Source organism: Ruditapes philippinarum, unplaced genomic scaffold (assembly GCF_026571515.1).
Source record: "Ruditapes philippinarum isolate M1 unplaced genomic scaffold, ASM2657151v2 ctg3423_1_1_1_1, whole genome shotgun sequence".
Taxonomy (NCBI): domain Eukaryota; kingdom Metazoa; phylum Mollusca; class Bivalvia; order Venerida; family Veneridae; genus Ruditapes; species Ruditapes philippinarum.
Genome location: NW_026867151.1, coordinates 80,078 through 217,322, shown reverse-complemented (window position 1 = coordinate 217,322; position 137,245 = coordinate 80,078). Strand labels below are relative to the sequence as shown.

The following is a 137,245-nucleotide window of genomic DNA, read 5'->3' as shown; positions in this document are numbered from 1 at the left end:
AGGGATTTTTTCTATGTATTAAATTGGTTATCGATGTCTACTTAAATCATACAACTTTATAATAATAAGTTATGTACAGTTACAAAAAAAGCTGCATAAGATATTTTTATTGCCTAAAATATCACGTTTTAACGTTTACAAATATTATCAATAAAGTTAAATTTATATAATTTTGCTTATATTAACCGACTAACCGAGATAAGAAGACACCGTTTCAGTGCATGTAATCATATATGTCTAATAAAATAAGCTAAATATCAATGAAATATTTGACCTTGAGTTTTGTTGAAAACATAAGAGCAAATTAATGTAAAGATGGTCTTGCATCGTTTAAAATGAAAGAAAACATGTCAAAAAAACGAAAAAAAAAAAAAAAAAAAAACAGAAAAAAACAACAACAAAAAAAACCCCAAAAAACAAACACACACAATATAATAGTACCATGATGTTATATTCATACTACATCTTTTTGCATATGAATATAGTGACGTAAAACCTATAATTAGCGAAATGTCCAACATGAATGAAAAAAAAAAGATTATTAACTAAGAATGGTAAAGTTATCAAAATGATATAAATGTGCGCGAGGTAAAATATCTCCAAACTAGTCAATTAATAGAGATTAAGAGGTATTTTTCACCTTAAAACTGAAATTCCTTTTAAAGCAGCTGACTTCCAGAAAGATAGCAGAAAAACTATCGTCTTGCTAATATTTTCAAATATCCCCTCAAAAACATGATATTTATTGAAAGAAAACGAAATGACACTTCAAAATGTTTCATATTTTAACATTATTGCTTTGAAAACAAACGGGAAATAACTTTTTTCATTATGCCACGGGAATTCTTTAATCCGAGTTTTTTTTCCAGTGTACGTGATCGTACAGGACAATATCGCGACCTGTGCTCCGGAACGCACGGAATCGCGGGATTTTATTAAACATATAGGGATACCAACTAATTGCTTCTGTTTTTATATTTGTAGTAATTTATGGCCCTAAAAATTATAATTGATTAATTATTATAATAGATGATGACCAATTTATCGATTTAACCTTTAGGCTTGAAATGTGGTAGGGGTCTACTCAATGACGAAAATTGATAAACGATCCCGGGCATACCTGATACTGGGATTTTCCGGACCACTGTTGTGATACGTGACCGCGTTAAATGAAATTAGCTTCTCCTATTTATATTCCCTTACTGCATTAGTAACTTTGTAGATTATGGGAAAGAAAACCCCGATATATTAATTAACGCTTTTGTCAACATTCTTTCTTGAATTAAGGTGTCAGTGATGGTAGATTTATACAATAAACCTAACTAGTATAAAAAATGTACTGTTTACTTGACATTTTATTTCATGTTTTTTCATTTTACAATCTGGAGGTCAGTGGCTTTAAGAAAAAAATCGTTTTAAGAATATGTTTTCCAATACTAGCATTATGTTATAGGAACAAGAATGCTGAAGATTAAGGTCATGGATTTTAATATTATATCGATTAAAATACCTAATTCATTTAATTCAGCAGAAATGCGCAGACATAGGTTATGGATAAACACACGATCTTTCAAGCTTCGTCATGCAGTGACATAACATATAACTTTAATAAAAGAACGCACGTGTTAAAACAACATACTTACATAAAATATGCGCCCACAGATATACATTAACGGAGGAAAAAAACATTTACGGAAAGAATCGCGAGAGCACACACCGTTGTTGCACTAACGTTCACGATAAATTAGTCGACCTGGTTCCTATGCTGTAACTGCAAAAAAAATGTTTGTTCGACCGGACCATTGCAAGCAATGTAGTTTCAGAACAGATTATTTGCCATATATATATGATATTTATTATATGTGTGAAATTCACCTTAATATGAGGACACGATCAATGACGTTCCACATACAGTCGTATATGAATTTATATTTCTTCCAAATATTTAAAATTTCTTCCCTTGAACACGAAATTGAAAGCGAGCGGACGGACGAACAGGTGCATCAGTTCTTACATCAGTAAACACTAGTGAGACTATTCCTTCGCAAGTGACAGACTATTAATCTCACATGTTTTATTAACAAGAGGCAACCAGGAAAAGTGAAAAGAATGACCATTAGACTCAATGTTCGAGATCAAATTCCAACGGGAAAAAATACGCGTCGCTCAAGGATCTAATGAAATTCAGGACTCCCTATTGAACAAAGCGCGCACATTTTTTTCTCATAATACCATACCATGCAGATTCAAATATTAAAGTATCAAACAGAATCACGTAATGGGAAACTTCTACAAATCATAAAAGGGGATCAACATGTTAGCTGTAATTTCAGTTCCTAATGCTTATGAATTTGGTAGCTGAGGTGCGTGCACGTAACCATTAAAAGGTGCTTTGTACATATCGTTTTGTCTTTTGTGACAGTCCATTGCATTGACTTTTATTTTACGTTTCCGGGTCATTAAATTTGTATGCGTTCATAAAGCTTATCACAAGATTTAAGTCTGTATTGTACTACTTTACATTTGACATAATTATTTATTGATTTGTATAAAAAAAAACAAAAAAAAAAAACACACACACACATAATAGTATTGTATATACGAGATAAATAAGGGAAATTAAAACACTTTTAATATTAAATTTAATTAATATTCTGATATCGATGACAAATGATTAAATATATATACAACTTGAGTTCAAAGTATACAAAATATATTTCAATGCATAATTGTTTGTCTAAGTAGGTTATGTACAATTTGTAGCATATACACAGCCAAACAAATGAACACAGAAAAATGCATTATATACTGATCAGCAATCAATACGGCACGACCTTAAAATATTCAGTCTGAAAAACCTAAAAACAATCTACATGTCGGAACATGGATAGATAAACAATACTTACATTTCGTTCATTGACTTTTTTAAAACGTTATAATTGACAATTATTAAGCATGACGTAGTAGATTTATCACAATCAAATTCCATCTCTGTAAATGTCAAATTGTCTCTTTTTTATTTAGCTTCTTGTATATTCAAAATTTAATATTACTTCCTTGTCGGCGACCTGTCTTCGCTAAGCATTGTGGGTTGTTTATTTGTAAACTAATAATCAAGTTACACTTAAATCGAACAACCTTGATAAAACGTTCTGTAAGCTAAATAAATCTGCACGAGAAGATATAAGTTTTTTACTGAAAAATTTTCAAGGAGAAGACATATCATGTATAAATAAGTACAAGATAGAATAACAGTTTTGTTAAAACTAAAAATAAATATTTTAAAATAATAAAACTTCATAAATATTATATTTTCCTTTTGATTACTATGTGACATAATGATTATTATTTGTTATATGTTAAACGGTGTCTTATAGGCCCACTTGGTTGGGTGTGTTTGTGTTGTATGTAATTCAAATCTAACTATAATTGTATGTATGATCAATTATGTCACTATGGAAAAAGTGGAAAACAAATTTCTTAACTTACCTTATATAAATCAAATTCTAATACTTACTCAAATGATAGATAACGCATTTTATAACTTTATAACGCGAAAAATCACGCGTAGTTGCACGCGATTCAGGGCAACATGTAACACTAGCTGACTGCAATGACTGTTCCGGTGATTTCATTATGATCGAAACATAACCGTCAATTATTTCGCGCTTGCAAATAACGAAACCAGTTTCTTTATTAAAAAAAGAAGAAAAAAAAAACGCGGAAGAAACAAAAGTTCACTTAATGCAGAAATAGTGCTTAAGCTACCTTAACTTATTTGAGATTAGTAGTGTTGCTATTTTGTAATTCTATGGTCTATAAGATCTTTCAGAATGTCTTCTTATACTGTTAAAGTCAAACTGATTGTACCTGTTTTAATTTATGTTCAGGTGGTAGTTTGTCAGAGATTTAATACAGATCATGTTTCATAAGCAATCTGTGCTCGCACAAATCATAAGTGATAACAGGCATACATAAATGATAAAAGCAACTTTTGAGCATATCCATATCTTATTTTAATTAAAGTGTCCACGAAAGCTTTTTATCTACTATCTGTAGTTTACAAAATCATTGCTAAACAGACAAAACCTGTACAAGTGTGTTAAGTTGTTACAGTGTATATCTGATTTGACAGTTGATTATCGTCTTGTATATAAGCCGAGCTCGATAAACAGAAAGTTCCTCATGTTTATTTATAGTACGGAAAAGTCCATCTTATTACTATGTAGGTAAATTAAATGTTAAATTGTAATAAATGTCGCAGTAGCTCCGTGGGTAGAGCACTTTGTTCAAGAAGGAACCTACTTCATGGGAGAAGGGTAGCCAGTCTTCAAAAAAGGGTGTTTTTTGTTGTTGTTTTATTAGTTTTTTATTTAATTTCCCTTCATGTACAAACCTACATAATGATTACACGTTTTGTTGTTGTTTGTTATTGTTTTATTAATATTACTTTTTAATCGATGTATCCTCATCCTATCTATTCAAATTTCTCTTTTTTTCCATTTATTATTAAAATGTATGAATATTATAACAAATTTTAAGAGAGATGTTCATTCCGGTTAAAAAACGAAAAAAAAACACTGCATCTTAGTAATGTTAATTTTTTTTTTTAAACACATTGTTTAGAAATAGGCTCGCCTGATGTAAAATTATTGCTTTCTTGTGAGCTTTTAGATATAAATAATAACTATGTGAATAAAGTATCCACTCCAAGTGCAATGATGGCTTTTCTCATGTGTTTGTTTTCATAAAAGATACATATGGTTATGATGTTAGAATCTCATCAATAGTAATTAAGAGATAGAAATTCTTTGAAGATATTTTTGTTATTATCGCACAGTGATTCTTTGTCCTGAAATAATTGTTTGGTTAGCACAATCTCCTTACGCTTTCATTTCAAAAGTTAGGTCAAATTGAACCAACAAAGTCTTATGTATCCCTAATTTAAAAAAGAATTGTAAAATGACTATTCTAAACCCCTTCTCTAAATTATTTCGACAAACGAACTTAGAATGAGGTTAAAGGAATAATCAAACGGTAACACTAAACAGTGCTATTTTCTTTTTCAACGATAACTTACAGAATGATGAAAGAAGACGTCATGATGGTGCACGTGACACGGAGGAGTACAGTGTTATTGGCATGAAACAATTTAAATATTGATTTCTTGTCCGTAGCATAACCTGTGCACCAATAAAGAAATGATTTGTACTTAGCATTGACATACTCGGAACCTAGAAAACAGTGTATTTGAAACACAAATAAGGCGGCTTTAATATTTAACTTATGAACACAGCTCCAGATTAAATGAGCACTTAACATGATTTTCATCTTCTGAACTATTCGTATCCATCCAAATGCATCGAAATGTCGTGCCAGTGAATAGATCAGTTTAATTATGATATCTTTAGTTGTTTCCATGTTGTTAGTTGCAGCATGATCAATTTACCCAACCCAAAGGTAAACAAATAATTCGACTCTCATATACTTTATAATTCTGTAAAAAAAGCGCTAAGATTTTAGAGAAAGTTATGGATTTATGTTCACTTTTTAAGGAGTTAAAATTTATAACCTAGCAGATTGTATTCGAATATGAACTAAAATAGATGAAATGGAGTCCTTAAGAATAAACTGTTAAGAAAAAAAAGTAGTATTTTTTTTTGGTTAATTTTATGGCATATGCATTAACCATATGTTACTGATTTCAAAGCACTGTTGACAATTTACATAATAAAACAGAAATATATTAAAGGGAAACCACCTATGAAGATATCAAACAGTATAAGGAACAGATCGATGAGCTTTTATTGTAATTATAACATGAACATTTTCTCGTCTCTATCCAAGCAAATATATCAGCGTTGGCTTTCTTATATCGGACCAATATCTATTCAATATTAATATTAGTATGACATCGGTCCAATTTATCTATTTTTGACTGAATTGTAAGTAAACATGATAATATCAAGGAATTTTTCCGAATGTAAACGCGTTGAATCATTGGACGGATCTTTTTCGTAGATTGTACAAAAATATGTACTTACCAACGCTCTGTACAGCCGGGCACGCTTACGTTGGCGTAAAAAATTAACAGACTGAGGATAATTCCCGGACAGTTTTAATACTGGTTATCTTCTTAAACCCTTTCCTGCTTTTGGATTTTGTGAAAAAAGGCAGTTTTCATTTAACAGTCTCCTGTCACAAGTTCAAACTGCTGGAAAACTATCAAATAAAAATAAAATAAAAAACTGCTGAAATACTTAGCACAAATCTTAACGGAACCATAGCCTTTGAAGTTTGTTTGATTGTTTGTTCATTTGACGCCTTTTCCCAACAGTATTTCAGTCATATAGGCGGGTAGTTTCCTAACCATCGTTCCTGGAGAGTAACTCCAGTCCTAGACTACCTTCCTCCGTGCTAAACTACCAAATCATCTCCCGGGGATCGAACCCACGCCAGAGAGGTAACTGGATTAGAAGTCATCGACTGTAACCCCTCGACCACGGAGGCGGTCATAGCCTTTGTAGTGCCATGTTCAATCTTAAATTTGCTGCTAAAATAGCAACGGGGGACATATAAAAAACACTGTTTTGCGTTTTCCATCAAAACTGATTATAGTGCTGCAACTTGTTAATAGATTAAGAAAGAGGCAAAGGCTTTTTCAGCGTCGGCTTCACGTTTCGTTTAGAATGGCCTGTGGCCATTTTATCCTCTCACAAATCCAAAATATTCCCGGCGATGAGGGCAACAGCCTCCTTTTAATTCCCAAAGTTGAAGGGGGCACATCGTTCCTCTGGCAACCCCTTGATGTACCTTTGTGACATAGGGCGGCGCCGAAAATGTGATCACTTTTTAACAACATTCCTCTTACGACAACAAGTGTTTGGGGTCTAAAATAGGGTATTTTTGCACTATTTGAGGCCTCAAAAAGGGGTTCGGGGTGGGCTGAAAAAAAAAAAGTAAAATTTTGAGGCGCGTGATTTGTTGAAGAGCAATTCATTTATGTGGTGAAAATTCAAGTACTGTTGTTATGTTTAAGGTGTTTATGTTTCCATCAAAACTATTTAATATCGCCTCACGCACTAATAGCACCTGCTTTAATGGTATTCAATCTTACTAACGTGCTGCAACCAACGCTCCTGAAAAATTATAAAAATATAACAGCTCTAAAGTGAAGTACGAGGCAACCTTAACAACTGCCACATCGAACTAGACACTTCTTGTGGATCTTTTAGGACTTACACTCGGACTTTTCGCCTTATTCATAATCTTTTTAGATCATTGTTATGATTACATAATAAAAATTCCATTTTCCGTTTCCTTAACAGTTTGTTTTATGGCAATAAAAATACATCTTGATTTTGTCTAACAATATTCTTATTTTCAATATGTTAACCAAAACATTTTGAAGTGTTTTACCTATAACACAAACTTCTTAAACAATGAAAAATAACTTTTTTATTAAAAATTTTTATGACAAAGATACATTCTTCTCAAACATTTTGTAAGAAGTATTGGATCAGTATAAATTTTTTTTCGAATATCATGTTTTACGACCTTCTACTGATACATAATAACATAAAAAAATGTTTGTCTATCTGAAAGAAATTTAATTAATTACCAGGTTCTTTCAAACACAAGGTGATATTTTTTCAATGGTTTATTATCGATGACTTCTATCAGACCTTTTCACACATTTGATTGGTACAAAAGTTATTGACCCGACATTTAGGAAGTTAGCGTTTTTAAAATAAGTCAATCGGTTTTGATACGATGCAATGCTACGTTGGGGCTAATCATTTTATCAGTATATTTTTATCAAAAGACTTACATCTTTTGAAATATCATACGACTGTAAATAGAAAACAAGTGTTGGGTAAATAATAAAAAGCATATGTCAAATATAGCCTTTATCAAACAAGGAACTGTACGGTTTATAGCATCAGGGTATGAGGATTACTCAAAAAGTCGTCAGAGGATATATTCTTAAACTATTTATTCATATATATATGTAGATGTATGGTCATGTTTTAGCTTCATTTTTGCATATTATTTTAAACATATAATTAAGTTAATGGTTATGAACATTGCTAAAAGACATTCGATTGCAATTTAGGTTTAATGTATATTCTAAGAACGTTTGGTTGATCTGTTAATTATTATTAAACTATAATTATACATTTTAATGGCAAAAAAAAAATGAAAGAAGTGATATTTTGACGTTGGTTCTGTATTACCGGTTTAGTTCTGTATTGCCGGTTAAATATAAACAAAACACTTATTTATCTAGTTTTCAAAATACACACACAATAGTTTTCCTTTGACACTAAACAAAACACGAAAAAAAAAGAAATTATTATTATTTCACAGTCATAGGCTTTATAAGCTATAGCATCAAACCACATTTCATAGGCACTATAAAATAAATTGTTAACCATATTGGATGATATATAATGGTTGCATTTGATAACTGACTAAAACTGTTAAATTAGTCACATTATTTATGCCTGTGAAAATATAACAGCGTAGGAATACATTGCGTGCCGTTATTATACCATACCGTTTAACGACGGCTAATAATTCATGATATGATAATAATAATAATAATAACAATAATAACAATAATAATGATAATAAACAAAAACAAAAGACAATATGGGTTTGTAGCGAAAGTTACGATAAAGTTTTCAAAAAAAAAAACAACAAAACAACAAAAACAAAACACATTTTGAACAGCCCATTATTTTTATGCCTATTTCCGCGTTTTAAAAAAAACAAATCTAGTGTCTACCTATATTTCTGCAGGTATAAAAGTACGAAAACGGCTTTCTTTGACATTGCTGTAGCAACTCTTTCCATGTCTATATATTTACAACTTAAAAGGCAGAAAAATAACTTCGACTTTAATTATTAAGTTATAAAAGAATGTTTCTTTCAAATGCTTGCTTGTTTATACTTTTATTTATTTCTTATGCAAAGGCTTCACATTTTCGTGGCGGGACTATCAGTTGGAGCGCAACCGGAAAACCAAATGAGGTATTACCCTTACACAATTTCACTTTTAAATAAATGTTTGCTCAGTATAAACATTGGACAAACTGACAAACTGTAAAACAATCGTTTCAATTAAAAAAAACTTTGTTTTGTCATAATTATATTCTTGTTTTTGTAAGTAAAAGCTAAATATCTTACAGCATCCACATCATTTTATTTGTATTAAAGTTTACAATTTAACGACTTAGGATTTTTCATAAGGTTTATTCAATCTGATTCGTTGCATATTATTAAAGGGTTAAAAAATAGCAGTAAAGATACATGTTTATTAAGAATATAATTATTTATTACATTCATTTCAAGGTTGAATTTACTTTCAAACTTGGTTGGGTACTCGGTATGGGGCCGGGATGTAACGAAACTATGATCGGAAAGTACGTTAATAAAATGGGCAATTCTTCAGCGTGGTATTGTTCAAGGGTATGTTTCTTTCTTTTTTCTGTTGTTTTATTTGTTGTTTTGTTGGTGGTATCTTTTCTATTCAATCTATGTTAGCTTTTCGTATAGTATTTAAAGACCTCTGCAACAAAACTTTCTTTGCACTAACAAAATAAACATAATGATTGCGATTACATTAGGAATAATAAAATGAAAGAAAAAATCATTATCTTGTCACTTACCAATGTAAGTTGAATTTTTTGTTTTGTTTTAAACATTAGTGTATTTATATGTACTGTAAATGAAATAAAGGTTAACTCTTATTGAAAATAAGCACTCAATCATAACTAAAGGTTACGTATTTTAAATGATCGCAAATTACACAGTTTACACTTTTGTTAGTCAATAAGTTGCACATTACTGCCATCAAGTAAGATAAACTACTTTTAAATCAAAGGCCACGTTAATGTTAAATGTTTGACGATAGAGTTTAGTTTTTTGTACAAATAGGGATGTGGACCAACAAATGTTTGGTTATCAAGTGTAAATTATATTTGTACGGCAGCAAGCACGGCACAGAACTGGGAGCAAGGGGAAAACAGCTTTAAATATACCTTTCCCGACCAAGGACCATTCACTGTCGAGTAATGTCTTTAAGTTTTTCAACAATGAACATCGGGGTTTAACATTTCATCATTTGAATAAATGATTTCTGTTTTTATTGATAAATGAAATATGTCACTAGATCAACTTTTAAGTTTAAACAATAATTCTTAATCAATCAAAAGTTAATATATTAATTATCGACTGTTTATGATTACGTAACCCAAATTTTTGTATGTAATAATTCAAGAAACCTGAAAAAAAAAACAGAAGATTTTTATGTTGACAAATAGTTATGTTATAACATAGGTAAATCTTAAGATGTAGATAATTTAACTGAGTGATCTAAAGGTTTGATTTCCTACATGTCCTATAAACTTTTTTTTCAACAGATTCACAGGCGGGGCTTGGATTTCCCTTGACTTTGGTGCTGGTGGATCTTGGAATATTTCTACAGTTGTGGACCTTCGACCTCGGAATGACACGGGACGACCAAATATGAGTCCTGTTGCGTCAGCAAAACCAATTTACAGGCAAAATCTCTAATACTTATTATTAAAAATCGACTTAAATGTTTGGCGTACCGTTTTGGTAACTTTTTATTCTAAGTAAACATTTTCTATCTAGAATACAGTAATCACAAGTGTGTCTATTAATTTCAGCCTTTGTTACTCTTTGAAGAGCCGATATGGATACTAAATCGGTGTCTTAAACATATCATTGCTTTTATCGAAATTTGATTAAAACAGCTGAAAGCTATTATAGTTACCTGTATGTTCACAATTATTTAATTAGTATGAAGTACGGCTGTACAAATACGATACAGTTACCAGTGATGGATCAAGATGGTGACAAAGTCACATGCAGATGGTCAAAGGGCGAAGAATGTGCCTCCGTTTGTAACTCTTTACCGTATGCCATGATTGATCCCGTAAGTTTTATTTCTGTACATTTCACCATGTCATCTCTAACTGACAGCACTTAATACTTTACATTTATATATGGCAAAAAACGTTGTTTAAAAGTGGCTTACATCCTTGGAGTTTGACCCATATGACTGATTATTTTGAATACGTCAAGTGGGAGATACTGTCATTAAAATGGTATAGCAAAACAAATAATTGTATTCTGTTCCAGAAAACGAGGCTAGTTATGATACCGGTATCTTTTAATTTTAGAAAATCAGAATAATATAACATACCTATAGTGGTCTAATCACTGTTTCTATAATCTTAATTATCAATCTGTTCTATTCTACCAACATTGCAGGACACGTGTTCTTTAACAGTTTCGGCAAAACACACGAGAAATGGTTGGTACGCAGTTGCAATCACAATAGAAGATTCTCCTAGACAAGCTTTGTCAGTCAATGATTCAGTTTTGACGGAAGATGACGTTATATCAAGTGTTCCTATGCAGGTATTACGCTATTTGATGTACATTTTTCTAATGAATTTGAAATTTCCAAAATGAAAGTAAGTTGTGAGCCGGACTTTGTATTTTTTTTTATTGAATCCTTAAATTAGTAAGGCAATTAGCACATATTTACGTAGTACGTGTGTGTTCTGTATTACTAAACTAAACTTCAATCAGAAAATTACATCACCTTGCTTACACATTTTAGTTCTTAATTAACACTCCGGACATACCATCAAGATCATGTTCTGATAAACCTGTTTTTGTGACGCCAACACCTCCAGAGGACCAACTGTATATTCTAACGCCTGGTGAAAAGCTATCAATAAGTTTCTATGCGACATCAAAGGGTGCAAGGTTAGTAAGCAAGCAGCAAAGTGGTATGAAAACCGACATAATATGAAAGTTTCAACTTGATCCGTATTACCAATGAAACGATTATTGACTGAACAATCTCAAGGGTAAATACTCTACATATGTTTGAACGTAAGACACTGGATGTACAGTCTTAAATAATTTCTAGACAATTTACTCAGTATAACCACTGAACACTAACATTTCTTAAGTATTTAAGTCTTCCTGTTGAATTATGTGTTTGCATGTGTTTTATATCAATGCTTGTTTTTTTTATCTCGTTTTGAAAATAGAATAACATCGTTCGCGCTTACAGCGCCACCTGGCGTAAGAAAATCGTCTATTCAGTCTGTTCCCGGACGCCCAAATGTTTACAAAATAATAGTTACGTGGGTACCAAAACAGGAAAATAAAGGACAACACGCTCTTTGTGTGGAGGCCACTGATTCATTTGCGTATGTATATCTTAGACTAGCGAATAAAATAACAAATGTTTCATAATTAAATAAAATAACATCAAATAAATTCAGAATACTTTTATTAAATCACATGAAATCCGTCGACAAAATTAGCCAATATGCATAAAACTTTCTTTTCAGTTCCATTTGTTTGACATTGAATTACATTTTTCTTAAACTGAGACATATTATTTTCGCAATATCCTAAACAATATAGTTTGATATATTACCATAAGGATTTAAATCTGTTAAAATATTATAAATGACTGTGCAATCAACGCATTCTCTATGGTTTCTTTAAATACTTTTATCTAAATAACGATATTTCAAAAGCACCTGGATTATTTAAAAGAAATTGATGTGGACTAAGCTTGTCACATTAATTTATATATCTCTTTATTTAAGGATAAGCAGTGACTCGCATTGTTTGAAAGTTGTTGCATGGGGTAAGCTCATCGCATTATTATCTATCAGGAAGTCCTTATAAATTATTTCAAATTTTGATGCACTTGAAGAAATAAACTGACATGTTTTAAATCGCATATCTACTATAATTTATCACTGTTATCTTAATGTTAAAATGACATTATGCTCATGATTGTGTTGTCTGGTTGAATTGATTTAGATATTTATTCAAAAGTTTGCCCTTTTTATTGGAGACTGACCAATAATTGATAAATAGAAATGTTAAAAGATATACTATGCCCTAATTTGATTTTAGAAAATATTGATGACTGATACACAGTCTCTTTGTAGATATAAAATAAGCATGTTTTGGCCTATACACAAATTAAATATGATGTGTTTAAATATTACACACTATAGATGGTCACAATATGAATATTCATTGTCATTTAAGAAAATGGCAGCTTGTTTTAAAGAAAAGACCAGCTTTACTTGACCTGTTATTGCTTCTCATACGTAGTTTTTACATTTCTTTTGTATTTCAAATTAGACATGTTGAGTAAGAATTTAATTGATTTCAATAAATTTCTGTGACAAAACTATTTTACTCAAGGATGAGCATTGTATATCTTTAAGAATATTAAAACTGTCTAATACATCAAGGACTGTACGACTCTTTTTTATGAACTGAGCGTAACTGATCATTTATGAAGGCTTTTTTATAGAAATACGTCAGTTTTTTAATATTAATTACATCTTTAAGTAGAATATGAAAATGAAAAACAATGTTGCAAAATGTAAACTTCTTTAAGTTTTACCTGTACTCTCAACATTTAGAAACGTTTGGATGGGCTAAACGTTTCTTTAACATTACAATATATCATAACCTATAGATGTTTCGTTCACAATTTCCGAATAACAAAAATATAGCCGTGACATTTATTTTCATATATCTATTTATACAAAACGTGATCTCGAAATTTAGATTATAAAGTATTATAACCCAGACAAAAGCCAAAGCATCATAATATCTTTTTTCCTTTGAAGATATTGATCCATGTAAAAGCAGCCCCTGCCAAAACGGAGGAAATTGTACTAGAACAGGATTTACTGATAATTTTGTATGTACATGTGTCCCTGGATACACGGACTTACTTTGTCAAACAGGTATGGTTTGACAGCTGGTATTTGCATACTTTTATAAACAGCACTTGAATGACAAATAGATGATTTTTAAAGATAGATATGTTCTATAATTACTTATTACAATATTTTGCTAATCAAATTCGTACGTGAATGATTAAAAAATAGAACAAAAGTGTACGTCGCCTTGTTGTGTTGATCTCTGACTGATATTTTAGCTTTAGAATTTCTCAAAAGCTCTTACTATTTAGAAGAAGTATGCATTTAATCAAATATGTGTTGATACAAGCGAATGAGACTTAACAAATGTGTGTGATTTTGGAGGCATAATTCTATCTATAAGTACTTTAACTAATATGATATAAAATATCTATATGTTCTAAAGCAAATGTTCTTTCAACACAGCCAGACACATAGCATATTCTTAGCCAGTATTGTAACAAATGTACAACTATATGTCTGTCCAAACCTTAAGCCTTGTTCTTGTCATTTTCAACAGATATTAATGAATGTGCTAGTGACCCGTGCATGAATAATGGCACGTGTTTCGACCTGATCAACGAATTCTTCTGTGGATGTGTTAAAGGTTTTACAGGAGTGCAGTGCGAAACCGGTAAACATTTGACTTATTTGTCGCAATAAAGTTTTCATTACAAATAATATTCATGTCTTTGTCTGTGCTTCTGGAATGTATGTGTACTTATGTTTTATCCTGATGATTAAACTTAATGTATTGAAGACGATCCGAAGATGATTTGAACTTGCTAGTACCCTATCTAACATTACTTATGGAACTTATAAATATATTATTATGTAAATGTTGTTATGTTATCATGTCACGATAACAGCGAATTATAATTGAATTTTGCTCAAGCAATATCTCACAGACGTCCGGCATCACATAATAAACGTTTGCTTTTGAAAAAAAGTATCATGTTATTTAATAGAAATTTCATTCTTTGTGTAAGTTAGATAGAGAATTTTGATCATTTTTTCAATTATGTTCTTATAAGATATTTTTGCATTAAACTTTTGTATTTTAAGATATCAATGAGTGTTCTAACACGAGTTGCTTAAACGGTGGTACATGCGAGGATCTCATTGGGAAAGGTGTCTGTCATTGCTTATCAAGCTTTACAGGAAAATTATGCCAGACAGGTTACCTAATTACTATCTTCATTAAAAATCCAAATCATTAAATTGTTTTATAAGTTAAAATATTTAGTAAGGACATATTGCAAATAGAGGGAAAAATAAAACATTTTTTTCTATCAATTAAGATGGAGAAACACCAGGATTATATGTGTTTGTGTATTTATTTTTCTTCCGCTATAATGTCCGACATACTAGCTACAATATTTACTTTCTTCAATAAATGGCAATTGCAATTGCAAATAATGTAGAATCATTTTACACCATACCTTGCGCAATGCTTTTTCGTTCATATATACATAAAAGTAGTCCTCCGCTTAGATACAAACGCCTAAAATTAAAAAAAAATGTAAATCGTACATAGATCAGTGTCAATTACAGCAGCAAAGTATGCACACGGTATTAAGAAACATGCTAAGAAATATATCTGAAACCAGCTCTTGTGCGATTCTAAATCAGATTTCAAAAGTTATATGTAAAATTTATAATGTTTAAGTGTCTTTTTGCAGGGATAGATTTCTGTAAGTCCTTACCTTGTCTTAACGGTGGGGCATGCTTCAGTAATTTAACAGGTTATACATGTTCTTGTGTGGATGCTTGGCATGGAACAAATTGTGCATTTAGAGACGAGCCGACCAATAATACTAGCATAATGTTAATGGTAAATATGTTAATACTTGTTTTTTTGTATGATTGCACTTAAACTATTCATAAATATAAAATTTGACATTTTATAATGATTTCAAGACACTTAACTTAATGTTTCAGGCAAATGAACATATGCATTACTCAGACTGCAAATGTCTCCTTGGAAATGAACGCCGACAAATATGCTACCCATACAATAAAGGGAAGGGGGTTGGCTTTGGCATTCTTGGAGTGGTCTTAGGTATTTCAACAAGCGTGCTGTTATACATTCTCTTCGAGGGAGTGTTTGCAAAAGGTTTGACCTGCCTTCAAGATGTATATAACAAAACACCGGCACGACTAAAACTGAATACGTCAGCCTACCCTGACATATTCAACCGCTACAATGACAACTGCAAATTGAATGAAGCTGTGAATGATTTTAAGTTTGAAGAGAAGAACTGTGGTCATATCACTAACACATTCCTGTCAAGGGGGACATACCACAGCCGTCACTGTTGGGCATGTAGGGATAAAATAGAACAAGCCAACAATCCCGCTCCCACTCACGAATTCCTGAAGAAATATTCTGGTCTGAAAAGGATTCTTAAAAAGGAATGACTTGTATTACTATATTTAGTTTTGAGCATATATCACGTATTATATTTTGTACATTATTTCAATTTTTCTTATGCTGCTAGTGCTATTTACTTCTAGGTGTTTATTACAATATAAATATCCTCATATATCTGCTGCCTTTCCATTGTAAAGAGTATTGTATTGAGCATTTCTTTTAATGTATATCAATTCTTTAATTCCTAATAAGTATTGTGTAATTTTAGATAGATTTGAAGTGTTCATTTTTTTCAATCTCTGCAACAGCACGTGTAATATTTATAAAGTCGTTCTAGTTTTTCTGAAGTCCATGATGTCCTTGTGCAGTAACCGTAGCGCTTAAATCATTACATTATTATGAAATTATCAAAGACGTGTACAGAAGTATTTTCATATACATGCATAACGTTTTCACATGACGTTGAATCATTTGATTATCCACAAATTTATTAACATTTTTATTTATGTGTTTCTGAATCAGAACACTGTTGAGATTTTCTAATGTTGCAAATAAACAATTTTAGATGTCAGAAATAAAGAGCATTGAACGAATATTGTTGTAAATTTAATAGCATTGTAAATCTTTGCTCTGAAGATTTGTATTGCATAAGCAAATATGAAATTTAATCGTATTGATTAATCTAACTGTGTGATAAAGAGGGAAAGGTTATACATATACGCAATAAAAATTACGAAAAAAGAAACAAAGCCCACCTTTTCTCCACCAAATTGCTTATAAACATTTTTGAGCGATTTAAGTGAAGTAATAGATAATGTCGGAAAATGAACAGTAACATTTGGTTATTGAAAATGTATATCAACGATTTAGTCATCAAAGCGCTGTTACAATAAACATTTTATTGAAGTTAATGATATTTGCGTCGTGGAATATGCTATAAAGAAAACAACGCAATAATTACGTTTATACACACACGTGTGTTATGAAGATTTTTCAGTGGTTCTTTATTGTATTCATAGTCCGAGAAATATATTCGCATTATAATGATGTAATATTGATATTTAAAACTACATCTAAAAATGAATTCCAATAGATATGACACTGGATACCCATTCTGTTTTTTTATTATCAATAACGTCGATTTTGCACAATTGAAATAAATAAATATTGCATGGTATAGAAATAAAAAATAGTTTATTTTTGAGGGCTACCAGAATTTTGATTGAGGAGCACCGTTATATTTTCATTCATATTCCAAACATTTTCTATGCAAATGTCCAGTTGTGTGATAACTTGTTCTGTTTGATTTCGTTTCTTTGATCATTGAAATAATATCTGGAACGACTTTGTCTTGTTCTTCAACCTTATTTGTTATATTTACATCTTTATTTTGTTTCTACTTTTCCACGCTACAACATAGAAGGTCGTACTGAGAATAACCTGAAATAAAACATGTCACCATTACTGTTAGAATTCCAAGAAAAGTTCCTAAAGTACCGTATCCAGTGATGGCACCGGTCTTGGATTTGGAGCACAATTCTTGCCTAGCAAGACCAACGTAACGGTCCCATTCAGAGTAATGCATCCTTTTATTACCTACAAAATATAATACATGCGATAGTAAACAATCAAAAGAAATGAAAAGTGGGACGTATCAAAACATTACTAAATTTGATTTTGACCAAGATATATGATTCAACGTTAATGTATGTTTATTCTCTAAAATTCTGGGCAACGACATTATTGATTAAGCCATTCAATTAACCGGTAAAACTTCTAGAACTTCTTCCATCTTAATGTATCAACTGATTAAAGTTTTGTTGACGTTTGGAATGAGTCCTGGTGTAATGTTTTGCAGAAGTACTGTACTGAATAATTTTCTCTTATAAGACCTGATGTTTGTATTTTAATGGACACGATTATAATTAAATAGTTCGAGTTTGCATAATTATCAACATACAAAACAGGTTTGGATCTTTAAAAACAACTTTTGTTCACAAAGAAATTAGAATTGATTATGATTTATGTAAATATAATAGTATAATAATTACATGCTTTTCGGTGGTTTATAGAAATATATCAGTGATAAAAAAACTGATAATTTCACTGTTTTAAACGGTGAAATTATCAATTTGATATTTCACTGTTTTGAATTTAAGCCCCTTACGTTGTTTCAGTGAAATACCAGCGTGCACAGTACTGGGAACCAACTAAATGACGTGACGTCGTAAATGACGTCACGTTGTATTATTATTTAGCGCGCTTTTCATTAAGAATTAGGTTTAATGTCTTTTTAAAACGTTTCTTTGCATTTACTAAAGAGAAAATTTGTTTAGTTTAGTGTAAGATCGAAATATCTTTCACCGTGTGAACACCAAAAGTTCATCCTAAGTAAACAACTCATTTATAAACAAGCTGACATTATTTCATACATACAAGAATGATAAATGGGGCACTGATGTAAACACAATACAATCCATTCTAAGACGTAAGTTTTTATTGTTGAAAACTTGATAAAATAACTTTTTTTCTTATTATTTCTTTTGTTTAATAATTTCTATATCTTAGCAACAGTAGGGTGCGAAATCGAACAGCGTTATACGAAAATCGGCACCGGAAGTTATTTCCGCTTGAAAAAATAACATTAGTGATCTTCCTTATTTTATCTTGTTAGAATCGAAATAATATCGGTCTTAGCGGTGTTTATCGGCTATTTAACACCGGTTTTGTCGTTTTGATGCGAAAAAATTAACCACTCAGGCCTACGGCCTTCGTGGTCAATTCCTACGCATCAAAACTCCAAACCGGTGTTAAATAGCCGATAAACACCGCTAAGACCGATATTATTTTTTCTGTACGAAATCTGCTGTGGTCATAGTATTATTTTTACAATAGGTTTATCTCTTAGATTTGATTTGCTAAATTGCTAATCATGGTCATGCAACTACATAGTTAGGTGAAGAAGCAGGCGCTTGTTTTGGTTGAGTCTATTATGTTTTGTTTAGGGGGTTGAGTTGTCATACACAAATTTACAATTTATATGCATTTATTTTTTTCCAATGATTGTTATTATCTTAAATGCTTCTGGGATTGTTGTTTTATCAATTCATTTGTAAATAAGATTGTTATATGTCTATTAACGGAATAATTTTAATGAACACGAAATTAGTTCACACCTACATGTGTATTGCTAACGTGATGGTTTAAGCCAATGAAAACACGTCAATATTATTATACTCAGGCAGAGAAAAAGTGTGCAAAGAGTAAATCGATAATCTTTATGTAGCCAGCAAACTTTGAACTGCAAGTATTTTTTCAAATCAAACTGTCCGACGATTCGTATCGTAAAATGGCTGCCATTTACAGTATCAAGTAATTATCCCAAGCACCACCGCGACTTAGCGCGGGAATTTTAATTATAGCTAACATCGGCGCGTATACCTTTTTCATATTTTATTGTAATAAATATTTACAAACTGTGTCTTTCGGGTTTTTTTTTTATCAATATATAACCAATAATGATGTTAATATGAATAGATAATCATATCTCAAATCTTTGACTATGATTTACAATGAAATTCTACCTTAAGTGTATTAAAAAGGTTTTTAATTTCCTGTAATTTTATTTTGTGATTATGCTTCAAAGCAGTCAATTGACCGTGAATTTTCTTTTTTTTCATATTTTGATTTCCTTGAAATCATTTTTCTCATCTGAAGGCATGCAACTTTAATATGGTGATACATTAATTACATTCCATGAAAATGTTTAAAGATATAAAATATCTCATGACATGTTTGTTCATTTTACATTACACCTTTAATTCAGCAAACATAAAGTCTTCACAAAAAGTAGTAAGCAATCGTACTTATATTACATACGAATGTATGTAATATTTTTCTTGTTTAATATTTGATATAGCCTGTTTGACAAATTCTACAATAAATCCCTATTTGCAATTGCATCGGAAGTAGGCTAATAGATCCGTGCATTTCCCATCGTTTCGACACATCTCAGCAGAACATTCGTTACTATCAAACATGAATTTTAACGAATACTAATGCAAATGATCCATAAAAAATGTTTAAAGATAATGCATTATAAATTGGTTTGAAAATGAATATATATTCTTGTTATGGTGAATATGCACACATAAGCGCTGCTTCAAATGTGAACGCATATAATTTTATTTTGAGAATGTTTTCTGGAACATTATAGTAAATAGATAATTATTTTATGACTAGTTTCACAATCTTATTCATGAAATATGTGTTAAAACATATTGTTAATCATTCTTTGAAAGAAATATACCTCATATGTATACAGTAATATGTAAATAGATTTAGATACATGCATACTTTCCTATGATTTTTGGTACAACAAAATCCAATCATAAATTTCTAAAAGCAAAGTAGATTTTCAAACTGAAAATCATATCCTACCTTTCTCTTTCATATCTGACAAGGCTGTTTACCTAATTTGAAATGAGACCGCTATGTATAGCTCCAGATGAAGAAAGCTTGAAAAAAGGACCAGGCAACATCACGAGCATCGCCAAATTAAGATTAATTATATCAATGTAGTTTGCCCACATAATGCTCACTCTTAAAATTATACTTAGCATCGAAATAAGATCTCCTGTATAATCGTAAAGACAACGGTAACAGCAGAAGGTACTGTTTATGAGATTGAACCTGTTTAATTGATGCAACAATGTCAGCTCATCAAAGTCTGAAAAAAAGATATTTGATAAATCTTTTATCAGTGATTTTTTGAGTGTGATTTTTTTATTACGATTACAATTGATAAACACTGAATTGAACAATATTTAAAAATCATTTTATAGTGATTCCATAAATTAATAGCCATCAAATTTCTGTACCGGATATGCTGTGTCCAGAATTAAGCCTTAGTTGTGACGAATGTACTACATGTACTATGGGATAAATAAGGCGAAATTTCAGTGGACGGACTCCATTATGTGTAAACTAATATCGTAATATCGAGGTACGAGTAAATCGAACAACCTTATTAAATGCATATTACCATGTTTTGTAAGCTATATTAAACTGTATGTCTTGAAAGAATTTTAGGTAAACGTATATAAATCATGGCGTAATGCTTACTTGTTGAACCGATAACGCACTTTAAATAATTTGCTTATTTATTTTATCAAGATAAATACCTACAGTGCATGCATTAAAATCATTTATGCATAAAAGCTGCCCACGCAGGTAAACATTTATGTAGAAGAAGAAAAATGCATAATCGGACGAAATCCCACGTAAAAGCACGGTAGTTGCACGCACTTTAATATGCGCGACCAAACGTTCCATGTAGCAATTGCTGGCTGCAGTGATGGTCCCTGTGATTTCATAATGATCAAAACATAACAGTCAATGGTTTTGCACTCGCATATAACGAAACAGATTTATCTATTGATAGTATTTATTAGGAACATCAAATAACGAAACGCGAAAAAAAAAACAAAAACAAAAAACAAAAAAAAACAGTAGTTTATTTGTATGCAGTTATAATGCTAAAGTGCCCCTTTTTATTCGTGCATCCACAAAACACTTTTAACGGGTCCACATCATATTCCAACTTACTCCATTCAATGAAATGATTTCAAACACGAAACATACATGTAGATGTAAAAAAATGATACACGATGACACAGAAAAGTGCAATGTCACTGCATGAAACTTGTAGATTCAATTGTAATATTCCCATTCATGACTCTCCTGTCCGGGGCATGATATCAGCACTATCTAAATAAAAAAAATAATAATTGGGAATAATATAAAAGTGTATTGGAAACACATGTTTAGTGTCCAATTTATTTTACAAGAATTATCAACATTTTTTGCTTTTTTTATTTGTTTATCTGTACTCAAAAACTTATTCAATGTTTTGACTTGAAACACTTTTTCTGTTTTCTGTCTAAAATGCCTAACTTAAAGATTTGAACATTTATAACACGAAGTAATCAAAATGAATGAATAGCAGAGTGTAGTATCGAAAACAAAACACAAACGAAAAATTACGTTACTTATTTTGTAACCTCTACTTCATTGTCCTTCAACTGAGACTATATACACAAATGTACTATTAGGGTATATAGAATATATAAATAGAAACCGGCATCAATTTGGCAATGTTTTCGCTGTAGTTTATTTCTAGATCTATTTTTCTTGTTATATCGTATCTTTGGTTTAAATTTGACACAGAAAACTATAGAATTATTTTATTTTCATGAAAATTCGGAAACAAATCAACTTTACTTTACTTGTACGGTAGAAACAAGAGCTCCTTTCAACATTCTGAACTCTTCCTTAAAAAGGTCATAATGGTTTCTTATTGTGAATGAGTCTTATTTCTTTCTGGGCCCAAGTGCTGTAACAGAGTAGCTGGAGTTGTTTTCCTTGAATATTTGGATCGTCGATTCTATTATTATCCTTTATTTTGTAGATTTTCAAGCGATCTTATGTGACGTTATTATATAATAGGGCGAGTGTGCAGTTTCAAGAATCATTCACCATCTTTTTTCTCGGCAGTATGTACTTTATTTTTATTTTGACATTCACCTATAACAGCGGGAGACAAACTTCCAGTGTATACTTCATATTATTCAAATAATCGATTGAAATATGACATCTATTGTATCTTAAGTTATTTGTAAACAGTGATAAATGCTAACTATTATTGCATAATTACGTTGCCTATATTTCTAGTCAATATAAAAAGTAAATTGTTGACACTTATATCAAGAAGCGTGAATTCTGCAAGCAATGGAATCGCATGTTAGTGTATTACCTTGCCGTAACTTATATCTTTAACTGCACACATGCAGCAGATTAAGTCTAATCAAAAGAAAAAAAGAAAATGAAATAAAAGAGAGAAACAGGAAGTAAAGATGAAAGGCAAGTTAATTTTGATAAATGTGTACTTGTAAATCAATGCTAATTATTTACTAATGGTTTGTTCAAGAAAATAAATCGATTAGATCAAAGGTTACATTGACTTTTTGCAAGCCTTTTGTCACGCAATTTACGTAGTTGGTTTTACCCTATGAGATAAGCTGATATGTACTGATAGTATGCTATTTGGAGTAGCGTTTTTTCATTTTATAAGTATTTAATCAATCCACGATAATATTTTCAATAAGATATAATCATTCAAAATACCATTAACATGGTGAATATGTCTGATATTTTATCAGGACTTTTGCCGTATAACTATCAAAATGCAGACAGAAAAAAGGAGAGGTCAAAAAGTAAATGCTGACATTTTTGGAAACAACCTTATCGTATTTGCTCCTGATACTCAGAACCTTTTCTTGCAGTCATATTGCGATTTTATATCATTGCATATCTTAAAATTGGCTAAATATACCACTAAATATACAACTTGAACATTCAATACTTTTTACCGTTACTCCCGCAAGCATTTGACAATAAAGCTTATCTTTGCTCAGTCAAACTAATCTATAAAGCGGCTTTCTTCCGCATCAAGATATCATTTAAATCTGATCACGGTTACAATGTGTTTGATATTAGGTATCGGAACGTAATACTAAATTATGCCTGTTACAAACATTTTGTACTTCATTTTTCTCATTTTATTCCGTTTGTCTTCAGCAAATCATTTTCGTGGCGGAACAATAAGTTGGAGTGCCACCGGAAAACCTGATTTATTGTTAAAACAATTAAATTTATTTTTCACTGTTTCACGTTTGTTCTTCTTCATTTAAAAGGTAGAACAGTTAGGCAATAAGATAATGAATAGCATAAGAAATAATAACACATTGTATGACCTCAGATATGACAGTTTATAATTCAAATGACAGTATCAAAAACTTCAAGTGTAATTTCGTTTATCTTTTAATTAGAATGTAAGAATGACACACCTATATCTTGCAGATGCTTTGTAAGTCAAGCGCCCATGTAAGAAAATATTATCATTCCTCCAGTTTGTCTCTTAGAAAAATTAAACACTGTCTTATCAACAATTATTTAAAGGTTGAGTTCACATTTAAACTTGGTTGGATTCTCGGTTTGGGGCCAGGATGTAATGAAAATTTGATCGGAAAATATGTGAATAATTCAATGGGACCCCGAGGGGCGTGGGTTTGCTCAAAGGTAAGTTTCTTAACATCTGTTTCCTACAGTGTTAACTTTGAAGGTAGGCATACTGAAGAAAGCATCGTTTTGCAACAAAAACAGTATAAATATTTAATGTTTTTTAAATTCTTTTTTACTTTAGTTCGGTTTCTTTCAGAGAAAGTGCACAATTCAAACATTAATCTGTCGTCCATGTAAAAAATGTTTTGCAATTAAATAATTTCTTACACATTTATATATACGTGTATATAAAACGTAATGGTATTGAAGTCTAGGAACATGGAACATTTTCATATGGACCAATAGAAAAGTATTTATCCTTTTTCAACAGGGATGTGAACCAAATAATGACAAGTTGTCGGATGTAAACTATTTTTGTACGGCAGCTAGCAAAACACAAAACTGGGAGCAGGGAGAAAACAGCTTTAAATATACATTTCCATACAAGGGACCGTTCACTATCGAGTAAACTAATTTCTTCTTGTTCTGTAGCAAAAGTTTTACGCATTATTTAAAAGATCCTATAAAATGAATATTTTTACGTGCTGCATATTACAAAAAAGTCATCATTTGAAAAAGATATTGTTATTTTTAATAATGTAGCAGTACAAGATTTGCAAAAGGAAATAATAATACGTTTACATGTATCACCTTTATTTCGTGATGTTGTCTTGATTATAAGTAAGGATTTATTACACCCTTTGATATTATGCTAACCTATGTAACAGGTTTGCAGGTGGAAATTGGATTAATATTAGCTCTGGTACCGGTGGACGTTGGACTATATCTACTGTTGTGGACCTTCGTTCTAGAAACGACACTGGAAGACCAAATATGAGCCCTGTAACGTCAGGAAAACCAGTTTATAGGCGAGGATATTAATATTTTATGCAATGTTAGACTAATGCTTAAGATAAAAGAAAAGTGTCTACGCTTACTCAACATTACACACATGAAAAGTCATTTTTGTCATACTTAAGTAATGATTCTTCAGTTATAGTCTGTTGACACAGAATATCAGGATGAAACATATAAAAAAAAACAAGCAGAGTAATATCATAAAACACGATACAAGACTCATTTACTTTGATTAATTTATTTTTTTCCTTTATTTGCCATAAAATATGTATCGCACAATCACAATTTAGAATGAAGTACGGCTGCACAAATACCATAAAGTTACCAGTGATGGATCAAGATGGTGACAAAATAACATGCAGGTGGTCGGTAGGCGACGAATGTGCGTCCGTTTGTAAATCTTTGCCGTTTTCGATGATTGATCATGTAAGAGTTTAACAACAATTCGTCCTTATCCTAATATACCGTTTGATAAGTATTTCAAAAGTAGCTATTATATAATTTATTTTGTTTTCTGTTCAATCATACTAATTATAAATTATAATAAGGCGTGTGATGAAATCAGAGATTGGTCATTTAAATTAAAATCAAGTCACTTTCTGAGGCAATATATCAATGTTTATTAAGCGTTGTTATTCAATAGTCTTCATTACGATGAATTTTCTCAGTTTTAAGTTTCTGAATTGTTGCGTTGTTTAAAGTTATAACTTATTTTGTGTATTATGGATATTTTGATTTTATTACAGGACAATTGCTCTTTAACAGTTTCTGCAAAACACACGCGAAACGGTTGGTTCGCTGTTGCGATAACAATAGAAGATTCACCGAATCAGGCCTTATCCCTCAATGGTTCAGTTTTGACGAAAGATGATGTCATTTCCAGTGTACCTATGCAGGTATTAAATTGTTTAAAAAAGCAATTGTTAAAGAAGTTAACATTTCGAGAGTGGCAGTAAGAAATTTTGAATGGTATTCCTTAAATATTATTTAGATTGTGACAACATATTCTAAGTATTGTCCGATTCATGCTTTATATTACTTGTTCATAATGTACAAAACTATTGTAGTTTAAATCACCTTTCAGTTCTTAATTAACACCCCAGACATACCATCAAGATCATGTTCTGATAAACCTGTCTTTGTGACGCCAACACCTCCGGAAGACCAACTGTATATTCTTACGCCTGGTGAAAAGCTTACAATAACCTGCTATGCTACATCAAAAGGTACAAGGTCAGTAAACCGGAAACATGCTTTGCAACAAATTATCTAAGAAGGTTTCTAGAATCATCTTTAATTTTACACGAACCTGATTGTTCTTTATAGACTTAATCATTTACAGAAGAGGAATAAAACTAATATAGCATAATCATTAATTTGCTCTAGTTTTATTAACAAGAATTTGAAAGAATAAATTGCTTAAAAATAAACACAAAAATCCTACTTTTCTTGAAAAATTAGAAGAAATTTGATATTGTTTCCTATAAGAGATTTTTTTATTACACTCTCTGTTATTTTCTTTCGATTTTGTTTCGAAAACAGAATAACATCGTTTGAGCTTACAGCACCACCTGGCGTAAGAAAGTCTTCAATTCAGTCCGTTCCCGGACGCCCAAATGTTTACAAAATCGTAGTTACGTGGGTACCAAAACAGGAAAATAAAGGACAACACGCTCTTTGTATCGAGGCAACTGATTATTTCGGGTATGTTTGTTTTGCTTCATAAAAAGCAACAACACATGTTGCATAATCAAATAAAATTTATTTTTACATAGAATGATTCCTGAATACTGTATTAATCTTGTGAATTCCTTTGACAGAAATAGCTAATAAGCGTTCCTTTTCAAATCCATTTGGTAATCATTTTTAATTGAGACATTATTTTTATGCTGAATAAATCCTAAACAATTTACATGACTGTAGTTTGATATATTGCCATAAGGGTTTACATGTGATGATATATTATAAATGTCTGTACCATCTTTGCACCGTATGTTCCTTGTTTAAATCCATTTTTCTTAATAAGGATATTTAAAAAAATAACGAGATTTAAAAGATATCGATGTAATTAAGCTGGTCATATTAAATTTAAATTGTATATTTCTTTATTCAGGATTAGCAGTGACTCGCATTGTTTAAAAGTTGTTGCATGGGGTAAGTTTATCATAATGTTATCTACCACGAAGTCGTGTGAATTATTCGAACTGTGATGTTTTTGAAGAAAAAAATTGACTAGTTTTAAATCAAGTACTTGTATCTTCTATTAAATTGTTATATTCAATTCAAAGTGACACTATCCTCATTGCGTCGTTGTCAGGTTGAATTGAATTAGATGTATATCCCTAAAAATGACACACAAACATTTGATATACATTTGTGAAATTGTTAATAATTACACATTCCTCTCAAACGATTGACTTTTAATAGAGAACGACCAAACAACAATTGATGATAAGACATGTTAAAGAATATAATTCTTTGAAAATATATAAATATATAGTACAAAAAAGACTTCTCCAATCGTTTCATCAAACGAAAGCGTAAATGATATATTATGGAAGATATTTATAGAAATTTTCATGTGCCACATGAATTATTGAATATTCACTAAATTAAGATTAGAATATGCAAATGGAAATAAATACGGCAAAATGTAAATGAATTTTTATTATAACCTGTACCTTTACAACATTAACAGTTGGATGAGATGGTCATAGTGTTATCTAAAACATTTCATTACATCAACCTAACATAACGTTTATATTTATCATTCAAAATGTTCGAATGACAAACAAACATAACGGGGAGGGGGAATTGAGAAAAAAAGTTAAACATGTATATATTTTCATATATCTATTTAATACAAAACAAGGTCTCGAAATTTAGATAATCTAAATCTTAGAGGAAATGAAGTATGATATGATATTTTTTTTTTGAAGATATTGATCCATGTAAAAGCAGCCCCTGTCAAAATGGAGGCAATTGTACAAGAACGGGATTTACGGACAATTTTGTATGTACTTGTGTCCCTGGATACACGGACTTGCTTTGTCAAACAGGTATGGTTTTACAGCTGATAGTTATATACTTATAATAATGAAACACATTTTTGACAAATACAAGCAGAAGATTGTTATAATAATTTGCTACAATATGTTAAAACTTGTATTTATTCTGTAATGGTAAAATTATATAACAAACGCGAATGCCACTGTTTCGTATGGATATTTGTATTCATACTTTAGCTTCAGAATGTTTCAATAACTTCATACCGTTTTAGAAGAGAGTTTTATCAGTTGTGTTGATACAATCAAGTGAGACGTAACACATGAATGTGTGTGTGTTTGAAGCCATAATGTTATCTATAAGGTTCTTTTACTTGCATGATCCATTTAAAAATATCTACGTGTTTCAAATTAACAAAGCAAGATAAATAGCATATTCTCAAGTATTGTACAATATAAAGTACAACAACGCATAACTATATGCCTGCCAAAACTAAAGTCACATGTTCTTGTCATTTTCAACAGATATAAATGAATGTGCTAGTGACCCGTGTCTGAATAATGGCACGTGTTTCGACTTGATCAACGAATTCTTCTGTGGTTGTGTCGCTGGCTTTACGGGATTGCAGTGCGAAACCGGTAAATATTTTATTAACAATAAACAACGTTTTCATTAAAAATTGTCATGCCTTTGTCTATGCTGCTTGAATATGTTTGAATGATTTAAACTGATATTTTGAAAACGATCTGAAGCGGCATACTTAACATTACTTATGGACCTTTCAATAAAACATACTTTAATATAATGTTTATGTTATTATGTCATGATACCAGTGGATTATAATTAAATTCTGCTCAAGCAATATCTTAACAGAAGTCCTGCATCCCATACTTAGGATTTGTTTCTAAAAGTGCAAAAGTACAGTTTTATTTAAAGTCTTCTTTCCCTTAAATAACGTTGTGAAGTAATATAGAGAATTTCGGTCATTATTTCAATTATGCACTTATAAATGTGATTACCATAGGTTATACAATTAACTTTTTTATCTTTAGAAATCAATGAATGTTCTAACATGAGTTGTTTAAACGGTGGTACATGCGTGGATCTCATTGGGAAAGGTGTCTGTCATTGCTTACCAAGCTTCACAGGAAAATTATGCCAGACAGGTTACATGATTACTATATTGATTTAAAATACGAATCAGTTTTTAACATTTCTAAGTTAAAATATTTAGTAAGAAGTTGTTTTATACATCGAACATTGAAGCACATTTCTTTCAATTGCTATAAATGGAGAGAGAGAAACATCAGACTCTATGTATTTTGTTTTTCGCTAGCAGTGGCAAAAATGTTAAATGTTTTACACGTTACCTGGTTTGATGCTTTGTCTTTCTTATACAATAAAAAGTAGAACTCCGCTTATGTTACACATGAATGCTTTAAACATAATATTTGAAAATCGTTTATAGATCCGTGTCACTAAAGGGATCACAATATGCAAAGGATATTGAGAAACATATTGATAGTAAAATCTTTAACAAGCTTTTGTGCGACAATGAGCCAGAATTGAGTTAAAAATGTTGTGTTTGAATGGTTTTTATTTTAATGTAATTTTGCCGAGTTAATAAAAGAATTATTTGTATAAAACATGAATGAGTGGATGATCTGAAACTTTGCACATATTGGTCCACACCTTTATCAAATTGTAGACAAGTCTAAAAAATAACAATTTTATGCCAAACCATCTCAGTGAAATCCTTTATTTGTTTATATTGAAACCGTCCTGATCACCACTTAGAGTAGTTTATTAACTTTCAAATATGGATAATATTTACAACATTCACAGATGATTAAACTGTTTTATTTCATTGTGTAAGCACTTGTAGATTTTAGCATTACATATCTTACAACGGTCATCGTCACTCGTAAAATGTGAACCTTCTAATTAATATGTTAAATTCTCTTATTGCAGGGATAGATTTCTGCAAGTCCTTACCTTGCCTTAACGATGGGACATGTTACAGTAATTTAACAGGTTATACATGTTCTTGTGTGGATGATTGGCATGAAACAAATTGTGCATTTAGAGACGAGCCAGCCAATAATACTAGCATAATGTTAATGGTAAATATGTTTTACTTGTATTGTGTATGATTGCACTTAAATTTGGTATTGCAAGTATTCAGAAAAAAAAATTATGAAATTTTACACTTAAATATGATTTCAGCACGCCTAACTTAACATTTCAGGCAAATGAACATATGCATTACTCAGACTGCAAATGTCTCCTTGGAAATGAACGCCGACAAATATGCTACCCATACAATCAACGGAAGGGGGTTGGCTTTGGCATTCTTGGAGTGGTCTTAGGTATTTCAACAAGCGTGTTGTTATACATTCTCTTCGAGGGAGTGTTTGGAAAAGGTTTAACCTGCCTTCAAGATGTATATCACAAAACACCGGCACGACCAAAACTGAATACATCAGCCTACCCAGATATATTCAACCGTTATAATGACAACTGTAAATCGAATGAAGCTGTGAATGATTATAAGTTTGAGGAGAAGAACTGTGGCCATATTACTAACACATTTCTGTCACGAGGAACATACCACAGTCGTCACTGTTGGGCATGTAGGGAGAAAATAGAACAAGCTAACAATCCTGCTCCCACTCACACATTTCTTAGGAAATATTCTGGTCTGAAAAGGCTACTAAAAAAGGAATAAATAATATAACTATGTTTTGTGTGAAGTATATATAATTTTTTTAGTATTTTTTTCTCAACTTTTCTTGTGTAGCTATGCTAGTGTAATTGACTTATAAGTGTTTGTTATAATATAAAATGTCTTCATATATCTGCCTCCCCATTGTAAAGAGTATTAAGCAATCGACATTTTTTCTTTATCCTTTAATCATTGATAATTACTATGTATTATGTAGATAAATATAAATTCAGGATTGTTCAGTATTTGAATACATTCACAAGCACCAGTAATATTGATAATGTCGTTATATTCGTCTTAATTGCATTATTTCCTTCAATCATTAAGTCGTATTTTTTCATCTCCAACACATTTAGTGTACTTTATATACACGCATACCGTTTTCATTCCACATTCAATTTTAATCAATTAAGAATATACGAACTGATAAAAAACTTGTGTATGCTATATGCTGTAAGATATACTCATGCTGCAAACAAATAACGTTAGATAGCAGAAATAAAGAATATTGATAGAATATTGTTGTACCCTTTATAACATAGTAAATCCTTGCTGGGAATATCTATATTGAATAAAAAAGTAAATCGTTTTGATTGACGTAACGGTAAGATAAAGAGAGTAGCTAGTGCTACATCATTTTAACGTGTACAAGTATAAATATCTTTTTATACGCAATTAATGTTCAGAATAATAGTGTTGTGTTATTAAGCCCACCTTTCCCCATAAAATTGTTGATAAACATTTTAGGGAAATAAGTGAAATAAAAATCAGAATGTCGAAAAATTTATATATATATTTGGTTATTGAAAATTATTGATTAATTACATTATAATCATATTATGTTATTATTGTTCAACAATGTTATTTATAAAGTGTCAATGTTTGATAGTTTATTCAACATTCCTGAAGGATGAAAAGACCATGTGGACATTCATAGCATATACAGAACATTTACAAAAAACAGTACAAGAACCTTGTAATAAAAATATAGTGATATTCAAAATAATAACTAGAAACATAAATTTCATTTTAAATGAAACTGGACCCCAATCTGATTATTATTATAAATAATATCTATTTTGCGTATTCATAGAAACGTATTCTTATTGCAAAGTGGGTAAAGAAATAAGTTATCTTTTGAGGCTACCAGAATTTCGGTGGAGGAACACCGTTATATTTGACTTCACATGCCCAACATTTTCTATGCTTATGACCAGTTGTGTGATGACCTATTCTTTTAGATTTCGTCTCCTCGATCATTGGAATGATCTTAACATCAGGAACGTCTTTGTCGTTTTCTTCAACCTTGTTTGTTACTTTTACTTCTTCCGTCTGTTTTCCCTTTTCCACGCAGCAACATAGAAGGTCCTTACTGAGAATAAACTCAAATAAAGCATATAGCCCTATTACTGTTAGTATTCCAAGAAAAGTCCCTAAAGCACCATATCCAATGCTAGCCCCGGACTCGTATTTGGTGCACAATTCTTGCCTTGCACGACCAACGTAACAGTCACATTCAGAGTAATGCATCCTTTTATCATCCTACAAAATATAATCCATGCAATAGTTAACAATAAAGTGCAGCATTTAAACATGTTTAATATTAGTGGAGACCACGGTTAATAATTCAATGGTAATAACTTTTCATCCGAAAAAGTCAGGGCTATGACAATGGTGATTTAGACATTTCATTGACGGGTAAAATTTCTATAAATTATGTCATCTAAATTGATCAATATTCTTTTTTTTTACTTTGATTCTATCACTTCTTTTTTGACGAGATTGGAATGATTCCAGGTGTAATGTGTTGAAGTAGAACTGTATTATATTTACTCTTTCATGACCGGATGTTTATATTTTAACTAGATAAAAGACACAATTTGTTTATAAGTCGAGTTTACATAAAAAAATTAACACGCAAAACAAACTTGGACATTTGTTTATAACAACTTTTCTTCACAAAGAAATCCGAATTGTTCATGATTTGTATGTTATATCTTAGTACAGCATCAGGATCTTCCAGTAAGAAACTTTTTGTACAATCTAACATTTCAGTTTTCACGGGCAACACATCTGCTAGGTCATTAACACGCTTTGAATCTAAAGATTGAAAATGAAAATCGTTTTACCAAATAAATGCTGCTGGTATTAAAAAAGCTTCCTTCTTGACGCCTAAAAGCACAGTTTATACCTTCCCAGCCATCAACGCACGTGCAAGTGTAAACAGTACCATTCTGGATCTTACAAACCCCATTATTCTTACATGGTGTTGAACTGCATGGATTAAAACCTAAAAACCATATGTTTATAAATTTGAGAATATTCATTCCATAAAGGTCTTTTGTACATGTTACAAATTGTCAAGTTTGCTATATGGTCACAAATAATATAATTAACATTACAATGACCTATGTATCTATTGCATGCCACATTCTCTATCTAGTATCGTTATTCTATAGAAGTTGAATACTTGCTAATACCTGTTTGACAAATTTCACCAATAAATCTTTCCTTACAGTTGCATTTAAAGTAGCCAAGAAGATCCGTGCAATTGCCATCGTTTAGACATGGTCCAGTAGCACATTCATCGATATCTGAAATGATTTTTAACTTCCACTAATCTGATGAGCATAATTCATATTTTCAGATAAAGGTATTATAGTGATTATTATAAGATTCAAAGTTTTAATATAACCTGGTTATTTGGGGAACATGCACATATTAGCAGTGGTTTAAAGGAACACGCATCATTATAATTTAGGTTCGAACTTAGAGAATATTCTCTGGTAAATAATAGTAAATATGTTAACTTTATTTTAAGAGTAGTTTCACAATCTTATAAATTACACATTTTTCTGCATTTATTTTGATAGGTTAATAGATCGAGATCATTGCATACATTTTTGTTATTTGTACAAATACATGCAGTCATAAATTTTTTCTAACAAGTTCTTTTGTTTTCTTTTTTCATTTTTTTTCAAAGTGAAAATCATATGATAACATGCAGCCATTATTTGGAGTGTCAGGTTTTATGTTGCATAATATTGAAAAAAAACTTAAGTTTCACTACAATTTGCAACATACTGTAGAAATGTAAAGCCTCTCTAGCACTACCAAATAAAGGTTCATCATGTCAATGTGGATTACATGTAACCACAGGATTCTTATACTAAAAGATGCAAGTGATTATAGCATCGGACTAACCTATTTCACATTCCTCTCCTGTGTAACCAGGAAAACAACCGCAAAAGAAACTGTTAATGAGATCGAAACATGTCCCATTGTTGTTACAAGGTCCACTCTGACACTCATCTATGTCTGAAAAATACAAATAAATAATAATAATAATAAAATATGATAAAAACACAAAGATACGGACGACAACGCTATAGTCTGACTTGTTATTTTTTAAACTTTCAAAATAAACATCTTTTTAATATAAACATATATGATTGTACAAGATCTGATAAAGGAGAAATATCCGTTAACAAGAAATATGCAAAATGTATAGATGAGGGATGATTGGCTATCTAACATGTCTATTGTATCCAAGCGCCGGCAAATTCAGTTGTACAACATCGTTTCACGTTTACCATGATAGTGTTTCCATTCAGATACAATTTAGGGAAGTTTAACAACCATTCACTTATTGTTTATCATTTGACAAATAAAGATTGTCAAAATCAATTACCAAATACGAAAACATTAATGTTAATCACTACAAGTTCCTGTGGTGGACAGATGCGGATGAAAGTACGGGGTATATTTTCAGCACTTTACACCTGTACTTCTAAGCATACATAAAACTCTGGTAAGAGCAATAAAGATACTAAGAATAAGTAAGTGAGAATAGCAGGTTCGGTAAAATTTTAAAATTGTTGTCACAAACCTATTTCACAAACAGTTCCTGTATACCCTGGTACGCATTCGCATATGTATTTGTTCACAAGATTTAGACATGTTCCACCATTCTGGCACGGAGAACTCTGACATTCATCAATGTCTTTGATAGAAACGAAAATCACAGAAACAATGATTTTTATAATTATCTAGAATCATTATATTTATGTTCACCTGCCATAGATTAAATCGAAAATTAACTCAAATAATATTATTAATTTTCACAAATTTATGTATGGAAGACGAGTTTTATGATCATTGTCAGGCATGTTACTTTAACAAAATTAAATACACATATAGGATTCAAGTTTGATACAAGAATATTATTGTTAAAACGTTTTCACCTGACTTTTCTAAAATATTTCTCTAACGATTAATAGGGTTATAAAAAACAACAAAAGGAGAACATTTGAAAATAAATCTTTTTTTATTTATACCAGTTTCACACAATGTGCCTGTGAAGCCGTCAACACATGAGCATGTAAACCCATCTGTTGCAACATCTCGATTACAAGTACCAGCATTTCGGCATGGGTCACTGTCACAAGGGTTGACATCTATGTAGATATAGAACAATCACTGTGTTTCAGTCAGTATAAAGTCACAAAAAGTCACTATTAAAAAATCCAACCAACTAAATTTAACTAAATTTAAATGTATTAACAACTTAATAGATTAATAATTAAGGTTCTCCTTACATTGTTTTACGTTTACTACAATATTATTTCCGTTCAGTGACAATAAAGGGACGTTTAACTTCCATTTACACATTTGTGTTAACATTTGATAAATTAAGGCTGTCAAAATCAATTACCGAAAACGATAATCTGCACACAGTGGGGATCTGTACTAATTCTGAAAAAAAGCGAACAAAATGTTGATTTATGAATTAAGATAACATTGAAGTTGTTTACTTACCGATTCCTTTTTTTATAATAAATCTATTGATACAGTTTGACACTTAATTTTAAAGGATCAATTGCAGAGCACACTGTAAATAAAAAGATTACCAAAGTAAACACCCATAACTCTCATATAACAGTGAGTAATTTAACATTATAAAAAAATGAAGAAAAATGTAAATTTAAAAATGTCTTAGCTCTTGACATATTGTCAAATATTAAGGTGATTAAATACCCAAAAGAATCGGTTGCATCAGCGCACAATGCGTGGTGTCCAGTTTGAGTCAAAGAAGGTGTCCAAGTGACTGAAAATTTATAAACGTCTGTTTGTCCAGTTACAGCACTGATTGGGGACTTTTTAATTCCAGGTGGACCAGCCAGAGCGAATGAAGACACACTATGAAAAGAGAAAGAATAAAGGTTTAATAAAAACATTAATAAAAGTTATTACACATATTAAGTATATACTATTGCAAAAACATTTTATAGCTAAATGTGTAAATGATAGTATAGCGTTTCAATGTTTTTCATTTTTGGTTTGTAATTATTATTATTTTCTTTTTCTTTCTTTTACAAAATTAATACACGGTTTTTCGTATGCAGTAACACATTCAGTCCCAATCAAAATTAGGACAGGTCATTATCTGTTATAATTGGTATAATTGGAGCAATATTAACTTGATGGATTATTAGGTTTTTAAAAACGATTGTAATCGTATCAAAACCTCACAGATTAAGTAGAATTTACGTTTTATTTTGTACAGCACGTTCTATCAAACACAATTTAACATTCAGATATCTTAGCTTTAAACAAAAAGAGCGAACTCGTATTGAAATCAAAATATATTACTTTGCACCGATCGATTGCACATAGTAATTGATAACAAGTTGTGTTCCAGCTCGTTGGTTTATATCCACCGTTCCTGATGGTGTAGGGAGAATATACTTTGGTCTATCATTGCACTGTCGAGATGGGATACTCGGAGTTTCGACGAGAAACTATAAAAGCATAGATTATTTACAAAAACAACATACAACAACACCTCTCTTAAGGCATAAATAGACGCATTAGTAGAACAACCGACTAACCCCCTAATTGATTAAAACTGTAAGTATGGTAAAATATTTCCTGTACAATCATGCTCTAATTCATTGCAAGTTCTCTACAAGTGATAACTTGACAATATCGTCAGACTGAGGTTTAACTTGCAAAACTGAAGTATAGAAATGAATTTAAAAGAAAATTAAAAAAAATTTGAGTAAACAAATGTCATTCAGTCATTAAAATATTAATATTTTAAAGTAAGTCAACGAGGTGAATGAAAAGGAAAAAAAAAGAAAAAACAACTTACTTGGACAGGAACCCTAGATAAGACATCTGTCGTTTTATATGTTACTCCGCCAATCTGTATATCCTTCTTGGGTGTGTCTTCGATCATCAAAGCCACGGCATATATTCCGCCGGCTTTATGAGTTGCATTGAAAGATAAGGTGCAGGCATTCTGAAAAAAACATTAATACTATTAAAATAATTCATCGGCATGATAATATGGAAAACATAACAAAAAATCCATGGAAATTAACAAAAAATATACACGGTGTAAGAATACAAGTGTAAAGAGTATAAATAGTTTAAATGTCTTGATCGAATTGCAATGTTTGTAAATTTATGTAATCTGATGATATAATATTATCTTTAATCCGATCTTTATCGTCTCCTTTTAAGGGCTTGAGTGATAAACGAAATGGCTTTCCATATTTGCAAATATTTATAAAATAAAATCATCGGCTTATGACGTTCAACTCAAATGAATTGCATTTCATGTTTAGTAAATATTTTGTACCTCATTTAAAACAGCGTTTGGAATGGCGTTGCAAACAGATCCGCAATCGGTACCGCTTGCCCATTTACATCGGATGTTATCGTTGTCATCGTCCGAAACTTGTAGCTTTATCGTAGTGGCGCATCCAAATTTTACACTTCATAAATATAATGACTTATAAAAAATTGTTTATAATCGATTATGTTTCACTTTATTGACAAAAACAACAATTTTTCTCTACCTTTAGAAAAAGACATACATATTTTGTAACTGTCATGTAGCTAATCTGTAAAAGATCTTCCTACAATTGGTTTGAACTTTAGCTACCTTCTTTAAACGTCTCCTTTTAAAAATTGAAATGAACCTCTTATCGAATCCTTTATAAAATCGCGAATCTCATATAAATTTATCAAATAAATCATCAATTATCATATTCTTATTTGATCTACTTTACGATAATAAAAAAACAGATAATTATTCTATTTCAGTTGGATATCATTTATTGATATATAGTCAGTATACAAATATTTCCGAATTATTTTGTTAAGGAAGGGTGTAGTTTTTACCTGTATATTGGATATCCAGTGTAAGCCGGGCTAGAATTTGGCTTATCTATATCTGACCGTTTCCGTAAATCCACTTGAGTAGATATATTCCATCCATTTCCTCCAGACCCAAAATCTAGACTTATCCAACAACAACCGCTGTATCTTTAACACAAGAACAACACTTACATTAACAAGTTTAAGTCTAACGAGGCATAGATAACCATTGTGTATCAAAGTTATATAAAATAAACATAAGTCATTATTATGCTAAATAAATAAGGTAATGACAATGATTATGATGATAAAGATGAATTTGATGATGATGATCATGTTATGTTTTGTTATTTTTGTTTTCAGATAATACAGATTGCAAATACAATTTGCTACCGACATGGATATAACAATGTTACATATTGCTGATGATGATCGTCATCATTAAAATGATGAGAATGAATATATACAGTTGAAGTTTCAGGTAAAAATAATATTTAGTTGATATTTTGTAGTTATGAAGTAACAAATTTTGGAATAACATTTCAATCCATACTGAATTGTAAATATCCCAGCATGATCAAAGGTATATGCAAATGTATATTCCCCTTGCTCCCAGTTATGTGGCTGACTTGCCGAGCTACAAGTATAACCGGCCGAGGATATTGTTGCCAATGTCTTGCACCCTGATATACATCTCCATGCAAAATTTGTTCTGTTCACATATTGACCAGAGAGAAGTTCCGTACATCCAGCGCCGCTTCCGTATGTCCAACCCAATTTATCTGTAAATTGGACCTGAACAAAATGTAACAAACAAACAAAAATTTTAGCAAGTATAGTTTGCAAACCAATATAGATTATCTCTTATTATCCAAAGATTTATCATTTAGGACAGAAACTTAAGTGTAAAAATATCTAAATCTTTCAATTTTGAAATTGGCATCAATAAAAGCAACTCCATTGAACATATCAATTTAACTTCATGTTCTCTAATTACGTTCGTACATAAAAGAACTCGTCACATTTGAGTATACTAATAGATAACGTTATTTAGAGTCATAAGACATTTTATGCAAACAACAATTATAAGAAACTAAAATTTATGATAAAAGTAAGAAAGTAAAAAACCTCCAAATATTTTTCGGTAGGTCTCCAACTAATTGTACCGCCTCGGAAATGGCTACAGTCGTAACCAGTTAACATATAAAGAAATGTAATCAGTAAAATAGTAACATCCATCCCTTCTGGTAAGTACGATGTAAATGTGCATATTGATATATGTTTATATACTTTATACTTGCGGAAAGTCTAATATTTACTTGACAATATTCAATGACATTGCACGAAATGAGGAAGTTGCAAACGTAAGTGTGCTTGTACATAAACAGAAAGAAGAGTAGCTATTGGATAGATAAAATTATACGTTTGCAACTAAAGACGTTACTTAACATTTTGTCAGATTGTCATATATTTTTATATACTCATGTCATTATTAAGTGTGTTGTAAATTAATAGAAGGCTCACATTCTTTAGGTCACAATTTCTATTAAAAGCATTAAATGAGATGGCGAAACAGAACTATTGACAAAACATCAACACATTGTTTCAGCCTTAAAGTGATATAGAACTAACACGCTTTTCATCCCAATTGTTTCAATAATTTATAATAAAAATAAGTTTATGTCTTAGTTAAACTTGAAAGTTGCCACATGGCCTCTACGGCGTTGGTGCGACGTAAAACTACAGACAAAAAGTATATTTAATACTTAAAACAAAATAACTGAACAAATAAAATTAATGACAATGAATATACTTTTAAAAAGCTGGCAAGTGAATACAAACGGATGATATTGTGCAATGAAAGTAAAGTAAATTATTGCAATTGTATTATAATTACAGTTATGCCGCAACACAACACTATGATGTTTATAAGGGCTTCTGCATTATTTGTGACCTATGATTGTTCCACTGATGTTGCACTGTTATTGCATGGATAGTGATGTCACTGCACCAGTTCGCTGTTTTAGCACGTGCTAACTATTGTGTTGAACAACTTTGGCTGTTGTTGCTCGAATAGTGTTGTTTCTGTTTTCTCCTGTTAATTAACAAGTTATATTGTTATTTCACTGTTGCTGGACAAGCTGTGCTAATTTTGTGTGTGCAATATAGTTGATGGCTGAGATTCGCTCGTGCAGCAAGTGCTATTTTGTTTGTGTACAAGTTGCATTTTTGCTACAGGAGCTACGCTTCTTCTACATCAGTTTTGCTGTACAAAATACATGAACTCTGTTACTATACAAGCTGCATTTTTACTCTGCAAGTTCTGCATTAACTACTCAAGTGTTGCTTTTGCACAGCAAAATACACTTTATCTACATGAATTAGGCGTTTGCTGCACAAGATAATCTGTTACTGCACGAATTGGCTAGTAGGTGTCTGAGTTTAAATGCACGAAAGCACTTTCATTCGCTGCAAGGGTTGCATTTTTGCTGCGTATGTTGAACTTTTGCTGCACGAGTTGCAGTTGTGCTATACAAGTTGTATTTTTAATGCATGTATCATAAAAAGTTTTTTTACAAACAAATTCATTTGAAAAAAAAGGGCTTCAAACTACTTAAAATGCTTTGATGATGTACACAAATAATTTGTTCGAATTTTTCTTTTCATCTTTTTTTATATTTTTATTTAATTAATTTTAATTTTAGACTCGACTATGTATTGGTTACCGAATCAAAGCTGTAAGGAAGACATACCTTTTTATGTTGTGTTTCCTTGTTGACATGTAAATACAGCTAAACCAATAGCAAAATACATTTTCATTTAAAGGTTTACAATCTTATAGTCAATTCATAAGACATTCTCCTTTTATCTGGCAGTGATGAATTTATTGCATAATAAAGATGAAGTGTAAATGATGACAGAGATTGGATCATTCGATCTTGTTTAAATTGAGGCTTTAGTTTTTCAATTTTTCCTTGTATTAGACAAATATATTGAAGTATTGTATAAGGTGTAACGTTCAACCGAAATAAATTCAAAATGTTCGTTATACATATTAACCGTTTATGATGTAATCATGCAACGGACTTTTACACGGCTCGTTGTTACGGCATTGGACCGTGAACTGGATATAATTTTATTTTAGTCTAAAAAATCGGATAAAATTACCAGAGGCAAGACATTTCGATTGATTTGCTCATATGACAATAATTTGACATGGGTTTGATTTTATATTTCTCTTATTACATACCAGATATGAAATATTTACAAGTATCAGGAAAGAAAATTTAATGTACATTTTGTAAAAGAATCATCGTTAGACAGTTGTCCCAAAAACATTTCCGTGTACTCATATGCAAAAATGTTTAGTGATATAAAATTTTCCTACAGACGGCAGAATATGCACGTTGTCTGTATTAAAATATATGTTAAAGTGAGGTGAAATGACTGGCTAAATGCTTTATTCATAATTTCCAATTATTTTAAGTATAATCAGCATCGTCAAAATCACCATTATTTTAATCATCAATAATTGTCAAAAAAGGAACATCAGACGGAGTAAATATTTTGTTATCTGATACAGAAAGAAACTAGTATATGTTTTGTATTTAGAACATAATTTCGTCCCGTGAGCATTGGAGCTTTTTGTTTACAAAAGTACGACACAACTTTGTATTAAAGGGACTCCACTGAGGTCCAAAAGCCTAAAAACATAAAATTCGAATTTCTTACATAAATGAAATGGGCGCTTAAAAAAGAAAGATATGCAAAACAATAATTAAGAAATATACTCAGAAGTTTATTGAAACATTTTTGTGTCGGATTAGAGTGAAACGCTTTGCATTGCTTTTCAATGTTTAGTCATTTGTCACAGTTAGATTTACTATAATTCTGGAAAGAAGAGGTAGCGAATAAACTGACATTTTGCACTCAAGTTATTAGTCTATATATGCATAAAACAGAACATTCTTGGAAAATTATTTCGAGTTCGGTCTTGTAAAAAAAAACCTCAATGGAGTCCTGTAAGTCATATCTATCATTAATTAAGAAAATATAAAATCCCATCACAATTTAGTGTCATATGAATTTTTCTTACCCCGAATTTGTTTTTACACAATTCACGGTTATATACGTGGTACGGGTCCATACCATGGGTGTTGTAAATACGATAGTTCTGTAAAGAATTCTTTCATTTCCAGTTATCTTAACACCCGTACATTGACTAATATTTCAATTTTATTTCATGAAATGAATTGTCATTCTTAAAATGCTGTTTTATGTATATTCTGCAATAGTTCAGTTTGTTGTAGAAGCATTTGAAAAGTACTTAGAGCCTGAAAGTGGACAGTGAGCAAATTTTCTATAAATATTAAAAAAAATGTTTGATATTTAATATTCGAATATTTTCAACATAATTATTTATTGTATTTCATATCTTTTATTATAAACATTTCAACTTTACCCTTACGTCAATAAACACACCGCCTTCCCTTTTTACTACTATTTACTATTTATTCCTTACATACAACACTTTCCTTTTTTACTAATATTTACTATTTATACCTTACCTTTATTTAAAATGCAACAAAACATATCGTATTTACAAACGCATAAGGGAAATAATTGAAAGAAAAAACGTTTCTTGTCGATTTGCATTTAATTCCCTTGACTGCGAAAGTGTCGGGAAGAGTAAACTGCATTCTGCTTCAGGGGAGTATATTTTACTCATTAACCTTATCCATTATGATCTTTCTTTTGCTGTGTGTGTATTTGGAGCGATTGAAATTTACAAATACATATGGTATATATCAACGTTTGCATTCATAAGGGTCCTTCAAGCCTTTTGATGGTACTTACTGTTAGTGTAACATAACTATGTGTTTACTTATTATAAAAGGATAATATAAGGGCTAAGTATACATGATTTTGGGCTGCATTAAAATGTGTAAACTTTAAAAAACAATTCTCACATTGTTATTATTAGAAATGAAAAGTGTTAGGTTAACATTCAATAGACTCACTTTTATCATTTACTTATACTTTGTTTGATATATTTGCTGTGTCTACTTATTATTTGAATTGTTTTTAATATATTATAAATCAGTTTGTCAAAGTTAATCTAAAATAACAAAAAACAACACTAATATGTATGACGTTTGTTGTTAGAACTACATTTTTTGTGTAAACTTTCTTTTCGCAATCTTTATAAAAGTTGGAATCCTTGCAACACTATTAATTACATGACAGCCACTACTGGTTTTATAAACGATATGTTATGTAAAGGCAACTTTCATCTCTGGTGTATAAGCTAGGTTTTTGTTGTATTGCTTTTCTATTTTTTTCATAATCATAACTATAAGAAAATTGGTGATACTTCACACATTGATATCAATAGTTTGAATCTAAACGAACGGATATGAATTTCAGTTATCATGTCCCTTTACATAATCGATAACGTTTTTATAATAGATTCTAATAAAAATATTGTAACCATTTGCATGCAACTCACGTGATTTTCTAGAGCTTGATACAAACTGAAAATTATTGAATACAACTTTAAACAAAACCATCATGAAGTACAAAAAAATGAGTTTACATGTGTTTATGTATTAAAGTAATAAGACGTTCATAACCAATACGTATCTTATACAATGATTGGCATAGTCGTTAATTAATTATCTAAAGATCGTTGAATTGGCCGCGTTGGTTTAAACCGTGTAAGGGACAAACCGTTGTTTCTTTGAGCAAAAACTTTTCACGCACTGCTTAATACTGGTTGGTTCCAGGAATGGATTCGAGAGTGTTTCAATAAGCATATAGCATTCAACACAATTGGACTAAAAGAACTTCGGGTAACTAAACATATGTTTGAAATTATATTTAACATTCCAATATACGTCGTACGTTTCGAAAGATGTTTGTTATCGGTATTAAACAATATGGGACGGAAACTTTTAATATTCCTGCCCTTCAGGAGTACATAATCCCATGTCTTATAATTCGCGATGTTAATCAGTTGAAATACGTATGTTTTTTTCCAAAATTAATTAGCAAAAAGATAAGAAGAAAAGGCAAGGTCTGTAATACAAAGATATAATTCAATTTATAAATTGCATGACTAATTAAAGTGATAAAGCGACAGATAATCAGCAGTACATTCATCTTTTATAATGTAATAATCAAATGTATTGTTTTCTTTAATGTATAAACTTCAACTTCAAATGTTATTGTTTCAAGACGATGTTGTCCAAATACATGTATATATTGACAACAAACAAAAACGTGTGCAATATAGAGTTTCGCAATTTCTTCCTACTTTTTAAAGAGCAACCACGGAGGTGGTGGATCTTTCATATTCTTGACAACACAAGCCCAACATTTACGATGCCTTGGTGTGATAGTATCCTCTTTTTTAGTACATGCAGTTTCAACTGGTGCCTCTTTCGTATTGGCTTTTTCCACAGTGTCTTTGTCGGCATCAAGTTGGGATTGATCATCTAGATCATCATGCTGAAAGCAGGGACCTTGTTTGTTAAATATACACTCTATGAATGTGTAAGCTAACACGGCGGTTAAAATTCCAAGGGTAACCCCAACAACACCGAAGCCGATACCCTTCTTTTTGTTATAAACATAGCAAAGCTCTTGTTTTCCGTGTCCGAGAAAACAGTCACAGCTAGAGTAATGCATGTAATCTGTAGTCTGTAAATAGAAAATGTGTTCATTTTCATCATTGAATTAGTAAATTTCATATTCTCATTTTAACAAAATTATTCTTGGCAATGCAACTATAATAATAATATTAACTGCTATGAAAGTACATCATCTTTTTTAACAGACAAGTCCTTTCTTATGATTTATTATTTCATTTACATTAAATACCATTGAGCCGTTGACTGGAAAATACAAACTAGTAAGTACCATTAGTGTTTCGTTGTAATATGTCTCATTTTCATGCCGGATTGCGCAGTGAGAACCATACCAGCCCTCTGAGCATGCGCATTCATAACCGGTAGTCTCATTGTATAGACACATCGCACCGTTCTCACATGGGTTGGACTTACATAGATCGATACCTATCATGTAATATGACTTATCATTAAAATGTTAGTATGAAGTTAATGTATGTGATTAATGATTAAAGATGTACTCTCCTTTAATCTAAAAAAATCAGTTACAAACTTTATTTGTTTGTGTGTGTGTGTTTTCCTTTATATCGCTATTATGTTAACAAATCATACGATTTGCGATTGCTCGTAAGGTAATTGCTTCGTTATTATTATCGAATATAATAAATCGCGATGAACAATTTAAAATAACAAGAAGTGAAATTCACAAAAGAAACAGAAGTAAATAAATGAATAAATAAGTAAATAAATAAATAAATACATACATACATACATAATGTTATTTAAACAAAATTATCATGGCTTAAATATTATGTCATCTTAGTATTGTATATTTTTCTGGTTCTTTGGGTTTGTTAATTCTAAAATTACTATCACTTTTAAACAGACTTACCAAAACCGAGTCTGTGTATCATCACATATTTTCTTTGCTTTTATTGCCCCTAAAGCAACGGCTCTTTCAAGATTATCAATAAAAGTAAAACATTCAGTACCTGTTTGACAAAGTTCCCCTGTAAAGCCAGGGATACAGTCACATACAGCTTTGATAACGAGGTCATGACAAGTGCCTCCATTTGCGCAAGTCCGAATCTTGCACTCATCTATATCTAAAATGTAAAACGGTTTGTGTATTCGGTATTGGTATCACGATTAATTTACTTTTAGAATTAAAATCTAAAAATGTCAAACTGTCATTTAAGTTGGTTATTAAAAAGTTACTATAAAAAAGAGTCACAATTTTCTGGATTTATCTGGATGCTATCCATATTGAATTTTAAACATTGAAACATCATTGTGTCTAGTATTGATTTTCAATACTTTAAGAGTTCAAACTCAAGGGAGTTGATATTGTAATATTTTTCATGATCACCATTACCTGTCTGACAATTGACGTCAGTGTAACCAGGGACGCAGCCACAAAAATATTCGTTTATGAGGTCAAAACATGTTGCACCATTCAAACAAGGGTTACTCGCGCATTCGTTTATATCTGAAAGAAACATAGATTCATATTTGATTAATGGTGGAACTGGTTAGTTTGAAAACGATAATAAATATGGATTCAAATTGTAGAATAGAACACAGATAATGCAGCCACACACAAGTAACAATCATTACAATGCAAAAAGCTTAAAACAGTGCGTATTATTCAAGTACGTTGCCGGTAGAGCTTCCAAACAGTTTTCCGAAGAACCTTGGTTAGAGTTCGGTTCGGGCTGAACATTTATTTATCCTTCTGAAAGATAAATTTAACAAATCAGATTTGTTTATATTTATATGGTTGTTTACTGTAATTAACTTAGGATAAATGACTAATCTTACCCGTTTGACATTGAAGACCCGTATATCCAGGAAGACAATCACATACAAAATCTTGCGTGTAGCCAATTCGAGAACAGGTACCATTGTGTGTACATGGAGCACTGGTGCAAGGGTTGATATCTAAAATGTATCTTGGTATATTGATATATTTTATACATTTGTATTTCATGGTAGGATAACCTCGGGTTTTGATAAATGAACTTTCTGAATCTGATTCGATGTCATTAAAAATGCTTCGTTTTCTTTTAGTGAAATAGAATAAGATTGCAAAAAATAGATTTCATTTTATGAAAAGAATGTGTTCAAAATTATACCCCATGCAGCTATCGTCACGCATCGCATATCACTACTGATTCTGTAAAAGAATAAGACAATCTTTTTATATGATATAGAACATCATTCCATATCAAAGTTAGACTTCAAATGTAATGAAAGCATCCGTTTGACTAAAGATGTATTTCCACTTTACAAGTCGGTGTTATGTTTAGTTCTTTTTTATCTCCGGAATACGAAAATAAGAGTCTATGAACAATGCCAAAAACAGAGAGATTGAAAATATTGCAGGTTCGCTTTCATATCACCTGTTCATGGACAGTAGTTGTGAAAACAAGTTCCGAAGCTGATAAATAGATTAACAGAAGCCTAATGATCACTTACTTGTAGGCATCTGTTGCTTCAGCACACAACGACTGAGGGCCTCTATCTGATGCAGAAGGGGTCCATGTCACGTCAATTGAATAAACACCCGGGCTCAAAGACAATTGTCTTATTGATGATTTCCGCAGGCCAGGTGGTCCAATCAACAGAAACGATCTTATGCTAAAAATACATAACGGTAAAAGTTGTAAGAAATGCAGGATTATTTATGTTTTTCTTTGAAAAGAGCATTAGTTAAACAGACAAAGATGACGTTGCTTAAACGGTGTACAACAATAATACTAATGCTAACAGCTTTTATTAAGTAAAACTATTTCAAATTCTGAGAAAAAATATACCAAGTTAAAAGCCATCAAAGGAAACCTGTTATAAAAGTAATCTTCCTATTCTGGAGTTTCTACGAATTAACTTAAACTTACAAGATTGTCTAGTGTATGGCATAGAGAATTTACATACCTGATTCCTCTGATGTGACATAGGACATCAACACACTGGTTCCCCTCGAAAAGACAAAATGCATAATGCTTGTTCCACTCGATATGGTATAGTACATAAACATACACGATTTCCATCGATTTGACATGAAGGATTAACACATTTTAAACTGGTTCCCCTATATTTGACATAGAGCATTAACATACCTGGTTCCCCTCCATTTGGCATAAAGCATGAACATAGCTTGAATATGGCATGGAGAATTGACATACCTAGTTCCCCTCGATGTGGCATAGAAGCTAACATACAGTGACCCGCCTGGTTGAACAACAATCACGGCCGATTCTGCAGGTGTTGGGTTTACAAAGACAGGCCTATCAGAGCATGATCGAGATTCAATATCAGGTGTTTTTACAAGAAACTGGAATAAATATATAGTTAACTATTGAATTTTCATTGTTGTAGATAGTACTTATTTTATATTATAAAACTGCTATATTTACTGATAAATTGATATTACATGTATATTATTTTCAGAAACCAGTTTAAAATGGGATTAAATATATTTGCTTGTGGCTACTTTATAAGGACGTTCTATGTTATTATAAATTATGTTTGTGAGTGCCATTACAAAATAATGTATTTCTTTTACAAATTGGGCATAAACAGATTGTTAAATCGAAAAAGTCAAAATGGAAAACTTAAAGGCATACCATTGCAACAAAATTGAGTATATTGTAGGATCTGATTGATTTGGCTGTTTGGTTGTAATAAAGTGCTAACAATTTTGATACACAAGTTTCAAAAGTGGAGTATTATCCGTGGCAATAAGAAACCTTTGAATATCAAATCTTACAAAAGTCAGTTTTAAACAATATCTAAAACTGAACAATTTCACCATTTCTATCTTTCCTTTCAATAAATCAAGAAACATGTGCATTTACTTTAAAAGAAGATAATCTACAATTGCATCATATTTGTAAAGGTTTGATTTGAAAAGCAAGTTATAGATTCTATGTACGTATATATATTTTGAAATATTTAGTTTTCATAACAAACCTGCAGTGGTACTGATGACAGCACATTTTGCGGTGTAAATTGGCGTCCACTCAATGTAATGGTTGTTTTTGGTTTGTCCTCTACCATGATCGCCACAGCGTATATATCGCCAGCTCCTGTAGTCGCAGATATTGTCAGCGTGCACTTATTCTAAGATATTTTATAAAACATTAGAACATGGTCAAGAATTTATCTGTCAATGATAATATATGGTAAACCCATCTATGGTTCTACGCTTCAATGCATTAAAGTTACGGACCTTTTGATAATGATATCCATCAGCTATTCTAAGAGTCCATTATACAAAAGAAATACTAATGATTCATTTACCAAAATAAGATTTTGCTTCTGTTGTTTGACATTAAAGACATTATAATGATTAAGTATTTTGCATCCGAGTAAAAAAACTTCTTTGTGTTCATTTTGCTACTTTTATGACAAATAATTGTAATTTAGCGCTATTTTCTCAAGGTAACAAGCATCTCACATGCTTTAAAACAATTACTTAAACTTTGAAAAATCTGTTTAAAGAGGGAAACATTTATTCGTTTCTAAGACAATAATATGTTCCTTTAAAGAATAATTTATATTACAAGCACTGTGTAGACACCGTACTTCGGATTACATTTTGTGGCTTAGACCTACGTAGTGTTTCAATTTGAAATGATATTTACTAATAAAGTACATGTACTTCAAAACTACATATACGGGTAAGTTTATCATATATTAACGGCGAAATAGAAAACCGTTTTTTTAAGGTAGAACGCGACAGTTTGCGAACTTTCGAGTAGCGTCTTGAAAATTGGTATGCAGAAAGTTGACCATATTTCTGATTTGATTCCTTTGATTTTATTCAAACAGTTTCAGCCACTTTTGTGTATTTTGGCAACCTAAATCAATTACATAAGAATGTGATATCTGAGCCGCGTAACGACAAAACCAACATAATGCGTTTGCGACTAGCATGCATCCAGACCAGCCTGCGCATCCGCGCAGTCTGATCAGGGCTTACCAACTCTATTACAAGTAGAGAAACTGATAGTGAACAGCATGGATCCTGGTCAGACTGCTCGGACGCGCAGACTGGTCTGGATCCATGCTGGTTGCAAACGCACTATGCTGTTTTTTTCATGGCGCGGCTCATTTATTTTAATTTAGGCAATGGAAACATTTGTCCAAAAATGTTCTTTTCAGTAAATCAATACACAATATCTATTGGAAAACGTGTATTCATGTATCCTTTTCAAGTTACTCTTGACATCTGTAACCTTTCATTTTCTGATCTTTGTTGCATATAATGCCTCGGAAATGAATAATTTTGTTTGATTCCTCAGAGTGGGAAAACATTGTTTAATTATGACTGTGTTCATTGAACGCCGCCTTTCCTTGTTGATCTTGTTTATCATATTTTTTACTAATGAATTTAAAGCATGTAAGATGCTTATCTCAAGTAGCACTGAATGTGACGAATGTACCATACCTCGTCTAAAACTGCGTTTGGAATCCTTCTACAAGCAGAGCTGCATTCGTTCCCAGATGCCCACCTACATCTAATGTTGTCGCCATCTTGATCTAAGACAGGTATTTTGATTGTTTGTGTGCATCCATATTTGACACTGTCACAGCACGAGTGTTAAGATAAAACAGAAGGTTAAATAATATTCAACATATTATGTTTAATTACTATTAAGGTATTTAGTAAATCCAGTATTTGGCCAATGCTGTTCACGTTTGGTAGAATAAAATGTAATTAAAAATTGCAGTGACATTACATATATATCGAAGAAATGTACAGTTATTGGAAAGCAATGTATTAAATGATTAAGAAAATTAAATCATAGATTTTCAAAAAACATTTAGCGTCACATATGTATTCCTCCAAAGTGATAAATTTTATTCTTATGAAGCAACAAGCGTACTATAGTTAGTAAACATACATGTACAATGGTTTCCCTGCTGTAACTGGGCTACTGTTAGGAACTTTTAAATCCGATCGGGTCCCTAAATCAACCGTTGTTGGTAAATTCCATGAACCATCACCTGTTCCATAGTCAAGGTCAATCCAACAACAGGCATAGTAGCTATATAATGTAACATTTCAATACTATTATTGAGTAATAAAGAAATAGAGATGAATATTTCAAAGACATCTAGTTAGAGTGGCAATTAATAACACAAAACATAATGCATATATATATATATAGTTAACATTATATATAATAAGGTGGTAGGCTGGTCTCTGTGGTTGAATCGTTAAGGTGAGCGAATAATCACTTGCCCCTGAAAGTTGTGGGTTCGAATCCCGTCAGTATGGTTTCATGTGATGAACTTGATGAGCATTGGTGGTTAAAACTCAGGTGCGTGCACTCTTGCGCCTGAAAACATAATTACACGAATATGCACTCGATGTCTTTCTCCGCCAGTGAAGTTGGAAATTCGCTGTATGACCTTTACCATCTCGTAGTGACTACAATTTTATAAAAGCAAATACACTAAGAGCGTTACATGAATTACATAACAATATTTCACATTTATTAAGTACATACAAACAGTATTAACTATCACGGCTAATTTTGTGCCCGGCATTGCTAATACAAGAACACATATTTCAATAAAATGTTACGCCAGAGAATACTTCTATCAAGTGCTTCACAACGCATATCGTATAGCAAAATTTGATTACCTGACTGTAAAAGGTCCACTTTTACTAAACGTATATCTAAACGTGTATTCACCTAGTTCCCAATTCTCTGATGAACTCACTGCGGTACAAATATATCCCTTTGAAGACAGAACTGTACCTGAACCTGCACAGCCAGATGTGCATTCCCATGAAAAGGTTGTATTGTCTACGTATCTTCCGATTAGAGATGGGGTACATCCTATCCCATAGGTATGCCTCCATCCGAGCTTGTACTTGAATTCAACCTGGATATGAATTTTTGTAGTATTTATATACACATATTTCGATAGAAGTTTTAAATAAATAAAATGAAACATTGTGCTTAGGATAAAATATATCATTACAGAAAAAATCACTCCAATTATATTTTTCCCTATAACTTAGCTGGTGGATTTCAAACTCAAGGTATTTACAAATAATGTCTATAACCTTTAGTTAAGATCATAGAATTATTTTTGTTTCACATGAAATATTATTCAAAGGGACTTCATTAAGGTGTTTTGCAAGGCAGTTCAGAAATTTGTTCCACTTGATGTATATCTAAACCAATAGCGTGTTTGCAAAATAAATTTCAGATCATTCACTCAAATTAGGCTCACAATTGTTCAAAAACTACTATTTTCAATTTATTTCTTGGTATATATATTATATTTTGCAAATATTGGTGTTTTAAATGCCCCAGCTGATCTATGTTAAATATTCAACTTTTATGTTTTTTTAGGATTTTCAACATCAGTGGATATTCTTTCAATACTACAAAATGACTGAATTAAAAAAATCGTTAAACTATATTAGATAATTGTAAAAGCCATTCTTTTGTCCGTGGTGATTACCATAAAAACAATTACATATTAATTATTTTTTAATTTTTTACGTTTTCATTGATTTTTAAAAAAAAATTTATTTACTTTTTCGATGTGTCTTTTATTAGTTTATTATTAATATTCAAATTTCGATTCCTTCAGAATTATAATTATAATACATTATTCCATTGATAGTTACAAGAAAAAAATTACTTCATATTTATTCCCTGTTGGTTTCCAACTGATTGTACCACCACGAAAATGATCACAGTGGCATGGCATGAATGAAAGTGTTAATATAAAAACACAAATGTTAAAGAATAATTCCATTGCATTGCTTTTGAAAGGGTGACTTTTTTCAGACACGGGATTTCAAAGCCTTATATACTTATATCATATCTTGCCTCTTCGTTTCTGCCCTACTTTCTCTAATACAGACATACGATCAACCAATCACATGCCTTGAAATTTTAGTGCAATGTATTATGACATTTGTTGACCTTAAACAGAAATTTTTAGTTCTCTATGTAATAAGTATTTTCCCTACACAAATACGGAAATCTTTGATAAAACAAATCACTTAAAAAGTAATTAGAAACACAAAAGTGCCGCTATAGAATTTCCTTTATCTATTGTTGGATTTACTGCAAGCGTTCTTTTTTCCTTTCTTTCTTTTCATATTTGGTGTTGGTGGGGAAGGATATTTATTTATTTATTTATTTATTTATTTATTTATTTATTTATTTATTTATTTATTTATTTATTTATTCATTTATTAATTTTCATCTTATCTTTATTTTTTTATGTTATTGATTGATTGATTTTTAATGTAAGATTGCCATATTTTTGACATGATTGATATGTATATTATTGAAAGTGTATAATCTTTTTCCGTTTTTTGTTAGTTTTCTGTCATTCAACTGCAATCAAAGCATTAAATTTTTAATATTATTTTAAGCCGACGATCTTAATCTATCAACATGTGGTACAAGTTTAGGAAAGCAATCTATCAATATTTATTTAAGTACTTCCTGGACACATGCCAATCACATGCCATTTCTAAAATATATATCAACATAACTTATCAATTTGTTATCATGATAGAAAGGACAGTATCTTATAGTGATACGACAAATAAGAAATACTATCGTCGGTCGCGTAATGATAAGTGTTCCTGTTTGAAGATAGGAGATAGTGTTTGATAAACTTAATGCTATTCAAATACTTCTCGGTTACTGACAAAAACATATGAAAGGTCACAACTCACAATTTATTTACTTTTGATATAAAATACTACTAATTGTACTCTCTTGAAAAAGTCGAAACGATAAAAAGAAATAAATTTGAAAAAGACAAGTTAAATCGGACAGAAGGAAATAATTAATTTCGTCTACAATCGTCATATATCCGGAAGTTAATCAGCACTTTTTAAAACTTCTGCTCTTCTGCTTTTGAATTTTTATATCACAGGTACCCTCTCATTTTTAAACACACATAGGTACCCTCAATGCACGACATATGCTTTTATTAGCGTTAATCGTTAAGTATGAAATATTTACATAAAAGTAAGAAATATTACATACCTAACGATTAACGCAAATAAAAGCATACATATATGTCGTGCCTTGAGGGTATGTGTGTTTAAAAATGAGAGGGTACCTGTGATATAAAAATTCAAATGAAGAGAGGTAGCCCGTGCCGCTGCAAAACCGAAAGTAGGGTGTTTTTATGAATTTTACATTTATTTTTGACAATGCATTGCCATTTGTCCAAAGATGATATGTAAATGAACATATCAAATATGTATGATGCATATATAATCAAGCCACAGGTTAATTTCAGCCCAAAAAATATGTCGAGGTGATGGGCGAAGCAAGACATGTCGATTTTTTGTAGCTTATTGTGAATTTGTAGTACATGAAAAACGGGCACATGACAAATCAGCACATAGATAAAACATTCTAGTGTTCCGTGGTATACATCTTTTCTACGTGTCATACCTTCTTTCCTTATTATATTGAAATTTTACTGTATGGTTATCCATCGCAGGTTTGTTTTTAGCAGAGAGTGGCCTGTGCATGTGCAAAGAGGGTACCGTTTCAGCAGATTTCGCAAAGAGGGTACCGATATGGATATGCACCGTGTTCTAACGCTATTAACATTTGTAAACGATTTTGCAACTTCCATTTATGGAATGATCACGGAAATAGACGAAAATTAATAGGCGGAGCCAATTTCACGAAAGCAGAATATAAAGAGAGGTAACTCTTGCTGGTACAAAAATATTTCAAATTATATAGAAACTGTTACATCAATCTTGACTTCGAACATCCTCTGATTTTGTTGAAACGTATTCTAGTACAGGATATTCAAGTAATGCAAAATTGGTTCAGATATAATGTAAAAATGTAACAACGTATATACTGATAATGAGCATAATAATATGCAAAAACTAAAGTTGGTGAAATAACATAAGGAAATGTTTCCCATATATAATGACACACACCACTATTCATTGATATCAATGTAGGGTTTTGTGAGCCACGGCAATACTCTTAAGCATATCTTTTTTTTTACCTTCAGCAAATAGTACTAGAATGCGATACATGGAAGGCACTTTTGGCAACACGAATAAAGAGAACTGAACAATAAGCCTGTGCCTTCTTTCTTTAAAGGACTATGTTGGGTTGTAGAAAAACTCATATTTTTGACCAAGTGTATAACCACGAAACAATGCAAAGTTTACTATCGATAATTCCGTTGTATAACCAAAACTTGTGAATTTGTCCCATTTTAATGTTGAAATAAATATTCAGTGTATCCTGGCAACTCTGTTTACCTCCATTGGGAGGTATTTTGAGTCATAGGATGTGATTAAGCCTTTTATTGTTAAATATATGTAAATTGGCGTAGGTTAAGGTCTTTTTATGCATTGTGCTGAATCAATAGCACCTCTAAAATCTGTGTATACATGCTGTCATTAGCTGTTTCCTAGATTTGCTGTCTAGATTTGCTGTCTATATGATCAACAACAGAGAACTACTTTTATGTACATGAAATACTACACAGAAAATTTATTAAGTTTTGTAAGTGATGGCTTTCTAAGAGATAAAATAAACAAGGTATACATAAATTGATAATCAACATACATACATTTGGACTCATTTAAATTTTACTTATTGAAAAACAAAATGGGGAAAATGGGAAAATACATGGTAAAAATAAAAAGTTATGTACGAAAGGGTACATACAACTTTGGTTATGATTTTACTATTGTTAAAGGTTTTTTTTCTTGTCAAGTCATACGCTAGAATTAAGGTTACTAATATAATAGTACTACTGGGAAAGACAACAGCCAGAATTTGGTCTGTATTAGTAATTAGTCGTATCAAAATCTCTATCAGATGTTGAATTGAAAATTTGAAAGTGGTAAGGTAGCAGTTTATCTGTAAATGTTACTCATTTCTATGCAAATTGGAATACCATCAGTAAAATTTATTTGTCGTTGAATATAGTCTTTTCAATAGTTTTCACTTCCTTGAAAAATATTTAACCTCAGACAGTATGTAACCTGGTGTTTTTTGGTGTTTTTTTTAAGTTTCTTTTTCCAGGAAATGTGGTGTCTACAACGTTTTAAAACTTATATGCCTATGTTCCTTTAAAGTCCGCTGATGTTGATTGTAGGCAATCATGCAAGTGAATTATGTTTAGTAACCAAATGATAAACGGAAACAACGCGACGGTAAATACCGAAAATGAGCGGAAAATACGTTTATTTACGATGATTAAGTGGGCGGTAAAATGGGCGGAGCTTATTTTATCTCCTATTGAAAAACGTGTAAAGCTGGATTATGCTGATCTGAATCATGATGGTTCGACAATGTAAAGCTAAGAATGTAACTTCTGTTTTGAGTATTCGAACACTTGGTATTGCTACAATCAGTTAATGTTTTGTCGTTTAACAAAATGTATTTTGTTGAAATGCTTGTTAATAATGTTAAATCGGCAAACTCAATCCAAGTATGCAACATTGGAGTTTACATACAAAGAAATACAATTGTATTTTTTCCATTAACAAACTGTTCAACTCAGATCAACAAGGCTGGATTTTTGGCAACGAATAGCCTCCATATCAATGATAAGTATAGATTTCAATCATAAGTATATTGATATATTTTCAAGCAAGTGATCCGTCATTGGCGGTTCACCAATTTTGTATGTGTTTGCTTCAATCTTTGCTTCTTCTCCCTGATTTTGATTGAATTTTTGCTCTTTTAATAAATGGACCAAAACTTTGTTTATTTTGGCCTTTCCAAATAATAAACCAGACCTTTGTGTTCTGCCAAATTGATTAACAAATTCTTCGGTAACATCTTCCCTTTTCAAATAGTGAATCAGTTCTTTATGTACTTCAGCCCCTGTAAGAAATGAACCAGATCTTTGATTCATACGACACTTCCAACAGAAGGACCAGAACATTATTTATTTCCGCCCTTCAAAATGATGATTAGTTAATAGATAACTTTTGCCCTTCAAAATGATGATTCGGGTCTTTGTGATAACTTCTGCCCTTTCAAATGATAAACAAGTTATTTGTTTACTACCGACCTTCTGAAATACTACTGAAATGTGTGTAATTATCGAAGTTCTAATATAACGCATAATTTTATATAAATAGTTGACATTTGTTTGTTTTGCTTGTTAAACCAAAATGTACATTGTATATCGCAGAGCGAACACCAGGTACAATATTTTCATGTGTGGATAGCCACGATTAAAAATATAGCATTTTAAACACGTAAACAATATTAAAATGTACAACAGAAATCAAAATCTGGTTCAGTATTATGGGCTAATTATGAAGAACTTTTTTTTGAAATCCGTAACAAGACATCGAAAGTAAGATACTTTCGGAAATAAAAATGAATATCAGTTTGTAGGCTTAATGGGCCTTTAAACTGCAAAGACACATTATGTAACGCTCAAACAGTATTCAAAACATTGTAGTACCGCGGTTATCTTAATACGCGTAAGACATTGCGTGTTAACGCATACATCTGTACAAGTACATGTATGCGTAAGAAGAAGTCATTAAAGAGTAAAATTCAGTGCCAAAGCATAATGATTTAAAATCTTAATTCTAACTTAATAACATTAGAATGCAGATACGTGTTTTTTTTTGTTTTTTTGTTTGTTTTTTTTTTTAATTTCTAGAGCTAGCTTATATGTACATATCAATGTAAATGTTAGTAATTTAAACGGTGTAACATCTTAACCCACTGTTTACTATAGATTATTTTTGTTCGTGTTCAATCATATCATAAAGACAGGGTCATATCTATTTTTAAATCGGTCGTCACGTGATAAATCTCACATGATAATAAAAATGGCTGCTACCAACAAATTTTCATCCACCCGTGAACATCTATTTAAAGTATTAGTGATAGGGGAGTTTGGCGTCGGTAAGTAATTTTGTTTATAAGTTACTTTTAAAATCAGGTTTCATACAGTATTTTAAACGTACATTATGTACATAATAAGGAAAACTACAATTACAATGTATAGTTAAATGTACAATGTATATGCAAATTAACGCTGTTTAAGATTAAATTTTAATGTAAACCGAAAGTAGATAGTTTTAAACCCCAGAATTTTATTGGTTCATGTTAGTGTATATAATTAAAGGTGGTAATCTTAATAAATAGGTATGATTTTAAGCATTTTAAGTGTTTTTAATCTGTAATTTCAGGCAAGACATCTATTATCAGAAGATACGTAGACGGTAAAATTTTAAATATAACTTTATGTTTACACAGCAAGACTTCAATGCAATAGCTGATTATTTGATTTGTTGACCTCACAAGGTGATTAATTTAAATGTTTTGGATTTGTCAAAAAAAAGCTAATAGCTTATAGTTAAACAGATACATGTAAAAGTAAAAATGAATGAAAAGTCATTATATTTTATAGAATATTTTAAACTTGACATGTGTATTTCTTATATCCATTAAGACATGCTTGATAAAAAATACTTTATAAGTAATCAATGTTTAACACTCAGATAAAACATCAAATGGTATATATAGGTAATATCTACGAACAAACTGATTTGTTTATATATCACACCTTTGTTCGTTGGATTAGTCTTTACCAATAGTATAGAACCAAACAACTCTTTACGTTCGTGCTGTCTGGCCAGGCTATATGTGCCGCGTCACGACAAAACCAACGTAATGCGTTTACGACCAGCATGGATCCAGACCAGTCTGCGCATCCGCGCAGCCTGATCAGGATCCATGTTGTTCGCTTACAAACACTATATTACAAGAGGAGAAACTGATAGCGAACAGCATGGATCCTGATCAGACTGCGCGGATGCGCAGGCTGGTCTGGATCCATGCTGGTCGCAAACGCACTATGATGGTTTTGACGTGACGCGGCTCATATATTGTTGACTGTTGGTAACTATGTTCAAATTTTCATCTTGATAATCCCAAACATTGAGAACGGAAATTAAAAAAATATAAATTAAAGAAATTCAGCAGGTTAAGGATTAATTACTTCTGGTTTTTCAGAGCTCTTGGCGCTAATAATAAATGTAGGCATCCAGAGTCAACATTTATAGATACTTAAATCCCTTTTAATGTGAATGTGACAATGAACAGCTTCAAATTTATTATATGGGAACGTTTCTTACACAAATTCAAAAAGATAGTTATTACGAAACAAATTCAGAGTGACATCGTGTAACGGTATGGCAGATGTATGCAGTTGCCATCTTCAGTAACATTCTTTAACGAGTCGTGTGCCTGATGTAAAAAACTAATCTTACACAAATCTAACGGATCATTTAGCTATAAATCTTCATTTTTTATCAATTAAATATTTTCCCGTAAGATAAATATGTTAACATGGAGACATTGTTTTAGATTCGTAAAGATTGTTTTATTGCATTTATCGAAGATAGGAACGATATACTTGTGTATGACTGACATTAAAATTTTGTTGTTTTAGGACATTTCAACCCAAATTACAAACTAACCATTGGTGTCGACTTTGCTTTGAAATCAATAGAATGGGATACAGATACAAAAGTGAATTTACAATTATGGTAAGGCAGCTATATGTACATTTTTGTTCTATCTTAATGTTATAGATGTATGGCAATTTAAATAGGAGGTCCATTTAAAGCAAGAAGCGTCTAAATAAAATAGATTCGATTGCTCTTTAAAGCAACATGCCCCAAATTCATGCGTATTTTCATGAAAATGTTGGTAATGTATTAAAAAGTAAATTATTGCAAAGTGAACAACAAAAATAATTTTCACATTGCAAACAGCATTTACAATTCGAGTAAAGTACCAAAACAAGGCCAAAATATGTAACAATAGTCCTTATAGCATTAATAACGCAGTAGAAATATGGTGAAAAATACTGCAAAATCGGTTATAAATCACACATTAAAAGGAAATTATTATTTCTATTTTGAATCTTTTTCAATGTTCTTAAAATCATAGTACTTTTTTTCTCACGTTTGATTTTCTTGAAATATTTTAGAGTGATAACGAAACCAACTTTAGTCATATTTAATCTTAATATTGAAATAATGATAACGAAGGGCCTTACAATATGTTTTTACCGCGATGAAGTGTGGGAAGTATTTGAAATAAGGATAATTTCTATTGTTTAAAAGGAAAAAATCTTCTGATAGCATGATACTTGTGACTTTCCAAATTTTTAAGCATATTATGTAACATTCACTCGGGCTTTTCTTCTCCCTGTCTTTTCTTTAGTTATGGTTGATATGCATTATTTGAACCGGAAATGATTTAAAATAAAAAAGTAATTTTAAATGATTAGTTATAAGGTTTATTAATCACTTTTGCAAAACTTTTTGACGGATGAATTTGTCTTTGTTTATCATTTAAAACAACAAAATAAGATCATTGAATTCATTTGCATTCTATTTAAATTACTGCAGTAACAACATATGTTCATTCTAAATATAAAAACTTCTTTCAATTTGTAGTTTAATTTAATGCTTAAAGCATAGTTATATCATTTTAATTCTAATTGATTTTATATTTTAACTTCAGGGATATAGCTGGACACGAGCGGTTTGGTCACATGACAAGGGTTTACTACAAATACGCGTAAGTTTTGATTATAGCTACTTAAAAGTAACCGTATGAATTACATTCTTTGAAGCGTCACACATGCTTCTTGTCTTAAATTTAAATACCTTATAGACGTATATGTGCGTAAGACAGCTGGCAAATATATCACAATACAGATTAGAGAGTATATCTTATCTATAATGCATTTTACACAACAATATATTTTTATTGTTATACATTGACGAAAATTCATGAAGTTACAATCTTTTTTTTTCAGAATAGCTGCAATAATTGTATTTGACTTATCAAGGTAAGATAGTGTTTATCTAAAAACGAAATATATCAAACATGTTTAACTTAATAATTTTATAACCATTATTTATAGTAAAAATAAGCAGTCAACTTCTTTTTAAAACGTTCCCTTTAATATTTCAAAGTGTTGGCTGAACAGCCTTCTTCAGGGTACATAAATAACTATTATAAGTTTTGATTATAGATTATTATCAGTCATTATTTACAAGTCTTTTTCAGACTTTGCGAACTTAAATGTCCATTATGCCTCATTAATGCTATCATTTGTTTTATTTCTTAATAACTTTTTATTTTAAGTATCTTGTAAAGTAGATATATTTTGCTATGTTAGTATAATAATTCGGAATCAATATTTTGTATGAAAATAAAAATAATACAAGATTATTTACAATCTGCTGCCTTCACAACACATTACTGCACATTTAGCGCTACTTCCTTTACCATTATTTTAACGTTATTAAACACTTGTTTGACAGTTTGAAAGAATTATAGAAATATGTATTTCTGAGGCAAAATGTGCCTTTAAGGAATGAAAATAACATAGAATAACAATTTGTGTTCTGGATGTTGATGTTAAAATCTTACCCCGGCATTAGTTTGATAATTTCATTCTATTTTTCCTTAGAATGATTCTGATTGTGTCTTAGTCAACCTGCTGTTTGTAAACAATGTTTACGGCTTCAAAAAAGTACATAATATATTTTTTCCGTATCATGTCAGATAAAAGTGTTCAGTTATAGCTTTGTAAAAAAATATCATGGAACACATTATTTCTTGCATTTCAGACCAGCAACTTTCGACTCTATACCAAAGGTATGTTTTGTTCATGTATAAATCTCTTATTTTTCAATGTTTTTAAAATATATACGTTTCTTTCCACCACTTTCTGTTGAAGTCATATTATTTTACGCATATTTTAGTAACAATTGTTATTGTCTGTCTTATAATTATGCACTAAGTTTAAGAGTATATTAACATATTAGCAAGCTTTAAAACTTCGTGTTTTGCGCATTTTTGAAACATTTCTATTTCCATCTTGAAACTATTTTATGTTAAAATCTCTTATTCCGAAACACTGGCTATATGATGCGTTATAAAATCATGACGTAATGAATGTTTTCTATCTTGATTATGATATCTTTAATATACTACCAATATATATGATTAATTTACAGTGGTTGAATGATGTAAATTCTAAAGTTATGTTGTCAAATGAGGATCCTGTTCCAGTCATACTACTAGCTAACAAGGTAATACAGAAAACCAACACGAGTATGCACATTTAATTAAAAGGTTAAGTTAGACTCAGATCTAATATTACAGTTACAATGTGTTATAACGGGGGACTCGTTTATAAAACATTGATTGTAATCAATAATGGCCGCCACCGATCCCGCGTTTAAAAGTATGTGACGCATGTCTTACTGTGGTAATTTTAGTTTATCTGTTTGATGACAATTGTAGAAACTGAATAATCAGGTTATACAAGGGGTTGATCTTGATGTGTGACAATACAAATATTTTATCATTTTTTGATATCTTAAATTAAATATGTAATTTTTTTTTGTAAAGTAATTTGAAAAGAAACTGTATTTGTGTCGTTATGAATTGCAAACATTAACACTTCCTTTTTCATGTTAGAGCTTTCGTCTCTGACTAATTGTCACGCATTTCCATTTGATCAAATGCCGCAAAGAACATTAAACGTGTTCATGTGAGAAAGCTATCAAGCTTTCGTATGGAAGTCCAGGTCGGTGGTTGTATCCAGAGAACATATATTAGAAATATTCCACAGAAGGGAACTTGCGACCTTCTTTAACCTGGAAAACCGTCCTTTCACATAAATTACAGTTCTTGTGTGAAGCTGTGAATTATTATTTAATGTTGCACCGAGCATGAAAGCATGAAAATGGTGAATTGTTTGCACGTTCATAGCATTATTTAGCATGTACTGAGGTGGCAGTGACATATGTATTACTTAAATCGGAGCATTTGTTTAAGCATTGTTAAAATAAGAAATGGCTTGTTTCAAGGCAATTGACAATTCATTAATCTTCTCTACTCTGTTTACACTTCTTTTACCTACTACATTGTGGTATTTTAATATCATATATATGACACACATAGCAATTGATTTAGTAAATATTGAAGGAAGAAAGTGGCAATTGACTTCGTGTGTATTGTTTACACATACACTAAGCCAACAAGACCTTTCAAATGGATTTTGTGTTTTATATTTATGTTACTGCTTTCAGTGTGATGTTGAAGATGTTACAATAGATGAAAAGAAAATAAGTGACTTTTGTCAAGCTCATAATATTGTTAAGTGGTATCAGACATCTGCAAAGGATAATGTTAATATAGGTAAGTCGTTTCCCGTTTACTCAAACCAATCTTATAAAGACTATTATAATTTTATACTGTTTGTTTTATTATTATTCTTGTCTTATGTATTCATTTAACAAAAAAGGCAGTGACCCTCCGTTGCCCATTGTTAATAATGCTGACTTTAAATCACTTTGTCCCTACCACTGAAGGTTTGAAGCACTTGAAAGATTCTTTTATATAGGGGAATAATCAACCTCAGGTTTCCTGATTTTTTCCCAAACTAGTAATACTAAAAAGTCACCGTATACTATTTACACTGTGTACGTTAAACAAAGCAAAACGAACTAGCTTATTATAAGAATATTCAGAAAACCGTAACTTTTCTTTTCCCTTAACATTTTTGTCATATAAATGTATTACAGATGAAGCTATGAAGTTGTTGATAGATTATATCTTAAAGTTACCGGCAGAAAATCAGCAACCAGAAGAACACATTACACTCCCAAGCCGCAGACATAGCAATACAAACCCCGGTAATACGTATGAGGAATCATTTGAAGAAGACGATACCGGCAGACAAAAACAGTCCCAGTGTTGCAGTTGATACTGTTTTTAATGTTAGTAGTAACTATATAGACTGAAAAGGTCTGATTGTTTTGGCCCCCTTAAACTAAAAAACGGACGCAATCTTAGAAACGCCTTTCGAGAAATAAGAGGATCGTTTTAATCATAACTTCTTTTACCTTTCCTACAGATGTTACTATATTGCTAATTTATTAAGTTAATTGTTAAAATGATGTACACATCAAAAAGAAAAACAATCACCACTTAACAATCACCACTTCAAATTAGTTATTCCAATAATGCTGTATTGTTGTGGAATGCAATTAAATAAAAGTAAAAAGGTTTGGATGCTCACTATATGAGCCGTGTCATGACAAAACCAACATAATGGGTTTGCGACTAGCATGGATCCAGACCAGCCTGCGCATCCGCGCAGTCTGATCAGGATCCATGCTGTTCGCTATCAGTTTCTCTACTTGTAATAGAGTTTTTAAGCGAACAGCATTGATCCTGATCAGACTGCGCGGATGAGCAGGCTGGTCTGGATCCATGCTGGTCGCAAACCCATTATGTTGGTTTTGTCATGGCGCGGCTCATATCTTAAATATATCGCCTGTGGGCCAGATGGAACAAGTCTTTGCCACCAGTAGAGTGCTAGGCAAGTTTGTGCTTCCTGGCTTTCTGACAAATCCCTATACTATTGTTAGCTCATGTTTTGTATTGAAATTTTGACGACCAATAATCTTTGTATGTATTAGTCCTAATTTCAAAAATGGACAGATTAAGGGTAAATACAATTAGAAAGCTATCTTCATGTTTTAACTAAGCTCTATGATTTCATTTTATTGTGTTAAATTTAGTTTCGTAAGTATATATTTTAATAGAAAATATGTTCAGACATGATTACGTAATAACCGATTTTCATATTTTGTAGTTTTTATTGTTGTCAAGTAATTTGTTGCCTGAATACAAATAAATAATTTGTGTCGAATGTAAATCACATGTGTTTTTAGGTATATAGTTAAAGTAGAATGAAATATCTATAACAGAAATTAATAAATCAATGGTCCTTTTGCTCCTTTTGTATGGATTTCAATGCTTTGCTTATACAATTAAACATTACTTGTTTTTCATTTCTTTTGATAATAATTTCCATTTGACCTGACAGTGTTTTATCAGATGTGGCAATGATTTCATTACTGTCGTATTCAGACACTTTATTTGTATACATGATTTAAAATTATAGTTTAACGTATCAATATTGTACTTGAGCTTGTACATTTGGAAATATCATACAATTTGCAAACGAAACTGAATGTTGTTTTGCTATTTCTTTAGCCAGTTTTCGTCTCATAGATGTTATTTTACAAAAGTTTTATTGTCTTCTTCTGAGAATTTAGTTATTTGTACCCGTCTTAAAAATGAAATATATTAATATATTTATGTATATAATTACGAGATCTCAGATTGTCTCTAAAGCAAGATGTCTTAATATATTACCAAGTGTTTTTCTCTCATTCTGTTAGGCTGTATATAAATTATGTAAATGCATTATGTGCAATGTTTCAAATAAAAGTGTTTTACAAACATATTTTGATGCTTGTGTTTTGATGTGAAACATTTCAAATGACTGCAGTTATTATCGAGAAAAAGGTTGAGGCTGGATAAATAATGCAAGGTGTAATATGTCAATCGTCTATTGCATTTGTGTTCTATAAACAATTGTGTTATAAGTTACACATTGCAACCATGATGTGTCGTAGAACCAAATTTTGAAACTAACAAAATGGATGCTCACGCGTCGGATGGATAGATGATCAAAGTAGGAATTGCTAAGAAATCTCGTAGAAATAAAAATGTATATAAGATCAGATTTTTTTGTATAAATGTATAATATGATGAAAACAAATATTTAGATCTACATATCTACACTATTATACAAATTCTACAAAGATACTTGCTACGCTAGGTCTTATACTTTACTCAATTCTGTCATGGATAACATATTCTTCACAATCATCACATCAAATGGAAAGAAAAACATTCACGTCATTTTTTTTATTTATATGAATATCACTTTTTATGGTAGCAATCAAACGAGATAAATGTTCAGCATTAAAACTGAGCATTTAATTAAATCAATGATATAGGCAGGAACAAGTATGTATCAAATTGATGTTTTAACTAACATAAATTCACAGAGCTCCACCAATTTGTTGAACGGATTTAAACAAATGTTTATACTTAAAGCAGCATAGGTCAAATATAACAAAATATAGGATATAAAGTATCTACAAGAATTTTAACAAACGTTTGAATACATAACTAGTGTTACACTGATCAAATGATATGTGGAAATAAAATGTTATCATCGAAGTGTCATAAATAGGATTATTTGTGTTTGATTTGCTGAATATCATTCAATCCAAAGACTCATCCTTCTCGTCGTCCAGCATATCAAGAAGGTTAAACATGAAATCCTCAGATGCCCGGAGGATCTGCTGCAGTGAATGAAGCGCTAGTAAACTTACATCATCCCTCACGTTGATTTCCTTTTCATAATTTTTAACTGGTAGCACATGGCTCCTTGGTACACCAAAAATATTAGAAACCGTATCAACAAGCTCTTGAACTGCAACACTCTGAAACACTTTGGACACATCTTCTTCTACATTAGAACAAACTTTGTCGATTTTTGTTACCAAGACTACTTGTGGTAAACCTAAAGTTAATCCATAACAAAAGCATGATTATGAAATTCATCACAAGACATTCAATAAATCAACTATCTGGGTTGAAATTGAGCTATATGTTAATAAAGTCCTTCAAGGGTAGTATAATTTGTAATATGAACCCAGGAGTTTGCAATTAAACCTTCACGACTGCTTTTACCATGAGGTCACACAACGGCAAGATAACAATTTGACCAAAATTTAAAGAAAATCATTCAGTGGGTTAAGAGTTATGAAGCTGACACAAATTTGTTTGACAGCTGGCCTTCCAAATGTAAATTAAATCATGACCGGGACAGTGGGAGCATAAATTCTGCAAATCGCCTTTAGTTATTATGGAGAGCATTCAAGTAAAGCTTGATGTAAATCCTTCAAGAATAAAGCTAGAGTTATACAGCGGTTACGAAATTGCTTGATACTTGACCTTCAGAAATGCTCTAGAAAATAAGACGGTACAGCGGCAGCAGAGTCAAATTTGGAGAAAATACTTCAAGGAGCTATACAGCGAATAAGTTAGGCACGGGAGGCCAGACCAACCAAGGGACATTCCAACGCGACACAACAATTCCAGAATACACCTTCAACGTTTTCGGTGGGATATAATTAAGCAACATTGTCTTAGCAACTAAAGATCTTTTTAATCAAGACTTTTACGAAGATGCTTTGCCCGACATATGAAAATCCATAGTATTTTAAATTTTAGTATGAAAAAAAGCCAAATGACAAGAAAAGGAATATTGGTCGACCAGTGGAATGCGTAAAATGATACACATTTAAAGCTGTGTGAAACTAGGTTTTAAGTATTTTTAATCTATCGCTTTCGAAATATGCTTGTATTAATCAGCTACTAGAATTAAATTATTTTTGAAATGCATTTAGTATATGGATAATCATAAAATTGCAAAGGTGACCATACCATTTTCGATTATTTACAATAAAAGATATTACCACACATTAATTTTACACGTAAAAATGGAAATCGTACCTTTTTGTCGAACTTTACTCTGGAGGGCCTTAATCTTTTCTAACATTTTCTCTGACATTACTGACGCTGTGCTACCATCTATTATGAAGCAAACACAATGCATTTTGTGGTTTAATGTCGGTGAGGCGACAAATCCAGTTGTGTCTGGAGTAATCGGTGTTGATGGATTAAACTGAAATAAATACATATTGATAAACTATAGCAGCAACAACATATGCAATAACAACAGTCGTGTAAATAAACCGATATCTTTGAAAATAAATACTCATGACTTGTTGCTGAGATAATATGCCCAATCTTTGAAATTAACAATTATGGCAAGATGTATTTTTAAAAAGACACCATGTAATCATTCAAAATTACCAGAATATAAGCAGCAGAATATAATCTATTTATTTGTACGTACAGATATATATTTGATTAAAAATTTATCCAACCTGGTATCCATTTGGAACATTTCCTTCAAAAAGGTAATTGAGCTCCGCACCATCCATACCTTGATTTTCTTCAATGCCTCTGGTGTCACACAGCCTAAATTTCATAGTTTTTGTCAGAGCGGACCCTCGTACACGATACATGCGGTACTGTTGATAAATAGTTAGAAGGGATAATTAAACTTGCTACATAAAAGATACTGCATGGGTAAGTGTTAAAGGGAGACACAGGCAAAATTTTCATTTTCTTCGTTTTGAATTTTTCATTCATTATTCTGTAAATGTCTTCAAAATGAATATATTAGACAGTAAAAGGAACAATTCTTTTCTCCATATAAAAAATAAAATTATGGTTTCCTAACTTGACCCGCATTGGTCAGGTTAGAGCGCTAGCATTTCACAATAGTTGTCAAAGTGAACTCTGGAAACGTAAAAGAACATGTCAAATGAATGACTTAGGCTTGTTTCAATCATACAATATCCACAATATATGTTAGCGTAACTTCAAGGGTTTGTTCAAGTCACCTGACTTGTATTAAAACTATTTGGTGATTCTATTTGCGTCTAAATTTTGTTCAACATTTATAAATATATTTACGCTTTAAACAGAAATTCATGCTGAAACTTCAAGAAAAGTCATTTTAGCGTGATTTGAGTACATAAGTTCATTTGAATATGTTTGTCATTATTTTGCCTGAATATCCCTTTAACCAAAAAGAAAGACATTTCTCCCACTCTGCTCACGGCATTGTCGGATATTGGTCAGAACAGTTGCGGTTATATTGTACACAATCTTGATTGTAAAGTTTTTTTAACTTTGTTGTTATCGAAAATTTAAGGTTTTTTGTGTGTGTTTTTAAGTAAAAAAAGTAAGTGTATTATGATTGTTTACAGCTTTTATTTAAATCGATTGAAAGGAATTATATTTTAACTGTTTTGGAACGTACTGATCATGCATACCGTTGATGTAATACTCTGCTCCGCACTACCGCAAACAGCCTGTCCAGTCACATGACCTCGAAAGATTGAGGAAATTGTATTGAAGAAACTTGATTTTCCAGCACCAACCGGTCCAAGGAAGAGAATGTTTGCAGTTTTCAATCCAGTCCCATGAGGTGGGGACCACGCATCGATTTCGTTCTTCAAATCTTCTAAATTCTGATTAAGGCACATACAAAAAGCTAATATGAAAGACAACGATACAAATGCAAATTGTGAATTCAACAATTTCATGAACTATTTTATAAACAACGGCATATGCTTTTTTGTTTGTTGTTGTTGTTTTGTATGTTTTGTAACAATATTATGCATTAGATACACAAGGCTTTATGTTTGAGCAAACAAAAGTTGAATCCAATATGAATTGAAAATAGTAAAAAACAACAATAAATAAAGCGTATTAACGTCGATCAAGTTGCGTAGGAATAAAGTTTCGTTTGATAGCATTGCAATTTTCATTTATGTATGGAGTTATCTGTCGTTCATGCGGCCTAAGTACCAAAGTTATAACAAAAGTAATGCAAAGGTGAGACTATATATGACAGAATGTAAACTTGTTTGAGTAATCGAAAGTATTCTTTCAATTAGGGTAGTAACCAAATCAAGAAACCTGTTTGAAATCATTTTATCTTAATTATTCTTATGATATTATATGACCTCCAAAGTGGAGGCATTTAAACTTTTAGTGCATAATTCATAAAACTAGGTCTACTAGGCAATGCTATATGCAAAATATAGAGGTATAGAATAATCTACAGAAAAGATAACATGTGTTTTCATTTACCTAAGTCTATATAAAGCAAGTGATTCGGGGGGTAGGACTTATTTTAGGGGTTATAAATAATATAACTTTTGTGGAATTCAAATCTACAAATTGATGTTATTTTCCGAATAGCTAAGCTGTGGGCTTTGTAGTTTCACACAATAAGACTTAAATGTGTGTTACTATATAACTTAATATACATCAAGTGACCCCCAGGACAGGCCAATTTGGACCCAATGAGCATGATTAATATCATTTTTGCAGAGGTTCATATGGTAATGCTACATGCTAGATATATATGCTCCTAGCATTTAGTTTAACAAAATAAGACTGAAACGTTTTTTCCTGAGTAAGACTATATAAATCAAGTAATCCCCAGATATGGCGGGCCAGTTTCGATCTCATGAAGCCCACGCCTACGTTCTGCACATTGTCGTATCATAAGTTTTATTTCTGTCAAATTGTTTTAATTTCTTTCTATCGGTTTAAAGGCTTCTGAGAAAACACACATCATCTGGTCATAATCTATGTCTTAGATAAAGAATAAGAGGTAAATGATGTTTGCAAAGCAAATAAAAGTATACCTGATGATTCCAACCTCCGAGCTCTCTCCAGGGTGGTAATAAAGATGTATCTGTGTAATTTAAAACTATATGTGTTAGAATATCTGTCTATAATAAACGAATTATATAAATAATTACATAATAACTAAGTAAATTAAAATCATTTCTTTGATTTATTTACATAATAAGTGAGAATATCTTATTTGCAAATTATGATTATTATAGATACTTATAATAATTTCTTAGAAAAAAATAGTACATAAAAATACATATTTATATATTTGAAAAGACAAAAATACCATAGAAATCATAATTTGATCGGACACTTACCAGACACGCTGTAAACCTCCAAGTCTGTGACTGTTTTGATGTTGTTACAAAACTGCTCAATAGAACATGAACCCATGTCATAGGCACTGCCAAAGTTAAATTCTCCATTTAAAGTGAACTGGTTGTTTTCAACGAGAATGGTTCCACTAAAGGTGTTCACGTCATATCCCCCAGCAATTCTGTGAACAACAAGACGACCTCGAATACGTGGAACCGACTTCTCTTCATATCTCCCTCCAAATATCGGTCCATTGTTGTATGAGCAGTAAATGGCATTATCTGGATTTTTCACTGGAAATTTCATTGAATTACTTTTGCCTTTTTGATAAAGCCGAAAAAGAAAAGCCTGATCATCTTTAAAAAATGACTCGCAATTTGATGTCCAGCTTTTCTCTGTGAATCCTCCGTAAACTGTACATTGAGTGTCATAAATGACAGTCACTGTTGGACCTTTCTCGTCGCAAAGTTCATGGAAAATTGATACATCTGCACCATCCCTAGTAAAGCTGTATAACAAACCAAACTGTTTTGGACCCGCTTGTATATAATGCTCTAGTTGCTTTTTGTCAGCAATAGAAAGTTTCCCTGTCATTTTCCTTCCTGCAAGATTGATATCTAACATTTAACTAATTTATTTGTACTATCAAACAAACATACAATTTCAGATGAACAGAAATACTAAAGTAGTTTCGCAAGTATTGTTTAATAACAAGTTTCTGCTAGAAAAAAAACTGCTTAACTTTGTTGATGGAATAGACAGACTGTAACGAAGCATTATGTGATGCAAAATGTAATATTTTTTTTAAGTTATGAATTTGAGTATTTGTATAGATGCCAGTCTGTATTCACTATTCAGTACCAAACGTTTTTTTACGTCAATCTTTATTCACTAAGTAAAAATAGCATAAAAATACAACAAAAACCTACGCCGGAGCGGGCAACGATCGACGTTTATTTTTTTAAAAGAAAACAAAATAATGGTAAAAGAACATTAAAGAAAAAAGATATGAATTTATTTATAATAGGTCTGTCTAGTCGCAGGTCTTTTTTCTCGAAGTATGAATCATTTATAGATAAATGACATATAATATCTAATAATACAACTTGTTTGATTAGTCACAAGTGTTGTTATGTTCAAGTATAATCTAATCCATACAAAAATAACAAAATTATGACAACTAAATCAAAATTATATTATTTGTCCGTGACGGTCAAGGTCATTTAAAGCTCAAGGTTAAGTCAGTTCAACGTTTCAGGACGACTAAATATGAAGTTAATCCATTTATAAACAATAAAATCATAGCCAGTTACAGAAAAAAAACACGATGATAATACAAATGCATTAGTTTGAACTCGATGGTCAATGTCAATTAAATGTCAAGGTCAAATGCAAAATATTCATTATATTTGTATGAAAGCAAGTCTTGTTTCATTTTCTGGTTTAAATTAAATATGTACATAAATAACAAAATAATGGCAATTTAAGTAGAATTCAATAATTTGAAGTTCATTTAAAGCTCAAGGTCAAAGTCAGTTCAGCCATTTAGTAGGTTTTGTCCGAAAGGTTGTTTTGTTAAAGTGTGAAGTTAATCTATATATATACTAATAACCAAGATATAGCCAATTATATAGAAAATCTGTGAAAATTAATAATTAAACATTCAAGGTCAATGTCATACAGGAGTCAAAGTCAGTTTGAGTTTTATATGCACAAAAGTCGTGACATTACTGACTTTGTAAAAGTATGAACAAGATAATTCATTAATAAATTACAAAGTTTTAGTTACTCACAACAAAAATCAGTGAAATTTCAAAAAATGTTACCTTCAAGGTCAAGGTTATATTGAGCCTAGATCAAATAAAGCTTAATATACATAAAAGGTCTTATCCTAGAAAGAACGTTTAATCTTAATATGGAATTCATAAATAACCAAGTTATAGCTAGTTACATAAAATTCAAACACGATTCACATTATTACATGGTATATGCATGGCATAAAAATGGAAAGATACATATCATATGAAATCAGATATGACGTAAAAAAATTAAATGACGTCAGAAAAATAACTTCTTCGCTTAATAAAATTCAGTTGTTTTTCTTGACAATTTTAATGGAAATAAATATTATTTTTCTAACGTAACAGTAAAATAATGCACTGTTGATCATTCCAATGTTTGGTATTAAATTACTTACGCCTACAAGTCTTAGTTATTACATTTCTGCACATTTGAACTCGAAGGTGCATTATCCTACAAGAAATCACTCAAAATTTATACTTATTTCCTAAATATTAGATATTAGAATATATTTTCAAGGAACATGTATGACTTACGCACTTCAAGCTGCTTTTATTTTTAAAAGAAAGTCAAAAAAACTACGCACTTCAAGCTGCTTTTATTTTTAAAAGAAAGTCAAAAAACTATTAGTTCCCTTACATTATAACATTAATGATATGAGGTTAGTTAATAGAAAAAAATGTATGAATGTAAAAAAGACACCATTATTATTTTTATACCAGTGCCTGCTTAATCATTCTGTCATTCATCAATATTTCACACGATGATTACTTATTGCAGGTTAAGACACAAGTGATTTTGTTTTTATCCCCATTACGAAGAATCTGTCTTAAGACTAAAGTTAGGACTATATCTAAATGCAAGAGTAAGGAGTATTTCTTGAAACGCTCATGTGTTTAAGACTTACGATTCTTTATTAAACGCATCTTTGGTTCATGTACGTGACACTGCTTCTCATAGTGGTGAACATTTCGATGACATTTTATTACAATCGCTCAAGCAATGAAGGAGACATGCTCTGGACAAAAACTTTACCTTTTATCATATTAAGGGATTGTGTCATTGCCAATATTAAACTAAATTACATGTTTCACACCCGTAGTAAATGTAATGACCATTTGTGTTTCAATCTCTAAATAAAAATAAATGACGACTAAATGGTCCAAATACATATTTTCATTTTTTATCTGAACTTTGACCACTATTTGTGACATTGCCTTTGGTTACAGGGCCCCCATTTTGCATTCGACACGCCGCCATAAAATGGTAAACATTTGTGCCAAAATATAGTGAATCCCTTGACACATGTAGGAGTTGTGCTCCGAACAAGCGTTTTTCAATGACCTCAACTTTTGACCTAGATACCTGGTCTATGCGTGCGGCACAGCTTCCCATAGTGGATAGGATTTCTATGAAGTTTCATATGAATCCTTCCATGCATGTAGGATATGCTCTTGACAAAATATCTATATTTTATCATTTTCAGTGACCTTGTCCTTGCATATAGTAATAAGCTAAATTACATGTTTCACCCGTAGCCATGAAAATGACCATTAGTGTTTCAACCCTCAATAAATGATGACTTAATGGTCCGAATACATATTTTCATATTTCAATCTGAAATTTGACCCCTATGTGTGACCTTGACCTTTGACATAGAGACCTTTGACCTGGTTCATGCGCGCATAGTGGTGAACATTCTATGATTTCATTAAATTTCCTCCATGCTAGTAGGTGATATGCTCCGGGCAATATTGAACGCCGCCCGCCCGCTCTTCCGTCTGCCAGGGGCGAAACTATAATACGACCCGTTCTTCAAACGGGCGTATAAAATCTATATAAATTTGCTTCATGCGTGTTTCCTGTGATATTGAATAACCACTGTAACAAGTCTAGTCTTATTTCTTTCTTTCTTTCTTTCTTTATTTCACGAAGTGTTTGTTGCAGTTAAGTTTCTTTCAACCAGATGTTATCGTTAATTTTGTTACTGACCCGGGATTTATTTTCGTTAAACTATTTGGGTTAGAATCATTCGCTTTTTATAAAATATGTGTGTTTTTCATGAAATCTTGTGCTATTTATATAAATGGACTGTGCAACAGTCATCCTCTGTAATTAGCATAGTTAATCAGAAGCAATATATTAATAATAATTATTAATGATCATCATTAAGTACAGTCTGTGATAAACATAAAATAAATAAATATAATAAAAAAGTATGTACTTAGTAACTTTTAATTTACTTGCAAACCAAAAAAAAATCTACAGTTAATGAAACAATTTATCTTTGTAACAAAACATAGGATAAAACAATTATGGATTTACTAGTCATTAAGTATGATGAGATGTTCACCCCTCAATAATGCCTTCAGCTGGCAAATATCACATCTAATTTATGAAATCAGTTCTTCAAAAATACTTATGATAAAGAGTGTGAATAGATACATATTAAGGCATCATTAACGACTCTCAAAAAAGAACATAGAAATTCTCAATTCAACAGGAAACCTTATTCATCATAGTGCATTGGTAATGGACATAATAAAAATTTGGATGCAATAAAATTTTTATACGAAAATAAATTTAAATATGGGATTACATTTGAATGCTCTATACAATTGCCATTCCAACAATAAACTATGAAAGTACTTGAAATTGCACACATAATTCCAATATTGCTATAATATTAACCAAAGTGCTATAATATTAACCCAAGTCCAACAAGAGCTGTATGTAAGACAGCGTGCTTGACTTATCTCAGTGCTGAATAGTAAAACATACTTCTGAGGAAGTGTAAACTGATAATTATCCAAATGAAAGTAAAGTTCAACTTTTCCTTTTATGATAGCTGGATCACTTAAGTCACATTGGCTTCTTTTCTTTTCTTACCATTTCCGTGTTCATTCTCTTTAAATATTGAACAAAGCCATATAGCTCTTATGCCCATCAAACTGCTACTGAAGTACAGTTTGCTGAAGGAACAAAATCACCTGTGTATACATACATATTTCATTCATAGTAGCATATTAGCATAAGAAGTTAAGCAATTGCAGATATCCCTATTCATTAAACATGGTAATGATTCAAATTTTGGGGAAAAAGTTTTTGAAATTGTGATTAAGAACACAAAATCACATAAAACTGGAATACAAGCGGTAGCATTCTTTTTCTGAAAGGACAATGTTAGTGTGGATATTTATTTTCTTAGATAGATCAATTCGATTCTTTCCTTTAAATAAAGTCTTGATTCATAACTCGCAAAAGAGATCTTTGTGTACTGAAACTGACATCAACAAAAACAAGCATAAAAGTCTGATAGGCAAATCGCATACACATGAACAAGTCAATGCAATTTTATGAAGGAAGTTTGAAGCACTCTTCACCAGTGGTGTGAATAGTGCAAAATGTCATTTTATAATGTGATGCCAGTGACTCCATTTTTCAATGAGCATGTGCATCAACCAAAATTTTGTGACTTATTATTACAATATTACATAATTGATCAATAGAAATTTAGCATTATAAACAGAAGTGAGTCATAATAATTAAAAAAAATTGAAAATTTGTTTTAACCAACCTGTGAATATGCCTTTGTATAATCTAGGTCTGCAAGGTAATACAAACCAATCAACACAGCTATAGCCTCTATTGAATCGGCTGTCTCTAGAAGAATATGTGTACCATCACAAACAATAGCCATGTTCACAATACATTCATCTTTCTCAATTGCAACCAACTTTGGTGCCGACTCTGGTGCAGAAAAAAAAAGTATCACAAGATTCCCATCATCTTCAAGCTGAAACAAATATTGATAATTTTAATACATCAGTTTTAAAAAAACTGTTAGCATTTGTATAAACCTTAGATATCATTCAATGTTAAAAGCATTTTTGGCGTTATCATCAAGTGAGAACTACCATGGAAATTATTTATTCTTTGTTAGAATAGTTTACCTACATAAATCTGTTTTGAAATAAAACTCGCATTAATTATTTATCAAACAAGTGTGCATGCCAAATATGACATGCTGATAATTATGGAAATAAGATGTTAAGGTATACTCCCTTCAAAGTTTTGATGTTAAATATGTACAGTAACACAGATGTACAGACATGCCAATCACTGAATCACAGCTGGTCACATAAAAAAGAAGTTTTAGGACATTAAAAGATTTGAATATCTAACACCCTTACCTTAATTATTTGCATCAAAGGCTGAGTCTTCTGGCCCTTTCCTTTTCTGTAAGCTCTTTCTGATTCTAAAGCCTTCAGCACTGCCACATTAGAGTCATCCTGAAAGCAAAATTATGAACAGACTAACAGAAAGGTGCAAAACTTCAGATGAATAAGCCCCGCCCATTTTTAACGGACTTTTTTCAATTACTTATATTCTCATTTTTCTACAATGTAATCTCATACCCTTATACAAGTCTTGAATCAAGATGCGATATTTATTTATTTATTTATTATTTCAATTTCGATTTCAATTACGAATAAATTAGATAGCGACTAGTTTTAACACCAACTAAAAGTGACGTCATAATTTATATTGCAAATGACATCATCAATGTTCACGTCATACTATACATGTAATCATAACAAACAGGCTAGACGATTTTCTTTTGTTATCTTTATTTTGCCGGAAAGTCTCGCCCTTTCTAGCCCTTATCAGCCTCGCCTGATAAAATTAATATCAAAAGACAGTAGCATGTTATTCTCTAGATCTATATGTTTTGACTAGATATTCTTGAAATACCAAAGTGGGTGGGGAAATCAGTTTTATGGTTAATGAAAATGCTTTTTTGCGCCCGTCTTAAAAAGATCTGCCTTTTCAACATTTGAATTTGATCTACAAATACATAAGTACATCGTACTGACCTTATGCTGTTGTTTTTCTATGTTTTCCTTGCTAAATTTACGCAAAAATGAAGAAAGGTAAAATTTGCGCCAAAAAATTCGGCTGCAGCAGGAGAAAGGAAGTTAAATTCGTAACACCTCGGATAATATCAGAAGGTGCTCTTGATCGGCACTCATGACATACGCAGAATGTTCGCCCCTGAAACACCGGCGTTTAAGACAGAGACACTTTCGCATTAAATATTTCTTAACATTCGTATTGTCTTATCCTTACTGTTATGTTTCTGTTTACTGTTATGTCTCTGTTTGATTTGTTATTAATTATCAAAACACGAGATGAGCTTATGACATAAAAGTAAACACAAACGTTTCATGTTCACACAGGCATGCCAATATTAACTCCAACCGTTTAAACACTGCACATTACTGTTCTAGTTATAAACCGTCCCGTTCCATAAATAAACGCATGTGTTTTTATACTGCAGCACACAACGAGAACACATACGTTTTGTGAACAAACACCTGTGGAACGCGTCAGGCGTTGCATTTTTTTTTACAGTGTACTAATTCGGTTCTTTGAATTACAACACATCCGAAATCAAAGTGAAGGTAGCCACGTAACAAGTAAATATAAATCCATTATAGCATTGTCGGAATACAAAATAAAATTCACAGTTATGTTGTAACCCCTGCCCCCTCCCCTTCCCCCCCGACCCTTAAAACCTTAAGACACGTCAACTCCGAAAGGTAAATACGATACATAAAGAAGGACAGAAAAACAAAAAGAAAATGAAACCGGATTACAGCTTGTTATGAGAACAATGTAGTAAACCACTTACTTTTGTCCAATATCTCAAGATTTGTGGAAGCAAACTTTATCGTTTTCTGAAAATGGTGATACATGTGCGACTTATATACCGTGAAAATCACTGGTAAACCTGGTCAAAAGCCTCTAATATTCTTTCCTTTAATAAATAATTTGAAATTTGTTGCTGCTCTAATAATTCAATAACATGTACATGTGCCTGTGTTTATTTACATTGTAATGTTATAGTTGTTAGCCTCTAATCAATCTATTTTTAGAAATCAGCATTACCGGTAAAATAAAAAAAAACCTATAAATACATGTAGACGTCTTACATGTGCATTGTGTCATAATCATGTTATCCTATGCTTAAATCCAATTTGTTTTCTTTTCACCACACATGAATTTGTTTGTAAAGGTTTTAAAATCATCACGTAAAATATTTACTGCACATGTTATCATTAAAGAACTACACAGCGATAATAGCGATATTCTGCTATAATATTTTGATAGACCAACTCAAATTATCTTGTGTTTGTATTTTTGCTTTACGCTTATTCCTGGCTTTACTCAAACTAACTTTTACCTTATGTAAAAATGCCAGTGCCTTATGTAAAGATGCAAGTCAAAAAAATGTATAACCGTATTACTTTTAATAGTTATTTAACGCATTTCCTCAGAGATGCAGTAAAAAAGCACGTTAACTATATACATGTTTACATGACTGAAAAATAACAGGGCCGGAAGTAATAGCTTCATCCTTATTTGTATGGTTATTGAATTTGAAATTTCATAACAATTAAGACCGGTATTGTTTGATTTTATTAACCTGTCAATTGCATACTGATTACACAGTCAATGCACACAATATATTAATCTTCGATAATTGATCGGTAAACTTCGTGAGATGTACTCAGTAAGATTTGATTAGTTTTTTTTCTATTAAATAGCTATACTGACCGTTATAGCGCAATAGGATAAACTTCCCATGTGTTGTAAGATCTAGACCGCGATTGTCTATGTTTTTTTTCTTATTTATATTTTCCACATTATTGAAGGTATGACTGGGGTTTTAAAGTTGTTCATTTTGTTTTTTAAATTTTTGCACTTATTTTGGCAAAGACCATACACTTTTTGAATAGCATTGATTAAGAATTAAAATTTCAATGTCATAAAACTCAATACGAAAGAGACAAATCTGTGCTTCTAAGTTGTTCCATATCCATTTAGACTATTTTACAAGCCCTATTCATGAAAACATAGTTCAAAAATAAAGAAAGAATGGGTCAAAAGAACAATGGCAAAAGTATGGATCGGACCACAGACCTCTAATACATGAGGTAATTACTCAACCGACTGTTCTATAGCGGATATGACCAGAATACAAACATTCAGATAGTGTATCTTTTCAAAACATTAGTCATATACTCCAATTTAATTCTCGTAATTTTAACGGACAGAAACGAAGTGGTATCGAATATTTAGATGAGTGCTATAATGTATTCAGAATTGACAGGTCAATAAAATCAGACTATAACAGGCAAGTTTTTTAATACATGTTGCGAGTTATGGATATACGTATTTATTTATTTTTTTTTATTTTGTCTTGTCTTTTCTAACAGACAGATTGACCGGAAAAGTTTATTATGTGTTTACATTTTTACTTTGTAATTTGTGTTATTTCTCCATCTTGAAGTTCAATCAAATAAAACTTATATTATTGACATGTAAGACATGTTATCATAAATATTTAGACTAATTTTAGTAACTATTAACTGATAAATTAAATAGAAAAGGCTTAAAATAGATAAGGCTTAAAATATTAAATGAATTAATAAGTAATAAAATGAATTAGTTCAAATTTAATAGATAAAGCCTTTTTACTACTTTAGCGATTTGTATATAGAAAGCAGTATATTATTTTGTTTAAATATACTTAGCATACTGTCTTAGATAGGTCAACTATAAGCTTGTTTTGTTTTTGTCATTTTCTGAACAAAATGTAAACAATCTGTAAATAGTGGGTGTACGTTATTCTGAACTTGTATGATAAATACAGTTTTAATTAAAAAAATTTCAAGATTACTGTCCCCTATTCCCTATATTGTCAAATATGTTCAACTTTGTTCACTTTTATTTACTTTAGTTTTTGTTTATTATTATTATGATGATGTATAGTTTTTATGTTATTTCACCGCCAAACCCTGTTAACATATCTGTTAACTCAATGTCCCCGTTTATGCTTGTCTTTTATGTACTTATGCTTTACATATATCCTAATGGGTAATGATATTATGGCATGGCGAGCATCTGTGGGGTCAGCAGTTCATACGGAAACGCTCCGTCTATTCATACAGTAGAATTAGCCGTTTTTGTATTAATAATACAATTGTTTTACTTATACTAATAATGCCATTTTTGAGCCTGTTTTTCATCACAAACCTAAAAATCTTGAAATTCGAGGATATCAGCCTCAAGCGACGCTTGCTCTTTTTAAGCTGTGTTATCTTAACGCTTTTAAAACATGTATTAGTCTTAAGGGTATAGTTACATTTATATACTTTGTGATACTCATAGGTATATATTATTTTAATACGGGGGTCAAAAAATCAACTGGTCAAACAAGTAACGTAATTTTGTTAAGTGGAAAAGGTAAAGAATACAGTTTAGTATGTTACAGTCCATTTATACTGTTGTGTTACCTATTATGTTTAATTCACTTTAGTTATTTTGCCTTTCTGGAGATGTAGAATCAAACCCAGGTCCTATTTTTAGCAAGGAAAATTATCTGTCAATTATTCACCAAAACATTATAAGCATACGCCATAAATTTGAGTATATTAAGGAAACTTTTTAGAAACTGATGTGTTATGTTTTACTGAGACCAAATTAGATTCTAATATTGAAGATAAAGAATTACAATTATCGGGTTTTGATTTCATGTTTTGTAAAGATAGGTCGTGTCGCTCGGGAGGGATTCCTGTTTACGTTTCATCTTTTCTTAGACCCAAACGAGTTATCTCCTTTGAAAATATAGTTCCTGATTCTATTTGGGTTGAAATAAAAGATAAAACTCAGACATATTTATTATGTACATTTAAAGACCTCCTCACTATAGAGTTGACTTTTGACAAAGTAAACTCGTGCTTAGAAATGGCTCTGGAACACAAACAACATTAGTAGGAGATGTAAATGAAGATCAGCTCAACATGCAAAATCATAAATTTAAAGATATACTTTTGACAAATAACATGAAAAATATTATTAATAGCCCGACTAAGGTAAACCACAATTCGCAAACTCTTCTCGACCCTATCGCATTAACAAACAATATTCAAGTTTTTGATTCAGGAGTTTTTGAAACAGATAATGAAATAAGTGACCATTATGGAATATTTGCTTATTTAAAGGTTGATTTCGATTCAAATAAAAATCTGGAAACAAAGTGATCCCTCGGAAGCATTAATCTCAACAGAATTACAAGAGAATTGCAGGCTCGGTTTGATTGAGTCTGTACATGAGGGATAATGAATACGTGCAACATCCCTCACGCCCCCTAGCACCGGCTTAAGCCATTTAAAAGGAACATTTGGAACTATAAAATGCAGATTTTGTTAAACTCAATAATTTAATAAGAGATACTGACTGGACCTTTATTAATAATTTAAATATAAATGAAGCTTGCAATACTTTTAGATTTAGTTAATCAGTGCACCCCGTAGTATTTTGCATTAATTAGGCCAAAAGATAAGCCATGGTTTAACAGTAATATTCGTAACAGTTTAAGGCAGAGAGACAGGTTATTTCACAAAGCAATAAATAGTAATAAAACATCAAATTGGACTAAATATAAACAAATTCGAAACAAAGTAAACAATATGAAGAAAAACGCAAAAGAGTTATTTTACAATAGTTTAGAATTTTCTTTGCATAATCTTAATAGCTCAAACCCTCGACAATATTGGAAAATAATTAAAATGTTAGTTAAGAATAATTCAGCTGAAAACGATTCTATACCACCTTTACACATTCTCCTTATCAGACTTAGACAAAGCCAATACTTTAAACTCTTTCTTCAGTTTAATCTCTCACTTGGATGATTCAAATACCAACTTCCAGACTTTACTTTTAAAACAAATTCAAGACTAGAAGACTTTTGTATTTGTGAACAAGAAATAAAAGATGTATTAACAAATTTAGTTATAAATAAAGCTTCTGGACCAGACGAAATAAGCCATAAACTGTTGAACGAAACTTCGGAAACCTTATGTATTCCACTGTGTATACTTTTTAATCATTCGCTATCCTAGCAGTTGGAAACTTGCACATGTTATGCCTCTTTTTAAAAAGGGTAATAAAGATGAACTATCAAATTATAGACCAATTTCATTAATAAGCTGTGTTGGTAAAGTAATGGAACGCATCATTTTCAAACATATGTATAATTATCTTCATACAAATTCTTTAATATATCAAAATCAATCCGGGTTTTTGCCAGGTCATTCTACAGAGTATCAACTTATTGATATATATAACCAAATTTGCAAAGCAGTTGACAGCAAAGAATCTACTTGTATTATTTTTTGTGACATTTCGAAAGCATTCGATAGAATTTGACATTCTGGTCTCATCTTCAAAGTAAAGCAATACGGTATACAAGGGAAACTAAATACATGGTTAAAATACTACTTAAATAACAGAACCCAAAACGTTTAGGTATCTTCGACATTTTCTTCTTTATCAACTTTAGAAGGGGGCGTTCCTCAAGGCTCGGTACTTTTATATAACATAACCTTTATGTAAGAAACGTTAAACAAGGATCTAGCGACAATAACAAGTTGGTCTAAGCAATGGTTAGTCAATTTCAATCCGGCAAAAACCGAAGCAATGTTTTTTTTTTCTTTTTTTAATTTGATCAAACCACAATTATTTTTCGATAATGTACAACTCAATTTTGTCGAACATCATAAACATCTTGGGGTCACATTTAGTCAAGATGGGTCTTGGCATCAACATATATCTAACATAGTATCTAAAGCCTCTAAAATACTCGGTTCCATGAAAATGCTCAAATTCAAAATTAAAAGAGAATCACTTAATAATATATATGTATCTTTTTTACGTCCACATTTAGAATACGCGTCTTTAGTCTGGGATAACTATGCGCAATATGAGAAAGAAACATTAGAAAAAATTCAATATGAAGCTGCCCGTGTTGGTACATGATTGACAAGATCCGTTTCTATACAAAAATTATTAACAGAATTAGGTTGGGTTTCGCTTTCAGATAGGAGACATATTCAAAAATTAGTTTTAATATACAAAGGCAAAAACAATTTATCACCACTTTATCTAATACATTTATTTCCCCCATCTGTACAATATGCACATGAAAACCCATATTTTTTAAGAAACAATCAAGACTACGCATCAGTTGTCAGAAGGACAGAAATTTATTCGAAATCCGTTTTACCATCAGCACTACAACTATGGGATAAACTTCCAATTAATGTACGTGAATCAGAATCCCTCCATTCCTTTAAAGCAAACATTAAAAAAATATTTAAATCCCCATCGGTCCATTCATTTTTCATTAAAGGTGAACACTTCCCTACTGTACATCATACTCGTTTAAGAAACAACTGCAGTAACCTTAATTCGGATTTATATGATAATCACATTGTTTCCAGTCCATCTTGTATATGTGGAGCACACATTGAAAATTCAGAACACTATTTTTTTTTAAATGCAAATTATACAGTGAATAAAGACGAACATTGTTTTTAAATACAAGATCTTTTCATCCTCTTAGTGTACGAAAACTTTTGTTTGGAATAGAAGGGTGATCTGAATCCGAAAATGAAATTCTTTTTAAAGAAGTACAAACTTTTATTAAATTAAGCAAGAGATTTAATTGAATAAAATCATTTTTTTTTACTGCTGAAACAGTACTTAAAGATTAAACAGGGTTTTAGGCGGTGAATATTTTACATTTGTATTTATTTATTTATTTATTCATTTATTTATTTTTATTCTTACTTTTTTGCAAAAAGAAAAATATTTTTGTAACTAATACAATAATTTTATTATTTCATTCCATTATTTATTCCTTTTTCTCATAATTTGATACATAGAACACTTAATTCAAAAGCCATAAATAACTTTAAATGGAACACTATTGACATTTGATACTTTATACATCTATAATATTTAAATAACTTAATTTAATCACTCTTAGTATCATAATTTTATGATTACGCTTATCTATGTTTCTAACTTTTTATATATATATTTTTTTTTCTCTATGAAAAGTTCATTCGATTTATTTATATTCACATATAAAACATTTGTTAAAATCAGTTCATGAACATAAGTTCCTGAAAATTCCTTAAAACTGAAATTGATAATCATTTGATATCACACAACTTTATTCAAATAGTATAAACTTATTTCTGACTAACCTCAGGGAAGGGCCCACGATAATGTTGTTAGAACTTTTGGCCCAACCCTTTTGTATGTTCACTTGATTATGTCTGTAAAATTATGAAATTGTATATTGTGTGTATATTTATACAATAAAATATTATTAGACTAAACATATTTAAGCGAAGTACCGGTACCTAGTGTATTCACTTAGTTGCTACGGGAGCGCAGTCGAGTCAGTATTGAAGAAACTTGATTTCCCAGCACCAACCGGACCGAGAGAACAAAGTATGTTATGCAGCTCATTTTTCAGTGCCAGAGTCCATTAGTCCGTGGGATTTCGAAGATAGAAACTCAGCAAACACATGCATTCCAGATCTTCATTTCTTCAGATATCCCCTCCTCGGCGTTAATTTTTCCTGATTGGGAAGGCAGATATTAAAAAAACTGATAACATGATATAATACTTATTAAAGACAAAAGATACAAAGGCAGATTGTGTATTAATATTATATTTATTAAAAGATTTTTAATGTTCTAAGGTCATTATACATGTCTTAGACAAAGAATGAGAGGTAAATGATGGTTTGCAAAGCAACTAAAAATGTACCTGATGCTCCCAACCTCCGAGCTCTCTCCAGGATGGTACTAACGATATATCTGTGTAATTAAAAACTACATGTCTATTACTTTTTTCAGATGAAAAATTAACTAGTTATAAAAAGAATAATCTATTATATATTATCAAAAGAAGTCAACGATATTATTTGCATAATTGTTGGGAATATCTTATAATTGGATGACACTTTATGATACGCAAATTATGATAAATTTAGATACAAGATTACCTTTTAAGAAAACGCAAAATTTGATAAAAATGAAATATGTATTTATATACTAGAATTAATTAAAGTCATCATCTATAGCATCGTTTGATCGGACACTTACCAGACACGCTGTAAACCTCTAAGTCTGTGACTGTTTTGCTGTTGTTACAAAACTGCTCTATAGAACATGAACCCATGTCATAGGCACTGCCAAAATTAAATCCTCCGTTTAAAGTGAAATGACTGCTTTGCATTGAAAGGGTTGAAGAAAAGGTACTCACATCATACCCTTCTCCAAAGATCGGCCCATTTGTATTTGAACAGTAAATGGCATTATCTGGCTTTTTAATAGGAAATTTCATTGGACTATTTTTGCCATTTTCATGAAGCCGAAACAGAAAAGCATGTTTATCCCTATAATATTTACTGCCCTCTGAAGTCCAACTTATCTCTGTGTATAGCCTCCGTACACTTTTCCTTGAGTGTTATAAATGACAGTAACTGTTGGGCCTTGTTTGTCGCAAAGTTGATGGAAAACTGATACATCTGCACCATCCCTTGTGAAGCTGTATATCAAACTAAACTGTTTTGGACCCGCTTGTATATAACGTTGTAGTTCCTTTTTTTTCAGCAATTGAAAGTTTCCCTACCATTTTTTTTCTGCAAAGTAAATAAAATCATACATTTCTTCCGAATAAAATGATACTGTACAAATAATAGCAGAAATAAAATTCCAAGTGAATAAATGTCACTTATATCATATTGATATAATTCACACGTTGCTGTAACAATATGACTATATGACTTATACATCCTTTATAAAATTTAACACATTTTAAAGAAATCAAGATTAAGGTACCCGCTATAAAAAGAGAGAGAAAACTCATTGGCATAACAAAATGGAAACGGTTAAGTCAGCCATATGTCCACAGTCTATGTTAGCTAGCACCGGGAAAGGCAGAACTCTTTTCTCTTTTACATTATATTCAGAATAATTAATAATTGGAAATTCCACGAGACAATGTTATTTCATTGGGCGAGAAGCGGCGTATAATGTCGAGTAGTCCCATCACAAGCCCACAAAATTGAATCATAATACTCTATTGTATTTTCTTATTAACTAACAATACGATTTTTTCATTACAATTCGGGTTTGTTTTTGCAGGAATATCGTACGGACAGATCAATGTCTGTTTCACACATACTTTTTATTTCATTTAAAAGCAGATGCTTTTAAGCCTAACATAGTATATACAAATTTAACATCACAGCTAAATTAGAAAATATACTTTATATTGCCATACATATTGACCCGCCCTTAAACCCGGCGTTTCACACGAACAAATAAACATTGATTGTGTCAAATTGCATTTTTTGAAACAATCCATATAAAATAGGGAGATAAATATCAAGTATTAAACACACGTGTCTTATTTGCAAGGTTTGTGAATAATCTTTAGCGAGTCGCACTAGATGATTTAGGTTATTATGCACAACCAACACTTTCAAGTACCATTGAAGGATTGACACGTTTCGATACGAGCAGAGCGTATTTTGTTTTTGCGTAAGTTGAGTTATTTAAACATCCGCCCCCATTGATAATAGTGAATTATAACTGACGTTGCTGTCAAATCTACAAGATACTTACATTTGTATAATATATTTAAAAACTGCAGACGATAGGATAACCTCAATTCGTGAAAGAAATATGCTAATTATTTACTTTGTTATATAATCTGTTGATAGCATTTATTGATAAAAAATGACCCTTGATAATATTTCAGATTTGTTTATTTGGTAGTGTACATTGCAGCAAAGAAGATAAAAAACATTGACAGTTGTGACCGTAAAAAATATTTGAAATTACCTAATTTAACCCAGTATCATTTTTTGAACATAATAAGATTTGTCCAGATAATCATTTCCCATGAATAATTTCCTGATATTAAAAAAGTAATAAACATGTAATTGTGCGGAATTCATATGGACATGTGTAAACACAAATTTGAATAATGAATTTAATAGAAAGTTGTTTTTTGTTTTTTTTTATTTATTTGTTGTTGTTTAAATTACTTTTCTTCTTGTTTTTTTACTGAGGAAAGTGGATTTTGTAATATCACAATATTGTGTAAGTTTAAGTGAATGTGGACATTTGAGTGAGGTTGAGTAAAATATACATATTAAGTATTAAATATCTAATATCGGTAGTGTATGTTTAATTTAAAAATAGTAAAAAAGGATAGGGAAATCAAAAAGTAACCGGACGTTTACTTAGCAACACTACAATGCATTAATTTGCCTACCTGTTGTTCAATCCCTCACGATATGTAAAGCAAACTTTATAGTTTTCTGAAAATGGTGATACACATGATGTTTAAAGAACGTGATAATCACTGGTAATCCCGGTCAAAGGCGGCTATTATTTCCCTTAAATTCATGTAAATGTCGAATGGTCCTGTAAGCTTTGGACGGTTAGCGCTGAATTACATCTGGCATTTAAATTTTATTTCATATTCGTTCGTCAATATCCACAACCTTTTATTTTAATAATAAATTCATCTCGCATTCATTTTAATCTTCGGTACAAGACTCATTCACTTGAATTTATGTCCTATTATTACATAAAAACAACTCTTGTAACTTTTCTTCTTAGTTTGTTCATATTCATCATACACATTATATTATGACTTCATCTCAGATGCATCAGCACGTGCTTTTGTGAAGATTGAGTATATGAAATAATTTGTATAAACAAATGTCTTTACGTCTTTTTTTATGATTTGGATGTTTGGCTTTGAACATGCTTTCATTTTGATTATTTTCCATTCGCCACGAGTGTTTTAACATGTGAAAAGTTTCTTACTATTGCCATATGTATAAAACTTACAAAATATAAAAAAAATGTTCAGTACAGGACCGCCACTATATAAGAAAAATATTTCCCAAACCCCGTAGGCTAAGATGTTGTGTCGAGATGGTTTTCTTAGCATCTCTATTTGGCTTGAAAGAGAGTTTATCAGTAAATATGCATCATTGAACACGTTGGTATGAGTCCAAACAACAGAGACCACAGAGGAATAAGTCAAATTGCTGAAATGGACAAGAAAGGGTAATTGCATACATTTTTTTACGAAAACTGATGTTATCGTATGTTACATTTCAAACTAATGCATTAACCACCAGTATATGCATGTCGTTCTGAAGATTGATGTTGGTTGCAAAACTCTAACAAATACTTTTCGAACTTCACAAATGGCCATTTACTCAGTCCAAATCTATATTAATTAAGATTCATGAGGTTATGAGTGACCTCCAATTATGATCTGAAAACATATACATTTGTTTGATTTTTTTTGTTTCAAATTAATGCTTTCAGTTGTTGTTTGATTTGATGTTACATACTAAGCCTTCACTAAAGGCTATTAATTAGTCAACATCAGTGCAATGTAATGGTCCTTGGATAGTGATCATTATTTATGGTCACGAAACATGTTTTATGATAGAAGTTAATTCCTGCAGTATGTTCACAAAGGGTCACTATTCAGTAAAACTCATGTAAGAGTATAAGGTTTTGGATAAATTTTGTATAGAAAGGTGACATAAATATGATCCCGAAAACATGTTTTTAGTTCGAAGTGAATACATTCAGTATAAATGATCATTTATCTTCAATTTTATTACATGGATAAGTTTTAGAAGGATGTTTTTGTTTACAAATGGGTAATAATTCTGTTAAAACCATGCTAGAGTTATTGGTTTTGGATATCCTATTAAAGACGAGCAAATATTTTAGAGGTTCATGAAATATGATGATGTTCAAGATGTTACACTCAAGTTTTTAACCAAATTGATATGAAAACGCGGACACTGACACAAGAGGAGACTCGGATATCACCACTATTCTTCGAACAGCTGGCCTAAAAAAACATCAGGCCCCAGTCGTTTTAAAAAAATGACATAACACCTTGCAATATTCTTAATTGTATTTGTTCAATTTTTCCTCATACATGATATTTTATGAAAAATTTTCCTCAAGAATCAGGGGCATTTAGGTCAAACAGAAGAGATATTTAGAATAAATGTTGAGGAACAGTCTACACATAAATACTATGCAGAATATAAAACAGAATTAGAACAGTCAGGTGCAAGAATTGTTAAGGGTGAAAAAAGTCTTAACAATCTTATAATTGGACTAGTCTGTTTAGTATGGAAAAATCATATAAACAATGGTCAACTCAATTTAATTTCGTCATTTAAATGTTTAATGGACACATGTCTCAGTGTAATAGTTGAACAGTACTAGTCCGTCGAAAAAAACGCACACTATATTTTGTATTACAACGATTCATTAGTTCATACAAATAGAACTTAGTTCTCGAGTCAGTTTTTATTTGTATTTGTGAACGTCAACTTTTGTATGATAACTTGTAAACTGTTCAGATACATAATCCGAATTTATTATGACGTATTTTAATAACATTTACTTACATTAACATTACTTACTTACAACATGTACAAGAGCAGTTGCTGCCTTAACAAAAGCCACATAATGTCGTCCTGACCGAAGAAATCAGATAACCAATAAGCAGTACTCAGTTGTAATCTCTTTTAATTTTAAGAATATATTGTAAACATATTGTAAATTATATAAACCATATTTTAAAGGTATAAGCTTTCTACAAAAATAATTAAGAATGTTAGTTATGGAATTGTCCACTGATTAATTGAGAGTGCTAACAAAATGTCATGATAACATCTGTAAATTTTATGATAATAAGTTATGTTTGCTTTGCAAAAATAACATTTATTCCAAAGATTCTGAATCACCCCTCTCGTCGTCCTATCTATCAAGAAGGTTAAACATGAAATCTTCAGATGCCCGAAGAATTTGTCGAAGTGAATAAAGCGCTAGTAAACTTATATCATCCCTCACATTGATTTCCTTTTCATAGTTTTTAACTGGTAACACATGATTCCTTGGTACACCAAAGATGTTAGAAACCGTATCAACAAGCTCCTGAATTGCAACGCTCTGAAATACTGTGGACACATCTTCCTCTACATTAGAGCAAACTTTGTCAATTTTAGTTACTAGGACTACTTGTGACAAACCTACAGTAAGCAATAACAAAAGCATGGTTATTAAATTTCATCAAAATACATTTACTAAATGAGAAGTTTAAATATTAAGAATGAAATCTCTACGAGAAATTTATATATAAAATGAAAAACTTTTCACAATTGTAAAACAAAGTATGATTCTGTCATTAAAATCAAAATATTATTTGCATGTATTTCATAAAAAAATAAAAAAAAACAACAACAAAAGCAAAGGTGAGACTTTACAGACTCTGATGATCATTATACTATGATAATGATTAACAGATAACAGGCACTTATTAAATGTATCTCGCTCAAACTTGGTTACACTGTATCAAACATTTATTGAACCCGTTATATCATACCCTTTTGACGAACTGTACTCTGAAGGGCTTTGATCTTTTCTAACATTTTCTCTGACATTACTGATGCTGTGCTACCATCTATTATGAAGCAAACACAATGAATTTTGTGGTTCAATGTCGGTGAGGCGACAAATCCAGTTGTGTCGGGAGAAATCGGGGTTGATGGGTTAAACTGAAATAAATGAATGTTGATAAATCAAATCAACACGAACCATTATATTACAAATAGTACAAACATCATGTTAATGAACGGGTTATCCTCAAAATAGATAGATCTACATTTGATATGTTGCTGAGGTAATATGTGCGTTCTTAGAAATCAATAAATTTGTTAAAGCAAAAATAAAATATTTAACAGGCATCGTGTTTTTTAATTTTAACCAGAGTCTTAGCAGCATGAGTGCGCCTATATATTTGTACATACACTCATGTATATGAATAAAAGTTATCCAGCCTGGTATTCATTTGGAACATTTCCCTCCAAAATGTAATTAAGCTCTGTGCCATCAATGCCTTGATTTTCTTCAATCCCTCTTGTGTCACACAGCCTAAATTTCATTGGTTTTGTCAGAGCGGAACCTCGCACACGATACATATGGTACTGTTAATAAATAAGTACCAAGGATATTAAATTTTACCAAGTCAAAGATATTGCACATATAATAGCCGATAACGCTGACACAATTTTAACCTTTTAAGCGTATTATGGTTGTAATGCTTTAAAAGATTTCATGTGAAAAAGTATGGCATATATATGAACAAATTGAAGTTTTAAATTACCGGAATTGCTATAATATCTTCTCATGTAAAAACTTTTCATTTCAACTTATCTAGATAAATAATATTTTAACAGTTGTGGGTAGTACGGTATACCTTTGATGTGATACTCTGTTCTGCGCTACCGCAAACAGCCTGTCCTGTCACATGACCTCGAAAGATTGAGGAAATTGTATTGAAGAAACTTGATTTCCCAGCACCAACCGGACCGAGGAAGAGAATGTTTGCTGTGGTCAGATTAATTCTACGCGGTGGAGACCAGGCATTGATTTCGTTCTTCAAACGTTCTAAATCCTGTATGAAAAGATCAACTTTAAACATATGTCAAATGCAAAGTACTAAATTATTTCAAAGTAAAAGATAGAAATGCAGATAATTGGTCAGAATAAACATAAATCTTTTACTTAACAATGGCAAATGGTACATTTGTTATTTGAAATACATACTACTGTATGGTGTAGCAATAAACATAACTTCAATCGCGTAATAACTGAATATGATTTGAAAAAATTATTGAAGCGTATTTTCATAGACGATGTTACATACGAATGCTCTCTTGCCATTTCATCGATATTCAGTTTTGTATAGTAGTATCTTTCACTTGATGTCCATATAACCTCAGTACAGTATTATATAATGTATACCGAAAAAAGGAAATTAATTTGGCTTATGCGTGTGGGTATTCCCGCAAATTTGTTATAAGGACTATTATTTATGAGACTTCAGCGAACAACAGGTTTTATAATACTGTTAGACCTGTTCGCTAAAGCCAATCCGTATCGAAAGTCACACAGGCTTGTGACATATTTATGTAATGCTATAAATTAATAAATTTGCCTTATTTAGACAAAACCTAAACGCGTATGGGTACTTTAATATAGTTTGCACTCTTCAGTTTAAGTTTTGTAACAAAATAGGTTTAATCAACGGTATTATACCTTAAAGTTTATCAGCGCGTTAATACATGTATTTCATTAAAATTTGCAGCCATTGCTGTCGTATCACGTGAATTATGAGCCTTTATGTTCGGATACGTCTGATGTCCTTTAGTTACCCGTTTTCAATTGTATAGTGCATTACTAAAAGTGTATGGGCCGTTACTAAAAATAGATGCATGTACTAGAAATCCCAAAATTCGAAGAACAATAAAGGACAAAATTGATTTGTTTATCAAATGGTATAATTTTTTTGACCACATTTTGATTAATAAGGGAGTTTTTATAGTTATTTATATACTGTTCACAAACTTTCAATATTCTGGAAGTCTTTGCAAATGGGGTTCACCTTAACGATCGCACAACGTCGAAATTAAAAGCGACATTTAAAGTTATGGAAGCCAGAACTAATTTTACTCAGGCCATCATCTATGTCTCAGACAAAAATATAACCCAAAGATTTTACCTGACGTTCCCAATATCCGATCTCTCTCCAGGGTGGTTGTGGTATATCTGCAATAAAAACAGCATGGGAACTTATGTTCTATAAGGAATTCACTATTAATATATTTATATATAACTATGCCTTTGATGAAATATTTCCATAATAAGTGAGAATAACTTATATTGTGACTGTTTGCAAGTTCCTGTACGAAATTTTCTGCACGGAAATGAGGCGGAATTCAATGGCAGATTCCGCCCAGAAATTTAAATTCTCCCCTAAATATACAAGTGTTAAACCATTTGCTTTTGGCACGGATTCCGGCCGGATTCCAGGCGGAAACGGGACGGATTCTGGGCGGAATTGGGACGAAATATGCAAATGAGTTGGGGCGGAATTTTGAAGCGGAATCTTGGGGCGGAATTTTGAAGCGGAATCTCCGGGCGGAATTTTGAAGCGGAATCTCAGGGCGGAATTTCGGAACGGAATTTTGGAACGGAATTGTCAAACAAAATTCTGGGCGGAATTCTGGGACAGAATTCATGGGGGCGGAATTTATAGGAGTTTAACATGATCACATTTTTTTGGGATAAAATTATCAATAATGTATCACATTAAATTTTCTTTCACAAAATTTAATACATATCCTTTAGTCCAAATACAGAATAGAATACCATACATTCACTATAACACAAACAGTTTTTTTTCTACCTGGAGGTTTTGGTAGATCTACTGGTTTTCTTAGAATCCAACACTTTGTTTTTTTGCAATTTTTTTGCTGAGAGTGTTTCAATCATAAATTTGTTTCAAATGTTTCTGATTATTTAAATTACTATTTCTTAAATTGATGTCTGTTTTAAGTCCACTGCCTAACTTCTTGTGGTTTTGCTCACCTTTAATAATAAAATTAATAATTAATTAAACAAAAATGCAGTAATGAATTATGTTTGATTGCATAATTATATGCAGTTATATTTCATATTTTTTGATAATATCAAATTTTATGTTTCAACAGTATTAAATATTAACAGTGCTTATGCATATTCAAAAATACTAAAGCATACGCAGTATCTTATTTCAGTGCACAAGTGTTTAAGAATTGCTATGTATAAGAATTAATTAACTGCTTTATTTGTGACACTATTTATTACTGGTTATGTATTTTTTCAAGGAAAGATGTTGAATAGTAAAGTATTGAGATTTAAAAATATACCTTTTCGGGATTAATACTGCACATCTTTATTGAAACACCTTGCATCTCACAGTCAGCACTTAACTCCCAGCCTGAAAATATAAGTGTAAAATGTAATTTTAGATTGTTCCATTGGAAACACAACACATACATGTTAAATAATAAATGATTATGATGACCCTGTTCAGCTGTACAAAACTTCTGAATTTGTACCATTTATTCCTATTAAATCAAATTGACTTAATTTGTTTAATTTCCAGGAAATGAAAAAGATCTACTACATGCTATTAATTCATACAATACACACAATCATTATATAGAATCATTGAATAACTTATATTTTACAGTCATTAAACATGTAATAAAGATTTAAAACAATTATCAGAAAAAAACAAATGTATGAAGAACTTGAAAATATAAAAACAACACTGACCTCTTGTTACAAATTTTAGCTTGCTACCATTGATAGTAGTTTGTTCAGCATTAATGTAACTAAAGGTTTATAATTACCTGCTTATGTTGTTCATCTCTTTGTCCCATGTTTTCACACTTATTTATCATACCAATACTAAAACACTTTGAGATCTTAAACAAAAGTATATCTCCAAAATTGTTAAAATATCAAGTACATCCTCTGTTATTTGCACTCTTCTTGCTGACCCAGATATCTTAGAATTCAAAATTCACAACTGTATAACTGCATGGACAGGTCAATCATTATGTAAAACAGGGTTAATTTACTCATCATCTCAACCTCCATTCATTGAATGTAATAAAAATTCAAGTAACAAATAGATATATATATAGAATTTAAAAATCATTACAAATTTCTGAACAAAAAAAAATTGCAATGTCCTAGACAAATTCTGCATATGAAATTTATAATGTTATCTCTCCCCAAAATAATTCAATGGAACAGCCTTATCTGTTGGAATGACCAGTGGAGTAAATTAGTCATGCAAAGAATTTAAGATGGTGGGAAACTGCTGGTCAGTTGTGTTTTATCAGAGCTCTGATCTGTGTAGTGTAAAATCTCAGTGGATATATATTGTAGTATTTATTTACCTAAATGAAAGCAATTATTGGGCATATTGGCTGATCAATTCTATATAGATTAAAAGGACATACTATATGAGATTATTTCATGCAATGTTTTTGTTTTGTTTTTGTTTATTTTTTTATAACAAAATCATGATTTCTTAGAGTTTAAAATGGCAAGCACACTATCTTGTCCTGTGGCTGTCCTGATATTCAAATTTAAACAGCATTCTTATTTCAATGTTGCTTTTTATAAACTGTTATTACAGTTGTTTTTCAGTACAAAAAAGATTTGCTAAATTAGTCTAGCTGACAATATATCATTTGCCACAATATTTAAAAACATTGTTTAGGCATATTTTAATGTCTAAAAAATAACCCTATTTATTCTAAAAATACACCTGTAATTATTGGTCAAGTATCATGCTTCTACAAAAATAATAAGTACAGTTGGTAAAATTTCAATGTCTGCAAGTGCAAAAACAAGAGTTAACAATTATAATTTAAACATCTTATATGTGAAATTCTGTTCAAGAAAAAAGTTTAAGTATAGAATTCCGCCCATAGTGAATACCATTCCTTCCCAAGAAAATTTCAAAGTTGAAAATTCTGTCCAAGATGAAATGTTTAAGTATAAATTCTGCTCCAAATAAAATTCCAGCCGCAATTTTTCTAGTTTTCCGCCCAGAAAAGTGAACAAAATATTTTTCTCTTGAGACGGAATGACACGGAATTTGCGTTTCCGTTCCTGGTCCGCCCAGAAATCACTGATTCCGTGTCAATTCCGTGCCAATTCCGCCCAGAATCCGTGCCAAAATTTCGTACAGGCTATGCTTAATTTGGGTACTATATACTATTTCTACTTGAGGCATTTCTAAATTACACGAATGGATTACTTACCAGATACACTGTATACTTCAAAATTTATGACTGTTTTGGTGTTGTTGCAAAACTGCTCAATAGAACATGGACCCATGTCAAAGGTACTGTCAAGTGAAAAAGATCCATTTAAAGTGTATTGTTTGTTTTGAATAGTAAGGGTTCCACTAAAGGTTTTCATGTCATGTCCTCCTTCAAATATCGGTCCATTGCTGTTAATGCAGTAAATGGCCTTTTCTGGCATTTTCACTGGAAATTTCATCGGATTATTTTTGCCATTTCGGTATAGCTGAAACAGAAAAGCATGATCATCTCTATAGTATTTCCCGTCCTCTGAAGTCCAACTTATCTCTGTGTAGCCTCCGTACACTGTACCTTGAGTGTTATAAATGACAGTAACTGTTGGGCCTTGTTTGTCGCAAAGTCGATGAAAGGTTGATGAATCTGCACCATCAATAGTAAAGCTGTATAACAAACTAATCTGTTTTGGGCCTCCTTGTATATAACGCTCTAGTTGTTTTTTGTCATGAATTGAAATAGTTCCTGCCATTTTCCCTACAAGACAGATATCATGTAGTGACCAATGAAATTGCACAATCTTACAAAACAGAATTCAAGGTGAACAGATAACACTCTTATAGTTTCGCAAATACCTTTTGCTGATATAACTCACGTGTCGTTATAATAATTATATGGGCATACTTTGTAAAATCACATCCTGAAAGAGATTAAGATTAACATTTGTATTGGTATCAGCCATCGAGCAAGCATACTTTCTTAACAGCAATTCAGTAAAATGTACAAAATAGAAATTTGAAAGCCTAAAAGCTCACCAGTTGTCAATGGTATTAAAGTTTGTTGCCGTCCATAACTCTGTACTCAGTAAAACAGTATATAAAGAATGATTGGCAATTATCCAGACCGTCAGCTAGTTATAAGTCGAACAATGATTTTTTGGTTAAAACCTATATGACCTTGATCTTTTAGCTATTTACTTCACAATTTATAGTGACATCTCCTAGTCAGAAAAAAACAGCTACGCTAATCTTAAGACTGTTGACAAAGCTTTCCAAACGTTCCAAATTTATTGGCCGGAAAAGGGTTTAGTGGTGACCTTCCCTTTTGAGCATTTTACATCAAAACCAAAAGAGGCCATTGACTGTCCATTTGCAATATCTTTACCAAATAACATTAACTATGGCTGCTGACCTCTCAAGTTATTGAATGGACAAGGACGCGTTAACGAACATACGGACGGACTGAGTCCACTTTTAAGTGGGTGTAATAAAACATAAACATGCGTGTCCTTATCAAGGTAAAAGTATTTACTTAAATCGACTTCTTGTTATCTAAACCTCTCCATTTATGTTAGCGTTTAAATTGCTGCCATTTCAGATAAATTTACAATACACTCTGATTAACGTATTTGAACATTCTAAACACCGAACAGGATAGAAAAACAACAAATTGTGAGAGAAATATTTGCCTTTTAATATATTGTGTCTGTTATCTCAAATTTGTAACAGTGTTTATACCATTTACTGATAAACATATGTAATAGAGTCGACATGCAGACATATCATTATCAGTTCATCATCCTTGATAATATTAGATATTTTGTATATTTTGCTATGTACATTGCAGAAAAGTAGAAAACAAAACTTTGGAATTCATTAATTTACCTATCAATCTTGGAACATAATTAGATCTGTTCAGTTTATTATCATGGATAATTTCCTGATATTGTAAATGTTAATAATAACTTTATGTAGCAGAATTCATTTGCGCATGAGTAAACATAAATTTTAATAGTTTTGATGTAAATGATTTTGATGTACGTCGTTTTTGTATTTGTTTCTTTTTCTGTAACCTAGATTTTCCACAACGTTTAACATGTTTAAGTCATTGTGTACATTTGAATACGACTGGTTTTAATATACATATCAAATAGATGGTCAGGACAATAAAAAAATAACCGGACCTTTACGTAGCAACAGTAAAATAAAATAAATTGCTTACCTTTTGACAATCCCTCACGATTTGTAAAGCAAACATTAAATTTTCTGAAAATGGTGATATATGTGTGGTTTACATAACGTGATAATCACAGGTAAACCTGGTCAAAGGCGTCTATAATTTTTCCTGTTAAACATGTAAATGTCATATGATCGTGTCGGTTAGCGCCGAATGAAATCTGAAGTAGAATTACGGTAACTTCATTTCATATTTTTTCGTCTACGTCCAAATCCTGTTATTATCACTATCAATTTAATTCGTCTCGCATTCATTTTAATATTGGGTACAATTACCTTGTCTCTTTAATTTATGTTTTGCATTAAGTTCGATTGTTTCGCAAACCTATTCGGTGCATTTTCACGACAAAGAACCATACCTACGGCCAAACACCCATGCTGTTTCTTTCATGTCTAATATTTATGGGGTTTTGTAATAAAGTCAATGTGCTTTCAAAAATCTGGAAACAAAGCGATCCCTCGGAAGCATTAATCACAACAAAATTACATAAGAATTGCAGACTCGGTTTGATTGAGTCTGTACATGAAGAATAATGAATAAGTGCAACATCCCTCACGCCCCCTAGCACCAAGTTGGTAATGAGCACATACTTAAATACGAAAGAAAATAATCGTCAATTGATGAAACAATTACCGACATATTTTATGAAACGGACAGCTTGAAACTACAATTTCAATCACAAAAGTTAAAGAAAAATGTATTTGACTGTAAGAAATGGCTTTATTTTAAATAAAAATGACAATTTTGTAGCGATTCTTTTGTATATTACTTTATAAAAAACTACCTCCTTTGTCAATATTTATTCACACAGACACACACGCATGGGCGTACACAGGAACACATACCCACACACGCACACAAACAATACGCCTTGCCTGTGTCAAACTGCATGTATTCAAAGAAAAACAAATATGAACTTACAGCTGTACACAGTTCATTGTTCGATGTTGAACATGTCGGATTTACTATGCATGCATTTCCTGACGCAAGCAAGTTCATGGACATTCGTCTATTTAAAAGTCGGAATTTGATACATGTGTAAATCTGATCTGCCATTGTATACACACCCGTCTCTCAAATATCGACCTGTTTCGTACGACGCATTACTCACCCCAATGAGGGTAAAATGAATCCGACATAAAGAGGTCCGCATAGGGATGAAGTTTTTATTTTATAAAACTCAATATATCTTTTCAAGTGATTTAACTTGTTTATTGCTTCCAAGGGATCACTGTTTTTCAGATTTTAATATTGCAAGTGCAATTGATAGTTCGACCGACTGTGTAACTATATATTCAAATATTCAAAACTACTTTCACATTCGGTTTTAAACTAACAATGGACGAAAAACTATCACGCGTGTTCGAGCCGCAATGTTAAAAGTAGTGCGTTCCAATCATGTTAGAGCGTTTTCACAGAGGTCAGTTAGACTGGTGTACACAATGTCTGATCTGCTTAAAATGTATGCGTAGATCCCTGACCTGTCTAATGCTAATTATTAAATTAGTGAACACAATAGCAATTTTACCACAACCGACTTGTTAAAAAAAGAGCACATGTCAAAATGTGTGATTAAATTGTTGTTCAAATAAAAGGCCAGAGTAGAGACCTATCAATTATTAATAATCTGTATCTTATTACAAGATTGTGTATGGTCCTGAGTGAGTTTCACTTGGTGGAATTAAGTAATTCAGTTTCAGTTCTTTCTGTAACAAAAGAGCCATGAACGCCCTTAATCGCTTATCAATTTAACAATTTTTGGGGGTTGTTTGTTTTTATAGACTTTTTCTTTTTCGCTCTGAAATTTATTTTGTTTAGAAGACCGGACAATTTAAATTTTCAGCAATTTGTATAGAAAACTATCCCAGGATTATTCTTGAATAATAGTTTCATCAAAATCTACCCGATAAATAAGGAGATATGGATACAGATTTGTTTTCTATTTATAAACCTGGCAGCCATTTTATTCAGCACAACGGTACAATTTAACCAACTTTAATAGGGCCTGCCCAAAGATCATTTCGGTAGAGTTTTATCACAATCTATTAATCGGTTCAGGACAAGATATTAAAGTTGCACAAGCCTGAATTCTTTCTATTTCATTATTTTCCATTTTGCTAACACGTATTAACACGGGTCAATTTTCTCATGTTCATGGAAAAAAGAACAAAGTACTCAAATCAATTTTAATTTGTATTCGTATGCTTAAGCGTACAATAACATGTAAACTGTTTTTGAAAATTATCCAACAATATCTTATTTTACTAGCATTTACTTACTTAAATTAATATGACTTGCTTTTTAATACACAGAAAATACCATACACTCAACCATTCAAAATTTTGCATTTGTCATTTAAAATATATTAAATGACTTGTATCCATGACAAAATATAAATGATGTAGAATATATGGAATATAATATTGGCTGGGTTTAAAATGAAAAAAGCAGTTGGTGCATACAAAAGAAACCAGAAAACTAATTTAGTAATTAGCATTACCCTTATACAACATCTTTTATATATGAGAATATATGGTAGACATATTGCACTATAAACAGTATACTAAAGTTATAAGCTGTCTTCAAGAATGATTAAGAACATCAATAATGTAATTGGCCATGATCAACTGATCAGTGCTAACAAAAAGTCATGATAATATGTGTCAGGAATTGATTGATATACGAGTATGTTTGCCTTGCTGAAATATCATTTATTCCAAAGATTCTGAATCACCCCTTTCGTCGTCCAGCATATCAAGAAGGTTGAACATGAAATCTTCAGATGCCCGGAGAATCTGTCGCAGTGAATGAAGCGCTAGTAAACTTACATCGTCCCTCACGTTGATTTCCTTTTCATAGTTTTTGACTGGTAACACGTGACTCCTCGGTACACCAAGGATATTAGAAACTGTATCAACAAGCTCTTGTATTGCAACGCTCTGAAATACTGTGGACACATCTTCCTCTACATTTGAGCAGACTTTGTCGATTTTAGTTACTAGGACTACTTGCGATAAACCTATAGTAAATCAATAACAAAAGCATGATTATAGAATTCGTCACAATACATTGACATTTAATAAATGAGAAGTTAAATGATAACATGTTCTACAATGATGGCAATTTCGCAGAGCTGCTATGAAATAAGTTTTAATGACAAAAACGTGTTTGGTAAACACGGATGCCCCGACCAGGATTCGTGTCAGTAACAGACTTTCAAAAACATTTTACCCATTCAATCCGTTTTGGACGGAAACACTGCCAAACAAATTGTAAAGACAGAATCAGGACCGTTTGTTATAATTGTGAGAAATATAAGTTGGCATGTCGTTGCTATTTGATGAAGTTGAAAATTGTTCAACTCATCAAAGGTTTATACATGCACGACCTTGACCTTGAACCAAGTGACCACAAACTCCGCCCAAACTTTAAGGACCACCTGAAGTATGTTCCTTCTAAATGTGAGATATTGGTGAAAAAATAAAGGTTGTATAATAAAAAGTGTACGAAAACAATCTATTGTTAGCACCTTGTGACCTTATCTTCCTTCCAAATATGGAAAACGTCAGTCATTAATAAAGGCTGTATAAGCAAATGTGTTGAAATCTATCAAAGACATCCTTGATCAAAATGACCTTGTACTAAATCCAAAGGAAGCATGTCATGTCAGTAATCTTCCTACCAAATATGAAAGATGTCTGTCAAGAAATAAAGGCCATATGACCAAGTATGTAAAAATCTATTTTTAGCATTGGTGACAGAACAGACAGGACAAGATATATCCAACTTGAAGGTTTAGGTTAATCCTATTCATTTTAAAAGAGAAGAAAAGGGCACTAACTAAGAAAAAAACATAGTTATGTAACTTGCCAAAATCATATACTTTGAATTGATTAGTAAATGTGTAAATTATGGTGCAATTGGTACAGGCAGAACTTAAATTCAACTTGCCGTTTTAGGTTAACCTCGTATGGACAGACGGACGGACGGTTCAATTATTGGAGATAATGAGAATGACATATAACGAGAAAATGATATTAAAATAATTACCGTTTTAAAGTTGTAAAATTTAGGGAAATCGTAAAATTATTGCATTATAAATCCTTTGTACATGTTGTATATTTCTGCAATTAAAATCAAAATATCAAGTATTATATAAATTATTTTGAGACACAAACACTTTTGACTTTACAGATAATAATTTACAAATGACACTAAGGTATTTAATAATTGTATCCCATTTAACATTTGTTGGTGGTTACAATAAAGTCTAAAACAAACTTTTATTTAATCCGTTATATCATACCTTTTTGTCGAACTTTACTCTGGAGGGCCTTAATCTTTTCTAACATTTTCTCTGACATTACTGACGCTGTGCTACCATCTATTATAAAGCAAACACAATGAATTTTGTGGTTCAATGTCGGTGAGGCAACAAATCCAGTTGTGTCTGGGGAAATCGGGGTTGATGGATTAAACTGAAATAAAACATTTTGATAAGTTTTTTGATTAAACAAAAATCAACAAGAAATACTATATACTATATTGTTTATAAACAGGTACCCTGAAAGTAAATACACGTGACCTTTTTGAAGAAATAAAATGTGCTGAGATCTAAAATGAACGAAAATGTAATTGTAATGTACATGAGGTAATATAAAAGATATTTATATGTTTAGACATCAAAGATGAATTTATCATTACGAAATTATTACACAACGAGTGCACCTTTATAATCGAGGATTATCTGAACTTTAACTTATCAAACCTGGTATCCATTTGGTACATTTCCCTCCAAAAGGTAATTAAGCTCTGTGCCATCCATACCTTGATTTTCTTCAATCCCTCTGGTGTCACATAGCCTAAATTTCATTGGTTTTGTCAGAGCGGAACCTCGCACACGATACATGCGGTACTGTAAATAAATAAATAGTAAGGATAATTAATTGTGTTATATAAAATTATTGCAGAGGCACATTATACCATAAGATGGATAAATCTGAAAGGCTGACAACTATATCAAGGTACCAAAAATAACGAAATTGTTTCATAGCATTTTGAGATTTGTTTAACCTTTAACCAACAACATAACCTACACACAACCTCTCCGTAAGGCACTGTCAGCGTTCCTTCCCTTAACCCTTAACAAGAACACTGTCGAGACGATACAAATGTTAACGTACGCATGCAAATTGTTTTTATTAATCAAGAATAACCTTAAAATTAGAAAGCAGACTCATTCATTACACCTCTCCGGAATATGTCTATATTTAAGACCCATTATGTCCATGAAACGCATTTATCTTTATTTCCAAAACAATTATTATGTTTTGGTCTTCCAAAAAGTAACTAATTGACCAATTATCTGAACCACCTTTTTTCTTTAATTTGTTACCCTTTGGCAAATAGTAAAGTTATAGTGATTAAGTATTTAGTATGGAAGTAAAAATACTACATTGTTAACAATTTGCTACTTTTATGACAAATAAATTCAAATTAAGTGCTACCATCGTCACGTTATAAGCATCTATCATCTGAAACGATTATTTCAACGTTATAAATTTCATATTTCGTTTCTAAGGAAATAAATATTTTTTCGTTTTCTGAGTAGTAACTATCATAATTATGGTAAGTGATATTACATGTCAAATATCTGCATACTGTAAGTTGGAGGAAAAGACTTTTAAGAATTCTTTACTCTATAAATCCACGTACATGTAATTTGAGTGCCAATTGTACACCAGGGTAATAATTTTGTAATTATGTAGGGGTTTTCAAGGCAATGATACATGCCAAATATCTAAGCTCTTGGCATTGTAATTTCAGATATTTTGAAAATTTCAGTTTACCTTCGATGTAATACTCTGTTCCGCACTACCGCAAACAGCCTGTCCAGTCACATGACCTCGAAATATTGAAGAAATTGTATTGAAGAAACTGGATTTACCGGCACCAACCGGACCCAGAAAAAGAATGTTTGCTGTTTTCAGTTTAATTCCATGTGGGGGTGTCCACGCATCAATTTCGTTTTTCAAATCTTCTAAATCCTGACAAAGGGGTATTAATAAAAGCATATATCAAAACCAAATAAATTAATTAATACGTAAAGAAGTACAAATTGCGCACATTTACATCAACTTTTTTTCAAACACAGGTAAATGTTACTTTATTTAATATTGTATTTGAATATGTCAAACAGTTTAAGGATATCTCTTTCAATTTTTTATTAGAAATTCAGGAAAGAACTTGAATGTTAACAGAAATGCATGAGCAAATCAACTTAGTGCTTTACCCGATGTTCCCAACCTCCAATCTCTCTCCAGGGTGGTAATAACGATGTATCTGTCCAATTAAAATCCGACATACTTTTTTATCAAATAGACAATCAACTTAATAATATATATCTATATAAAAAGGTAACATAATACTTATTTACATAATTCGTAAGCATATCTTGTACTGTTATTTTTGCTACCAATAATGCTATATTTAGATACAATACTTTTATAAATCATTTCGTTAAAATTGTCGTTATTGAAAACGATAAAAATATTTATAAATCGAAGGAAAAACGTTTATTTTCAATAGAATGATTTGATGGGACACTTACCAGACACGCTGTAAACCTCTAAGTCTGTGACTGTTTTGATGTTGTTACAAAACTGCTCTATAGAACATGAACCCATGTCGTATGCACTGCCAAAATTAAATCCTCCGTTTAGAGTGAACTGATTGGTTTGAATGGGAAGGGTTCCACTAAAGGTGTTCACGTCATATCCTCCTCCAAATATCGGTCCATTAGTGTTACAGCAGTAAATGGCATTATCTGGCTTTTTCACTGGAAATTTCATCGGATTACTTTTGCCATTTTGATAAAGACGAAACAGGAAAGCATGATCATCTCTATAGTATTTCCCGCCCTCTGAAGTCCAACTTATCTCTGTGTAGCCTCCGTACACTGTACCTTGAGTGTTATAAATGACAGTAACTGTTGGGCCTTGTTTGTCGCAAAGTCGATGGAAAACTGATGCATCTGCACCATCCCTGGTAAAGCTGTATAGCAAGCCAAACTGTTTGGGACCCGCTTGTATATAACGTTCTAGTTGCTTTTTATCAGCAATTGAAAGTTTGCCTGCCATTTTACCTGTTGAATACAAAAATCAACTTCGCTTGATAAGTAAGTTCGATAATAGAGCAAACATAAACAAGAGATGTCGGTAGGACAGCAACGCTCGACTATCTTAGTGCTTGATAGTAAAAGGGCCTTGATAATGTAAAATTTTCTAAGTTTACAAAAGAGCAAAATTTTTCTTTAAATCCATGTTACAGTTATAGGCCTTGGAGAGAGTCCTATTACACTCACAAAGAAGAGTATAATATTTCAACTTATTTCAAAGCCAGATGTCAATAGAATATGAAAATATCTGAGGTGGTATGCTAACTTGTACATAAATTCTAAGTCGAAAAAGGGGCATAATTCTGTCAAAATGCTTGATACAGTTACCTCCTCCTGTCTATAGGTTGGGGTCATGATGGTGAACAAGTGTGCAAAGTTTCAAAGCCATATGTCAATGGACTTTGAAAATATTTGAGGTATTACAAAAACTTTAACGTAATTTCTAAGTTGAAAAAGGGGCATAATTTTGTCAAAATGCTTGATACAGTTACCTCCTCCTGTCTACAGATTGGGGTCATGATGGTGAACATGTGTGCAAAGTTTCAAAGCCATATGTCATTGAACTTTGAAAATATTTGAGGTATTTCAAAAACTTTAACATTAGTGGTTAGGCCGACGCGGACGCGGACGCCGACGCTCGGGTGACTACAATAGCTCTACTTATTCTTATCGAATAGTCGAGCTAACAAATGAAAAGACTCCAGTCGACCCCAAAGTAGCTAAATGCCTAAAATGTTTGTGCTTTGTTTGATTTATCTGTTGTACATTATATTTGTGGTGATGGTGTTCGTACTTTTCACTCCGGATCATGGCAGTAGGCCACATTGAATTAACCAGAGCACAGTTCTGCCACCGCATCATTCCTGGACAAGCTGTCCAGCAGTTAACCAGTACTAGTTGCCTTCACTATTTGTGTTCGATGTACAGGTTGTACATTATATTTGTGTTTCATGTATATGTTGTAAAATGTATTTGTGTTCGATGTACCTATTATATATTATATTTGTGTTTGATGTATATTTTGTACATTATATTTGTCTTCGATTTTCATGTTGAAAATTATATTTGTGTTCAATGTACATGCTGTACATTATATTTCAGTTAGACGTACTTGTAAGTTGTTCAATATTTTTGTGTTCGATGTTTATGTTGTACATTATATTTGTGTTCGATGAACTTGTTGTACATTATATTTGTGTTTGATGTACCTTTTGTACATTATATTTGTGTTTGATGTACATGCTGTACATCATATTTGTGTTTGATGTACATATTGTGCATTATATTTGTGTTTGATGTACATATTGTACATTATATTTGTGTTCGATGTTTATGCTGTACATTATATTTTAGTTCGATATACACGTTGAATATCATATTTTTGTTCGATTAATATGTTGAACATCATATTTCTGTTCGATGAACATCTGTACATCATATTTGTGTTTGGTGTAAATGCTGTACAAGTGAATTGATATACATGTATGGTTCTGGTTTATATTTTGACGGAGCAGACGACAAATTCGACTTTAAACTTCAAAGGATCTTTATCGACAGCCTATGTAAACCTCATAATTAATGGTTTGAGATTTTTAGTGAGCAGATATTGAATACAAATGCCTGAAATCTATTGTGGCTATTTTCTACAATGAAACGAAAATATTAACGTTTCTCTTTCCGTCGCGTTGTCGCATCTGTGGGACGCACGGGCGAAAGTACGATACAGCGCCAAATGTAACGCGACAATACGCCTAATAGACCTTTCTATCTTAAGGACTTCGTAATACGGAATAAATTGGGGGATTTTCTCAAAACATAAATGATAAAATTTATACATGTATATGCTAGTTATAGTATTTCTATCAACGATCAACACATGTAGACAATATAACCATTATTTATATAAAAACCAAATAAATAATAACAAACAAACGAACAAAACAGTACAAATTTCTTCATTTACGAGGGTTGTTCGGGAAGTTCTGGGAATTTTGTCATATCTCCTATATTTTTTGTTTCTAAGACGTAATATTTTGCACATACTAAGATTAGCATATCACGGAACTATTCCTAAAACTTGAATAGAATCAGACAACAATAGCCGGAAACAGCAGTAACCATAGCAACACTATAACGCCGCACCGGAGAAGTCCGACTCTAAAGAAAGGTATAACGCGCTACACTAATAGAGGATATTGAATGAGTGTAAGTTCAATACTGAATTTATTGCACGAGTTGAATAAAATCATATTATGCGAGCCTCTGGCGAGCATAATATTATTTTATTCAACGAGTGCAATAAATTCAGTAATGAACTTACACGAATTTAATATTCTATTTATCACATACCCAAAATAAAGATCGTTTAAAGTGAAATAAGAGTCATTTTTCATTGACGCGCCTATAGTATAACGCTAACATTTAGCGCGTCTTTACACCATGTTTGTATAACACTAATGACGTCACGTCAAAATATATGCACGGCCGTGCAATACCATATTTACGGAGTCGCAAAATCGGCACGGGTGTGTGATAAATAATATTTCGTAATTTTGATAACGTAAAAAATGCGCGAAAACGCTGGTCAGCAGCGGAACGTCATGACGTCATTTCCTTAAATATAATAACGTTATTTAAATTCTCAACGGATCAACATTGTTTTAAAGTTGTTGCCCAGAGCCACTGAGTAAACAACATGACGTCGATAGGTGACGTTGAATTGCGAAGCATCGTGAAATTTTGTGTTGCGCTGGAAAAGTCTTCCACAGAAACAATGAAAATGATCAATTCTACAGGAAAATACAAGAAATGCAGTCCGGCTACAGTGTATAGATGGCATGCTCGTTTTAAAGAAGGAAGAAACCCTCCATACAGCCCGGACCTCGCTCCGATGGACTTCCGTGTGTTCCCGGAGCTCAAATCACAGCTGCGTGGAAAACGCTTTGACTCAGCTGACGATCTTGTTAAGCATACGCAAGCTATAGTTTCGTCATTTATCGATAGCTGGTACGTGGAAACATACAATAAGTGGATCAGCCGACACAGGAAATGCATCGAAATTGCAGGTGACTACGTTGAAAAGGTGCGACGATCGATGGACTTTAACGTTGCATAACGTTGCAAATGACGTCGGCGTGCTCCGGGTGTTTGTTATATGGTTATTTACTATTTTTATTATGTTTTAGTTTCTGTGTGTATGATGATGATATTTTCAGATACTGTACAGTATATATTGAAATAAATGTGTATATATTTATATTTACGCTAACCCGACTACAACGTGTGCTATAAAACAATTCTCAGAACTTCCCGAACAACCCTCGTATAAATATAACTCAATTGTAGTGTTATTTTTTCAACCAATGACCAAGACGTGATTTTTTCAAGATATACTAGTAAGTGTTGGTACATGGTGTGGTAGCAGGACTAAACGTAAATGTCATTATATGTATAATATGCAGTAACGCTTCAGTGGGAACTGTACGAAATCTCGAGTGTTAGAATTATACAAAGGTCGCCATCTGAATTCACAATAACTTATGGAAGTGACAGTATCAAGAATAGAATTGTTGCAATAGATGCAACATCACACGAAATAGTGCGACCGCACTATTTCGTGTGATGTTGCATCTATTGCAGCAACACTTTATCCCAGCCGCCACGTTTACTTAACCATTGATCTATGGTTGGCCAAATGATGTAATTCACAAATGTTGTGTGGAATGCAAGTATACATGTGCGAATTTCAACATGTACATAGGCGGTGCATACATTGAATATGGTGACAAGTGTTACAATTAAGTGTTGGTAAACAACGTATCCATATCACAAACAATATAATTATATTTACTGAAGACAGTTTATGGCGACTGTAATTTCTAAGTCTATGACATATCTAAAAACGTTGCTGGTGCTTTACAATTTAGATTATAGAAATTGTACATATTTTCCGAGAAAATTTGGAAAAACGTTTCTTTCGGAATATATAATCGAATCATTTGAAAACAAACGGTTGCGAATATCTAGTACAGAGTCTTGAGGTAGCATCATTACAGCAATTAAACATGACCGTGAATTGCGGGGATTGAACTAAAGAAGGAAGTGATGCTATAAGTAGCATCCGCCTGCCAATGTAGGTTCATTCTGAAAAATCTAAATATAATGCAAAAGTATAGTGTTGCAGCGAAAAGTAGCACAATTGTTGTCTAACATAACAAATATGTTAACGACACACTTGTAATAGCAACTGACAGGTTTTCCCACTCAAAGGTATCATTGTAAGAAAATCGGCAATTTTTTAGGACCTCAGGTTTATTGTTAGCCGGTATAGCATATGTACTATTATTGTATAATTCTAACGCTCGAGAATTTCGTGCAATTTCACACTGAAGCGTTGCTGCATTTTATACATACTTTAGTAACAGAGATATTTATACAAATATACATACGACGATGATGTTGGAGTAGGTAACAGAGCTCCGCAGACGGTCTACGTCAGAAAACATTACAGGTTGACAACAATAACGATAAGAGAGCAGTTTAAGACCAAGTTCAGCACCTAGTGCCGGCTGTTTCAAGTGTGCAGCAGGTCAACGTAATCGATAGGGGGATAAGGCGCTCCGCTCCCTTGGAAATCAAATAAGAGAAATCAGGCTCTCTAATTTGTTTTTCCAAAACTACTCTATGACCTTGGCGTCAGCAGTGATGACATTTACCTTTAGCCCTGCTTTCACAACACTCAAAACTAAATGCCATGTTGGTCTTTGGTTAAAAATTAGCTCTACAAAAAAGTCTACCAATTAAGAAACTTTTATTTTATTTTTATTTTTATTTTTGTTCTCTGTTTAAATAAATTATATTTATAATCTTTAATATGTTGATATGTTGAAATCGTTGCATCACAGTTTTACCTAACTGCTCATTTTATTTAATTTCCGCGCATTTATGTATTGAGAAAATCCCTTAACTCATTCCGTATTAAGAAGTACGTTTACGAAGTCCGTTTAAGATAGAAAGGTCTAATATGGGGGACAAAACAAACTAATTTTCTATAGTCGCTTTGTCGCATGAAAGATATCGTATCCGCGCTCTTATTCTTATTTTGTTATTTCGCGTTTTCGCGGTTAAATGCCGCTGACTTGACATAGTAAATGTGCGAAAAAAAAGACAAGAGGGCCATGATGGCCATGAAATCGCTCACCTTTATATAGGCCCCTGGGCGAATGCCAATTTTAAACCAGGGGCTTTAATTTGAACAAGCTTGGTAGACAGATGTTTCATGATAAATATCTAAGCTTTAAATTTTTGGGTTTTTCATAAGGAGATTTTTTACACATAAGGAAAATCAATGACTCCTGGGGTAGGGCAAATTTTAACCCAATGGCCCTTATAAGAACAAACTTGGTAGACACCATTCAGAAGATATTTCATGCTTAATATCTTAGCTCTAGCTCTTTGTGGTTTTTAAAAGAAGATTTTTAAGTTTTAACTTTATACATATAGGGAAAAACAATGACCCCCTGGGGCGGGGTCAATTTTTACCCCAGGGCTTTTATTTCAACAAATTTCGTAGACACCGACTAGAAGATATTTCAAGATTTATATCTAAGCTCTAGCTATTTTAGTTTTTTAAAAGAAGATTTTTTAGTTTTTACTATATACAAAATAAGGAAAATCAATGACCCCCTGGGGCGGGGCCAATTTTTACCCCAGGGCTTTTATTTGAACAAACTTTGTAGACACCCGCTAGAAGATGTTTCATGCTTAATATCTTAGCTCTAGCTACTTGGGGTTTTAAAAGAAGATTTTTTAAGTTTTTACTATATACAAATAAGGAAAATCAATGACCCCCCGGGGCGGGGCCAATTTTGACACCCATGGCATTTATTTGAACCAACTTGGTAGACACTGACAAGGTGATGTTTCATGCCAAATATTTAAGCTCAAGCTCTTCAGGTTTGTAAAAGAAGATATTTCAAGTTTTTACTATATAGAAATAAGGAAAATCAATGACCCTCGGCGCGGGGCCAATTTTGACCCCAGGGCATTTATTTGAACAAACTTGGTAGACACCCACTAAAAGATGTTTTATGCTTTATATCTAAGCTTAAATATTTGGGTTTTTTAAAAGAAGATTTTTTAAGGTTTTACTATATACAAAGTAAGGAAAATCAATGACCCCGGGGCGGGCCAATTTTGATCCCAGGGCATTTATTTGGACAAACTTGGTAGACACTGACTAGGTTATGTTTCATGCCAACTATTAAAGCTCTAGCTCTTGCGGTTTTCTAAAAGAAGATATTTTAAGTTTTTTTCGGTTGCCATGGCAACCAGAGTTCTGCTTGGAATTAAATTATTTGAACAATTTTTAAAGTTGACTACCAAAGGAACATTCCTGTGAAGTTTAGATGAAATTGGCTAAGTGATTTATGAGGAGATGTCGTTTAAAGTAAAAGTTTATGGACGACGGACAGACGCCGGACGAAAAGCGATCACAAAAGCTCACCATGTCACTTTGTGACAGGTGAGCTAAAAAATACATGCTCCTTTGCGTTGTCGCCCAACCAACCACGAAAAAACGAAATAACGAAATGGCAAAATCAGTCATCGTGGATATTATGAAAAATGAACATATTCTGGAGAAAAAAAATCTGTTTAAATAAAAAAAAGTGTGTATAGTTACATTATTTTGAAGAATCAATAGCAGTGAGGGGCAAGTGAATTGAAACCGTTAGGTCAACGCGTCGGAATATCTAAGAATTGCTGAATACGAAGGAGAAAAATCCCCAGTGGTCATCCATTGTCAATACAGTAAAAACCCTCAATTATGACCACCATCAGGACTGGATCAAAGTGGTCTTAATTGTAGGGTGGTCTTAATTGTGATATTCTTATCATTGCTTACATACTTTATGACCATGGTCTTTTTTAGTCATTTTATATGGACAAACAATATATATCTTAACTTACAAATACAATATATGTTACAACATTTAATCAGAAATTTAATATTAAATTCCCTTTGGTCTGATTCCAATATTATTATATAGTGTACATATTTCAGCTATCATGTAAGAAATTATTTCTTCACAAAATGAATGTGCTGAGAGCAACATTGAACCACAGTAACTATAAAATTTACTTTCAAGCCTTTTTTCATACAATAACCTTATAATAACAGTTGTTGACACTTTGTGAAATCAAGTGTCATCCTTAAGATAATTCAAACAAATGTGTGATCTTGGTAGGTGTTGACTTTAAAATCAGTGGTCAAATAAAGAATAAACCAAAGAATTGGCACTGAATCTGGTGGTCTTAAAAGTGGATAACCGGGGTGGTCTCAATCCTGGAGCATGTCACTATTGAAATAAAGAACAGAAAATTCCGTTCTTTTAAAAAATGGTCGGAATAGCGGGGTGGTCTTATATCTGAGTTGGTCTTCAGTAGGGATTCTACTGTAAATTCATTGTGCAAAAAACTTAACACTCAGTGCTTAGAAATGAATGATTCAGGGAAGAGGTTCGGGATTTTTTCTATATAAGGTTATAGCTTTTAACTCAATCGAACTAAAACATGGATGGGGGAGGAACTGCCACACGAAAGATGGAGTTCTTATGATAACTGTTACGGAGTTCGTCGGAAAACGTTTGTATATACTACAGCAACACTCGTCAAAAATGGTAATGTTCATCTTTAAAAGTGAGTTTTAGGTGCTAAATTAAACTTGAATGATTAAGCGTGCCTTACATCTTGTATTATGTGTCAAAAACTAATTCATAGGCCATTCTTCATCGCCTCTTGCTTAAAATTTGGTAGTTTTAGAGTAAAATTTCCAAATTTGCCAATTTGCACTTATTGACTTGACCTGTTCTGATCTAATCCTTGTTGTACATAAATACCTTATTATAATGCAAAATTGCAAACATAAAGCCCCGGCTAACAAATTTTTACCCGATTTTTCAAATGTCCTAGAGTTCTTATGATAACCTTTGTTACTGCCAGTGTGTTTCTTGCGCTTAATCACGGCACGTTTTGATGTTTTTTATTATTTGATAAAGTTGTAAATCATTATGAAATGTAGTAGATCATCCTTTGCACAAAAATGTGGATATAATGTTGGAAAACGAAATACAATATTAAAATAAAACTGCCTTTCAGAGAAAAACCAGCAGTCACATAACCATGTCCACCTACCAAACATCTCTTTTTCACTTTTCAGATATGCCTAAGTGACACGTGTTGTACATTGAGCAGAAAAGGACACGTTTCTTACCAAAAGTGTATTTTACTACATCTTCGTTTTCGTCTTTAATCTTACTATTAAAACAAATTTATTTAACTGAATTTAAGTGTATGACCAACAATTCTTTTTTATTAAGTGTTTTACGGGACATTTTTTTAATTTGGTCACGGGGATAAGTAAAAATAAAAATAAAGTTAATTTTTATAAGTCCGACCTTGAAATGAAAATAGAACTACGAAAGAGGGTAAATATTTTTATTTCAAAACAGTTTTATTTTACACTCAAAATAAACTGATTTTTGTGTCCATAAAATCAATGATTATATAGTTTTGAAGTATTTTTAACATGATTATAAACAAATTCATTGAACGAAACATGTTTTAAGTCACTTCCGCTTTTGTTTTAGTAAATAATTAATACTGATCTAGTTTATATTATTTTCTACTTTTTGCATTTAGGGCAAACATGCCACTTAACTCCAAATTCCAGTTTTAGTCCCTTCATTTACACAGTGTCCAAAAAAGGTATAACAGCCACTCTCAATGTCAGGTAGAACAACCAGCCTATTATAAGCTTACTGATAGTTTCCTCACATTAAAGAGTCCAAAGTTCCCGACAGGGTTCTAATTCATAACATCACAGGAAAAGTGATTTGAGGTCAGAAACCTAAACAAATTGGCCACAGAGGTACACACATTATTTTACCATGTCAGTTTCAAAAGATGAAAAGGATCAACAAATTCAAAATATCTTTAAGATAGTAGGTCGGCATGTACAAAAAAATGAAATTTCTGAAAATTATTCATATTTCAAATAATGAAGTAAAATGAAAGCAAGAGACCAACAGTCAATAGATAATCAAATGCTTACAGTGTTACAAATTCGGGATTTTCTGCCAGTACTTTGATAAAGGCATCTTTTTTACAGAAATATCAGACTTATGCATAAGATAACAAGAGGGCCAAGATGGCCCTACATCGCTCACCTGACCCATCAAACTCATCGGAACAATTACATAGACAAGCATTCTGGCCAAGTTTCATGACAGGTGAGTCAAAAATGTGACCACTAGAGTGTTTACAAGGATTATCCATAGTTGAACAGTGTGACTTAGTTTTTGACCTCAGGTGACCCATATTCGAACTTGACCTAGAAATCATCAAAACAAACTTTCAGACCAATTTCAAGGATACTTGGATCAAAAAAGTAGCCACTAGAGTGTTAACAAGAGTTTTTCTATTTTTAGCTCTTGTGACCTAGTTCTTCATCCCAGATGACCCATGTTTGAACTCATCCGAGCAATTACCTAGACAAGCATCCTGACCAAGTTTGATTATAATTGAGTGAAAAATGTGACCACTAGAGTGTTAACAAGGTTTTTCACTATTTGTGGGGTGTGACCTAGTTTTTCATCCGAGATAACCCATGTTCGTACTTGACCTAGAAATCATCAAAACAAACTTTCAGACCAAATTACAGGATATTTGGATCAAAACAGTAGCCACTAGAGTGTTAACAATATTTTTCTATTTTTAGCTCCTGTGACCTAGTTTTTCATCCGAGATGACCCATGTTCAAACTCATCTAAGCAATTACATAGACAAGCATCCTGACCAAGTTTGATGATAATTGAGTCAAAAATGTGACCACTAGAGTGTTAACAAGGTTTTTCCATATTTGGGCGGTGTGACCTAGTTTTTGAACCCAGGTGACCCATATTCGAACTTGACCTAGAAATCATCAAAACAAACTTTCAGACCAATTTCCAGGATATTTGTATCAAACAGTAGCCACCAAGTTTGATGACAATTGAGTGAAAAATGTGACCACTAGAATGTTAACCTGGTTTTCCTATTTTTAGCTCCTGTGACCTAGTTTTTCATCTGAGATGACCCATGTTCGAACTCATGCAAGCAATTACCTAGACAGGCATCCTGACAAAGTTTGATGATAATTGAGTCAACAAGAGCTGTCCGTAAGACAGCGCGCTCGACTTTTTTATTGCTTGCCAATAAAAAAAGTTTTTGCAGTAAAAGGCAATACAAGAATCTCTGTATTTTTAAAGTGAACAATGGCCATAATTCAAATAAAATCTTTGACAGAATTACCTTCTCCTGGACATGTTTGGGAATCATGATTGTAAACAAGTATTCCAACTTTCAAATTAATATCTCAAACAGTTCAGTCAAAAAGTGGACTGGTACTAAAAACTTAACCAAGATTCTAAGTCGATAAAAGGCCTTAATTTTTAAAACAAATCCTTGACAGAGTTACCTTCTCTTGCGTACAGATGGGGGTAATGATGTGAAATAGCATTAAAAGTTTCAAAGCAATATCTCAAAGGGTTAAGGCAATAAGTGGATTTTACCCATATTCAATGTATTTTCTAAGTCAAAAAGGGGCATAATTCTGTCAAAAACCTTGACAGAGTTATGTCCTCTTGTCTGTTGATGAAGGTCGTGATGGTAAACAAGTATGGTCAGTTTCAAAGCAATACCTCCAATGGTTTTGAAATAAAGTGAGGTGGTACAAAAAACTTAACCAAGCTCAATACACTTTCTAAGTCAAAAAAGGGCCATAATTCTGTCAAAACCTTGACAGAGTTATGTACTCTTGTCTGTAGATGGAGGTTATGATGGTGAACAAGTATGGTAAGTTTCAAAGCCATACTTGTAATACTTCTGAAATAAAGTGGGGTGGTACGAAAAACTTAACCAAGGTGTGACGCCAACGCCGACGCCGACGCCGACGCCGGGGCGAGTAGGATAGCTCCCCTTTTCATAGAAAAGTCGAGCTAAAAATGTGACCTCTAGAGTGCTAACAATGTCTTTTCTATATTTAGCTCCTGTGACCTAGTTTTTCATGCGAGATGACCCATGTTCAAAACTTATCCGAGCTATTCCCTAGACAAGCAGCCTGACAAAGTTTGATGATGATTGAGGCATAAAAGTTACCGCTAGAGTGTTAACGAACAAGTGTGGATGGACAACGGACGACGAGCTAGCTCTGGTGAGCTAAAAAAGCCAATTTACTCAATATTGATCTAGTAAAAAGAAACTCCTAAAATAACACATAATTTCCTATCAAGAAACTGTATAGATCTATTGTAAATCAAATAAATGTGTACGAAAATATTTGTTGTCTATTTGTCCACCAAACAACATTCAGGAATTTATCATTTTCGAAGTATAAATTAATCAGTCTTTTCAATGATTCATAATAGGCCCTAAACATTTTAGACAACTAAGGCCCGTATTCAGAAACGATACTTAATCTCAATCTCGACTTAAACTCACGAAAGGTCACCTCAAGTAACATTGGAGTAGACTAACGGTAAGTAACTCACAATGTGCAAAGTGGTATTCATTTTGTTTACTCAACCTTACCTCTCGTGAGGGAGACTTCAAAAGTTGACCGATCGGTTTTATTGCATAACACAACTCAATATATATTGCAAAAAAGTACTGTAACCATGTCGTTTAAAAGAGTATTTCGCCAAAGTGGAAAATTTCTTTTAAAAAAAATAAATTATTAAGAATCTTAATTTAAAAGAAAACAAAACAAAAAACGATTTTAAATATGTGTTAGATAAAATAAAAGCATGAGGAGAAATTTAAAGAGAATTTAATAGTTTCCAAGTATAAATGCCAAAATAACAAAATAATGTTGGAAAATCTGAAAGACAGGGCGAAAAAAAAGAAGCTAAAGAAAGTAGTGAAAGGCTTCAAAAAGACAATTAGAAATGACTTTTTTTATTTCAATAGCGTAATTTATATTTTGAAAGTAGCATCAAATTTTCTATGTCAATGATTTTCTTTTGCAATACATAATTATGTTTTCTTATGACATTTTTAAAGGCCCATTATGCCTTAGAAATTCTTCTCAAAATTTCAATTTTTGCAAAAGGTACAATCATATTGCATTACCATTTTGTATGGAAGTCAAAATACTACATTGTCGACATTTTTCTACCATCATAACATATTACTGCACGTTAAGTGCAACTTTGAATAGTTTTTAATTATTTTTCTAAAGAATTAGAATAGAAAGAGGCATAACATGCCTTTAACAAGTCTTAACCTTTTTAATTTCATTAGTCAAATGCAATGATTTTGTACATACCCCCCCCCCCCCCCAAAAAAAAAAACAGAACCAAAAACAAACAAGCAAACAAAACAACCCTGTTTGATTGTGATGCTGGAATACCTAACGATGGAAGCGGTAAATCATTATTCAGCTGTTATTAAAGTTACATACTGGATTTAAGCAATGGAACAGCATACTCGTTTAGTATAGTGTATTTTACATAAATCATGCTAAACAAATGTTCAAGATATTATTTTGCTACGTGGATTTTGATATTTTTTTATGAGAATACCCAGACGTCATCAACGTTAACTTTATGCCATGGTTATTCATGACGCCATAAAGATATTTTTCTGTCATGTTTCCTTTGAAATATCTTTAAATATATAGATTGGGAATTCTATGTCAATCCCAAAATTCAATCAGTGTGATATAACTTGTATCTAACTATGCTTTTTAATTTTTCATAAAAAAAAACAATAAATACTTAAAAACTAAATGGCATTTGTTTAAAACATAAATATTTATAAAGGCCTATATCTAGACGCATGCAACAAATCATCTTAGTCCTTGCGTCCAGAATCATCGACGGTCACATTGACAAACAATCGTTTTTACGGATAAAAGGAAATTCAAGAAATTTCCAACTTGAAATAGTATAAATTCAATTCTTTTTGGGCATAAGTACTGGTATCCCGCGAGCTGAATACACTATCAATAGTTCATACTACTTCCGGGTAAAAAATATGCACACTCCTTTGAAAATCAAAACTTCTGATCAAATTTAATTTCTGACATAAATTTAATGGGATCATCTCTGTCCCTAAGTAGGTATCTGTTTCTCAACATTTATTTCCTCAAGTACAGTAAAAACTCTGAAAACCAGACCCTCTGAAAACCGGAATCCTCTGAAAACCGGACCATTTTAAAAGTCCCGTATTTTCTCCATATATGTTCATTGAAAGAAATCCTCCGAATACCGGAACCTCTGAATTCCGAAAACCGGACGATTTTCTATGGTTTCTTATACTAAACATGCATAAAAAAATTCTCAGTACTGTCAGTTCGTGTATAAAATGCACTAAATTGTATATGGGACGAAATTAATTCAAAATCTGTACTCAAAACTAAGTGGTATTCAGTATTATTTTATTGAGGACACCACAAGGTAGCCCCCTCCTAATCTCACATGTTATTAACTTTCCAGAGTTCACTCGACGCTTACTTTATAACCTGAATATGCTTGTTTTAAACAGAAATTGTCTGATTTATATTTGAATGAGTGGTATTCTATTGTTAGTAATTCTAGTAAATGTAAAAACTACCGATTATTCAAGGAAACGTTCAAATTCGAACCATACTTAGTAAATACACCTCATAACCTGCTTAGATATGTTATTAAATTTCGAACTCGTAATAATAGACTTCCAGTAGAAACAGGAAGCTGGAAAAGGACAGAACTTCATCAGCGAAAGTGCACACTTTGTAACTGTCTTGGTAGCATTGGTGATGAATTTCATTATATATTAGAATGTAAAGAATTTTCTGCACTTCTGAAAAAGGCATTTAGATCACCAATATATAAGAAAACCTAATATTATGTTATTTAAATCTGTTATGAATATAGATACAAAACATTATGATAAGTACAAGCATTTTTGTTTATTTGTTAAAGAAATAATTATTAAATTTGATATTAGATAAAGTTGCAATCTGAAGTACATCTTAGAATTATTACAAAAATGTGTGCTTTGCTATTAAGATCTGTCGCATATTAAACATTTTTACAACTAATATTTAAGTAACGGAAGTTTAAGATCATGTTATTTGAGTATATGACTGATCTCTTTGGCAAAGCATATATTTGTAACATTATTGGTATTTAATTTAAACATATGAAATACAAAATGTCTCTCCCTCGTATGAAAATACGAGGTATGTCTATGCATGTCATATATGCCTCTATAGTTTATTATGTAAATATGTTATAGCTCATATTGTCATGTTATTCATGAACTGAGTATTAAATAAACTTGTAAACTTGTAAATACCACTTTACTGAAAGGTGAGGACTGTCTTGACCGTTAGGCAATTATGTAATAGAAAGAGCATCGAAACACGAGGCTATCTGATTTGTACGAGGGGGCGTAGCCCCCGAGTATAAAACAGATTGCCGAGTGTTTTGATGTTCTTTCTCTTTTGCATCATAGTCAAACATAAAAACACGTTCCCTGTTGTCACAACATGATTCCTCAGAAAAAAGTAACCAATGAACGAGCATCTGAATATAAAATTTCTATCACTTTCCCTTTCTCTGCCGTCACAATAAGTAATCCCCAGCAAAAATGAGCCAATCAATGGAATGGGCATGCTCTGGAGTGCGGGTAACTAATACCTGCACTCCAGTTAACGCACTGTGCAAGTATATGTATTACGATTTAACTCTGACACATTTTCAACAGAAAGGTCCCCAAACTATGATACAAGTGGGATTTACTCAATGTGTGTGAGTGTAAGTATCGGCCATCTAAGTAGAACTTCTAAAGGGTCGAATTTCGAATGGAAGCCCGATTTCCCCAATATGTTTTCTTTATGAAAACCTGCACATGGGTCTAAGTTTTGTTACGGTCCGTGTTAAATCTAACCATAAATACGTCAAAGTCCTTCGATTATTTTGACACTACTTATATCGTGCCGAGTTGTTTTTACAACTGTTTGACCGCCAGGATTATTTCTGATCAACTTGTGTAACGGATGATAATTACCGGCCGTGTGTTCTAACTGCTTTGTGCGCGTGTAATGTGTAATAAAATGCTCTAATTATCGCCGTTCCAGTACGGCAATATATACAATTAAGGGGGCAGGTGACCTTAAAATAAGCAATTTTTAGTTTCGCGAAGCCGTTAAACACATTACCAAATATTTTGTGATTTTATAAACATGTAAAAATCTTACTGCTTGGCACTATTGTATGGAGGGCGTTTGTTGCCAAAATTCCAGACATGTAAAGTGCTCCTTTAAAAATGCGAAGGTGCATGTCTAGCATTTTTGATTGTATTCCTTCACCGCAAATAATATGCCTCTTAATTGAAGGCATCCGCTTTTAAATAACAAGTTTACATGTAAATCTTAACAAACAACTGACATAACATGGAAAACATCAGCAAATTTACAAGCTCGTATGTTCCATTGCATATAATACATAAGCATATTTGCACACTTATAGATATATATCTGTACCTGAAATATACAAATGAATTGTAAAACTCAAATACAGAAAGTAGAGTTGAAGAAAACGTGTTTCCAGTTGTAGAACTATAAGTCTTCGAGTATGTTTACACAGTAACATGTTTACGATGACAAAAGTAGAACGATTTTAAGTCATGCATGACGCCCCGCCCGTCTCTGAGTATTTACGATCTTCTATTACGGAAATGTACGGACTGGTATAATACCCGGCGCCTCTCTCCTATTTCTCAATAAAGTGAAGGAAACACGGGGTCCCTTCTAACTTTTTTATTTTTATAAAAAGTTATATAATTTTGGTATCAAATGAACGATTACTCCATAAGCTTTCTATAAATGCCTCGGAAATAAAAATGAATTAAATATTTAAAAAATGTATTAAAATTTTTGTTACAAAGTTTATCACTTGTTTCCTCTGAAAATAACACTCTCAAATTCGGTAAGAAAACACGGCGTCCCCTCAACACTTTATTATTTCGTAATCAATTTTGATAATTTTGGATTGAAATAAACACGGCGCCTCCTATTTACTTTTTATTCCGTGATCATTGATCAGTTTTAATAATTATTTATTTATACTGAAAATACCTTATTAAAGATTGCACATATGTGCTACGGATAAGTACTTTCATGGTTTCGGAAAGGAAATCTCGGTGGCCACATTAAAATCCTATTTTTCCAAGTACTTGCATAGTTTTTATTGAAAATAGAATTTGTGCCAATACATTTTTCAATGATACCAATACAATTTGGATGGTTTTTAGATTATAAATAAGATTATTCGCTTTAAGTTGGTCATGTTTCCCCTAAAAAATTCCAAATCGCCGATGTTTCTCAGTTAGTGCACAAAATATCTTAATCATTTGTATCAAATAAATGGTAAAATCAGCAATTTTCAAGTGATGCAGCTAAACACAAAACTTTTGTAACAAAAATATGTTAGGAAGAAAGAGGCATGTTTTCCTTCATCTTTATTTAGAAATAGGGGAGATACGGGGTTTTATACCTGTCCGCAATATAGAAGTTGGTAAATAATCAGAGAGGGCGGGCGTCATGCATGACATAAAATCGTTTAACTTTGTGAATCTACTTTTGTCATCTTAACCATGTTACTGTGTAAACCTACTCTTGTAGTACTACAACTGGAAACATGTTTTTAAACTATATTTTCTGTATTTGAGTTTTACATTTCATTTGTATATTTCAGGTACATATAGATATCTATAAGTGTGCAAACTTGCATATATATATTATATGCAATGGAAGATACGAACTTGTAAATTTGTTGTTGTTTTCCATGTTAGGTCAGTTGTTACGATCTATATGTAAACTTGTTATATAAAGGCGGGAACCTTCAATTAAAAGATTGGATTAAGATGCATATTATGTGCTATGCACGGGTACAATAAAAATGGTAGGCATACAAGTTCGCATTTTCAAAAGTAATTTTTAAAAGGAACACTTTACTTGTCTGGAATTTTGGCAACGAACGCCCTCCATACTATTCAAGGATGTATAAAGTAACTATCTGCATCCATTGCTCCATATAGTACAATCTGAGAGCAAATAATATTACCCCCACCCATCCAAAATCAGGCTGAAAATAAAGGAATATACCCAATCTTCACGAAGACGCACAACACTTAAGAATCCGCCTAATGTCTTTAATTGTAGAAATTTTCTATTATAGTGCAATGATCATAAACTGTGGAAATGCTAAACTAAGTGTCTGTCATACGTTTAGATTTTTTTGCAAAATTTTATCAAAGTTCGAAGATAAACTTTTATTTTATTTGCTTTTCTTTAAAAATACGGTCCCGTAATACACTTTATAAAAATGTTGGCCTAAATGCAACAAAACGCTGCGTGTAAGCTATGTGCATGAGACGTAGCTCTTCAAGTGAGTGTCTGTGCAAACTGTTTCAAAAATGAATTTTGGAAGGATTATAGGCCTATTTGTATATTATTCATGTGAAATGACTCATTATCATCGCGTTATAATCAAGTGTGATTGCGCCGACGTACGATGTAGATGAAATTTCTCACCAATTTGAAAAAAACACCGACAGTAGTAATACATGTAGTGGTAAAATGTCTTTAATTTGAGAATTTAAACCATTTTTTTTTGTTATGATATGGACGTGAAATACTATAGTCGAATCATCCTAAAACTCTTTGCCTTTGCACCCCTTTAAACTCCTGTGCGTAAGTTTGTGCGCACATTTAGAATTGCCCCAGCTACGCCCCTGACAGCGTATTGTAAAAATCATTAGTTTTAAAAATAATTCTGACCTAGATATCTGTTCACTTATCCACATGTGTTAATTTATTTATCTTTAATAGAGAGTTATTAAAAAGAACTCTTAAATGGGAGTTGAAATTGAATTTAAATTTGTAGAATGCATTAATAACACATACCTTTTGTGCAGTTTTTCAAACTCGTCAAAGGTCTGTAATAAATTATTGTGAAAACGAAAGTAGTTTTCCGAAAATTATGTGGTACCCGTGTTTTTCGAATACTGTGAAAATCACTAATATACGTGATAGAACGACACTAAATTGAGTTGTGAAATAAATTTAAGTACATGTACTTGTAATTGTTCTAGTATTTGAAAACAGACAAGATAAAGATGATTTATTGAAACTAGAAACTTTTGAAATAAAGAAACGAAGTTATATAAACTAAAGGAAAAAATGTAAACGTATAATTCAGCGAAATGGAAGAGAACGTATCGCTAAATTATCTTAATATAATAATTATTGCAACAAAAATGGAAAATTCAAAAGAACAAATACGAAAATTAAAAAGAACATATACGGATGACTCGCTGTTAACACATTTCAATAATATTTACTGTATTGACAGCGACCAGCACTCATTTTCACAGTTAGTGAAAACCAACTCAATTATTCCAAATGAAACGTGGGATTTCCTTTTTTTTTTTTTTTTTTTTCTTTTTTTGATTGGGTTTTACGTCACACCGACACAGTATAGGTCATTTGGCGACGTTCCACAACTGGTGGAGGAAGACCACATGTGCCCTTCCGTGAATTATTTCAGACACGACCTTTAGCACCTGAGTAGAACCACCGACGTTCCGTACGCTAGCTGGATAGCTCCTCACATGAAAGAATCTAAAGGTCGGTCGGTTGAGTTTAATTTTCAAATTAAGACAGTATTTAACTTTACTCGATTTAATTCATTGGCTAGAAAATTATTTAATGGCTAGAAACTGGTACCTCCTCTCTTAATTACGTTACTTTTATGGCTGCGTTTATTAAGGTAATTGGGCCTCCTTTATTTTTAATTTACGTTGATGATATTGCTGATTTCCTTTTACTATAACCAGACTTTTTGCAGATGACAGGTCTTAACCTTTTACCACACGAGGATATTGTGAAAAATGTCCGTTTTCATTGAAAAGCCTCCTGTTACAAGTTCAAACTGCTAAAAAACTATGACAAATGCTTTAATACTAATGCAACTTGGCACAAATGTTGACTGAGCCATATCATCTGTAACAGCATGCTCAATCCTAAATTTCATGTTACCATGGCAGCGGGAAGGCGTCTCAAAATTGCGAAAAAATCACTATTTTGCTTTTTTTCCATCAAAACTGATTTCAATGTGCTGCAACTTCTCAATGCATTAAGACAGAGTAAAAGGCTTATCGGCGTTGGTTACACGTTACCTTAAGATCGACCTGAAGCCATTTTTTGCCTGTCACATGTCCAAAATTTTCTTGGCAATGAGGGGGACTGCCGCCCCTTCAAATCCCCAAAAAGTAGGGGGCACATCTCCCTTCTGGCAACCCCCTGATGTATCATTTTGATGGGGGCCGCGCCGAAAAAGTGATCACTTTTTTTAACAACATTTCTCAAACGAAAAACAGTGTTTGGGGCCTAAATAGGGCATTTTTTCACTGTTTGATGTCTCAAAAGGGGGGGGGACAAAAAGGCGTCAAAACACACGTCTATATGAGGGAAAAGGTTAAGCTGTGCCTACAAATGATATCAGTATCATTAAAACAGTGGTGATCTCACCATAATAAATATATATGGTCGAAACGATGGTTATTTAATTTTAATCCTTCTACATTGGAGGTTATGTTCATATGTAGGAGACCGCCTACAATAATATTTTGATATTTTCCACTTAAGTTGTGTAGAACACTATAAACACCTAGGCGTGGCATTGAGTTAGGACGGGACATGCCTCCTATTTTTACAACTCTACTATACTTTCTTCGGCATTTAAAATTTAAGGTTTCATGAAAATGTTAAAATTTCAAGTGTAAAGGAGTGCGCTCAATAATATTTCACATCTACATCCGCGTTTAGAATACGCTTCACATTTATAGAATAACTACCTACACAGTAGTAGAAAAAATATTTTATAAAAAATTCACATAGCAATTTTACCTCCCCTTGCCACCATTTTGAGGGTCATTTGCTTAAGATAAGATAAAAATCACTCACAATTCTATCATCTTCATGAAAACTGATAAAATTATTAAACATATTGGTGCTATAATAATAATTTGCTACATACGTGAAAATTCGCGTTAATCGGCTGTTTAAATTGATTTGGCTGCCACTTTAGGCAAGGGAAGTAAATACTTAAAAAAAGGAATTATCTATATGAAGCCGCTAGAATTGTTACGTTTTAACAAAATCAGTGTCAATGCAAGCATTATTTAAACAAATATAGTGGATAACTTTGGCGGTAAATTTTGACTCATTGCAGAGTAAATACGACTTGTCTATTAAAGCCATGTATAGTCTTTCCTCTGGATGGCCTTTATGCAGAGGTTTGAAATATTTCGTTTTTGTCTTTGTTCACGAGGATTTATGTTTTGTTATTATTTATTTACCTGTTGCGGTAACTGTGTGTTTTTTTTTTGTCTGCTAAGAAAAAATAGCATGCTTGGTCAATAAAATGTACAGCTTTAATGTATTGGGTAATGAAAAGAAGACCATATCAGTTGGCTAATTAATATTTGCCGTGTGGAAGAAGGGGTGAAGCGGCTGAAGACGTGTAAAGAAGTTACAGGTAAATATTATTGAGTATCGCAATGGCTTTTGCATCTGCACATACTTTCACATAAAGCTGTCCGTATTAAGAAAGAGACTAAATAACATATTAGATGAACCTTTCTATCAAAATGGACGCTATTTTCAGTAGACTGGTTTGAAGAGTTTTGTACTTTACGCTGTTCAAATTTTGCCATATCCTTATAAATACGTACGTCATAATATCAGCGAAGTAAAACTGCCCTTCTCATTTTTGAAACAATTTGATAACAAATTTCGAAATTACCATAAATTAAAACCATTCAAATTTCCTAGGTATGTGCGTGGTGTATGCGTACACTAGTATAACCGGAAATCTCACATCTGATTTTAAGCGATGCGTCGATGGTGCTTAAGATGTGCTTTTAGTAGGCGTGCTTCCCATACAAGATCCGTATTGGTAAGATCTAAAGCACAAGATAAAAGGATAAAAAAAGGATTGGTAAGATCTATAGCGCCTGGTCAGGATAAAAAGGATAAAAAATGACAAAGAAACTCTTATACATAAATTTGTAATTTAATCAATTAATCTATTTCTAAAAATTTGGAAAAAAGAACGATTTTAATGCATAATGTTTATATATGTTTCATTGTATTTTAAATATCAACGCGACTTTGTCATAGAAGTTCAATACATGTTTTTTTCAAGATGGTTGATAACACTTGTATTAGAAAATTTTGATCTATAACATTCAAAATATCACGATTCTACCATCTGCTTCATTGATATGACGTAATAGTTACGACTGTAAAACGTGTACATGCTATAAGTAAGAGAATTTTTTTCGAGAGCACTCCAATGAAATGCGGTCTATAATGCTCTGTGCGTGGTCCATAGAATTCAAACAAAATGAACCTAGTATGAAAATATTCTAAGTCATTCCCATTACATACATATAGTCATTTTCCTGAACATAAACCGAAAATAGAAAGCAATACAAATAGAATTTACCGTTAATAAATATAGATCCTGCGTTCTTATCATAATCATTTATCAAAAGTAAGTTCATAATTTAATATTTCAAAACAAATACACCGTCAGTACAGGTCTCGCGACTGTTACAATTCATGCAAAGGCACTCGGTTTCGTCTTAAAAACCCTTTTGAGAGGTGTGTAGAACTCAAATTTTAATTGAATATATTTTAATTGTCTCCGACGTTTCCATGATATAACTTGTTCTTTTCTTTTACTAACATCGGAAAAAAATGACAATCTTAGAAAAGAGACATCTACGATAAAAAAATCGTTACATTCAATTAAATTTGAGCTCTACAAACCTCTCAAACGGGTTGTTATCCCGAAACCAAGTGTCTATGACTTCATGTTTAAGATCATTCCGTCGAATCAGAGCCTTTCGTTTCCCTTTCGTCGTCCAGCATATCAAGAAGGTTGAACATAAAATCTTCAGATGCCCGGAGAATCTGTCGCAATGAATGAAGCGCTAGTAAACTTACATCATCCCTCACGTTGATTTCCTTTTCATAATTTTTAACTGGTAGCACATGACTCCTGGGAATACCAAGAATGTTGGAAACCGTATCAACAAGCTCTTGTATTGTATCGCTCTGAAACACTGTGGACACATCTTCCTCTACATTAGAACAGACTTTGTCGATTTTAGTAATAAGGACTACTTGTGACAGGCCTAGAAATGCAATAACAAAATTATTGTTGTTTTTTTAATAAATTCCAATACATGCAATAAAATTTATAATCCGAAGAATTTTATCAAAACATTCTGTACCACCGTGATGAAGGCCGTGAAAAGCAATAGTATATTCTTTAAAAAGTGATAATGCGCCGCACAAGGTTTCAAAAATTATATCTTTTAAACAGTGAAAGAACAAGAAAATCGAGGATCAATTGCAGGGCATGGGAGATATGTAATTTTTAAACACAGGCTTATGATTAGATAGAGAACATGTTACATGTCTTCATTATTCTGCAATCAAATACCCAGTACTTCTAACAATTAACAATACATAGAGATCATGCCTCGGTATAATGAATTATTTATGCATTCTGCAGACAGGGAAATTATGTATTAAATAATATTGTTATAATTGATTCAGAACATGCGACATGTGCATCACCTAAATAAAGTAATGTTGAATGTGAAATAAATTGTGGCAATAAGGTCGCGAAATGTAAACAAATTTAAGTGGTATTTTGACTTCCATGCGAAATACTAATTCACTATAACTGTCCTAATTACCGGAAAAGGAAAATAAATAAAAAAATGGCTCATAAATATGACCAATGAGTAACCTTTTGAAAACTGTCGTAGGACTACAAAAAAAAGTTTTTGAAACATTAAAATGGTATCATTTATGAGGCTGAATGGGCCTTAAATGTTTAGAATCTTATAAAAACTTGGTTTGTATAATTATAAAAGGTTGGCAGCATACAGCTTACATATCATTGAAAAATGTTCTTTAAATTGAACTTCCGACTGGTACATTCAAAATATCTACATGCTTATACTTTCGTTTTGCCTTCATTAGCCTATCAGATTTGTTGAAATAGTCAAAATATTTAAGGAATTTGTTGTTTTTGTAGATAGCAGAAACTTATATTATATTAAATAATTATACTATCTGTGTAGAAAGTTTAATCATTCGCATAGAATGATCTATTTTTTTCTTCATAAGAATATCACAAATATAGCGAAATAACAAAATTGTGATCTCACTGCTTATCACTAAACATTTGATATGTAATGAACTGGTGTTTCCGTTAGTTTAATCGGAACATCCTCGGCTATTATCCAAAGACTGACGGAAAGGGCTGAAAAGTTGCGATTGCCGTTAGTTTTAACCCATGCCGAACATATTTTTTTTGTTTGTTTGTTTCATTTTACGCCTTTTCCCAAAAGTATTTCAGTCATATAGGCAGGTTGTTTTCTAACCATCGTTCCTGGAGAGATACACCAGTACTGGACTACCTTCCTTCGAACATTTAATCTGGCAGATGAGTTGCGTGCGGCATGCTTCGGATGACAAAATTTCACTCTTCTGATAATCTCATACGTTGTGGTAAGAAAATAGTTATGGGTGTAATGACATAATTTTCCATAGAAAATTGTTTTATTATGGTTAAAAAAAAGAATTTAAATTTATGATGGAATATGGTAGAATATGCAAGACAAAATATCTGACATATGTTTGCGGTTCGGATCAGAATATCCACCCCTCGGGAACCCGCCCATGGGCGACAACTAGGCAACCCTCGTTACCGCCTTAACTAGGCAAGTCTCGTTACCGCCCAATGGGCGGGTCCCTTGCGAAGGTTATTCTGATCTGAGCCTCAACATATGACAGATATCATTAATAATGAACCCGTTATATCATACCTTTTTGTCGAACTTTACTCTGGAGGGCCTTAATCTTTTCTAACATTTTCTCTGACATAACCGACACGGTGGTTCCATCCATTATAAAGCAAACACAATGAATTTTGTGGTTTAATGTCGGTGAGGAGACAAATCCAGTTGTGTCGGGGGAAATCGGGGTTGATGGATTAAACTGAAAAAAGAATGCATACCAGTATGTGGATTATCTGTAAAGTTTGAAATGTATATCACAAACAAACAGTTCTATAAACACGTTATCCTAAAGTAAGTACAAATGATTTGATGCTGAAATATTTTCATAAAACAGTCTTTTTCATGTAAAATAAAGGCAGGCATATGAGCCGCGTCACGACAAAACCAACGTTATGCGTTTGCGACCAGCATGGATCCAGACCAGCCTGTGCATCCGCGCAGTCTGATCAGGATCCATGGTGTTCGCTATCAGTTTCTCTACTGGTAACAGGGTTTGTAAGCGAACAGCATGGATCCTAATCAGACTGCGCGGATGCACAGGCTTGTCTGGATCCATGCTGGTCGCAAACCCATTATGTTGGTTTTGTCGTGACACGGCTCAATTATATAGTTGTTATAAAGAAGCATCGAGTAGAAATTCAATATATTATTTTACAAGAGTAAAATCACATAAAGAACAATGACACTTTTATACTTGTATGTACATGTATTTGAATTAGAGATTTTCAAACCTGGTATCCATTTGGAACATTTCCCGCCAAAAGGTAATTGAGCTCCGTACCATCCATACCTTGATTTTCTTCAATCCCTCTCGTGTCACACAACCTAAATTTCAATGGCTCTGTCAGAGCGGAGCCCCGCACACGATACATGCGGTACTGTAAATAGACAAAACGCTGTACATTATTGATATATAATCTATTCGCCTTACTCTTTTGCATTGTTAATCTCCCAAAGGCCGATGGGAATTATTCGTACTGTTTCTGTAAGTATGTCACGCGACTAAGAAATTTGTACTTTTAAATAGGTAACGCATGTGTAACAGTATTTTTTTACAGTATATATACATGTAATTTATAGCCACGTGGTTTATTTTCTAAAATAAGGGAAGGAAATAAAAATAAAACGTTTTCATTTTTCTCTCGATTCAGCTTCTTATTTGTTGAAGTTTACCATGATGGGGCATCACCAGGGTGAGTATGACAGCCTGAAAATTAAATTACTATAGAGTGCTTTTTGCGTCTTAGTTAAATATCGTTTGGTTGAATTGTAAATAGTAAACATCCGTTATTGCTTGGGAGTAAAATCTTATGTGTCAAAATGGAACAAGCAGGCGATGGAATTAGCAGCAAATGATTATATACTGAATTTTATCAGTTAAACATGAAAGGTGTTGTAGGCAAATGTGGGATATCGTAAATGCACCTTTTTGGATGTATACCTTTGATGTAATACTCTGTTCCGCACTACCGCAAACAGCCTGTCCAGTCACATGACCTCGAAAGATTGAGGAAATTGTATTGAAGAAACTTGATTTTCCAGCACCAACCGGACCAAGGAAGAGAATGTTTGCTGTTTTCAATCCAATCCCGTGGGGTGGGGACCACGCATCGATTTCATTCTTCAAATGTTCTAAATTCTGTATGAAAAAATGTAATTGAAAACAGAAATTAGAAGTAAATGCATTTATTTATTACATTTACATGGAAGAATAGAAAATTTATGTTTGATTGGATAAAACACTGCATGCTTTAAAATAAAGAAAGAAGATATCTTAGCAGTGTTTTTCATCTAACATCACCAAACGGAACAAAATAGTGGATGGTGTATGGTTAATTTGCATCATGTCAGTGTGGTTCATCGTTTGCTTTTCTTGCTCTCTATTGATTCACATTTTGTATGACAAAGTCGTCAAGTATACCGACTTAACAGATCTTGTAACTCAAATTTTCTTATGGTTTTATATCATGAATATATGATGCTCAAATGAAGATTGTTTTCAATATTGTAAGTTCCAAAAAGCTTTATTTGTTAAAATAGAACCGAATTTACATTTCATGTAAATAAAGGGAGGTAATTTGAAATTTATTTTTGATAAAGTCTATGTCAATTTGTTTCAATAAGAAATGAATGCATACATTTTAATGATTACTTATAATGCGTATACACGTTTGCTGTAGTATACACATTTAACATATTCTTGTATGTTTGGAAATTGTTATTTAGAAGAATAATTATATACATATATAAAATATTACTTAAGTGATGTTACAACCTTAATAACAACATACAGGATCTTTAAATCCCCGCCTGCTTAGCTCAACAGGAAGAACATCCTCGGGCAAGGCTTAATTATTTTTCTAGTTAATATTTTGATGTTTGTAATTGAATCTCTCGGTCATTTGTTTCTTGACGCTGATTTGTCACGACAAAACCAACATAATGGGTTTGCGACCGGCATGGATCCAGACCAGCCTGCGCATCCGTGACGCGGCTCAATTGGTAATTTTTGGTTAGTTATCCTGGAAAGCCGAATAGTTTGACTGGCGAATATCAAAATGTGTTAAAGTCGGCATGAAAAAACAACAACCAAGAACACAAACAAATAAAGACTGGCGTGTGTATTTAAGTTACACACGGAACATTAAATCTCTTCATACGAGAAACCAGTCAGTTTGTAGGTCTTCTCAGACGCCCAACCCTTTCTTAGAAAATACCCAAGATGTCTCCCTCCGTTAATACAAAATCTATGAAGTCATAATATGATTACGTCACAATATGATTACGTCACTGCCAATTTAATTTGCGCGCTAGATTTGTAAAGCTTACCTGTTTCTTCCAACCGCCAATCTGTCTCCAAGTTGGCAAGGGTACTGCATCTGTGTTCACAAAACATACATTCTTTGTTAATATATATATATATATATTGTACACTAAATTTATTTATTTATTTATTTATTTATTTATCTATTGCTAAAAACTTAGTAAAAAGTATCAAGCTCAAGTTTGAAAATACTCAGTCTTTAATAATATTGCTATTTTTACAAATATCTTGTGGAGGAACTTGTGACAGTTTTTTTTTTTTATCTTTCTGACCTTTAATTATGTTTATCTACACAATGTCTAATATTTTAAGAACCTTGAAACTGTCAAGAACTTGTAAAGTGATCAATGGATGTATCATATGTATGACAAATACTTAATCAGATATGGATTTTCTTTTGAGACGTCCATAGTCATTTTGTATGTCTTCTACTTCGTACTTTTATCAAACAATAGCGAAAACAAAAATGAAAAATACGTAGAATATGTTACCCTTTTCATGTTTTTGGACATTTTTTTAATAATTTCAAAATGCATTATAGATTTTATATATGTTTAAATGCACGTGATTAACAGAAGAGAAATAAAAATAACAAATGGCACATCTTTTTAACTTAATGTGTTTCCCAGTTTCCAAAATGACTTCATACACTACTAGTTTTTCTCCTGTTTTTTTTTTTTTTATTTTTTTTTTGGTAGGAGGGTTTTGAGGGGGATACTTACCAGATACACTGTATACCTCCAAATCTGTGATAGTTAAAGAATCGTTAGAAAACTGCCCGATTGAACATGCCCTCATGTCATAAGAATTATGGTATGTAAATTCGCCATTCAACGTAAACTGACTGTCTTCCTCCTGTGTCAGTGCTCCCTCGAACGTGTTAATGTCTGCTCCAAATATTGGCCCATGTGTGTTTTTGCAGCGAATGGCATATTCGGGCTTTCTCACGGGGAACTTCGCCGGGTTACGGTCTCCATTGTGTTGTAATCGGAAAAGGAAGGCATGATCATCCCTTACATATACCCCACTTTCAGAGGTCCAACTATTCTCAGTAAAGCCCCCGTACACTGTACCTTGAGTGTTATAAATAACAGTCACTGTCGGGCCTTTCTTGTCACAAAGTTGATGAAATGTTGACGCATCGGCACCATCTCTAGTAAAGCTATACAACAAATCAAATTGCTTTTGGTCCGCCTGTATAAAGCATTCTAGTTGTTTCTTGTCAACAACTGAAAGTTTCCCTGCCATTTTCTTCTGCAAAAATATATATATATCCCATTTCAACAAACAAATTGTGTCAAACAAACAACAATAATAATTCTCACAATTTACAAGTAGTGATAAAGGGGCGAAGTTGAAGCATATGATTATGAACATTCATTGAGAAGTTGTCTCCCTCTTACTGAAAATAATGCTAATTCCGATGAATGTAAAAAGCCCGCTCTATGTCAATATAATAACATAAACGCAATAAAAGACTTATATTACACGACAAAAATGTTAAATCAAATATGCATATTCGACAGATTAAACAAATTCACATTCAGAAAAGAGATTACGTGTCTTGTAGACTGCTTTTAAAGTTGATTGGTCTACAATGGGCACAATTTCAATAAAAGATTCAAATACTTATAAATGATGAACATATTTATGAATAAAAATATTTTTTTTTTAAGAAAATAAGTGTGTCTATAGTTGTTAAAGATTAAGTAGGAATATTTATATGACAAATATTTTTTTCTAGTAAAACACTTCATTGTCTGCCATATATACATGAGCCGCGCCATGACAAAACCAACAAGGTGCGTTGGCGACCATAATGGATCCAGACCAGACTGCGCATCCGCGCATTCTGATAAGGATCCATGTTGTTCGCTGCCAGTTTTTTTAACTTGTAATAGGGTTTGTATGCTACCAGCATGGATCCGCAGATCCGCGGATGCGTAGGCTGGTCTTGATCCATGCTGGTCGCAAACGCACTATGTTGGTTTTGTTGTGACGCGGCTCAAGTGTGTAATATCCGATTATGTATCTAACGCATATCAACAACATCTACGTACTATAATTGAAATTCTTTCGTTGTAATGTTGTATGTTGTCACGTATGATTCTTAATACTATTAATATAAGTATTTATAGTACATATTTACAAAGGTCCATAATGGACTAATTCCCTTTAATAGGATAGCTTGGTGATCGTAATTTACCTGCTATGCCTTGCGACACTAAATATTGTGTCTTTGCATGAAAAATGGTTTATGAATCCAAGGACTAGCTAACAAGAAAGCAAAACAAGAATATAAAGAATACTCGTTACATATATACTTGAAATAAGAACTTATTCCGGCTGTATTTCATGTGAAGTACGTAGTGCAATAAGTTAAACACGGCTCACTTTGGCGTCGTGGAATAGTTGACACCTTTTTTAAAAAATAGATATTAGGTTTAATGTATTTTCTTTTTCTGGAAAAAATCGTCTCCGGAACATCTCCAGGTCATTACGGCATGTACTGGTAACAGTCTTTCATTATATATATATATACATGTATATACTATATACTGTATAAATGGTACATGACATTGTACAGGGTCCTTGACATCGAGCCACAGTGTACAGTACGTACAGGAAAACGAAATATGGGCGCTTGACATAACGATTTTCACTTTTCGGAAAATGTTGAGAATGAAAAAAAATCGCAAGAAATTTCCCTGTCTTTAAAAACATTTCCTAGCACGGAAACCAAACTTTACAGGAAGTTGTCCCTTACATAAATAGAAAGAGTGCTGGCACTCTAAATTTTAATGAAATACAGTATTTGTGTATCAATTAATTATAATAAGTATGTTTATAAAAAAATCATTGATAAGATTAGTTTCACCACATTATTTTAAATATTTCAACTACGAAAGTCCAATTAAGAACATCGAACACAATAGTAAGAATACATAGAACGGATACGGTATTTCGGTCTAACCTATGCTTAGAAAGTAAACATGTAAACAACGATGTTTATTCCAGTATTTCGAGTGAAAGTGCACCTAAAGTAAGATAACTTATACATATGACTATATATATATGCTTTTTATTACGGATTCGGATTTGTTTATAATTGTACATCAGTGAGTATTTTGAAATTGATTATGATTGTCAACCATATTTGCAATCATAATTTAAACAAAACAAACTGGCTTTTAAATGCATGTATCTGTTGTTTGTGTGTTTACATTTAGAATTACTTTCAATCCATATTAAGCCCGAGGGTATTGTAAATAATAGCCGTGGACTTCAGGCTACATACTTTAATTAATCGGGTATTAACTTCATGCACAGATCCTGACTTGTCCAATTCTAACTATCAGATTAGTGGATATCAACAACATATTTGTTAACAAAGGAGCACAATCATGTTAATTTTGTGTTGTTACATCTAGTATTGTTATTCAAATAAAAGGTAAGAGTAGGGATCTATCAAATGATTAGATTGTGTTTACAATAAGACCTTTACAAGTATGTTCGTGTTGAACAAAATATAAAAAGAAGAATAAAAAGAGAAATTGTGGACATGTTATATTTCATTCGTGGTCACAGAAATAAGACATTCAGTAGTTCCAAAACCACCATTACGAGACGTCGCAAAAAGCTTCCTTAGGGGCACATTATGTCTCAGAAACGAGTAAATATTTCTTTCAATATAAAGGGCAAATAAAGATTTTTTTTTCAAAAATGTATAACATTTTTAGGTAACACTTTAGAGCAGACTAGATGCCTATCACCTGAATGTGAAATCATTGGTAATGAAAGTAGCAAAATGTAAACAAAGTAGTAATTTGACTTCCATACAAAACAAAATATCACAATAACTGTACTTAACGCCAAAAAAGCAACGAAAGAAAAAAAGAGAATTCAGATTATTAGCCAATGATTAACTTTTTGGAAATTATAACCTGACATCAAAAATTAAAAAGCTGTTTGATAAATAAAAATGAAAGAATTTCTGGGGCATAATGGGCCTTTATATAATCAATACTTCAAACCTGTGTTGGTACGTTTTGTTTACACTGGTCTGTTTTGTTTACAATTACGAACTTATTATCTTTACGAATTGTAAACTGTAGTAAATTCTTGAAAGTTTCAGAACTTAAAATTTTGTTACGACTTGGCCTGGCAATTTCATACTCGTATGAAAAGAAATGTATCTACTTTACTAATGTATGGAAAAAAAACAACTAACCAATTACACAAGTTTCTGGATTAAATGTTTAAAAATATATGCGGGGCAAAATGCGGGATCCTAAAATTAAAAATTGTTGACCAGTGGGTTCTTTAAAAAGTATAAATATTTCATTAATTTATCTATAATAAAGGTTTGGATATTCAGCGAAAATGCTTTCTAAAAGTAAACTGCATAACACCACTTACCTTTTTGTTCAAATGTCCTGTACGTTATGATCACTAATAAAGCAGTCGAATTTTATCGATTTTTTTAGAGTGAGACTAAAAAAGGGATTGGAGCACCACACTAAATACCGCATTCCGGTATATACCGGACAAGGCGCTTGAATAAAAAAAATCTTGCCTTTTTACCCAACGGAATGAACTTAAATAGGTCTGATTCGTCTTTTCACACTGATTTATGTATGAAAATGAATGAAAAATGTAAAAATCGACGAAAAAAAAACGATATTTGTCTATTTTGTGATCATGATTTCTTAACTGTACTGCCCCAATCCTATATTGAGTTAAATGCATTCTTTTATCATTTTCTGAAATCGGTGATACTTATGTGGTTTAAGTAATAGAAAAAGCATCGAAACACGCGGCTATCTGATTTATACGATGGGGCGTAGCCCCCGAGTATAAATCAGATTGCCGAGTGTTTTGATGTTCTTTCTCTTTTGTATCATAGTCAAACATAACAGCACGTTCCCTGTTATCACAATATGAAACCCCGGAGAAAAGTAACCAATGAACGAGAAGCTAAATATGACAATTCTGTCGCTTTCACTTTCTCTGCCGTAACAATAAGTAAACCCCAGCAAAAATGAATCAATCAATGGGCATGCTCTGGAGTGCGGGTAACTAATACCTGCACTCCAGTTAACGCACGGTGCATGTAAATGTATACGATTTTACTCTGACACATTTTCAACAGAAAGGTCCCCAAACTATGATACAAATATCGTGTTGATGACTAGTATATTAGGTCAGCGACGACTAAAAGTTCCTATAAATCCCTTGCAGATAGCGTTAAAGCACGGATATATATATTACATAAATTAATTTATTATACATGTAATTAAGATCCGTGGTTAATGTTTGTTTGTTTCTTTCTTTTTACGCCGTTTCCCAACAGTATTTAAGTCATATAGGCGGGTAGTTTCCTAACCATCGTTCCTGGAGAGTTACACCAGTACTAGACTACCTTCCTCCGCGCTAAACTACCAAAGTATCTCCCGGGGACCGGACCCACGCCAGAGAGGTAACTGGATTAGAATCCATGGATATCGTATATCTGCTACACAAAATATTGTTTGAGGTTAAAAAA

At 32.0% G+C, this 137,245-nt stretch overlaps 8 protein-coding genes across 12 annotated transcripts; 2 read left to right on the top strand and 6 right to left on the bottom strand.

Annotated features, from left to right (window-relative positions):
* The first annotated feature begins 8,852 nt into the window (after positions 1-8,852).
* On the top strand, positions 8,853-31,578 carry LOC132735040 (uncharacterized). The gene is made up of 26 exons (XM_060721939.1): positions 8,853-9,036; positions 9,358-9,474; positions 9,943-10,076; positions 10,428-10,568; positions 10,831-10,966; positions 11,305-11,454; positions 11,660-11,808; positions 12,099-12,260; positions 12,669-12,709; positions 13,716-13,835; positions 14,311-14,424; positions 14,856-14,969; positions 15,473-15,624; positions 24,184-24,303; positions 24,617-24,750; positions 25,014-25,154; positions 25,434-25,569; positions 25,890-26,039; positions 26,228-26,376; positions 26,686-26,847; positions 27,257-27,297; positions 28,083-28,202; positions 28,674-28,787; positions 29,202-29,315; positions 30,121-30,272; positions 30,398-31,578. Exons 1-26 carry the CDS (start codon positions 8,926-8,928, stop codon positions 30,875-30,877), a joined length of 3,654 nt encoding a protein of 1,217 aa, XP_060577922.1. The 5' UTR covers positions 8,853-8,925; the 3' UTR covers positions 30,878-31,578.
* A 288-nt stretch (positions 31,579-31,866) lies between these two features.
* Positions 31,867-39,312, bottom strand: LOC132735037 (integrin beta-like protein C). Its single transcript, XM_060721936.1, has 14 exons — positions 39,170-39,312; positions 38,595-38,836; positions 38,066-38,209; positions 37,521-37,656; positions 37,029-37,178; positions 36,527-36,675; positions 35,912-36,073; positions 35,589-35,629; positions 35,212-35,331; positions 34,764-34,877; positions 34,079-34,192; positions 33,355-33,468; positions 33,004-33,164; positions 31,867-32,416 (listed from the first exon to the last, which is right to left on the bottom strand). Exons 1-14 carry the CDS (start codon positions 39,278-39,280, stop codon positions 32,018-32,020), a joined length of 2,157 nt encoding a protein of 718 aa, XP_060577919.1. The 5' UTR covers positions 39,281-39,312; the 3' UTR covers positions 31,867-32,017.
* Positions 39,313-44,118: 4,806 nt separating this feature from the next.
* Positions 44,119-52,515, bottom strand: LOC132735039 (integrin beta-like protein C). Its single transcript, XM_060721937.1, has 13 exons — positions 52,342-52,515; positions 51,326-51,570; positions 50,580-50,723; positions 50,123-50,258; positions 48,643-48,792; positions 47,856-48,004; positions 47,149-47,310; positions 46,806-46,846; positions 46,492-46,611; positions 46,046-46,159; positions 45,663-45,776; positions 44,963-45,117; positions 44,119-44,743 (listed from the first exon to the last, which is right to left on the bottom strand). The coding sequence occupies exons 1-13, from the start codon at positions 52,456-52,458 to the stop codon at positions 44,354-44,356; spliced, it is 2,037 nt and encodes a 678-aa protein (XP_060577920.1). The 5' UTR covers positions 52,459-52,515; the 3' UTR covers positions 44,119-44,353.
* A 4,955-nt stretch (positions 52,516-57,470) lies between these two features.
* LOC132735036 (ras-related protein Rab-38-like) lies at positions 57,471-65,038 on the top strand. Its single transcript, XM_060721935.1, has 9 exons — positions 57,471-57,590; positions 57,878-57,910; positions 59,143-59,239; positions 60,225-60,281; positions 60,523-60,555; positions 61,343-61,370; positions 61,733-61,807; positions 62,813-62,921; positions 63,308-65,038. Exons 1-9 carry the CDS (start codon positions 57,503-57,505, stop codon positions 63,487-63,489), a joined length of 702 nt encoding a protein of 233 aa, XP_060577918.1. The 5' UTR covers positions 57,471-57,502; the 3' UTR covers positions 63,490-65,038.
* A 294-nt stretch (positions 65,039-65,332) lies between these two features.
* Positions 65,333-78,190, bottom strand: LOC132735032 (interferon-induced protein 44-like). 5 transcript variants are annotated; one of them, XM_060721929.1, is made up of 10 exons: positions 77,749-77,880; positions 76,247-76,345; positions 75,631-75,849; positions 74,835-75,043; positions 70,256-70,855; positions 69,947-69,996; positions 68,561-68,758; positions 67,604-67,750; positions 67,167-67,338; positions 65,334-66,171 (listed from the first exon to the last, which is right to left on the bottom strand). In XM_060721929.1, the coding sequence occupies exons 5-10, from the start codon at positions 70,845-70,847 to the stop codon at positions 65,870-65,872; spliced, it is 1,461 nt and encodes a 486-aa protein (XP_060577912.1). In that variant the 5' UTR covers positions 70,848-70,855; positions 74,835-75,043; positions 75,631-75,849; positions 76,247-76,345; positions 77,749-77,880; the 3' UTR covers positions 65,334-65,869. The 5 variants fall into 5 exon arrangements, with proteins under 5 accessions (XP_060577908.1, XP_060577912.1, XP_060577910.1 ...); XM_060721927.1 differs by having other exon boundaries at positions 74,835-75,025; XM_060721928.1 differs by lacking the exon at positions 77,749-77,880 and adding an exon at positions 76,931-77,579 and having other exon boundaries at positions 74,835-75,025.
* Positions 78,191-88,918: 10,728 nt separating this feature from the next.
* LOC132735035 (interferon-induced protein 44-like) lies at positions 88,919-98,238 on the bottom strand. The gene is made up of 7 exons (XM_060721934.1): positions 97,712-98,238; positions 95,714-96,410; positions 92,608-92,654; positions 91,303-91,500; positions 90,884-91,030; positions 90,430-90,601; positions 88,919-90,076 (listed from the first exon to the last, which is right to left on the bottom strand). The coding sequence occupies exons 2-7, from the start codon at positions 96,240-96,242 to the stop codon at positions 89,805-89,807; spliced, it is 1,365 nt and encodes a 454-aa protein (XP_060577917.1). The 5' UTR covers positions 96,243-96,410; positions 97,712-98,238; the 3' UTR covers positions 88,919-89,804.
* Positions 98,239-99,906: 1,668 nt separating this feature from the next.
* On the bottom strand, positions 99,907-122,993 carry LOC132735034 (interferon-induced protein 44-like). The gene is made up of 7 exons (XM_060721933.1): positions 122,896-122,993; positions 104,337-104,870; positions 104,019-104,068; positions 103,576-103,773; positions 102,495-102,641; positions 102,033-102,204; positions 99,907-100,745 (listed from the first exon to the last, which is right to left on the bottom strand). The coding sequence occupies exons 2-7, from the start codon at positions 104,863-104,865 to the stop codon at positions 100,438-100,440; spliced, it is 1,404 nt and encodes a 467-aa protein (XP_060577916.1). The 5' UTR covers positions 104,866-104,870; positions 122,896-122,993; the 3' UTR covers positions 99,907-100,437.
* Positions 122,994-126,071: 3,078 nt separating this feature from the next.
* LOC132735033 (interferon-induced protein 44-like) lies at positions 126,072-136,203 on the bottom strand. The gene is made up of 7 exons (XM_060721932.1): positions 136,120-136,203; positions 132,423-132,954; positions 131,706-131,755; positions 130,318-130,515; positions 129,608-129,754; positions 128,904-129,075; positions 126,072-127,196 (listed from the first exon to the last, which is right to left on the bottom strand). Exons 2-7 carry the CDS (start codon positions 132,946-132,948, stop codon positions 126,883-126,885), a joined length of 1,407 nt encoding a protein of 468 aa, XP_060577915.1. The 5' UTR covers positions 132,949-132,954; positions 136,120-136,203; the 3' UTR covers positions 126,072-126,882.
* Positions 136,204-137,245: the final 1,042 nt, after the last annotated feature.

What these genes read in the sequence shown, in the direction of transcription:
- LOC132735040 (XM_060721939.1), top strand. Translation starts at nt 8,926, where the DNA reads ATGTTTCTTTCAAATGCTTGCTTGTTTATACTTTTATTTATTTCTTAT. An exon ending in TATCAAGTGTTCCTATGCAG is followed by an intron (nt 11,455 to 11,659) that starts GTATTACGCTAT and finishes TACACATTTTAG; the next exon opens with TTCTTAATTAACACTCCGGA. An exon ending in TCAGGAAAACCAGTTTATAG is followed by an intron (nt 25,155 to 25,433) that starts GCGAGGATATTA and finishes ATCACAATTTAG; the next exon opens with AATGAAGTACGGCTGCACAA.
- LOC132735037 (XM_060721936.1), bottom strand. Translation starts at nt 39,280, where the DNA reads ATGGATGTTACTATTTTACTGATTACATTTCTTTATATGTTAACTGGT. An exon ending in CTACCGAAAAATATTTGGAG is followed by an intron (nt 38,837 to 39,169) that starts GTTTTTTACTTT and finishes CATTTTGTTCAG; the next exon opens with GTCCAATTTACAGATAAATT. An exon ending in AGGAGAGGAATGTGAAATAG is followed by an intron (nt 33,469 to 34,078) that starts GTTAGTCCGATG and finishes AAATCATTTCAG; the next exon opens with ATATCGATGAATGTGCTACT.
- LOC132735039 (XM_060721937.1), bottom strand. Translation starts at nt 52,458, where the DNA reads ATGGAATTATTCTTTAACATTTGTGTTTTTATATTAACACTTTCATTC. An exon ending in GCAGGGAAACCATTGTACAT is followed by an intron (nt 50,259 to 50,579) that starts GTATGTTTACTA and finishes GTGCTGTGACAG; the next exon opens with TGTCAAATATGGATGCACAC. An exon ending in ATTACAACGAAACACTAATG is followed by an intron (nt 44,744 to 44,962) that starts GTACTTACTAGT and finishes TTCTATTTACAG; the next exon opens with ACTACAGATTACATGCATTA.
- LOC132735036 (XM_060721935.1), top strand. Translation starts at nt 57,503, where the DNA reads ATGATAATAAAAATGGCTGCTACCAACAAATTTTCATCCACCCGTGAA. An exon ending in ATTGTATTTGACTTATCAAG is followed by an intron (nt 60,556 to 61,342) that starts GTAAGATAGTGT and finishes CTTGCATTTCAG; the next exon opens with ACCAGCAACTTTCGACTCTA. An exon ending in CTTTCGACTCTATACCAAAG is followed by an intron (nt 61,371 to 61,732) that starts GTATGTTTTGTT and finishes ATTAATTTACAG; the next exon opens with TGGTTGAATGATGTAAATTC.
- LOC132735032 (XM_060721925.1), bottom strand. Translation starts at nt 77,812, where the DNA reads ATGTATCACCATTTTCAGAAAACGATAAAGTTTGCTTCCACAAATCTT. An exon ending in GGAGGTTTACAGCGTGTCTG is followed by an intron (nt 69,997 to 70,255) that starts GTAAGTGTCCGA and finishes TAAATTACACAG; the next exon opens with ATACATCTTTATTACCACCC. An exon ending in AGCAGAGTATTACATCAACG is followed by an intron (nt 67,751 to 68,560) that starts GTATGCATGATC and finishes ATTTATCAACAG; the next exon opens with TACCGCATGTATCGTGTACG.
- LOC132735035 (XM_060721934.1), bottom strand. Translation starts at nt 96,242, where the DNA reads ATGGCAGGAACTATTTCAATTCATGACAAAAAACAACTAGAGCGTTAT. An exon ending in TCGGATATTGGGAACGTCAG is followed by an intron (nt 91,501 to 92,607) that starts GTAAAATCTTTG and finishes CTTTTCATACAG; the next exon opens with GATTTAGAACGTTTGAAGAA. An exon ending in AACAGAGTATCACATCAAAG is followed by an intron (nt 91,031 to 91,302) that starts GTATACCGTACT and finishes ATTTATTAACAG; the next exon opens with TACCATATGTATCGTGTGCG.
- LOC132735034 (XM_060721933.1), bottom strand. Translation starts at nt 104,865, where the DNA reads ATGGCAGGCAAACTTTCAATTGCTGATAAAAAGCAACTAGAACGTTAT. An exon ending in AACAGAGTATTACATCGAAG is followed by an intron (nt 102,642 to 103,575) that starts GTAAACTGAAAT and finishes ATTTATTTACAG; the next exon opens with TACCGCATGTATCGTGTGCG. An exon ending in ATGTACCAAATGGATACCAG is followed by an intron (nt 102,205 to 102,494) that starts GTTTGATAAGTT and finishes GTTTTATTTCAG; the next exon opens with TTTAATCCATCAACCCCGAT.
- LOC132735033 (XM_060721932.1), bottom strand. Translation starts at nt 132,948, where the DNA reads ATGGCAGGGAAACTTTCAGTTGTTGACAAGAAACAACTAGAATGCTTT. An exon ending in GGAGGTATACAGTGTATCTG is followed by an intron (nt 131,756 to 132,422) that starts GTAAGTATCCCC and finishes TTGTGAACACAG; the next exon opens with ATGCAGTACCCTTGCCAACT. An exon ending in AACAGAGTATTACATCAAAG is followed by an intron (nt 129,755 to 130,317) that starts GTATACATCCAA and finishes GTCTATTTACAG; the next exon opens with TACCGCATGTATCGTGTGCG.